This window comes from Syngnathus floridae, chromosome 15, assembly GCF_059516105.1.
Source record: "Syngnathus floridae isolate MCC-2025c chromosome 15, RoL_Sflo_1.0, whole genome shotgun sequence".
In the NCBI taxonomy this organism is placed as follows: Eukaryota; Metazoa; Chordata; class Actinopteri; order Syngnathiformes; family Syngnathidae; genus Syngnathus; species Syngnathus floridae.
This window is the reverse complement of record NC_142427.1, coordinates 12072593-12192798: the sequence shown is the minus strand read 5'-3', so window position 1 is coordinate 12192798 and position 120206 is coordinate 12072593. Positions and strand designations below refer to the sequence as shown.

The window sequence follows — 120206 nt, the reverse complement described above, 5'->3', positions numbered from 1 at the left end:
GTCCAGGTATTTACCGTACAAGGGACACGAGCAAAAAAAGATTTCAAAATACACTTTAGTCGATCGACTCTTAGGCCAGCTTTTCGAAGCGCTGGAAATAAATCTGAGAATTCAATACATCTCAAGTCACTTCTATTATTCAAAAGACACAAGGAACACAATGGAGGAAAAAAAACAGTGTGTGTGTGTGTGTATGTGTGCGTGTGTGTGTGTTCCAAAGTTCTATTTCTTCCCATCAAGCTCACGAAGCAAAAAGCTTGATGCATTTGGTGCATAATTTAGCTATGTTGTATCTGTCTATGCTCTGGGGGACGTCAACATCATTGTTCCATGAAAATAAGTGAACTGCATAAAGTACATGTGCAGATAGATGTCTCATAGTGTACCTGTTCACTCAAAATGGAGCTGGCCCACTCTACTGTAACTCATCTAAAAATATGGCTAGTACATCATCCAAAGGCTTGGAAATTCGCTGAAAACTCCAAAGTGACAGTCTGTCATTTAAAAGTCACATTGTTTAGGAAAATATTTCTTTAAAGTCCCCAAAAGATGTACATAACAAATGTACATTGTCTCTTGTTTTTGTTTATTTTTTTTGCAAGCATAATTCACACAATTAGTCCTATTACAGTACACAATGCACACAATCAACCCTAAAGATGCATTCAATGTGACAGTCAAGCCACGTCTTTGTATGGACTTCATAAATTGCTCCTAATCTCAAGAGTTTATCCCAAACCACCATATGACCAAATCATCCAATCAGTAATGTGTCTTCTTTTAATAATTCTATGCATGCACCTATTGTTTACACACCAACGATTGGGCCATGATTAGGAATGGGCGGGATTCTGTTATATCCCTTATCATCCATTTTCTAAATCAAAGTTCTACTAGTTGTAGTTTGGTCCTGGTGAAGGATTATTTTGGCATTAAAGCAATAACAGCCTAGTCAAGGTCCATTGGGATGCCACGGCCTATTGCCATCTGTCCGCTTGATCCACAAAGGCTTTCTATATCAATTCAAGCTCCAATAGCAAGAACAAATGTCATTTCATGCCCTCAGATGAGAAAACTCAAAGTATCTCTCCCTTTCATTGTCCGTACTGATGGAATAATGCCATCTTGATAGTTTGACAATTAAAAAAAAGCATGACAGAAGTTCAGCTGAGAAAAAGTAGCATAATATTTGGACTTACATACAGTACATTGACACGTTTCGTCAAAATTGAGCAACAACAGCAAACAGATGAACAGATTAAAGCTTACCAAAGAGTAATCACAATTTTATTGACTTTGCCCTGAAATCCTTCATCATAATTTTACACACACAAGCATTTTCAAATTGTACAACTAACTCTCAGCCCTTGGGAGATAAGTACACGAAAGCCCCGAGGTCTAATCTAACATTGAACTGTCTTCGCCTGAGGTCAGCTGGAATACACTGGTGACCCCGCCGACCAGGATAAGCGACCTTCACTTTGTGTAACTCGACTGTATTGTTTTACTTGCAATTACATTCCACTTTATTTTCGTCTCTGGATAGATAGCAGACACCTTCTACGTCAGGAGTTGGAAGTCTCAGTCAAGATGAGTTCCAGTCGCTTTTTTTTTTTTTTTTTCTTTCCACTGGGGTCTGCTCGCTCCCTGGCGCAACTGCAACGTAGCACAAGGCCACAGTAGTCAAAGAAAACAAAAGCCTCACACTTCGTATCAACTAGAAATTCTTGGCAACTTGACTGATGCTTTCCGGTAGCTATGGAAACCTACTGGAAATCCTCCCCCCTCCCCTCGCGTAACCCCCCCCTCCCTCCCTCTCTCTCTCTCTCTCTCTCTCTCTCTCTCTCTCTCTCTCTCTCTCTCTCTCTCTCTCTCTGTCTCTCTCTCTCTCTGTCTCTCTCTCTCTCTCTCTCTCTCTCAATCCGATGCCGATCTGTTTAGGCTACTTTGCGCATGTACCGCGGGTCAAAGCGAACATAGCGTCGACTCCAAGATGGCGAAAGCGCGTCTGGCTTGCCTCCTGACTCTCCTCTCAACTCACTGTAAGTAAAAAAAAATTCAGCAGACTCACGGTTATTGTATTTTGTCAGCAAGGAGCGCGTCAGTTGAAGTGCAGCTACTTGTGCCGCTGTTTGTTCGCGATTTGAGTTGAGCGCTGGATGTAAAAGAGATCCCATCAGACAAGGTTCGTCAAACACTAAAACTCACAGCAGACGTACGAGAACCTCTTACCTTGGAAAACTCGTGTTTTTACAAATATATAGTCGCCATTTTGGTACAATTTACTAACAGAATACGAAGTAAGCAGGTCGAGTGTTTTTAAGCCGCTTTTGATCAGTTCGCCCAAGCCATCGTATGACTCTCAGTTTGCTCGTATTCATCGTTCGCCCGCTTGCATCGCTCGAACGAACATAAACGCCATCGTCACTTCTAGCGTGTGCACCCCATCGCGTTTTGCTTACTTTTCGGAAAAGTTTGTCTTTGGAGTTCAAAGGACGCCCCGGTGCTTGTGAATTAAACATGGTTGTGGACGTGCCGTTAACTATTTAGCGTGGCTGTGGGGCCGCGGTGGCGATGTTCGAAGTAGTGATGCGAGATAACGGTTTTTCCTGCCGGCTGAATAAAGCAAGCAGGCAGGCAGGCAGGCTGTCCGCGGGAGGAGTCGGGCGAGTCAGTGTCCTCTACTCTGCTCTGCCTGCCTGCCCGCTCTCTCTCCCGTGAACTCTTTTCAAAGCGTTGTAAAACAAGCGAACAGAATCGATTCGATGTGTTTTCGCCGCCGTTTTATCAGCATACAGCTGGAAGTGACGAACACGCACCTGTGGAGGCGAACTCTGGGTTTTTCCGTTTTTCGTCCCGTAACAATGAGGGAGGCGTACGGGTTTGGAAAGAAATATTACAGGAACAAATCATCTTGGTAGCCGCGTGGTTTTAAATGACTCATCGTTAAATAAGCCACTTGTTGCTGAGCTACGTGAGCAGCCATTCTGGGAAGCAGGGCTGTTTACGTGACCTTTTTGAGTCTGATTTAGTTCTGAGCAAGCAAGAAAATCAGTACCAAGGGAAGGGAAGAGCCATATAATAGTCCAATCAAGTAGTTTGGCCTCAGCAGTTATAATGTACCTTTCATAGATTTTTGAAACACCGCTCCTAACCTATTTTGACTCTCTTGTGGAAACATAGCGTTGCAAAGCTTAACATGAGTCGGCATGAATTGTATTTCTCCGTCTTACCCTTGGACACAGGTTCATTCTCAGGCATGAGTGGGACCAAAATAGCGATCAAAGTACAGACATGAGACCCTCCTGGGATCATTCACGTGTATAAACGGTTTAATCCAAATTACACTGCAGCCTTTTTCCACTTTAGATGCAATTTGTCATACTCAAAAGATGTTTGTGGGTTCAAAGGGATGACAGACATAAAACTTAAGGGGTCAACTTTGAAACATGACTTGCAAAATAAAAAACGTGACACATAATTGACCGTATGCTTATAACCTGAGGCTTTGGAGGCAGTACTTTTGCTAGTGTTTCCCCAAAGCAAATCTGTGACAGGGCATGGCAGGAGAACAATTGACATTTTCAGAGGGAGCAGTGAGCTGGTGAAGATTTAAGAATTTCTTTTGTCTTGCTCGGGCAGGGGCTTAGCCATGTGGTCGACTGGCTCTGAGCCAGCATTGCCCGTGTCTTTAGAAACAGCATTAATCTGGCGAGATTGAAGCTGGCTAAAGGCTGTGTTGTGAAATCCTAATAGCCACTGATAGGCCACCACTAATTGAAATACATTTATTTTTGGAGTCACGCTGTGTCACAAGTTGTTTTCATGTAGATGTCTCGGGGCCACACAAGCTTGCGTTCTATTGATTTATCGTCAGATGTGCCTTTTTAGTTGCAATTTCATTCCCTTGTCTGCTCTCTTCTTCAATGGGCCTCAGCTATTCCAAGTGAAGGCTAAAGCCAACATAGCTGTAAATATCATCCCAGTCATCTGTCAACGGAGCAAAAGACACAGGCCATTGTTATTTTAAGTGCACATGCTTACAGCAGACTTTCCAATCGGACCTAATGGAATGCATTGACGTTTTAGGCTTCATCTGAGTACTTTGCCTTGGAATATTCCAAAGAAGAGCGAGCCTCTGCTCTGTCTTTGCCAAGAGTGGATGGAGCAAAACTAGGTGAGACTCTGGAAGATGCTCAAAGTGGATTCGTTTGAATCAAATTCAAACTTTGAGCGGACTACTTTGACTCTGTGGACTCTTGAGTGTGGTAGAGCATCATTTAAAGTTCAAGTTTTGACACTATTTTCCTGGATGATTGGCTCTACTTTATCTTTGTTTTCATTCATGGATGACAACGAAATCCAATTGGAGCCATCTCTTTATCTGCATGATTAGATAAGTCAAAGAGCTGGTTGTTGTTATGTACTCTGCCGATGAGCCATTTCATCACGCAACGGCACTTCTCAAAGTGCTCCTCATGGACTGACGCTACCAAACACGCTCTTAAAACATTTGTCCAAGAGAAAGGCGAGGGTTGACACTTCTCTCATTGTTTGGCGTGTGCAGCCGAGCGCTGGCTCGGCGAGACAGGACTCAATATCCCCTTAGATGACTGCAGATAGTCGCTCCCTTAGGAGCCCGTATGTTGTCAGATGTTTCCTGACCCACCCAAAGCTTGCGAGCAAATGTTTGGAGGACACAGAGAATGGCACGCAATGCGGCGGCGGCGCTCGCTATCGGGCAGCAGACAAACACAAAGTAGCCCCTTAATGCTCTGCATTTGTTTGTTACAAGTCAGGAGTTATTCATATCAGAAAGCCCTGAGTGAGAGTCAGCTCTGGCATATTGACATTTTGCTCTGGGCTCAGATGTCACAGCGAGAAAGAAATGATTTTTCGGCAGAGGCGGAGACTGAGTACTGCTCACTCCAATTTTGACAAAGTTGATCATCAAAAAAATTCCTTACTGGCTGTCATGAATATTTCTCTATTGTGGACCCCAAAGTGTATAAAGCGAATGCGGCGGCACACGGCTGCTTACTCTGGAATTGGCCGAAACAGCTGAGCAGGAGTGGGTGGAGGTGTTTGGAGCTGTGGCGCAAGCAGGCGTCACCAGAAATATCTACAGCGTCCCTCCCAAAGCTGAGTGTCCATGCAAGCAAATGTAACATTCCAAATGGAAAACACATGGAGCTTGAAAAACCTCCTCCACGAGGTGCAACAATATTGGCCGGCCGGCCACCTGTTTGCCTGAAAGATAAAAAGAAAGGCCGTCTGTCCTGCTGATAACAGCAGAGAGGAGGAGGGCAAGCTGTGAAGAAAGAATCTAGACAAGTGGACAGATTTGGTCAAATATCTCAAAAGCCGCTTTCAATTTGAAAAGCAGCGTGTCAATAAAAATGAAAGAGTAGGAGGCCATTGAGCATGAACGTTTTCTCTTGCTGCACTGAACCGTTAAATACGTATCTTTGCACAGCACACACAAATGACTTCCTGTTTGATGATATTTATCGGAGGATGGGACGGGGTGGGGTGGTGTCACATGCTCCCTTGAGGGGGGAAAACACTAAGTCCTGCTTGTGTCTTTACTGGATGGCAACAGTACATCCATCAATAGGTCAAAGCAGGCCACCATTGATCAAACATCGGGAAGCGAGCAAACTAATTAGCCTTTTCATTTTTGCCGAGGCAATGCACGAGATGGATGAGAGACTTCACACTAACATTCAAAACCACAAAATGGCTCAGGAACCTTTTTTTTTTTTTTTTGGTTTACCAGGCTGTAAAGAAAGAAAGAGGCAATTGCGCTTTAAAGCTCAGGTGTTCACCATGAGTTATTTCCAAACCATTGGCTCCACCTGAAAATGGGGTCTTTGATAATCCTTCTGAAAAATGACTTCTCTCATTCATTTTCTATGATGAGAATATTTATGGTTCTTTAAGGATAACAGTCAGACAATGTCGTTTTCGGCAAATCATTTGGAATAGATGCCTTTTTGGCAAGCTACATCGTATCTTTCATAATGGCATTGCTAGGGAGATCCCGAGGGGCACAAATTATACATCTCTGACTTCATTGCACAAATGAATGAGTCAGTACATCCACACTTGGCAATGACGGCTCCATGCAGAAATCTCAGTGCCCGGTTAAATGACTTATTAGCGGTGTGTGTGTGTGTGTGTGTTCAAGAAGACTAACTCAAGTTCAGTTTGCGAGCACAATAGGTCAAGTGTTAAACTACAGCTGAGTAAAGTAACAACCTAGACCAATAATTGGAATTTGATTCTATGAAACGTGTCGGACAGTATTTCCAACGTGATAGAAACCAAACGCCAGCTTCTATTTTTGCTCAAAGATGTACTGTCGAGCACATGATCCCATATGAGCCAATCAACCATGGGTTGCTACCGACCAGCCATTTTCACACTGGACAATGGTTGGGGAGGTGTATGACCTGTTTTTTGTCGTTGTTGTTTTTTTTATGTTGCAGAACAAGCACATGTTTTGATGTCGGATGGCCTTGACTCATTTTCGTGAGTGAGTCACGGCAACAAATCACTCACACGAGGCGATGTATGCTCGGGCACACTTGAAACCTCAAGTCTGGGTCATTTTTTGGAGAATGTGCCCCTTGGCCATGGTCTGTGTTGGCCCTGCTCACTCTTGGGTTGTTTCAGTCCATCCACGAATGGCAGAAGTGCACCATTAGCTTTTTGCTCAAATGTTCAAATATTCAATAGCTGTTGCTATCTTCAAATATCTTTCTAACCTAACCAATGTACAACAAAAGTTGTTGTATCAAAACTTGACTTGTTGAATAGAACTAGAAGAAATAATTCAAGATGCTAGCTAGCCGCAGCGTTAATGCACTTTCTTGATTCTGTCACAAAACATCACCTGTATCCTGAATGGTCTGTATCGGGGCTAATGCATGACTTGAAGCTCGGATCCAGCTCTCACACACACACACACACACACCACTTACCACGTGTGTGTGTGTGTGTGTGTGTGAGCACATATTTTGGGGTATGCAAGTGCCTGAAATAGTTGTCCGGATGCCAGACATAGGCGATGCGTTTGTAGCATGGTGGCTGGCCTCTGTCTGAGCTCCGATAGAATGAAGGGCTTTACATACGGGCTCTGCTTGCTTTTCCGTGTCATAGGAACCAAAAGTGAAAAGGGAAGCTATTTGGGTGGGTTTCACCAGCCTATGTCTATCACTTGATCCTGTGTCATCACGGTCATTAATAACTCTTAAGTTGACTGGGTTTCAGCCCGAGATAAAACGTAACCGCAAAAACAAGAGGAAGGAACTGACCGTGAAACGGTGAACATTCTACACACATCTGTGTGAGGAGATTTCCTGATTCTATTCCTTTTTTTTTTTTGCTTGCTGCAAAGGTTATAATTGTTGTTGTTAGAAAACAATTCCAAACATTAAACTTCATATCCTGTCATCCCGAGTAATAGCCCAAATGAGCACGTTATCGCAAATGCCATTTCCTCGCTGAGACTTTAATTGAGACATCAGCATAAATTCCACGGTCATTAGCAACACGTCAACATATGAGCTTAAAAAAAATGCTCTACAGCAGGGAGATGCTTCCTTTGAGAGCCACAATTACCGTGGACCTCCCATGACTTAAAATCATCATGACATGGGATGCAAGTCCAGTTTTGTTCTTCTGTTTATCTCATCTGTATTTTGTGGAGAAATTTGAGATGTTCATTCTTTCATTGCCTTGGTGATGTGTGCCAAATGGCGTCTCCCTGTGAACTGGAGTCACGGGAATGTGCTAAACTGTTGCAAAACTGTTACTTTTGGGTCACTGCGATAAAAAAAAAAAAATCTCGGTTCTTCATTTTTTGCCAGGTTTTGTACCACAAAAAACAGCGCAATGTTTACATTAATGACCAAATCATTAAGGATTCACCAGCGAAAAGCCGAGCAATCATTTGAGAAAATAGAAACAGCCATCTCGCATGAAATGGTAACTTGAATACATGTGCTTTTTATGCTTCTGCCTGCCTCCACACGCTGCTTCTTTCTTCCCCACATCAAAGTTTCCTCACCGTTCTTCCTTTGCGCATACTGCTTTGAGCTGGAGCAATTATCCTATGCTTTTATTCACTTTCAAGCTCGCTTTCACCGCAAATGTGCATCTCTGTATATTGCTGATGGATATCTAGAAAAATGAGAATAGCAGTCTCCATCACGAGGGATCCAAACTCAATGTCCAACGCTCATAACTGAGTCAGTGATGCCTCTAAGAAGATTGCGATGGTCTTTTAGCATTTTGGACTATTAGTCACGGCTTATTAGGAGCGGGTGTGTCAAGCGCACTCAAAGAATTCCATGCAGTCCGAATATTCCTTGCAGGCCCGTCCCACACATTGCTAACTGATGGAGTATGCTACACGCTGTAAAACTGTTTCTCTATTAGAGAAATCTTTTTGACACTATCACGTAAGGAATTGAAGGGTGTAAAATGGAGGTTCAGGTGTGTATCAGTGGCTTTTCCAGCGCCAAAGTCCGTCTGGTATTTCCGAGGGAAACCCACGAAGGATTCCACTCGGAGCAGGTGATGGAAGCACGCCTGCGGTGGGGGGGTCGCTTGTGGTGCGCAGCATCAGAAGCCTCAGATTGTTTCCTTTCCCAGCTGTTGTCCAAGTTACATTCCCTATTCCACAACTCAGCAAGCCTTCACAAACTATTTACTATTTAAATCTTTGTATGAACATTTGTTGTCTTAAGGGGGTTGTCGGTGTTTTGAAGAGAGGAACAGCCCTGATTTGGTCCCAGGGTTCTTTCATCATTGAACTCGGCATCCTGTTTTTTTCATGAAGGTACTACGACAGACTTGTACATAATTGATTTTCATCATTTGACAAAGTTGAAGTTAGAAATGATCCTCAGGGCAGAGCAGGGCAGGGCAGAGCAGAGCAGGGCACTCTGTGAGATTGGGTGCCCGCCCTTGCATGCATTTACTTGATGGCATGAGAAAAGTGTCCATGCAGGCAAATTAAATCAATGAACTACTGAATCCGACGGAGCCTGAATGCACAACGAATGAAAAGAGAATTAAAAGTCAGCAGAGTTGTGCGAGCAGTTGTTGTGTCCGCCGCCCTTTCGGTTTAGCCCTCGACGGGCGTCCTTAGCCCACGCAGGAAGTCAGGCAGATAAAGCAGATTGGACCTGCTAAGTCAACACGTTTGTGTTGTCTGCCTTTGTGTGTGTGTATTGTTCCGTTGTGAGTTGGGCATGAGCTCATGGTGCTTCTCTACACTCCATGCTGATGTCTGCAAAGTGGTTCTGCTCCCTGTAACATCAACTTGATTAGCCTGTGAAGTGTACTTTTTTGGGCAGAGTTTTATGATGCTGGAGTGAAATTATCGGTTGATTCACAGTGACGGCACGATTGTCAACATTTCAATGACGTCTGTGTTTGAAATTTTGAAGCAGTCGAACGTTCTCCACAACATTCCAACTTTCATGCCATCCAAATGGCTTTCATGTGATGTAATGTTTGCCATCATCCAAGGCTGCAGTCATACACATTTATTTTCATCATGCTGGAAAGAGGCCTGCGTGGAAATTGCATTCCTAATTAGGATTAAGAAAGGGGTCGGGCAGCCCCCAACGAGAATGTGAAGCATTTGTAATGAGCGCGAGTGATGCCATCTGTGTGCAGTGTGGCGAGGAGCTAATTCTGGCACCGCCACTGGTGTGATTGAGCGCACATTTTCATGATAGCAAAGCAAAGCAAAGCATCAAGCCTGGCATTTCACTTCAACTCCAGCGGAAAAAGTGTGAGAGTTGAATTATCCAAGCCCCACTCTTGGGTATCATCATATGGTCCTTAAAGTGATGCCACGGAGCTCACCAATTCATGTGGACATCCAACATGTGTGGCATGTCACATTGTTCGCATAACTGAATTGCTGCGCCAGGGGAGGCCTGCTCACACACACGCTTGGCTTTGCGCCCGAAACTGTTTTGACAAGGCTTTTACTGTCTCCTTCAAGTGTCAAAACCAGCAGCCAATTATTTGGTCTTTAGATTTGTCAGAAAGGCTGCGGAAGGTTGAAACTTTGCGCTTCCTACCCATCCCAATTAGTGGGCTCACTCTAGTGCTGCTGCTGCTGCTGCTGAAAGACTATTTATAGAGTTGACCTGCACTCGGAGTTCTTTGGTTGTCATTATCAGCAATAATAAGTGGCCTTGCATAGACTGGACTGGCAGAAGAAATGGTGTCATCAAAGATGGATTGATTTCACCGTTCATTTTTAAAATTATTATTTTTTTTTTTTTAAAAAAAGCCGGCCCGCGATTGGTTGTGACCTGAGAGCTGTCGACTGTGATGTCATTTTCTGTTGACAGCAAGAGGCAAGATGGCCGCCTCCCGAGATGCTTAACTCATTTTCTACAAACACAACATTAATCCGAACGCTGTGCTTGGACGAGTTGGGACACATACAACATATTACTGTGTACAGCAGAAAGAAGGAAGGAAGGAAGGACAGTGTTACATGAGGGCAATCAAGTAAATGAGTTAAATATAACATAACACATATCTGAGCTGGGGTCACGCTAAGTGTCTTACTCCACAAGTATTTGAAATGGACATAGCTCAGTCGGTCACAAGCGTTTTTCTGTTAAATTAAGCATCGATTCCCTCCTCTAATCTAAAAATGTGTCGCTCTCCATTGGCCCTCTTGGCTCTTTAGACCACGTGAAGCGACAACACAACTATTCTTACACAGCATCAAGGATCTGATAAGCTGTGCACCAGGATCTTTCACATGACTGGTCCAATGAGTCATGTTGGCATTCATGATCGTTCTGCGAAAATGGTTTCTACTTTGATTCACTTGTGTCAGTGGAAGCTTTGTTTTTACAGGGTGCACAATCTTCAAACTTGATGCGGACCATCGGGACTACTGCTACGGTTGATATCCATGTGCGCTGCTTGTCAAAGACGATAATGCTGTGATGGGAAGAATTCTCTGACAGACCAAATTAAGGGCAGAAAAGTATTTAAATGTATGCTCGGGAGGCTTGCTGATGGCGACTCAACCTTCTGGACTTTGCAAGTCACTTTGAATAAAACCATTCAGGGAGTACAAATATGTCATTCTATTCTTACTTGTTTTTTTGTTAGGCTTGTTAACTTGATGTTTTCCACTCAGCAAAAAGATGATCTTTGCTAGCGGGCATCGTTTTGCGGTTCTGCGAAATGCCACAAAGCCAGTGATTTAGTTTCTGTATTTGGCCACTTTTTCGACCCCTCCAGCAAGTATTTTTCCAAACGTTGATGATCTGAAGGGAAAGGTGGAATAGTAGTAGAAGTTGCCTCCCCTTAATCCAACCCTGTGAACTTGCTGTAATTGTTGGAAGTCAAAGCGGCCACATGCAAACATTAACACTGACATAAAGTGACAGGTTCCTAGGCATTCGGTGACACCATCACCTCCCCCCAGCTCCCCTCATTGGCTCTGGCGGAGTATTTGACCCTGCCGCCCTCAGAGGGCTCACCAGCAGTAAGACAAACGCCCCGGCCCCAATGGGCTCCCGGATCGTTGCCTCCGGTAACATATGTAAATGCGGCATAAATGCATACACAAAGAGGCCCGGTGGCAGTAAACTGCACCTTGTTAGTCGACACCTGGATAACATGAAAGAAATTGGAATTACCTGCTGGTACTCTGATTCATCTGTTACCAAGGCTTATCTGAATCAGTTGTGAGTCACTCGTGACTCGCTGAATATTTGTGTATATTTAGACAAATGGAAAGAAATGAATGTGGCGGTCTAACCTCATTTAATAATAGAATAGAATAGAATAGAATAGAATATGATATAATAGAACAATATAATATAAAACCTTTTCTTTATGTTATAGACTACGTGGTCCTTGGCCTGTTTGCCTTGTGTTTAAATTGGGAGTGTTGCAGCGAATAAATGGGCTATGCAGGACATGTGGCATTTGTGCAAATACACGCTCCACATGCACCTGGCGTCCAACGTGTTGCCAAAAGCACATGCTCCCTTTACCGCTCACGTGAAAAGGCGGTAAAACCTCTGATACCTTCAAAGAAGGTCAGACATTTTTAGGCACGTCATGTCATTCTTATCAAATCTATCCGTCGCAGGAGCCGGCATTGCAGCAGCGGTGTTCGTTTGGAACCGACGCTCGTTTTTGTCAAACTAGTTGAGAAAATTAATCTTCTGTGTACATTTATTGAACTGACTGTACTCAGCTGGATGAATAATATAATGGATTAAAACATAAAATCCCCAACTGCTCCATATTTGGTCATAACAAGAGCTCATTTCATCGTAGACGACGAGCAGCGCTCGCGTCGAAAACAGCAACTGGTTGCTATCAGTGTGGATACTTTGATGTTCATGCTTTGAAAGGGCGTGGGAATAGTCTTTGCACGCACAAGGCAGGGAATATCTCGAGGTTGCTTAATTGAACCTTTCTATTTATGATACCGACCTCACCATCACAGCCAACGGTGTGTTTTTCCTCAAGGGGAACAACAGAACAAGGAGGGAGGAAGGGATTTATTACACAGTGCAGGAATCAAGAAAACATCCGTCTGTGATGTCAAACCTGAAGGAGAGAGCGAGAGAGAGAGACTTTAGAAAGGAATTAAACCAGAAGATTACAGATGGTGGGTCAGCAAGTAAGGATTTAAAAAAAAAAAAAACACTTTGATATCCATTTGTTGACTGGCAGATTTCACTCAGCAGAGAAAAGTCCTCCCAAATATACCAAGCTGATCACGTACGTCGGTCATCTGCAAAACAAATGATACCCCATGACATAACGTTTGGGTGTCGTCATTTCAAAAAAGATGTCGTTGCCATTGTTGTGGGGAATTTTGTCCATTCATCCAGAAGAGTCATTTGGAGGTCAAACATTGATGCACTTTTGTGCTTCATCCAAATGGTGCTAGATGGCTGAAGAAGGTCATCCATCATTTTCAGAAGTGAAATTGTTTGATTTCCCATGGCACGCCAAGGTGCTTGGGAATCATTGTGTCAAAAAGGACATTGTCTACTCTATTCCATGAAATGATTGTGGGGGTCGGGGGTCACGTGCCAAGCCGGACGGAGCACATTACATTTGTGTGGCAATCAGAGTCTGTATTTGGTCATCATTGCATTCAGGCTGGAATGAAGTTAATGTGACATGACAGACTGTTTTCATCAAAGTAGACGAACAAATGGTTACACGGTTACCGATGATGGACTTCTAGTTTAAAGTGCCATCACGTCTGTCCGTCTTAGATCATATTTTAAAGTCCTGGTCCTTATATTTGTCCTTTTTATTGGCTCGATGAATACGTTTAGTGATCTTATCCTTTTGTGCAAGACTTTTCATGTCTTTTCCATGGCAAAGCTCTCAAGCTTTTTATCCCCGACCATTTAGGCACCTAATCTGTACTAGTACTCGCCGAATTAGTGATGAGGACACACCTTTGTAGTCCTTAGAGGGAGCTGAATTCCACTGAACAGAAAGTTATTGTCCGAAATGAATCACGTGGAAGGAATCATCTTTGGTTTCTATTTCGTTCTGATATTTTGGACTCCTCAGCATGCCTGGCCTAGTTTGATGTCATATAAAGTTACACAGTACATGTTATGCAGTCCTGCGTCACATGCACAGGTTCTTCTCAAACGATCTTTTCAAGCGTGATGTAATGTCGCTACGTCTGCACTAAACAAGCTGTCGTCTTGTCATGATCTCCAAAAAAGGCAGTGGGATAATCAACTTAGATTGTCTGCTTTAGCAGGTGACCCCCCCTCCCCCCCCAGACACTTGCCACGTCTCCAAAGGGCAAGCTCCAGTTATCCTATCCGATCCTTTTTTGATTAAGATACATACTGTACATAATGTCACCGCCAGTGGTGGACTTAGAGAGGGGGCCGATATCCTTGGGCACCCCGTGACCCCACCACCCATTAGAAATATCCTAGCTCTGCCAGTGGTCACTGCTGATTGTTGGCCCTCCCTATTTGGGCCAGTGTTTTTTGAAGCATCAGGCAATAGCATCAGGCCCACAGAGAAGGGAGAGAGAGCGAGAGAGCGAGAGAGCGAGAGAGAAAAGGGCTCGGCAGCTAGTTGAACTACTGGCATGGTGAGCTTGCCCTGAAAGAGCACATGCCTCCGTGCACAATTACCCAGTGTATGGAAACAACTCCCCCCCACACACACTGACAATATAGTTTGACAAACACAACTAGAAATGGAAGATGAACAAAAACAAAAGAGCGCCTGCAATGGAAGAAAGATCATGATATATACATCTCCTTCAAGGGAGTTGATGGTATTTCACATGAGCATATGTGTCCCCAAGGCGAGCGAGTCTTAAAATGAACACGGCGCATCGGTTGGAGCATGTCAGCTGGTATTGTGCAAATTAGCGTGAGATCATCACTATCACGAAGATTAATGCAGCGTAAAGTCTTATTTCGCATGGACTTGTCTCTTTGTTTTGAAGGCTACTTCAGCGTGCTGGCGGTCGTACTGAAGACGGACAACGATTCGCCGTGGACGGATGAGTTTGACAGTGAGTAAAAAAAATAAAATAAAATGATTTACCGCTTGCGCTGACATGGCGTCTTTTCGTCTACTCTGCAGGAATTGAATTATCGTGTTTGATCGACTCCATTTCTACAAACAATCCGAGAATTGAGTGGAAAAAGATTAAAGCGGAGGGACCGAGCTATGTGTACTTCAACAACAAAGTTTCAGGTAAAGCAGTCGTGCACAAATTCAGCCGTTTATTCATCCACTGGTTGACGTTATTCTTTGCGCAGGTGACTTGGAGAACCGAGCGGTGATCAGAGAACCTGCCACATTGGTGATAACCAACGCGACTCGGTTGGACACGGCAAAGTATCGCTGTGAGGTCACAGCTGCCGAAGACCTCAAGTCCTTTGACGAGATTGTGATCGATCTTGTCGTTCGAGGTACGCTACGCTAAATCGGTGGTTCCCAATTTTTTGGGGTCAGACCACCGGTCAACAATGTTTGACCTTTTGTTTTTTAATCCGAGACAAATAAACTTACGAACCACTCTTTTTGCGCTGATCCGAAATCTGCCCTCGTTTTTTTCTCTCAAGGTTTTTCCAATAACAATATGTCACATGGTGATATAGTTAATGATATTCATGTCACGCTATGGTGATATGAATACGAGAGCAAAAGAAGAGGATTCCAAATTTGAGGCTAATAATAACGTGATTTAATTTTGCCCTTAAAAGAGAGAGACCTTGCCCGGTGAGTTCACACTTTGGATGCGGTAAGATGACACCGTGTTGTAGGTCGCACCAAGCCTTTGGCATACATGTGAGGATGTGTTGTGACCGGACTGGACCTACCCAGCTGCAAAGGCATGTTCTGGGCTATAAGGGGAAACCTCTGAAACTGCATCTGCTCTGAATCGCAGTGCTAAAGAAAGCAAGGGCCGCATGTTTTGCTTGCATTTTTTGGCATCGCTCAAAAATCATAAAGCATCCTCGTTGCCAGGAAGGCGGCGGCGGCTCTGCATCGACTTTTTCCTCTCATTGGATGCTGCGCTATTATATCATTTCCTTTTATTTTGTTCTTCTTTCTTTCTTTTGCCACTACAGTCAAGCCGGTGGTTCCGAAATGCAGCGTCCCCAAATCGGTACCTTTCGGGAAGTCGGCCGAGCTGAGTTGCTTGGAGGAAGAGGGTTTCCCGAAGTCTCAGTACCAGTGGTTCAAGAACAGGGAGGAAATTCCTGAGGACCCAAAGAGCAGCATCAAGTTCTTCAACTCATCATACACGCTCAACTCGGAAACAGGAATTCTGGTGAGTATGTGTGCGCGTGTGTTTTGGACAAGGACACGCATGAGCGAGGAGGGTGGGGCAGGCAGGCAGGCAGGAACGGTGGCTGGACGCCCGCCCGCCCACCCGCCTGCCCGCCCAGGGGTAGGCGGGATATTTTGGGTAGACAGTTGATGGTGCAGGAGGGCCTGAGCCGCAAGGGGAATGAATCTGCTGTCCTCGCTGGCACATTCCTCAACGAGCTTTGGAGGTCGGACGCTGCTCGCCCCGCTCACTCACCCGAGCGAGTCCACGCTGGCCTCTAAGATGCCAAATATCACACCGTACCGCAGTCTTCTCAACTCCAGAGGCAGTGTTAGCATTTGAAAGTGGCAGCTGTAAACAAATGAGGTTTGGACCATACTAGTTCTTTTTGCACCTGTGCCCGCCGTCACCACTGTGAATTCTATACTGGTGGGAAAACAATGCAACAGATGGATAAGATGAAACTATTGACATCTGAGTGCTACGAAAGATTGTCAGCATTCACAAATGGCTCTTTTGTTCTTTGCCCTTACGTAGAAGTTCATCTCAGTCAGAAAAGAAGACGCCGGCGAGTACTACTGCCGAGCGAAAAACGATGCAGGATATGCTGAGTGTGCGCCGCAGAAGATGGAAGTCTGTAAGTGCTGCATCAACACATAGTTGAAATTCAGATTCCAAGAGTTCATTGGGGTTCATGGACTACTTTATTTATACAGTACTCCTGCGGACAGAAATGTTTGCCCCCCCGCCGCTCTGTGGCAATGAAAGCAAAACCCACAGTAGTCATTGAAACAAATTGAAATCCCATTGAAGCCTTCAAATCTGAGATAGGTGGAGCACTTTGCTGATGAAGAATGGACCGTAATGCCTGCTTAGTGGCAGAGAACTCGAAAGTGAGAAATCATTTGAGTGCAGTAATTGCCTCTAAAGGATGTCAAGCGATGATGGGTAACATCGCTTTTGTTGCTTTCTAATTCTAGTTGACTCAAAAGAAATGTCCCATTTGTGCGTCTTTCTGAATGAAATGCAACACTGTCCACAGATGATATCGATGTGGTGGGGATCGTCCTGGGAGTGGTGGTGGTGGTGGTCGTACTCATATGTATATCGGCCGGGATCTGCTGCGCGTATAAGCGGGGTTACTTTGCAAGTCAAAAGCAGGCAGGGAACAGGTAAGACGTGGGCCTGGCCGTCAAAGACCACATGTTGGACATGCATTCACCTCCACGTGATCTGTGTTGTAGCTACAAAGTTCCAGCCAAAGGAGACGGGGTGGACTATGTGCGGACGGAGGACGAGGTATGCATATTATTCATTTTTGATATTATATTATATTATATTTTGGGGTGATTCTGAACTTTGATTTAGGTGTGAATGTTTCATTTGTTTATTCAGGGCCATCCTAGTGTTCAATGACTGATCAGAATGGAAGTGTGCTGGATTTAAAATGGCGTCTTTGGTTGTTTTTGTAGGGTGACTTTCGACATAAGTCGTCATTTGTGATATGAAAATGCCGCAAGGATGACGACAGTGGGGAAGTGCCAAGTGAAACAAGTGACATGTGCGGCTGCAGTCTCGGCAGTCTCGTCACGGAGTTCATGCTCTTGAGCTCCGGACGTGACTTTTTCAATCCAACTGTTTCAAGTTTGCCAAAGGTGACGAGATTTTGCAGGCTTTGCAAAACCATTTTCATATTCAATACGTATTGCTGTACTCAAGCATGGATTTGAAAGTTATTTCTCAAATCCACTTGGATGACATATTTGACAACACATAGTCCCACCAAAATCAGTCAAACATGACACATTTCTACATGACGCTTCAAACCGTTGGTCATTTGTATAACGTTTATTTTCTACTGTTGAAATTTGTCAGACTATTTTTGATGGGATATATTTTGAATGCCTATAGATAAAGGTTTACTTTTTTAAATATTTGTAAAATACTAACTGTGTTTGTTTTTTTATTGTAATTATTATTTGGTTGTGGGTTTAAATATGTTACTTTAACCACTTTGCATCAACCTGTAAGCATTTCTACCTTTGCCACCGGAAAAGAACGAACGAACGAACGTTCCGCATATCACCATGCGCTTCATGAGCAGTCTTGCATATTGAACTTTGTCCGTTGGGATCGCCGTGCCCAGGTTCTTTTGTCAAAACACAAACAACAAAAAAAAGAATGACCTCTGTTTTGTTTGTTGTCTTAGAAAGAGGTTTTGAAGAGTGCCAGTCAAATGCTGTGAAACACAATCAGTGCTGCGTTTTCTTGATTTTTTTAAGTGTCCTTCTCAGCTTGCTGTTCATCTTGTATATAGAGAATTTACTGTCCTGTTTCTTGTGCGTCGTTCACGATTACATTATCACAATACAAGTTTGACAGGGTGTATGAGTTAGCCTTCCAGACCCCTCACCCCTTCAAAAAAAAAAAAAAAAAGACAGAAACGCAATGAACAACCAAGCCGGTCATCAACAAAGCCTCCCAAAAAATTCTGTATTCATTTCAATTGGGATTTTTATTCCCCAAATTTTTGCTCATGCCCTTTTCATCTCGTCAGGTTTCTTTGTGGGTGGGGCGGAGAATATCATTTTAAAAGTTAGATTCATTCCTTTTCGAGCTCTGGAAGGTTAACACTTTTACTGATTGTATATAGGTACTTTGTGTTGTTTCATCCTTTTTAAGATAACGAAAAATAGACCCAATTAGAAAAGGAGTATGAAAGTTTGTATTCATATGACTGATAAAAAGGTAACATCATAGCAGCATGTGGCCAGCAAAAGGTTACTCCACACCTTGTTGTTAACGTTGTTATCGTTCTTTAACAGCTGAGCAATCCACTTTCACCGTTTTGACATTTTTCTTGGGAAATGTTCACTCACCAAATGTAATTCATGGTCGAGATGATCAGCCCAAACATTTGCACATAGGAATTTGTTCATACCGCCTTGTTAAAATATTAACACAGTCAACTGAGTTTCAATACCACAAACTCATTTGAGATCACTAATGGATCCAAAGTGAGGTGAAGGAGTCACGCAGGCTCCACCTTCATTTATACAAATTTCATTCCTCCCAAGTGCCTTCTGCCGTTAAAATAGATCTTTCTCTTGCCCATTTGCTATTCTGCCTGAGGTTTCGTGTTGCTCATTCAGTTATCCACAAACATGGCGTTTGAGAGGGATGATGTAACCCAGAATTGATGCTTTCCGTCTTTACATATCCGCAAATGTGTATATATTTTTTCCCCCCATAGATTACACTAGACATGCTGAAATAGACATAGAAATATATATTACTGTTGTGCCTATATATAGTGGAAAATATTTTTGGTAAGGACACACTATTAGGCAAAAGGATACTACTGGCTTGTGTTGACTGCAGTTTGTATAAAAAAAAAAAACACACTTCTTGCCGCATTGTTGCAAATGAAGCTCTTTCATTAAATTCTGCTTTTCACAAATCACAAGACATGTCAGTGTGAAATGGTAAATTATGTAGGATTTGCATGTTGTTTCACACAGAAAGCAACAGTGTTAAAGGTTCTATTATCACGCTGTAACTTTGTTTTTTTTAGTCAAGGGCAATCAAAGCTGAGCTGTCATTTAGCTCCAACTTTGTATTATTCACTCAATGGCAAGAAATAAATGCTGTCATCTAAACTCTGACATGCTTTTCCAGGGCTTGTTGGGTGGGGTGGGGGGGGTATTTGTCCATTCACTATTAGTGATCAATAAAATTCACTTGTAATATGAATAGCGATTCCTATGGCTTTTGATCCATGCATGCTAGCTCACATTTTTTTGTTTCGTAGCACATGCAAGTGAACACTGAACAAGACAGAATAGCGTGAGTGGTAAAGCAGCAAGTGAAGGAAGGGGGCTGATGGGAGGAAATCACAATTGACACAAGGATGAGAGCCATTTACAAAATAGTTCAGTATGACATGATGAACTGACACATTGACAAGATGTCTCCACTGCTTGCATTCCATCATAAATAATGACATTCTCGACAACATATCTGAACAACTCGGCTCGGCTCGGGGGGACTTCTTGTATCATGTTACTTGATCGTTGCGCATCGTTCCTATTTGGATTCATTTCAATGACATCGATTGTTCAAGTTGGACCTCTACAGGCGCTACTCTGCAATTACATCTTCAGTTCCAAGTTGAATCCATTGAACGTCCCACTCGGAGACAGCTTACATATTTTGCGTACGATTAAAAAAAAATGCTATTGTATATATTGAACAGCATCAAACATATCCTGGACCTTGCATATTTGAATTGAATATTCTGTTTGATGAGGAAAACTGAAAAGATGGGGGAAACTACTTGCGGAAATGGTAAGAGTCCACGTGACTATTGACGCATGCGTAGTAACTGTTAAAACTCGTACGGCTAGTCAAACAACTGAGAAGCTACTTGTACTATACAAACAAACGATCGCTATATCAAGGAGCACATTTGGTTACAAATTCTATTGAGGGAGAAAAAAAAACCAAGCGTGACCAGCAACGATGAACTTTTTTGGTTTTGGCCAAAGTGCGGACGTCGATATAGTTCTCAATGATGCCGAAACAAGGAAGAAAGCTGAGCATAAAAGCGAGGACGGCAAGAAGGATAAATATTTCCTCTTCTACGACGGCGAGACGGTGTCGGGGAAGGTCAACGTCAACCTCAAATACCCTGGCAAGAGGCTGGAGCACAACGGAATCAAGATTGAGTTTGTTGGCCAGATAGGTAAGCCAATGGCGGTGGCCTGCACCGACTGCGCGTTCGCCGCCCCTTGCAGTCCCTCCCGCCGAGCGAGAAGTTAACGTCGTCTTGACAGGCGACGGCGGACACTCACTAGTTCACAAAGTAACTTTGCAGGAGAACGTATTGAGCGCTTGGTCACAATACCGCTGCGCCCCCCCACCCGATGTCTTCCGCAGGCGGCTGTCAAAAGTGTGCCTAAAGTGTCAGGTCTCGTGACAGATGTGCTCACAGGTCACCTGACCGTCAACGCCATGCCCAAGCCAAATAACGCCCGGAAACTTCATGTCAATTTTGCCATCATTAACTGTCATTTATTTTCTTTGCTCGACCAAATATTTCAGATACCAAAGCTGGGTAATAACAGCCACGTTTAGTTCATATCATTACAGTATATTATTAGAAGTGCAGTCATATGTCAGGCAAGAAAAAAAAACATTACTGAAAATGTCAACCCCATCTCTTTCAGAGCTCTACTACGACAGGGGAAACCACCACGAGTTTGTGTCCCTGGTGAAAGACTTGGCACGGCCAGGGGAGCTCACCCAGTCGCAGACATTTGACTTTGAGTTCACGCATGTGGAAAAGCCCTATGAGGCTTACACTGGGCAGAATGTCAAATTACGGTGAGTTGCACTCATTTGCATTCCTGAGCCATCCAAAATATACAACATGAGCCGTACCACCATTTAGCTGCAATTATTAAAAGTGGATGGACACTCGGCTCGATTTGAATAATGTACGGTGTTAACAATGCGGTTTGCCTACAGCTATTTATATTTCAAGACTAATCTTTCGCCTCCAGCTATTTTCTGAGAGCCACGGTCGGCCGCAGACTGAGCGACATCATCAAAGAGGTGGACATTGTGGTTCACACGCTCAGCACTTACCCCGACATCAACTCCTCCATCAAGATGGAAGTCGGCATCGAGGACTGTCTCCACATAGAATTTGAGTACAACAAATCCAAGTATGTTTACGTTTCGGCGACGGCGCCCGTGGCTGCTTGAAAGTGTTCTTTAGGGTGTCGGCGTCCTTTGCAGGTATCACCTCAAAGATGTCATTGTCGGCAAGATTTACTTTTTGCTCGTGCGAATTAAAATCAAGCATATGGAGATCGACATCATCAAGCGGGAAACAACTGGCACCGGGCCCAATGTCTACCACGAGAACGATACCATCGCCAAGTATGAAATCATGGACGGCGCGCCGGTCCGAGGTAATTTGAAAAGGTTCTTCCACGGTGATGGATCCATCTGCTGGTCTAACAAAGTGTGACTCGTGCAGGAGAGTCCATCCCCATCAGGCTGTTCCTAGCAGGCTATGAGATAACGCCCACCATGAGGGACATCAACAAGAAGTTTTCAGTGCGCTACTACCTCAACTTGGTCCTCATCGATGAGGAGGAGAGGCGCTATTTCAAACAGCAGGTACACTGGTGCAACTATGGCTAAAATCCCAACGCAAGTCATTCTTTTTGGCTCATGAAAACTAATATTATGAGCACCTTTGGCACAATAGCAAGTGAACTGGACAAGTCTGTCATGGTTCCAACTGTGTATATGTGTAAAAAAAAATATAGATATATTTATATATATTCTGGTGTTGCAGGAAATAACCCTGTGGAGGAAGAGCGATGTTGCAAGGAAGAGCATGTCTCACCAAGCCATCCTTGCCTCCCGACGATTCGAAAGCTCCTCCAACGCAGAGAAAAGCCAGGCTGATGAAAAGGACGACTAAAAAGCCCACCCCTCACTGCCGCAGCAAGTTGTGAATTTCAAATTTGGTTTTTGTGCGTAGGGAATGAATGTGCTCGACACAAATTGTACTTGCAAGTTATTGTATTTGTTTTGAAAACCAGCCACCAAATGGTGCTTTATTTTCATTTTCCTGACAAAACAAATGACAGTGTTCCCTCGTTACTTTGGCTAGTGCGGCTTAAATCGATGGTGGGTTGTCATCAACCTGTTGGTGCACTTGAAGATACAGTCATTTGCAAATACAATGTCCCTAACATGACCTTGAATTCTTGCCGGCTGCAGCAGTGATCAACTACTATAAATCTCACATTTATCAAAGAATCATTTAATTGCTGCCTTGGAAGCCAAGCCAACTTTTATCTGCTTGAAGTTCAAGAGAAAATGAACTGAATACGAGAGAAGTGAACATTTTCATACATTCCACCAGAAAAGACTATTTATTTTTTTAATAGCATCAGATATGCTGAATGCCTTACCTAGTGTAGATGTCACTTTTGCTGTGACGCTTTTAAGTTGAAGGAAAATACACAATTGACAGTGAAGTCATCCAAAATTATTTTTTGACAGAAACATTTTATTCGAATGAAATAGTGATGATGCAGTGGGGTGCAAAAGTAGGTCAACAAAAAAAAAAGAGGGGAAAAAAACTTGTCTACTTTTGCACCTCCTTGTATAAAGAATAAAATTTACTGTATATAATATGTTCAAGGGTACACTATTAAAAGCCTTGTGGATCAGAAATATTCTATATTTACTTTACTTTTTTTCTGCTTTATCAGACCAAATGACGAATCATGTAATTAAAGAAATTGTCTGCTATCAAAAATGAAAAAAAAAAACCATTTTATTTTTATTTCAGATTTCTCAAAGTGTGGGACAGTTAGAAAAACAACTGCGGGGGTTCTATGCCAAAACTAAAAGGCATTCCAAGTGTAAGATATTTCTCTCAAGCTACAAAACGTCCCAGGGGACGGAGGGAGGGAGGCATGTTTGACACTTTGAAAATCAATTTGCTAAATTGCTTCATCTTTTTTGGCTTTGTTCCCATGACTTTTCATGTAAAGTACCTCTTTGGATCACGCCCACTGCCTCCAATCGATGGTGTCGGCGGTCGCTCCATGATTGTTAAGTCTTCTTTGTGCCTGAGGGTTGATTGCCAACAAAATGTTTCGAATAAAAAGCCTGGGTAAACCTGAAAATGCATTGCTAACTTTGAAATACATATATCAAAAAGTTTTATATTCCCATTCTGAAAAAGAAAAGCACCGATGTGAGAAGAACTGTGCTTCGTTCATTATGGATTATATTGAAGTTTCCTATATATTTTTATATTCCACATGAGTCCTTAGAGTAAAATGGCACATTATTGTGTTTAATTTGTGTGTGCTTATTTGCTGATTGATTTTCACTGAAAATACATTTGAGAAAATCTGGGTCAGCTTGTATGTTTAGTTGTTGTGTTCTTTAGTTGTGTATTTTATTTTATCCAGCCCTGATACAGACAGAAGCCTGTCTAATGCTGTTTGTAAAATAGTAATATTAAATTGAGATAGAATAAACGAACTATGAATGAACAAATGTGTTTTTTTTTTTGTTTTTTTTTACATGGTTTTCTCTGCAGACAAGTTCACCTGGCGCGCTCCAAAACGTCAGTTGATAGAGCACCGGTGGAGTTTCCTGGATGAGCCACTAGAAGGCAGATTTGTGCAAGCGTTCCATCCGTTTCAGCAGTACACTGATGGGTTGAGCAATCCAAACTACTGTATTTACACAAGCACAGCATTGTCTTAAAAAAAGCGAGACTTTTACTTTAATGTATATCATGCGTTTCAACAAAACTTATATTTTCCTTTATTTAAAGCGACTTATGAAGATGCATCCTTAACAAACAAACAAAAAATGCTGAAATAAAATGTACCGTTCAGTTCAATATAAAAAAAAAGGATAAATACCAACGTTTTGTGACACTTGTGTGAAATGTGCCCCTTTATGTCGTGATTATGTTGAAGCTAGTATTTTCGACTCCCGCGAATGCATCACTGCCAGAGCGCCGCTGCTGTGCTGTGCTCCCGCTAGGAATCACTTTCCTTTCCTTTCCATTCCTTTCCTACTTGTGCTCCATTGACTTGCACATGGATGGACGCATTTTATTCTTAAGAAGCTGTGAATCCAAAGGAAAGCCCCTGTTAAACCAAGAAGCTTTACGTCAAGATATATGATTTGAAAGAAATGATCCTACACGGAGATTTGGCTGAAAAGTGCTGCTGAGCCCCGGGGGAGTCTTTTTGTTGAGTGTTTGCCTTGGCGCCGTCCGTTTCATTCACCTTACTCAGTGGGAAACATGAAAATACTCGTTCCGTCATTGCACTTTTCGGACTAAAGCTGCGATGTGGGCGCTAAGGCAAAAGAACCTGACGCAGACAGTGAAATCTAAACTCGTCTCGCCATCCGACGGGTGGTCGTCGAACGGACGCCACAGCAGGAGCAAGCTGAAGTGAGGTACGTACTTGCGCTTCTTCTTGTGGACGCTCATGTTACCTAGCAGCTTGTCACGTGGATTGGCTTTGGTCTCCATTGCAGCATATTACTTTCAACCACTGTTTAGGGAGCAGACATTGAGTCAGTCGAGCCTGCACATGTGAAATGGCGTGCATGTGTGAAAGTAACCCCACTCATCTCATCTCATCTCATGGTGTGCACTGTGCACTGGCTCGGCTAATCGGATCCACCAGCAATGGGGAGAGGACCCCTTTATTTGGGCTTCTGTTCTGCTCGATCTTCTTCTCTATTGTCATTATTGTTATTGTTGTGCTTATTATGAAAGTCATTTTTGTGTTCTGCTGTTCTGTCTGTCATCTCTGGTAGGTCAAGCAAGTACGAGGAGTAATATTAGTTTCATTTGATATGTTGCTCAGATGTTATTATTATTTTGCAGATTGCAATTTTACATGATTTTGTTTTCCAGGTTCTCTAACAGCAGCAAATGATTCATTTGTATGACAAAAACAAGATTCATTCGACAGGAATGTTTTTGGTCTTGTAAGTTCGGCTCAACTATTTGTGGAGCCCTTTAGAACAACTATTGCCGCATGCAAAGTTCTGTTCATGAAGCAACAACTGAGACAGTTCAAAATAATAAAGGAATAACAGAAACAACACGAAAATACCAACATGAGACATGGCATTTCGGAGTCTGGAGATAAGTAAAAAAGCAAAACAATTAAGCCATAAATACTGTGTCTCATGAATGAGGTGAAGAAATCATATATTTCTTTCGGACAGTCTCTTTTCAAATCATCGGACTTTTGAATACAGCCCTGGATCTCTGAGCGAGTGTCTTATTTGATCCAACAATTTTCAGGCTTCTTTTTCATACCATATTAAATGAGGGCTTCATCAAATATACACCCAGGCCTTTCATTCTTATTTAACTAGTCAGATACAAATACAGTAATGATCTGCTTCAGCATTAGGAAATGCCTTGTTTAAAGGCATGCCGTTGCAAGCAAAAAAAAAAAACAAATTTTGATAGGACAGAGTGTTTGCCAAATATTTCCCTGGTGCAACTCTTCATAGCTGGTGAGACAGATTAATGACTTATTTGATCCAACCTGCAGTGCATAGCACTTCTGCCATGATTGCAGCAATACTTGAGGAGCCACGCACGCTTCATCAGGTTTTTTTTTGCTGTCTGGGTCACGGTTCAGTATGTTCTCGGTGTAACTGCGGTGCTTTTTTTTTCTTTCTTCTCTCCCCTGAGAGCCATGTTAGCATTCCAAGCATGTTGAAGCTTGATGTGATTCAATTCCACCCTTTAGTTGAATGTGTCACTTTGATCTGGAGTTATTAATCCTTCAGCCTGTACTTTGCGGCAACATTTACTCGTATCGTTATTAAAGTTACGTTGCCGTGTTTGCATACTTCCAAAGATGCCGTTTGCTGCTCACGTCCCCATTGGCTGAAAAGCAGACGGAACATTCCCCCAAATTCATGTGGACAACTACAGTTTGCTTTTTTGATGTGATGAATTTGATTCCAAATGGTCTTTCTTTTCGACACAAAAGTGGCCAATCTCTGAAAGCTTTCCTTGTCTGTCTCTGTGTTGGAGGCCGTACACAAATCCAGCCTTGACCTCTGACCCCAGGCTTTGGATACTGCTGCATTGTGAGGGTCTTGGCATGCACTGCAGTTCCTTTGCTCATGTTCTTTAATTGTGCCAAGCGGCCGGGCTGTCTTCAGACCTTCTCCTCTACGTGCAAAGAGTCTTTGCAAAGGCAGTGTGAAAAAGCATCTCCCGCCTGCCCGTGGCCTCAGAGGGGGTGCCGTGACATTCCCAGAAGAGTTGCCAGTTTCCCATAAACAATCCTGGCATTGACACAGACGCTGATTAGGAAATTGTCAAGGTATCCCCCCCCCCAGTGGTGGCTGAATGAGATCAGGATTCAGCAAAATGGTGTCCATTCATGACTTGGCCTGGCAACGACTTTTGAAATCACCAGCATTCAGGCGCTCATTGATTTTTTGGAACGAAACAACATCATGTTTGACCATGTAAAAAGTATTGAGAACATTTGAAACACTCTTATCATGCAAGTTCCTTTTGGACCAAACAAAATGAGTTCTTTTAAGACAAAAAAGTGCAACTATCGCCATTCAAGTACACTTTCCTTGTATAAACAAATAGTGTATTGAATATGAATGCATCATAATGTTTTTTTTACAATTATGCCAACTTTGTAATCACGAAGAATAGAATGACAATAGGATATCAGAAATGCTTTTTAATGTTTCCCTTTTGTTGCCTTGTATTGGCTGTCACCAGATTGACGCATTTTGCTGTGCCTTATTCCAACTCGCTGGCCCTTACATGACTTTTTAAATCTTATAAGCTCTGGTTGTCATAAAATCCACATTTAAAGGGCAGTTAAGGAGATTTTATGAACAGGGTTTTTTTTATTTTTTATTTCAACTCTCCTAGTGTATGAATGTTTCCTTGTTAATTCTTCGTGTAACCTGAAATGCTTTTCTAGGGGCACTTGAAAGAAAGACGGCGGCGGGCTGGCCTTGCTAAGTAGAGTTGTCTCGTTGCTCGCTAGTTGGACTTTCCAGTGGCCTGATTACTATTGTGTGAATTAGGTTGATGGGTGTCATGATGCATTCGGGTCAATATTTCACGCCAATTGTGTTGTAGCACTCGGCAAGTATTGGATTGCTACCTGAAATCTTTTGCTGTGTTTTTTAGACACAACTCTTACTTGCACATGCTGAGAAAAAGCAATTGTACAGAGAAGTTTCCAGCTATCAGCAAATAGCAGGAGTTCCATTAAAGTGGATGTTGTGAGCAAATCCTAGTCCTGTGAGACATCTTAACTAAACAAGGCAGCAAATGGAGCATGTTAATGACATGCAAAGAGAATAGATGCGCAAGTGAAGACTTGTTGGGCAAGTCTCGTACGTTTACACAATACGTGTGATTATGTCATGGGTGAGTTTATGGATTCAAGTGACAGTTGCCTATTTTTTCATCATCACACAGCTCAATAAGAAGCATCTGCTTTACTGTGTTGTGTGTGGATCCTCTCCTCCCACGCTTCTCGCCCCCTCCCTCCCTCCCCTCCCTCCCCTCCTTGGCGTGTGCAATGCATCGTCATTGATGAGCAGGAAAACCGGCGTAGGCTTTTCCCTCTTTATACGTGCACAGAAATCCCCAATGGTTTTTCGAGATCATTCCATTTGTACGCAGCAGGCTGCTAGAAATCATTTGGTGAAAGATAGAGGCACGTCAGGCACGACCAAGCTGTTCGGCTAATATGTCTGTTTAATGGTTGATTTATACGCTGGCTTCTGCATGTGATGAAAGCAAGAGGAATGATTTGATGCATATGCTTTTGTATCATTTCAACACCAATGACACTTTGCCATGTTGTGTGTCTGTCACAATGGTGGACACCCCCCGGCCTTCCTTCTTGCGTCGATATCGATGATTTATTTGATCTCATCTGTCTTTTTTCCCTCCCTCTTTTCTCTCTATTGCTCCCCCTGCCATTTTTCTGGCAGGCAGGCAGGCAAACAGGCTGCACATCTCTTTCTCTCCCTCGCTCTCTCTCTGTGTCTCTCTATCTTCCTTTCTCTCCCTCTCTGGACTTCTCTGGCAGGCAGGCAGGCAGGCAGGCAGGCTCCACATTGCGGTGAGTCAGTATCATGGAGGCAGGCAGCGGGGCTGCCGCAGCGGTGGGGAGTGCAGCACTCGGACTGCTGGGAGCCACATCCACGTCCAGCCTTGACATCTTGGACAGGTAGGGCCACACGCAGCACAAAGTCCAGTGAAGCTACCACCATTGCGCAACTTAGGAGAGGACCACACCTAAAGGTTAGGCTTAGTTTGCTTAGTAGTAGTAGTGATTCCATAAGCTTGAGAAGCAGATGTCAGCTTTCTGGTTGTGTGCATGTGCGGGTGGGCGAGCGGGCGGAAGTGTTGATGACAGGAGTTATTTGGAATTTGTATGCCTCAAGGAGAAATGATAGCAATATCTGCATGCAGGGGAGGAGGAGAAGGTGGAGGTTGCTTCACATGTAGCTGAATGAATCGAATGAATTTGCACAGTCACCATCGGAGCCACATCCCTTCAAGCAACTATTTGTCATCTTCTTTTGAATGCAACTAGCAGCTCAATTACCAGCGTCTCTATTGACAGCCCAAGTGTATTAGCTTTCAGCTAGTTACGTCATTGCTACACTAACACCTCGATATGCTCCGTGCACTGTCATCATGCGCGCAACCTCAAGCCTTGCCCAAATGCCTTATTGCTCTCATGCAAATTCAAGGACATTTTGGCCTAAGTACTGTTGGCCAAAGGGGCCAGGCCATTCTTCTGGTTTGTTTGTGGGCACATGCTTTAGAGGCATTTTCATTCACTACTGTGTGCACGTGGGATATGGTCACATCCAGATTACATTTCATGCCAGTGAGTTCCCAACTAAGCTAAGCTCTCTTTTGAAATCGATTTCCTTTTGACTTCCCTCACTTATGACTGCATATTGGAGCAGGTCTATAAAACAGAGCTACAATTCATCTTCTTCTGTAAATGCGAATCTGAATATCAGTCTGTAGTTTGATGTAGCTCAGTCCCCCCCCCCTGCTCTCAGCACATTGTTACAACAGTCCTGAACTAAGTCGAAATCCTGCCCCGGGGTTACCATGGCAGCAGTAGCTTAGCATACATTAAATAGTAGTTCGGTATGATTACAAAAAATGAAGGTTTAAGGGGGGGATGATTCGGACGGGGTCAAGGGGCAGGATGTCATGTTTAAATACCTTCATCAGCATTCTAACATGCAATCCAATTAAAGCGGTCGTTTCTAATGTGCACACAGGACAAAATCGCATTGAATTGGTTGGTGCATTTCCATACGATGTCACAAGTTTTTGGGAGTTAAAGCCAATCTTTTTTTTTGCTGGCCTTCTGTAGCTGCTGCGGCAGCAGATGGGCTCCATTGAAAATGAATGAGGGGGCTGCGCTGCGTTAGCATGGCCGAAGGCAGTTTTGCTGCATCAACAAAAAACAAAAAACGCTCCATATAAACCTCTTATCCCTCTTTTGACTTAAAAACTAGTTCATATCACAGAGGAGCTTCTATTTGCATTCAGTGCTCAGTAATCTGGTTTAAATAACCTAGTAAACTGTAGCCTACACAAAACCCACACTTGACTTGCGCTGCATGAATTCAGGTGTAGACAGACACAAGCAAGCAACACGAGAGAATTTCATTCATATATATATTTCGACGTAATCTTGCAAAAGGAGCCACACTTTTTGGTTTGTTTGTTTATAGCTGGGGGGGTGCATCTGCAACATTGCTTTACTATGTCACATTTTTGATGGTAATGATTGTTGTGTTTGATGCACGCATGCACGCAGGGGCCTCGGACTTGGACGACATCTGGAGGACGACGATACACTGCCTGAACTGGCTCACATTCATCCCAGAGAGAGACCTGACTGGGAAGAGACAATTAGTGCCATGGTTAGACACACAAATAAACACACACACACACACACACCCGCACTCTATTCGTCATGATGGTGTTTTGAGCTGTGGGTCGTATCCTTGGTCCTATTTTATTGAGAAAGAAAAGATGATCGGCTCTTTGTCGTCTAAAGAGACAATGTGTGCTCTGCTGCTTGAAACACTAGCACGCGTGGAAGATGATAGCGAGCTAACTGATGCGTTGCGGCTCTTTGCACAAATATTTATCTACATTATTTCAACAAGGTTCATCCTGGAGAGAAAACACGTAAGATACGTTTTTTGTCAAATACACCGCTAATCATCTTTTTCCAGTCTCAGGTTTGGGTTTGACTTCTTGCAAAAGTATGGTGAAAATGAGGCCGTCTCCATGGTAACCTGCAGACGTGCGTTGTTGGAATCTATTGCCTTCTTTGACTGGGCAAGAGGGAGAGAATCAAGTAGCACACCGTGCTAATGAATATTGAATTGAGAGGCCTTTTCCGTCTACTACTTGTCTTGATTCAACATTTTATAGTGCACTTAGTCTCTACCAGAGTAACTTCCATTATTCATGTCTCTGGTGGTTAAAGGAAGTGACAAGAAACGCTCAGCAACTGTTAACTGTCACGTCCGACCCCTGACACGGTGTTGCTCATGATTAGGCCTTTGCTGTTTTTCTACTTTCTTAAATTGTCATTCTTTTTTTAACCATAGATCAGCAATTGCTGTTATTTTCAATGAAAATACTGGGATATGTTTCGGCACTTAAAATGGTCCTGGATAAAATACCTTTTGTTTGTTTTCTCTCAACATGACCAATTCATTTAAAAAATGCCTCCACGTTTCCGACTTAGCGGGCCTTTGTCGGAGTAAGATGGAGTGCACCGCCAGTGAACAAGTAGGTCATTTGCTCCATGTGGGCTGCTGGACACATCTAGTCAGCCACTACCAAAAAGAAAAGATGAGCGTGCTAGCAATAGCTCTATTTTTTAAAAGTGAAGACAATTTGCACTTTTAGTACTGACATCAATTGGATGCGTCTCAAAAAGATGTGGCGGGCCGTATCTGCCTTGACACCCGTGAATTAAACGTCATGTCATCTACAGTATATATCTTACGTGGATTTAAATGGACATGTAAAGTGCCAACACAGTGGACATTTTGCCGCTCAGATGTTTGGTTTTCAGGTCAACACCTAATTCACTAATCCAACGCTCGGACGAAAATGTGCTGGCGTTGCCAGATAATGCAAGCGTGGGCTCTCTGGTGCGCACACGCTATCTATCAGCTATGCTGGAAGGTAAAGAAAACACATGGCTTAGCTTTAGAAGAATCGGAGGCGTTGCGCGTGGGTGCCTACATTTCTATACACGCTTCTCCGAGCGGGGAATTCATTCTCACGCCTTGCTGTGGAGGTTCCGAATGTTGGGCGAAGTTTCAAAGTAGATGTGTCAGGACCGTATGCAAATGTCATCAGCCGTTTCGAAGCGTACGATAGGAAAGCGCGCTGCTGACGTTATGAGCATTATTTGAAGGTCGTCCCGACTGAATTTGTTTTGTGAAATTTCAGGCAAGAAGCGCCGAGTTCCCCGAGATGCGGAGCGAGCCGCTCATGCGCTCGTCGTGCGGCAGCAGCACAGCCAGCATGAAGGTCAAGAATGTGAAGAAGTGAGTCGACGCAACAGCCTCCTATCTACGTATCTGCCTCCGTTGTTTGTTTTAATCATGCGTCTGCATGGCTTCTCGCATTCTATTTCGATCTGCAACCTCTTATTACTTCCACTGTACGCACTAAACTAAACTCTGTGTTTTCCTCTCGAGTGTTCTGACTGACCATCTGTGTTTTTTCGTGTAGACTTTGCTTTACCAAGGGCCACTTTCCCAAACTGGCAGAATGTGCTCATTTCCATTATGAAAATGTGGACTTTGGCACAATACAGGTAAGGTCATTTTGCTTATTACAATATGGTATACTCTCACAATCATATTCATTGTTAAAGAAAAAAAATAGGATTAAGATTGAAGCTGTCAGAATGAATCCACTTTTGGTATTTTGTCAGACTTTCAGTGGCTTCACTGCTTCTGGGCGGAAGCCAGGAGGGGGCAGCATTCAGCTAATTTGCTGTTACTTGAGAGTCCGCTTCACCTGCAGCATAATTGTTGCTGTAATTTGGAGGGCAGAATTTCATTTAATTGTTGTGTGTTTTAAGTACCAGTTAATGGTTGACATAGTGGTTCTTGTAAACTACATTCCTGGGCAATTTTGCTGATGTGATTCTTGGTGATTTTGGAAAGGTTGCAACTGCCCCCCACTGTGTTACTAACTCGTGTTTTAAAGAGTATTTATTGTCAAATTTCTGCCAACTACGTGGCAAATTTAATGACGTTAGCCTCCGTTGTCCGTACATTCTGTTCTCCGACTAACTGTTGCCGTACACGTCGTTATATTTGACTGACAAGCCAGGACAGAGGCACAAGACGATGGTATTTCTCCTCTTTGCAATCAGCCAAAAATGAATTCAGAGCTCAGTCTGTCTTTTTGTTGAATTTTGAAGCCACTGAAATGAACTGTTTATGTAACGACTGAATGAGTCAAGCCTCAGCACGTGATTCAGCCAAAGACAGAACACATGTCTATTATGTTTACCCTGAATTTGAATAACAGATGTGGAAGGAAGTGCCATTTTTTTCACCACACCATTATGACAGCTCGAGTTTTTTTTTTTTTCTTTCTTTCTTTCTTTTTGTGCTGCCATGCAGCAGCTAATTAAGAGCGACACCTTGGTCAGCCTACCTTGCGGAGCAGCTCCATCCCCCCCATGGTGTGGTGCTGCATGGCCGATGCATGACTTGCATCTGACGTGACAGGTTTACCCCGATTGTCTGTGCACTTCATTTTGTCTGCGCTCGTACCGTCCATCCATCTTTCTATCGATCTTCTCCTTCTTCATCCCATTGGCTGAGCAACACGACCACATGGTTCACCCCCCCGCACACACAAAAGACCAAGGGGTGACGCAAAGGAATGAATTCCCTTCCCCGGTGAGATCCAATCCATCAAGTGTGCTGCCGTGTTGCAGTGAGGCTCGCGCACAGCCAGCCTTGCAAATCACAAACACCAATTGAAGCTAAAGGTCAAACACGATCTGATTGCTTTTAAGTCTCGATTGTTGAGTCTATTGGCGTAGACAAAGCAATGTAGGGCTATTGCCTAGCAATAAGATGATGTTGAGCCCCTGTCACATGTTCTCACAAAAGAGATCTGTGGATTTTTTTTTGTTTGCTACGGATGATGTAACTGTTTAGAGCCAGCCAGCCAGCACGGCCCCGCTTGGAGAAAACAAAAGAGCAGTTGGCGTGCACTCATTCTCACCCCCATTCTCATTCTCTCATGCAATCGGAGGATTGAGGAAGGCTCAAGTGAAAATTAAGGGGTGTAATTGATTATCAAATTAATTGATTTATATTATTTTTAGTATATATTATTGGTATATTTGATTTATTTTTGTTATATTTGTATGATTTTTTTGTATTTGGATAAACGTTCAATTGTTTTGATCATTTTTTAATCAATAATTGTCTATATCTGAATTTCAGCTTCTCTACAGTAATTATTGTCCGTTTTTTTTGTAGCCCTCCATGAAACGGAGCCAATTACCTTTGTGTCGAATCGAAATCAAATATTTGCTTTTCATTTTGAAAACAATGACCAACAATTTTGCCAGTCATCATTAATTCACGTTTGTGCATTTTCTGCTCGGTCAGTCTGATTCACAGATTTATCAATGAAACAATTGATAGATTAACGAATGATTCAAATAAAAAAAATGGTTAGTTGAGGCCTCTTTGATGGAAGCACAGGCATAAATGTGATATTTTGGCTGTTTAATAGGCCAAAATATTTTCCAAGCAATACCAGGAGAGAAGTATAAATAATGTGTTCTGTCTATGATCCAAAGATCTTTCTCTCTCAAGGCCACGCGCATCCGCTCTTGCAGGATTTGGCCACTTAACTGACACCCAGCTGGTCAATAAGAAACCACTGGTGCAAAAAAAAACCAATAATAATCCCCGTTGTTTATTTTGACATTTTCCAAAGTTTTGTTTTGATCTTCAATTAAACGTAAACTTCCTTAAATGCAGGCAGGCAGGCAGGTCGGCTGGCAGGGAGGTGCCTGTCCCAAAAATGTTGCTTGTGCTTGCGTATGTAATCTAGTGGTGAGTCTTTTAGTCTGTGACAGATGTTTTGCTGAAATAGAGGAGACTGTGTTTGAAAAGCTTAGCGGATATCATGTAAGATATCCATGTCTGAAGTATTACATTTTCTGAATGTCACATTACACGCTTGGCTTCTGAGACAGAATCACTTGAATATTTGATAAAAGACCTGCAAGTATTGCTTTCTTTTTTTTTCTTTCTTTTTTTTTCATGTTTTGAGTTATGCCTGCTTGCGATTTCCTTCATTCTTGAAATACTGTGTCTGAGAGGTCAGGTCACTTTTTTTTTGGAATATATCAACTGTATCTCTTCAAGCCATCGCTGAGCATTGGCGAGTAAATCTAACTGGGTCAACATTGGATTAGCATTTTGATATTCTCAAACAGATTGGTGCTCAAGAATGATTTGATTTACCTGCGGCCACTCAAATCAAAGTCACTAGCTGGAGCAATCTTTTATTGTGAAAGGGGCAAACGCAGTTTTTCTTTCTTTTTCTTTTCACCCCCATTTACCTCCTGCCCCCTTCATGTCCTTGTTCTTTCTGGCTCTCTCTCTCTCTCTCCCTCCATCCTCTCTCTTTGTCTCGGCCGGCCGGGAATGTACCAACCAGGGAGAGGAAGATGAGGACACAAGGAGGGGGAGGGGTGGAGTAAGTCCTATGTCAGACAGGGTTGAAGAAGAGGAGGAGGAAGAACGAAGAGAGAGTGAGAGAGAGAGCGAGAGAGAGAGCGAGAGAGAGAGAATAGCATGTGGGATTGTGAACACGCGTGGCAGAATCTGCAGAGAAAACAGCCGCAAAGTTTTTGACTCTCTCTTTCTTTGAATGTAGTGGCCACTCGTTATGATTTTTTTTTTTACAAGCGTGCCCAAAAGCAAAGGAAAGAATCAGGATTGATGGTCACAATGGCAGGATGGCTGCCGGCGCCAAATCAAGGAGATGAAAGCTGTCCTGTTGAGGAATCTCCCATTTAAACATCACAAGCTGCAAGTATTACTTTTGCCAGTGTTGTGGAACAACCCGGGAGAGCTAGTCTTGAACGTCCTCCTGCCCATTGGAATTGTGCGCCTGAAACTGGACTCTGTGGGACGGTATGAGAAAAAGAGACTGGAGACAGGTGTTGGGCAGTAAAGGAGGGGGAACGTGGCGGTGTGAATCTCCACTGCACCCACGGCAAGGAAGGAAGGAAGGAAGGAAGGAAAGTGTGCCAGCTAACATGGCCAACACATGAAAAGCACATTTGACATTGCTGTGAGTACTCAAGTGTGTGTGTGTTCTTTTTCCTATTTTTTATGATGAGCAACATGGTCTTGCTACTTTATAGATGGTGTTTTCCATTCTGGTTTGGCTTATACATATGGATGGATAAGCATGACTTTATTGTAGCTAAGATGGAGTCACTTAAGATGAAAAATCAAAGGTGGATATGGTTTCCAGAATGCCAGTGCTATGTATTTGTGCTGGGCAAAAGCAGGAGCACTCAGTGAGTGGCAAGCCTATAATGTTATTTCCATTGGAGATCAAATTGCTGTTTTGAGCGCTCTTGTGTTTACGGTTTCCTGCACCGCTGGAAATTTCCGTGTATCTTTAGAATAACTTTTAATAGCATGTGCTTTTAGGGCGCAGCTGTGAGTCAACCTGCTGCCTTCTTTCGAGGTAGGCACAAAGATTTCAATGCTAACACGAGACAGGGCTAACAACTGTCATTTTGGACATTTTAGCCTTCAAGCGCTCATCTCGTTGACATACCAGGAGCAACATTTGGACTTTTGGAAGGAAAGTGAAATTGCTGCCAGAGCGTATCACGCTCACTTGCAGTGGTATTTTCCTTCCAGCCAGCGCCTTGATTCTGTTTGTGAGTGAAAGCAGGCCAAGAAGGATGAGACAGAGCCAAAATCATTTGAAACAAGAAAAGTGGAACTGATTTGAACTTGTCGTCTTTGTTGAGAAGAACCGCTTTACAAGTTTTGACTCTTTGTAGCCACGAAATATTTGACATGTCTTTTACTCTCATCTTTTGAAAAGCATTTCTCAAAGCATCACACCAGAAGAAAGTAGAAATGAAAATCCTTTTGAACAAAAAAGTCAAGCTGATGAGGGACCACTGGGGAATTTAGCCGCTGCCTTCTGATTAAGACGTAATATTCAAAGTGAAGGACCCCCGTTAGCGTGACACCACATCTTATTAACGTCAAACAATAACAATCCAAACTTGAAATGCTCATGACTGTGTTGTCTTTCAGTTGTCTCTTGGCGATGAACAGAGTGAAGTTACGCGCAACAGCCAAGAGTCCAAGGAGCTTGTGTACTTGGTTCATATTTCCTGCCAGGTGAGCTTGTCCTCATAAACAATGACACAACATAGAAAAAATCATCCAAAAATATCAAAATAGGTAAAGGCCAAGCACTCTATGTGGCCGCACTGTGACGATCACTCGGGCTGAAATGTTTACGAGTTCCAAGTCAGTTTCTTGAGTTTCCAACAGAGCATATTTTGTGGTGTACTCTCTTCATTATTTAGAATGATCCAAAAACTGAATGATTATGGATGGAAGATTGGTTTTCATGCGCTAGCCTTCATCTTCCCATGTCCCAGTTGAACGTGGTTCCATTTCTGTTTACACGGCATGTGCATAAATGAACCCAAACAAACAGACGTACTCCAGCTGCAGAGTAGCTTTGCCCTTATTTCCTCTGCTGAGATTTTTTTTTTTTTTTTATTCCATCCGCAGAAGCTATTCCTTTTCCTCGTCCTTGAAAATGACACACAAGTATGCAGTTGGAAATTCCATCTAGTACTTCAAGCCACTGGAAATATTTTCAATCATCCTTTATATAAAAAGAGATTGCAAATAGTTCTGTTTGGATTTTGAATAGAAATATGGATTGGTGCAGCATAGTTTAGTTGCGTGGATGGGAACTGGATTCCCAGTATGAAAGTGGGCCAGTAAAGCTTAATGTGTGTTCACTCAGCCTACGGAGACTTTTCAGCCCCGCCAAAAGAATCAGTGGCTTGAGTGCTGTGCTGAAATCTCAGTGCTCAGATTTTGGCCCCAGTACACACAAACTTTTTCAGGCCGCAAGATTCTCTCACTTGGTTAGGCAATTTGGAGCTTCGCCTTAGTTGGCGTTGAAAGAGACAAGCAAAATGGAATGGCAGCTAACGTTAGCAGGCTCTGCTAACGTGCATGTTTTTGGAATGTGGGAGGAAGTGCCGCAGGAAAAGCGGCGCTGTGATTCAAATGAAACCTCAAAACTCAGGCAGATGTGCTGACCACAGAGGCCCACTGTGCAGCCAAGCTTTTATAGAAATTGGTCAGGTAGCTTTTGTCACACCCAAATGAATCATGACTCGACTCTCACACGATGTTTTCTTTTTTTCAGGGTCGAAGCTGGATCGTGAAGCGTAGCTATGAGGATTTCCGTGTGTTGGACAAGCACCTGCACCTTTGCATCTATGACCGTCGTTTCTCCCAGCTGCCCGAGCTGCCAAGATTTGACAGTTTGACTGATCAAGCAGAGGTGAGCTCTTCAAATGCGTGCATGTGGACTGTAAAGAAGTCCTTCCAAGGATGTCGCATGACACTCTTAAACCTTTTCCAGAAACTCAATTTTACAGTTGTGGCGCTCCAACAAACTGAGTCAGAGTCATAAACAGAAAAAATGTCAGGGGAAAAAAAAGATCCCTCTATTTAGTAAGCTTTCAGCTGATGGCAAAAAGTTTTTTTTTTTTTTTTTTGAATTTCAAACTTCCTCTTTAATTGTTCCTTCCGTGTTAGTCTGTTTCCCAGATGTTGTTGGGTTACCTCTCCCGGCTTTCAGCCATTGCTGACAACAAGATCAACTGTGGGCCCGCCCTCACGTGGATGGAGGTACATAGTGCACACTTTCCTCATTTGCAGAAGAAGCAGTGTGTGTGTGTGTGTGTGTGTGTGTGTGTGTGTGTGTGTGTGTGTGTGTGTGTGTGTGGGCAGGGCAGCAGAGATGATGTGGAAGGAGGTTGACTCAGCAGTTATTGCCTTTCCATCCATAACTCAATAGACGCTGTCACGTCTTTGTTTTGCAGGTTGACAATAAGGGTAATCATCTTTTGGTACACGAAGAGTCATCCATCAACGTGCCGGCAATTGCAGCTGCCCATGTGATCAAGCGCTACATTGCGCAGGCTTCAGACGAGCTGTCCTTTGAGGTGACACCCATCCATACACAACGCTCAATGGCTCTGACAGCGCACAAAGAATGCATTCCATTCAACTTCATAGTCCTCAAGAGACCCAAAAAAGATTAAAAAAACCCACTGGAAACGAGTTGCCTCTTCCAGGAGCCGTGCTCAATTTGACAAACCTAACAAGTGAAATGAAACAGAAAAAATGAATCCAGTGGTTCTTCTCCTGGGTTCTGAGCATTTTCTCTTGCCTTCAGGTTGGTGACATTGTTTCAGTCATTGACATGCCTCCGAAAGAAGACACCACATGGTGGAGGGGGAAGCACGGCTTTCAGGTGTGTTAGCATTTGCCTCGTCTGCTGCTTTTCTTGATGACTAATGAGGAAGCAAAGTTTGGAATGAAGGCTAAATGGACCCAAGCCCACTAAAATCAAGTTCACATTTTTTGCGATGGTTTGACTTTTTTTTCTATTTACAACTCAGCTGTTTCCAACAGTCATTAGTGCTCTGATTTTGTTTTTGTGCCTTCTTTCCCTCCAGGTTGGCTACTTTCCCAGTGAGTGCGTGGAGCTCATAAACGATAAAGTGCCACAGTCCATGACCAACTCGGTGCCAAAGCCAGGTAGTGTTTGCCCTTTCCTTTCAAAGCATTTCGTGAAATGTTGTCGGAAGGAAGCAACGGTTCACGCCGGTTGAGCGATAAGGCTGGCTTTTCGGGGAGTACTTTGTTTCAACTTTTGAGTTTTGACTCAGCACTTTGTATAGAAGCCAATAAACGTGTCAAAAACATGACTGGAATACTCAAATACATATGTAACAAATCTTGAGCACAATATCCTGGCTCGGACGGACTGCACATTTTTTTGTACTTGTAAATTTCAACAGCAAAGGCTGATTGATGATGACTTTAATTCACAAGAATCTGGCTGGCCTTGGAATGAGACTATTGCAGCTGGCTGCTAATCACCAGAAAGAAGCATAAAGCGCCTGATGAATCAGAAATGCTTCTCATGAGCGTGTAGTCAGATGTGGCACATGGACAACACACAAGTGAATATTTCAATTGATGTCTGCACACTCTCCAGCTTTGGTTGGAGCAACACTGTGTGTTTGGATTCTCTTGCATGCACTTGGTACATTTATTTTTTTCTAAACTCCGCTGCTACCGAAAGCATTATTAACCTGAACGGGCGGAGCGAGGCTTAAATTGATTGTCAGAAATACAACGCGCATTGCTTGTTCTCACCGCTTTGATGCATCTTTAATCGTGACGTCTCCTCACACACACACACACACACACACACACGCTGGAAGTGTACGGATGCAGTACTTGCACGTGTCTTGATGTGTTTGACTTTGACTCCTCTGCCTCAGCGTCCCCGTGCTCTGGCCTGCCGCCCGCCTCATGGAGTCTCTTCCCTCCCTGTGCGTGTTGGTATACAAGTATACGTACTTCCACCCGCTCCATGCATCCCTCGCTCACTTACACATAAAAACTGTGATTGTGTTGCAGTTTGTTTGTCGGATTACACACGATTTGAGATACGATGACCTTGTTGTAATCGAAGACTGCTTCTAAGTGCTTCTCTCCCTCTGCTGCTTTTCTCATGTGTCCATCCGTCCATCCATCCGTCCATCTTTCTGTTGGTCCATCTGCTCGTCGGGATGCATGCAGATTTGGAGATGGAGAGTGTAATACAGGACAATGCATGGGTGGCCGACCCGCTTAACCACTACAGCCTAAGTTCAGGTAGAAAAAGCTCCTTGTTGTGCTGTGCCCTAAACGACAATGGCTTCAAACCCACAGTCATGTTTGTTTCACTTTCATTTGTTACGGTACCTCAAAGCAAATATGTCACATCAATGATGGCTCTATTTCTAACTTTTGGTGAGAGTCGTAAAAAAAAATGTTCAAATAGAAATTGATGTTCAATATAATGTTCAAATATAAATGATCATAATCTGGTTGTTGCATAAATTTGTAGGCCCATGTGAAAAGAGATATGTGTTGGATTCCCCAAATTGCAAACAATAGTCCTATTTGCATTTAAGGTTAGCCCTGCCCATCAAGCTCTTCTTCTTTGCATAATTACGTTTCAGGTTTGTCAGAATAATCGTTCCGGGCATCATCACATGCAATTTGTGTATAAGCGAAGAAAGCTGCACGGTTGCTGAAGATAGTAGTTGCATCCCAACTTTGAAAAGGGTATTCAGAGAAGAGAACAATCTTGTCTCCAGTTCTCTTTCTGTCTTGGCCCCTAAAGGTGTTATATGCAAATGAGTTGAAGGGTGAGCCAGGTTACTGCAGCATTTCTCCAAAGTGCTCAATGTATCCTGAGTCTGGATGAGGTCCAGCTGTGTTTGTGCAAGTCCAAAACTGAAAGAGCGTGGTAGGGGTGTCACAGTTCTGGGTCCTGACTAGCCATGATTTATTTAATCCTTTCACAGCAAGGGGGGCCTGTAAACCCATCCATTGAGTGCTAAGCTTTGTTCTGCAACAGTATGAATCGCTGTCTCCCTCTCCATGGCGACTAAAAGAGCACATTCCTGTTGGGAGCTACAAGCACTGAAAAAAAATAAAAAAAATGTACTTGCTCTTCCTTGATCCAATCTGTGCTTTCCAAAGCATTGCTAAGCCCCAGTGTAATGATGGAAACTGATATGACACCAGACCGGTCGTTCACCGAGATAAAAAACAAATTGATGTGACTCCAAATGCAAACGATTGCAGCCGACGCTTGGGTATCTACTGTAGTCGCCATTCATTTGATGATGAAAATGCATATTCAGCCTTTTTTTCCTTTGACACGTACTAGTTGCTGGGCCAAATGTTTAGCAAGCCCTTGATTTCCACGCCTATTGTCATCATGTCTGGGGACATGTGATTTGGGCAGCTGCTTGAGCATAAACTCAATGAGCTCAAACAGCTGCTTATGTGAAGGAGGGAGGAAGTCATTGAACACAAAATGTGTGAGACGGAGAGTCTGATTTGTTCCCAAGGATCCCGGCTCATTTCCTGGTGCTCCGGCTCTGGGCTGTGAAATTCTCCAGGTCCCTTGTGTAACGCTCCACATGAGTAATCTTTACGACTGCATCTCACTGTTGGTGGTGCCGGTGATGATCTATATCATAATTAACACCACATTGCTCTGTAATGTGTTGTTGGGCAAAATTGGAACGTGAGTGTTACGTTGAAGTCACATGAAGTGGAAGAGTCGCATGATCGTGGGCCATCAACAAATCAGTTTAGCTTGACTTTGAGTCCACATGCCTCCTTAACAACTAATTTCAGGAATTACAAACATTTCTGGGAAGCAGCGGGGCCCCCATAGGGGAGAAAGTTGAAAGGTAGTCGAAATGTATACAGTTGAACTACAGTACGGCGTGACTGCTCGTGTAGCATAATTAATCAGTGTTTAATTTGTTATTGTTACATGTGTTTGCTGTCTGCATCATTCATTGCCCCCCCCCAAAAGATTTAAGCTGTTGATGTTAATTTTAAATTCCATGACATCTCTTCCTGTTTACACACAAAATAGGCAGTTGTTTTGCATTTTCTTCCCTTTTTGTAACCTGAAGTGTAAAACAACAGTATGTAGTGCTGAATCAGCATTTTTGGCATACACCCATAGCAATTATTTACAGCGCTGTGTGTGGTTTCACTGTAATAAGTCTCGAGGTCAACCTTTACGGTATTCTTACTATGGTATTATTACGGTTAAAAAAAAAACGATGACACTCGGTCACCGGCTCATATTACCCTTTGGGGTAGTTGTTCTTTATTATTATCAACTTTGGAATGTTCCCGTTTTTAATGTGAGACGTAGAAGTTGAACCGAGTGTAGGTGTGGAATGTTCCACACATGTTGGAGCACTTGAAGGCAGCACGAGTCGATATGGAAACCAATGCCTGAGCGCAGGCGCGCTCACGCAGACGCACACGCACACGCACGTCTTGTATAGTAAGCACGCGCGTGGAGTTATTAGCTGACAGAGCAAAGAGGACAAAGTGGTCTGCGGCTCTCGTTAGTCCGTTTTTTCCCTTTTTCAACATTTGTGAGTAGGTGCGAATACAGTCTTGGCCCACTTTTGTCCAGTTGCGGAAGAAAAAGACGAGCGTACGGTTGGACCTTTATTTGGTTAGAGCCCGGGGGCGAGCCTCGTACTGTACTGTACTGTACTGTGGAAACAAGGTAAGAAGATAGACCTATTTGTGTTCTACATTCGTTGTAAAAAAAAAATTACGCATTAGAATGTCCATTTCAGAGTCGTACTTCCCGGTAATGAAGTCTTTGTTTGGCGACAGAAGTGAGGGATTTGCGTGTTGGAATGAATGGCATTCGCTGTAGAAATTAAATCTGGACAAAGATATGATCTTTCATATTTACTATTTATCCCTAAATGTAATTACTGTTCATTTACGCGTGGTTTTCGACTTGCACAATACAAAACAAAGCAGTATTTGATCTTTTCTTCATTTTGTACCACAACCAATCCAGTAAATGGGTCACAGTGATTGTCTTGGTCTGTAAATATTCAATTACTTATTATGACATACGATGTAAACGTGATGATCACTGTAGCATAAATGTTTCTATACCCTGAAATCTGTTGATAGAAGAGAATACTTCTTTTTTTTTTTTATTGCAGCAGTTCAACGAAATGACGTCACAACCCCGTGAATCCATTAATATCAACAGTAAATCATGGCTATTCTGTTCACCTACTGGCCAAAATTCCTGTTGAGTCACCATTAATAGCTGTAAGGCCTGTTATTGGACACTTGGACACGTTTATTCAAACCAAGTCTGTGTTCCTCATGACTGTGGGTCAATAGGGAGGGAGAGAGACCCTACGCCGTTGTTTACACAGTCAGTCTTTGCAATGCAGACAGCAGATGTTAAAGCTGTGTTAAATGTGTGGAAGCACCATCTTGTGCTTTCTCTAAATAATATACGTACACCTTTGCTTTCTAACACAAAACTAGTGTGGACTTTCTTGGCAGAATAATACAGTACTGCAATGTAATATGTTTCTTTTTTTGTTTATTGCTACAGTAGAAATAAAGTCAGACATTTGTTGGGGGGGGGGGGAACTTTTCCTGGAGAGCTGTAAAGTTTCCCGCTTGAGCACCAACAGTAACTGGGTGTGTACAATTGTTGAATCCAGAGGGGGTTTCGGCCAAACTGAATAGACTCGGCCCTTTTAAGACGATTATGTTGATTTTTGTATTCAGGGCAAGGTGGCACACAGTAGTTGTATCAGATAACTCCGGCTCAAGGCTTTTCTTTGTCTCTATGGAGTCGCTCTGTAACATCACTGGTGCGTTTCTATGGTGCTGGAATTTTCCTGCCCAACTGCTTCCTCTGAAAAGTCTCTCTCTGATTACATTGACAGGGCTGTGGCTTTGGGGTTGAAGCAGGGAAAAGAATGAACATTTGCCATTACGTGGATAATTGTTTTCTGCTGTGATGCTTGGCCTCATGTCCTCCCCCCCCACCCCCCTCGCAATAGCCAAGCCTCAATGGGGAAAATTTTTGTCACACACAAGCTCCAACTTAAAGCTGCCAGTGGACCTTTTTAGGCTCCAACGCCTTTTGACTTGTATCTGTTTAGTATTCAAATGCCAAGGAAGGGCTGCAGGCTCAAATTTCCTCAGCTATCATCATCTGGATCCCCACCCTACACCAGACGGCCACATGTCAAAGATTTATGACTGTTTGAAAAATACCATCGGATTAGAAGCAACTTAACTGTGTTTAAAAGTTGACTTTGTGGCCAGGCGGGCGGAGTGTACTCCTTTATGTGTTGGTATTATTTTCTGTGGTTCTACTTCAAATGTTTCCAGCTTGAGTACTAGCTGTGATTTTGTCACATGCCTTGTTTTGAGGAGGACCTCCATCAGCCAGGGAAAATCCAACCAATGATGCAATATAGTAATGACCTCACGGAAAATACATTTTGGGGACAATTGCTTAAATACATTAGAATGAAGCCAAAATGATGTTGTGCTCCTGTATTCGATGTGGCGGCTCTCATATGCGTCCTTCCTACTTTCTGTCCTCAGTGTCGAAGAAGCATGGCAAGCTGATCACCTTCTTGCGTTCCTTCATGAAGTCCAGGCCCACCAAGCAGAAGCTGAAGCAGCGGGGCATCCTCCGGGAGAGGGTGTTTGGCTGCGACCTGGGCGAGCACCTCCTCAACTCTGGACATGACGGTGAGAGAGTCACACTCCAAGACGTCACGGATTGATTTGTTCTCCCTCTGCTCTTCAGAATATTAAAATAAATCGATAGATTTTTGGTTCGTTTGTTTACATTCCTTTTTTTGTCCGTCTGCAGTTCCCCAGGTTCTCAAGAGCTGCACCGAGTTCATCGAGAAGCACGGTGTGGTGGATGGTATCTACCGCCTCTCGGGAATCGCCTCCAATATCCAGAAATTGCGGTATGAGCCTGCAGGAGAGCATTGTTATTTATAGTTGTTATTCATCTCTGCTTACATGTAAATATATACATTACCTGACTGGAATGTGCTTATGTATGTGTGGAACGGATCACTTAGCGGGGTCCAATTTCACTTTTCAGCCACTAGCACTGTCACGTTGCACATCTTCCTAAGGGAACATTAGTGTTCTTTCCTATTTATCGCATTCCACCGGGAGGATACTAAGAATTAGTAGTCATCTGCCATACTTCAGATCTCAGCAACATTCTTCTGTGGTGTTTGCCATTTAAAAGAAATGTGTGTGATCTTAGTTTTTTTTTTAGTACAGTAGTTTCAGCTTTTTTTTTTTTATACCCTCTGTCTTTGCTATCTTTGTTTCTCATCAGGCACGAGTTTGACTCTGAGCAAATCCCCGACCTGACCAAAGATGTTTACGTACAGGACATCCACTGTGTTGGCTCGCTGTGCAAGCTCTACTTCAGAGAACTGCCCAACCCCTTGCTCACCTATCAGCTGTATGAAAAATTCTCTGTAAGTTCCTTAGGAAGTGCTTCCTGTTCACTTCAAATATTAACCAAAGGCCAGATTGTACTTCTGTTACTGATCTGCAAGGAGATTTGTCCAAGTAACAGCGCCTTGTTCATCCGCACGTGTGTGTTTAGGAGGCTGTATCAGCAGCAACAGACGAAGAGCGACTTATTAAAATCCATGACGTCATCCAACAACTTCCTCCTCCACATTACAGGTCAGAGTAGAAGCACACTGCCCCCTTGTGGCTCATCTAAGGAGTGCGGCTCATCTATTCCATGATATGAGGAAAATAAAGTTAATATACTGTATTTGCTCTTGTAGAACACTTGAGTTTCTCATGAGACACCTTTCCCGCCTGGCGGCATTCAGCTACATCACCAACATGCACAGTAAGAACCTGGCCATTGTCTGGGCCCCCAACCTGCTGAGGTAAGTGGAGCATATATGCATTTCTGTGGAGCATTTCATCAACAAACGAGCTGAATGTGTCTTTGTTTGCTTTCCCAGATCAAAACAGATCGAATCGGCATGCTTCAGTGGCACGGCGGCCTTCATGGAAGTCCGAATCCAGTCGGTTGTGGTTGAGTTCATTCTCAATCATGTGGATGTTCTCTTCAGCACCAAACTTAGCTCACTCATTCGCGAGGGAGCAGGTATAACCATCAAAATGTCCCATGACTCACTGTTGCCTCTACTCACACGCTACGTGTCCACAGGTCATAACTCATTGTCACGACCCAAGTCCCTGCTGGTTTCCTCACCCTCAACCAAACTTCTAAGTTTGGAGGAGGCTCAGGCCAGAACTCAGGCTCAGATTAACTCTCCAGTCACTGAAGATAGCAAATACATTGAGGTTGGAGAAGGTCCTGCTGCCCTCCAGGGCAAGTTCCACACGGTCATTGAGTTTCCCACAGAGAGGTTTGTCTTTTGGTGCAACTTGGGATTTATTTATTTTTTTTCAATTCTGTCATAGCCAACTTAACAGTTTTCTTTTTTTTTTTTAATGACAGGAAAAGGCCTCCTGTTAAATCCAAGAAGTCTCCTGTGGGTAGTTGGCGTTCTTTCTTCAACTTGGGCAAGTCTTCCTCTATGTCCAAACGCAAGCTGCAACGCAACCCCAGTGAGCCCAATGAACTAAAGGCCATGGCTCTAGCTGGTGTGTCTCAACTTTTTCACATTGTACAAAAGTCAATATTTCCTGGGCTGGATGCTGATCTCAAATTGATTGTTTTAGGAGGTCGAGGGGATACAGCGACATTAAGATCTGCTAAAAGTGAAGAGTCACTGAGTTCTCTGCATAATGTTGAAGGTAATTGTAGCATACATTTCTATGTATCTGTTCAATCCCACTTGGTTTAAAAACAATTCTCATGGCTCAACAAATGATGTTTTCATGAAGGTCTGTATTTGTTGTCATTTTTCTCAGGAGAGTCCAAGGTGTACCGTCCCCGGAGACCCCGATCGAGCAGCGATGCCCTGTCGGCCTCATTCAACGGCGACTTGTTGGACGGTCGACCGCACTGCAACTCGTACGACAACCTCGGCGCCGCAGAGGACAGCGACGGAGATGACGGCCCCATCTGCGTACCTGCTCTGATCTCGCCTCCGCGCTCAGCCGGCGAAGACGTGGACCTCAGCCCACCAGACATCGGCATGGCCTCCTTGGACTTTGACCCCATGTCTTTCCAGTGCAGCAGCAGCAGCAGCCTCCCCGACGCCGCTTACGCATTTCCCCCGGTGGATCGGCACACGGGAGCGGAAGGCTCCGCTTTAAAGAGGGGCCCTGGCAGCCTCTGGGGAAAGACCAATGGATCTGACCTTATGCCTTCCTCCTTCCTTGACAACTTGACATCATCCTTGTTGCACTCAGATTTGAACCCGGCTGCAGTAGAGAAAGCGGAAAGCCAAAAACTCACCACGTCTTGTTCGTACGCTGACAAACCCACACAAGCCGTGTCCCCCATTAGAAGCGTCAAGACCGCCACTTTGGAGATATTTCCCATGGAGATGCCTGAAAGGACTCCCAGTGAAGCGGGGGGCCCTCCAGAACCTTTTCCTCCAAAAGATTCTCCTCTTTGTGTAAAAGATGAGCCGTCTCGAAATGAAGCTTTCCAAATGGAGCTCCAGTCCAAGTTGGCCAGCGTGGATCGTGAAGCGCTAAAGTCCGAGGACAGCGTTCAACTGGTGTCACGTGAAAGCCACGAGCAGCAAGGTAAGAAGCTCGCTTGGGTGTAGACTGACTTGGCTTCCTGCAATCCAATTGATTTTTCACTTGTTTCCAGATTCAAAGGATTTCACCAGCACACATTCCCTGGGCACTCCGGCAAATATTTGCGCCGCCCCCCCTCCTCCTAAGGATGCCACCCTCACGCTGGCGCTGGTTCTTGCTGAGTCAGCACATCACACACAGTCCCAGCCTCGGTCTGGCGAGACCCCGACGCCACGTGTTTCTGACGGCCGTGCATCATCGGGTCCGCATTTCCAGACTTCCAATGAAGAGGGAAGTGAGAAAATGAGCAATGTGTCAGTCACCGCCATCCGATGCATTCCCTCTTCTTCAAGTCCGTCGAAAGAACAGCAGGTGCTTGAGTTAACCAGCGTGACAACCAGGCCGCCTGAAAGTGCCACGGGCTCGACGACTCTTCTAGAAAACCCCCCTGAAATGGACTCTATTCCTTCAGACACGCGTCATAAAAAGGTCATCCCTCAAAGCACAGCCAACCTGAATTCTCCAACTAGGATGGCGGAAAGTCAGTCCTTGGTGCCACATGACGCGGTGTGTACCACCAGCATTAGCAATAGTAAAGTTAGCACCAGTGGGAGCAGCGCAGCCATTAGCAACAGCAAAGACACCAGAGGCTCACGACAACATCTTGCTGAAGTGAGTAATCATTCTGAAAAGTCAACAATTCATTTTTACTGTCCATATTTATAATCATTGTTTGTTCTCTCCGACAGCGTTGTGTGATTTTTACTCGACGCAGCTTAACATTCATGTCACTTTCTCAGGTGAAGCCAAAGGAAGACGCCAAGCTCACAAGTGTTGCGAAATCCTCCTCCTCCTCCTCATCAGAGCCTCCAGCAGCTCCGAAAGCCAAAAAGTCCGTGTTGTCACCAACACAAAATCAGCGCCAGCCGCAGCAGCAGTCCCACATGCAAATTCAAAGTCAGCCACTATCAAAGGCCAATTCGACAGCGACACCAATCTCTTCTGAGCACGTGGATCGGCCTTATGAAATCCTAAACCCAACACAACCCTGCTGCCTGGAGTCGGCTAAAAAGGAGCCCGCTGGATCCGCACCTCCAGCCCCTCCGGTCCGCACCATGGAGAGCAAACTAGCCACAGCTGCACTCAGTCAAGGTGAAGCCTCTTACCATCCTTCCGAGGCCCTTCATCACCATCCCGTTTCTCCTCGTAAATCTTCCGCACATCCCTACCACGCCAAAAGTGAAGCATTTCTAATGGAGCCTCAAGGAGTGGTGTACTACCACCAGAGACCCGTTTCAATGGGTCCGCATCCCGTGCCGCACCACTACAGACCCAACAGCGTCCCCTCGCACCTCCCCTACGCGTCAAAGTCCGAACCTCAGATACCTTACAGTGCCCGAGTAGACAATAAATACAGCACTTTAGGCCCAAGGTCCTACCACCATTCTATGAAGGCCAGAGGAAACCCCCGCAGTGTTTACGGCGCCGCCAGCCATTCGGGTTACAGCCTTGACCGAAACCACGGCTATCCCACGATTCGCAGAGTGCACTCGCTCCACGTTCCCGCCACCATCCGCACCGTACCCATCCAAAGGACGGAGGTTCCCCCCGATGACATGTTCTATTACCATCGACCGGTGTATCAGTGCAAACCCTACCAACAAGCCCCGCAGCAGTCCTCGCAGCAGGCCGACTATCACGTGACTCAACTGCAGCCTTATTTTGAGAACGGCCGAGTCCAGTACCGCTACAGTCCGTCTTCCGGGGAGGGGCCCTATTACGATCCGGACCCTTACGGCACCAACCGCGGCCGCCACGTCCACTCGGCCTGTCCAGATTCCGGGAGCGTCGTTTGCAGAGCCGGCGGAAAGGCTACAGGGTACCACTACCTCGCTCGCAACCTTCTCCCACCTGGAAAGGAGCACAGCTTTGTGAGCAGGGATATGCCACCTGGGCACGGCGGCATCAAGGAGGTTCCTTCTTACCTTTCTTGGGACCCCGAGGAGTGGGAATGTTTGCGCATGCAGTCTATCCGCAGAGAAAGTCGGGCCAGGCAGAAGGTTAAAGGTCCGGTGCTCTCGCAGTACGACAACGTAGGCTCGCTGGCGTTATTTGACGTCGCCGGCCACGACACCCTGCACTCGCGCAGCAAGTCCGATCCGGGTAAGGCTTTGTCGGGTACGACCGAGAGCAAAGACGGTCGCTATCTGCCCAGACACATGGTCTCGGACCCCAACGTCCTGAAATGTTCGGAGAGCGACAAGCGAGACAGGTCCGACGGGCCGGCCAAGCAAAGCGGCTCCAAGAAATGCCAATCGTCTCATTCCATTCCCGCCGCGCATCAGCAGGAGAGCGGCCAGCATGAAGCCAAAGTCAAGGCTTCGGCCGAAAAGCTCAGCGAAAGCGGCGGGCGCTCCAAACACTGGCAGCCGGAACACGCAAACAAGAGGAGCTTCGGGACACGCTACGAGTGCCACGACGCCGAGCGCCACCGCGGCAAAGGGAAAACGACAAGCGGCTATCGCGCTCCGGAAGATCAGCTGGCCCACTGCAAAGCCGATCGATCGCAGCACGTCAACAAAGCCGAAGCGGACGGAGACTACTCGTATCGCAAACCCGTGCAATCCCACTACGACAATTTGGACGATTACCACCCAGTACCTCAGGGCCCCGTGGAGAAGCGCAGCGGCTGTAACTCCTATCCGGCGGCGCACAACAACAACAACCGAGCGGCGTCGTATTCCACGGCGTTAGGCCAGGGAGCCTTCCTCCAAAGTGAGCTGGCTATCCAGAGGCCAGAAACACAAATATGTACGGAATAACTGAAAAGAAAAGAAAAGAAAGACTTGCGTTGATCAGCCTCTGCAGGACAGTGGACTGTTGTACCGCCTATATTTTTTGCTCTTCTGTATTTTTAACAAATTGTAAAGGAAAATGGAAGACTTTTTACAGAAAGTCCCGAATGTACCAAGAGCCCATTTTTGCTGTGTTCGTCATAATGTATAACATGAAAGATGTGAGCTACTTCAAACAGGAACCACAAATGTCTATTAAGATACATAAAAGAAGATATTTTATAGACACACACACACACACACTAATCTATAGTTGAAGGGGATGTATTTTTTGTAGATGTGGCCACTGGGTTTGAGCATAAATGGGAACAAGTTTTGCATTTTAGAAATGCATGCACTCTCTTACAGAACAGTTCTGTGTACTTCACTGTTCATGACTTTCTTTATTGCAGCACAAGGTCTGAGTGGAGCATTGTGTTATCAGCGTCGTCACACCCAACCAATATGCACACAGGTAGGCAGTACACTGTGTCCATGTTTGTCTTTGGAAAATACGTACGTCTTTGTGAACTTGACAAGAATCTGGCAGTTCATATCGCGTGTCTTTTTGTCTTTTATGTTCTTTGTGACTGTGCCATTTTATGTACATTGATTCAAATTTCTGATGGAATGTTTTGGTACTGAGGGGGGGGGGGACCAAGCATGGCGGCGCAGTAAAAAGCAAAAGAGGTACAGATGTGAAAGAGTTTTTTTTTTTTAGTTACATTTCATTTCCCCATTGCGTTGATCTATTTGTGAGACCTGTTCTATCATTAATAAAAGTTGAGCATTTGTTTTCCTCTAAAACAACAAACATCCCACTTTGTAGAATTGTTTTTGGGGGAGTTCAAAGGTATTTTACTGCTCTTGCCCATATTATGCAAACCATTTATGTAGGTAATTATCGAAATGTGTATTTCAGGCTGAAAAGCTTCGTGTACACTCATTTGGTACTACCCAGTGGAGTTAAAAACAAACGAGTTGTATTCTGTAATGGTTTTATGCAGTATATCGCTTGCAAATGTTGCTCCTCCTGCCTTACCTTAACTTAAGCCTCTTTCTTTCAAGTTGGGCCAGAAGTAAGGCACTGTGTACTTCAATGTGAAATACTTGTCTCTAACCATTGGGTACTTTAAGTTTAGATCTAAAATAAAGAAAACTGTTGGGGAATAGCACTTAACAATGTGTCCATGATGTTGCATTTTTTTCTTCTTTCTTGGTTTAACATCTTAATTGCTGTTGGGCGATAGACATTCAGGTAATAATGACCCCATATCGCGTACTGACAATTTCATTTTCAATTTTGTCTTTACAGGTATATCTCTGAGTGCTAATGCCATTTTAGCGGCTGCTCAACAGCAATTCTTAATTTAAAATATTTAGGAATCACCTTTACTCCAGCTACATTTGATCTCTAGAAGACATTTAGAGCAAGGATTATTTTAAATGTAATGGTCGAGGGAGCAGCAATTGCCTTCCAATCCTATTTATGACGTGATTAAATCTAGATTAACAGTTAAGTCAAATAAAAGATATACAGCGTGTTGAAAGTAGTCTGTGATTAATCCATTACGCAGGTTTGCAGGATTCGATTTTTTAAGGTGATTGTGTTGACAGTGTAATCCTACCTGGTTTATAGCAACAATCCCACTCATTTATTTAGCTAAAACATCTTTACACGTGCATTTAATATACACCCATCAACTAATAAAATGAGCCAAAATGTCCCCAAGCATCAGAAATAATGTTGACTCTCTTAACTCTCACATTGCTTGCCTCCAATACAAATATATGCTGACATTTATGTAACGTTGAGTTAACATAAATCGTTTGTCTAAGCAGATGAAACAGCCTGTTATTTGGAGGTTTATCAGGTTACACGTCGTCAAAAGTAAATCTTACATTTGACTTGCCTTCAACTTGGTTACTTTTCCTGAACATATATTTGATCAGTTTTGTTTCGTGAATGCAGCGATCAGCAAATAACTTCCGAAATACTATTACAATATTTTAGAATTACAACGGAATTATAATGCCGTTGTCCGTATTTGGCAGTGTGAGGTAAATCAAGTGCAATTGCACCGTTTGTTTACATTTGTCGGTAGTTGCATTGTGGGAGACATGATTGACACGGGCGCCATTTTGCTCCCCGCGCTTCCTTCCATTGTGTACGAGATAGTAAATATCTGACACTGCAACAACACGCTCGAGTCACTGCGAGGAAACTAGGCTTCAAATACCCTCGGTGAGTCCATTTCGGTCATATTTTCAGACCGCGACTCAACGGTCATATTCGGTGCGAAATGAGTCTGTATCATTTTGTCGTTTGTGTTCAAAATGTCGACGTTTACGATAAAGCGGAAAAGCTGGCCCCTCGACTACAAGTAAGGAAACGGCTCGGTGCTTCGAAACGCCGACGGGTGTTCTTTTCATCGACGATTTTCACCCTGCTGCTTTGCTTCAGCAGTCGCTTCACATAGTTTCATTGGCACTCGCAGTTGTTTTTTACGTTTTAATGATTAGTGTTTTTACAGTGAAGCTCAGCAAAAGTCGTGTGTCCGACTCAATGTGAATAGTCTTTAACGTTTCATATGCGGCCATAAATCCTGCGGTCCAGAGGCGAGCGATTATTCGGTGTCCCCGCCCTCAACGACAGCAACATGACAGCTCATTGGTTGTTAGGCGAGTGAAAGACAACGCTGATTGGCGGCTTTCAAAGCGTCACAATGTATTGACCACTTGGAGAAATAAACACTTTACGGACTGAATCTCGTTAAAAGAACAACCAATTGTCAAATATAACCACAAACTGAAAGCAGCCAGTTTATGAAAAGTAACTGTACGTTTTTCTAGCTGTCATTATGACAAAGAAACCGTATGAGCACACACAGAACACACGAATGGGTGTCGTCACCGATATGAAAGAAATTTGTAATCAATGTTATTTCCAGGCGCATCAACGTTGTCACCTTGGCAACAGTCACGTGAGCTATTCTTTGGAATCTCCTACTGCAGGATGATTGGAAACCGGGGTTGCTATGTGACGTCATACAAACGCGTGCGAAGTCAATGCACCGCCTTGTTGTTTGGACTAGCAAGTAAACTTCAGAGTTGAGATCGAGTTTACTTGAGTCATTTCAAGGTTCATCCATTTCAGTGACAGTTGTTGGAAAAAAGAAACTTCATAAGTGTCAATATAGAGCTTTGCTCAAATCATTGATATTTGACCAGTGACAGTGAGTAGTCCAGCTGTATTGCATTGAGTTGCATTATCTGAAGTCATGTTCCAGTTGTGCATATGAGTCTTAATCTGTGATACCTCTTCTAGGTTGATACTCTGTGGTTATGGCTCGTACCAAGCAAACCGCCCGTAAGTCCACAGGAGGAAAGGCTCCTCGTAAGCAGCTGGCCACTAAGGCTGCTCGTAAAAGTGCCCCCTCAACCGGTGGTGTTAAAAAGCCCCACCGTTACAGGTAACCTTGGCAACTAATGGAGACAATGATTTCAATACAGCAACCAAATAGTAGAAGGTCAGACAAATTGGGCACAATTATAATGGAGAGTTCCATGCAGTGAGGAGGTACGTTTGAAAGTGTGTATTTACCAAGAGCTTGCTATTGTTTTTTTGTCATTGTTTCTCAGGCCCGGTACCGTGGCTCTGAGGGAGATTCGTCGGTACCAGAAGTCCACAGAGCTGCTGATCCGCAAACTGCCCTTCCAGCGCTTGGTCAGAGAGATTGCGCAGGACTTCAAAACTGACTTGCGTTTTCAGAGCGCTGCCATTGGTGCTCTGCAGGTGCGTGTGTTTATATTCGAGATTGTTTGTGTTTATGGTTTATTTTCAAATGTGATCTTTTACCTGTGTGTGTCTGCAGGAAGCCAGTGAGGCATACTTGGTGGGACTGTTTGAGGACACCAACCTGTGTGCCATCCACGCCAAGAGGGTCACCATCATGCCCAAGGACATCCAGCTGGCCCGCCGAATCCGTGGAGAGCGTGCTTAGAAAGCACCTTTTTTTTTGACATTTGTTCCCTTTTTCTTTCTTGACCTATCCTCACTCCCATCTCAGCTTGTCAGTAGATTCTTAAAAGGTAGATTTACTTTATGTCGATGTCTGCTCTCTGATGTTTCATCGTCTTCACCAAATCTTTTAGGGTACCTTTTTCGTGCACTTCCACCGTGTTGAAGATCAGACGAACATGGGCGTGCATATTTGACCATGCTGGCTTTTAGGGGGCGGGGCGTATCCAGACACCACCAGTCACACTTTTGGGTCCACGTGGATTCCTGGGCTGCAGAGGGGCTAGTCTGCTTAAGGGGAGCTGCAACTTCCACAGCAGGGTGCTATTAAAACTAGCCCCAACACTTCTGCCCTGTCTTACACCCGCATAGTCCGTTGTCAGACCCCCCCCCCCTCCATTGCAGCACACTAACTTCTCAAAGCACAACTCTCTCTGAAATGTGTGCAGCCAGTCACTTTGTGTGCATGTGTGAACTCTGATCTTTTCAACCAGCTGTAATCAATAAGCAAAATATCTTAGGGTTATTGTGCTTATGGTGTCTGTTTTTTGTTTTACTCATCAATATCACAAATGATCCCTTCCACTTACAGAATCAAAGCATGAAAACTCCAACATGGTGAAGGTGTTTTTTGGGGGGGTGGGGTTTCCTTCTCAGTTTTCAAATTTTTCAACTTTTGGTCATTTGAAAATCAGAACAGGGCTTCTGTCCATCATTAATAGTTGTATTTGCAAAATGTAGCCACTAAGGGGCGACGTTTTACCAGCAGTCGTTGCCTCGTGGTCAAACCATAGTTTTGGATTGTCACATCTCTCACTTCTCTCTCTATCCCTTTCTCCAAGTTTGTAATACACACTATAATCTCATTGCTTTCTTTTATATTTTTAGTAAATACTCAAGGGTTTCAAATGTATGAATAAGCTGATCTTTGTATTTTCCAAATTTCTCATATTGTAGCATTAAATATATGTCAAAAAGAAACCAAAGTTGATGTGTTTATTTTGCTCAAGTGGCATTAAACATGGTCTGCTAACAGCCGTGCTATGCTTGCCGTATAGAGAAATGCCCCTAGGTGGCAGTGTAACACCAGGCCAAGTGGTTTGACAGGCCCCTTCCTGCAGTCCAGTCTGCGCGACGCACACTATGCTACAGTCCATGCCTGCTGCATTGTCGGTGAGCGTTTCTTTCATACACCCTAAATCATCCGAATTCCATCGTGGAAACTGCTTGTCACCCTTTAACACCTACCAATGCTTTAGATCGCAACTTTCAAGACACCTGTGATACTGATTAAAGGACACACCTTGGTTGGGCGTGTCACTATGGTCAAATTATTTTCCAGGGGTACTATCATGTTTTAAATATTCCTTAGCTTTATCTCTGATAACTTGCAATGATCTGACAAAGACATAATTCATTTGTGTGATGTTTACCCCATATTTGTGGACGGAAAAGTCCATTATTTCAAAAAAAAAAGTTTGCTAAATATTGGAAAATATTCTAAGAGGCAACATGTTGGTTTTAGTGTAGAATTTCTTGCTGTAGTTGTTTTGCAATATTTTTGGCGTGCACACGTACACTAAATGTATCGTTTTGCTCTGCACTGTGTCCCTCCCCCATCACATCTGCTCCTCCCCAGGATTACAGTACAAATGTCTGTCTGTCTGTCTGTCTCTCCCAGTGTGTGTGTGTGGGGGGGGCACAAATGTAATGTGCCCTCTCTGAGAGGTTAACCAATCAGGATGCACAGATGCAGGGATTAACCAATCACACCACACAAGGAGGGTGGAAGAGATTATTTTGTGCACAGAGTGGGATTAAATCAGTGCAGAGTGCAAAAAAGTGATTTGAAGTGCTGGTCGTCCATTTCTGTTCCATGGAACTATTCAAAAATAGTCACTCCACATACAAAGTAAAATCAGGTTTTATTTATATGAAGATTACATCCAACATCTCTTTGGAGTGACCCATTCACGTCAATTTAATGTACATTTTTTTCCGCACCAACAATCAATTGATCATTCCTCTATGCAACGACACAATAAAGCGTAATAGAACTCAAAATTCACAAACATGGCAAATGTGATGCTTTAAACGTCATGATATGTCTGGAGTTGGAAGGATTGGATGAATGCGACATACAAACATGTTGTCGCATGTATCGGATGTTTGCGTGGCTGTAATCAGGTCATGTTGGGATTACCAAATTGTCCGAGGAGAGGAGTGCGGCGATGGGCGAAAGAAGGGGGAGCGCTGAGATTCATAGCGATAGGCCTTAATGGAAATGTTTCAGCCACTGTAAAAAGTACTTGAGTTTTGTGATCATAAAATAATAAACTGTCATCGAAGGCGTGCGATTAAAACAAAGGACGCATGAATAGCGAATGGAAAAAAAAAAAAGACCAGATGGAGGGAAGGGGGAAAAGCAAGAGAGTTTGGAAAAAGAAGGAGAGGAGCATAGGATAGGCAATAATCCTGACTAATTCACTTAGGGCATTGCTGAAGGGAAGCTAAGAGGATTGGGACACTTCCAGAATCAGATCAACCAAAATAACCAAGACGGACGGACGGACGGAGCAAGGAAATGACGAACATGACGCTTTGGACCTGACCAGAACACGGTGTGTTCAGACTGACCTCGAGCTAACTGGAACAAAGCGTCTCAAAGCGTCTCAAAGCGTCTCAAAGCGTGCAGACACCTGAAGAAGGATTTTCCGTGCACAATAGCGTATACAGAATAGACCACTTTAATATGACATAGAACTAAAAACAGAAGATCCTAATCGCCGTTCATCAAACTGATTCGGACGATGACACTAAACGCAAACATTGTAGAACAGTACACAAATGCTCGAGAATATATAGTTGCGAACAAATGACATTGAGAAAAAAAAAAAAGAGAAAGAAAGAAATTCACTCTCAATGTGTTTTCATGACCAGGTCTCCTAGAAATTGATAAAGGCTTTTTGATCTGGTGGTTAAAAATATGTTTTTTAGCTTGGTAGCCTCTGCTGTCTTGTCTTCAGATAAAAAGCTTCTCTACCAGGCACGTGCACAGATTGACCCCGACAGAAGATGATGTTCCGGCACCGACCCTTTAAGCCCTCTAAGAAGTGCCCCTTCTGCTGACACCCCCCCCCCCTTCATTCGTTAATATTTTCAAAAGCAAATATTTCACATTATGTCATCATAATTGCCTTCTTGTTGTTTTGACATTTTTTGGAGTTCTTGTGAAAATTGTGCACCTGTTGGACATGTCGCCCACATAAGATTTTTTTTAGTTGTCATAATATGTTAAATTGGTGGAAATAGTTATGCAAAGATTTATCAATCTGGCATTTGAAGGGGTTTGTAGACTTTTCTATCCATTTCCTCTACATTCTCTAGTAACACTTTTAAAATTGACAGTATTAATTGTGTTAACACAATAGATAGATAAATAAATATATACACCATTTATTTATATTGTATAAATAATTTTGCTTTTGCGCACCTTCCCCCCCAAAATGTCTATGCACGTGCCTGTTCCCTACACAGCTAGCCTGGTAGTCAAATCAAACTTATACAAAAGAAAAATCAGCAGCATGCCTCACACTAACAAAGTGGACGCCGTGCTACGTATGGCGCTTTCTAGAGCACCTGGAACTTCCAGGAGTTTTGGTCCTTATGGTCCAGGCAGTCCATTGTAGTGAATCCCAGTTTCCAGGCCTGCTGGTCCTTGTAGTCCAGACAGTCCACCGAGGTGAAGCCCAGGGAGGAAGCGGTGCTGTAACCCTGCGAAGAAAGCGAGGCAGGCGACTGGCTTAGGGAGCCCCCCATGGAGGGTACGGTGATGGGGCTGAGAGCGCCCCCGGTGCCAGATAGCTGCGAGTGCATAGGGGACAGGTAGGCGCTGCAGTCCAGGCCTGTGAAGTAGGAGGTGGTGCTCGCGTAGCCTTGGGCGTAGGCCGACGGCTGGCCGTAGCTCATCGGGTAAGGGGAGGGCCTCTGCATGCAGGGGGCCGTGGAGGAGGCCAGCGGGTCAGGGAGGGGGGAGATGGCCGGGCTCCAGATGGACACGGCCGTGTTCCCCGAGCTCTGGACCAGACCGGGGCCCGACTGGACCGACGAGGGGCTGAAGGAGCCCGGGTTGGGAACAGGATCGGGGGCGCTGGCCTCCTGTACCGGGGAGGCCTTCTTCTTAGGGGGGCGGGGTTTGGACTGCCCGCTGCTCTGCTGCTGCTGCTGACGACACTTGGCCCGTCGGTTCTTGAACCACACCTGGACACGGACCGGGAGAGGGTCATCACCGAGCACTTTGCGCCTGCTTAGTTGAAGCTTTTTTTTTTAAGCTAAAGAAACTCACATCATTTTTGTTGCTCAAATGTCAGTCTTAACAGTGTGTGTGTGTGTGTGTGTGTGTGTGGGTGTTCATGGAAAAGCACATCTTAAATCCATCTCTTTTTTCTATCATGCTTGTCCTGGTCAGGGTTGTGGGGAGACCTCACGTGACATTTGTTGCCAGCCAATCAATCACAAGGCACATTTATTTTGAGACATTTAGAGCTATTCATATTAGAAATGAATACATGTGTGTTTTTTGCTATGATCGCTCTTCCCAAAACCACAGCTTCTCTCCTTTTTTGTACCTCTATTTACAATGTTATGAAATATTTGTTGTCGCTCTGACAGACTATTTGGAATGATTTCATGCATTTGAAGGACACGCCTTGTCTCAGTGTTGATGTCTGACATCCCATCTTGACTGCATTCTAACCTAAAAAATGTTTTGTACGTCCTCTACCTGCACACGTGACTCAGGCAGGTTGATTTTCAGCGCCACTTCCTCCCTCATGAAGATGTCTGGGTAGCGGGTTTTGGAGAACAGGGCCTCCAGGATGTCCAATTGCGTTCTAGTGAAGGTGGTCCGCTCCCTCCGCTGCTTCCTGGGCGTGGCTGCAGATAAAAACATTTTTTTATTTTTTTTTTTAAAAAGGAGATGTCAGCATAGAGATACGCTTCCCGATGTTTTGCTCCCCCCTTGTTTTCCTGTAGGAGATCGGCGTGACAACAAGCAGACTGACAGACAGACAGACAGATAGACAGACAGACAGACAGTTGGGAATCTCCTCTCGTGATCTTGACTTTGCTGCGAGGAACGTTTCGCGAGTATTTGCTCATTATACTGAACTATTCAAGGCTCAGCAGTCAGTTTCCCCCTGAGAGGGAGAAAAACTTTACTCGCTGCACTTTAGTTTGCGCAGTCAAAGTCGCACGTATTTATCCTCCGGGGCGCCACGGCCAAACGCCTCAGAGTATTTGTTTCAGAACGAGTCAAGTGAGAAGAAGCGTTTGGCCTCCCTCGGCGACATTTAACTGAATATCTACTTCTGGAGAATTGACTGCAGGGTTAAATTAGGAAACAGAAACACGAAAAGCTCATCTGATTTATCATTGGAACGCGCACAATCGAATCTGCTTTTCATTTTTAAAAACAGGTTGGATGGGTTATTTTTTCTAAAGCTGGTCTATGGAACAAATTTTAATTTCACCTGTTATGTTTCAGGTCACATTGACTCACGTTAAATAACAAGCAAATATACCTATAAATATATTATATTTAACTTATTTTAACTAATTAATTGTTAAACACTCAGGTTCGTTGTGTCGCGTGCAGAAGCAACGGGAGGATAACTAGACATATATTCATATATATTTTTATTTATATATATATATATATAATAATAAAAATGAGAAGATGAAGAAAATTGTCTCCGGCCTAAACATCAAAAATAAGCATTTGCCTGTTCTCAATATTTTGTTAGTTCAACACAAATATCATTGCCGAAATGGATTAAATTTAAATCAAATATACCTCGTGAAGATAAACGGTATGGATGATGGAATCGAATGAAATGATTTTTCAAACAATGAAATGTTTTCAAATGTATATTTAGATACCGCTTGTGGTTATTTATGCAACACTTAAGTTCATCCACAGAGGGAAAGCAAACAAGCACAATTGAAATAATATAAAAGTTGTGTGTGTTTTTTACTTACACGGATAAGCGACAGTTGTGTGCAGCACGTCCATCCCCGGGCCGGGCAAATTTAACCCGTTCATGGTGTAATGAGGTTGTTTTATGTAGGACATCATCTTGACTGCAGCCTCTTAAATCCCGACGCTCCTGTTTGTGTGTGGGATGGACTGGACGCAACGCAACAGCTGAGAGGCGCACAATCCCCGTGATTCCAATCGTGCGCTTTTTAAAGGAAAAACTTCACTTGGTTAATTTGGAGGAAGATGGTGAGTGCCAAGCATCGTTCTTGTTTTCTTCCTCCGAGTTGTCGCACAGGTTGTCTCGGCCTCGAGTTTGACTTGATGGCTAGATAGAAGATGCTCGACTGACTCGGTTTGCCCGCATAGGCTGCTAATTAGAGGGCGCAAGTTGGCTCTGGCTAACCCCGCCCACCGCACGCACGCACGCACGCACGCACGCGCAGACGCAACAGGTGGAAGGCACACTTGTGCTCGTTTGGTGAAACTCAGTGGAAATATTTAGTCCCCCATGATATATGGTGCACGGATTGGAAAACGAAAAGACAAATTATAGGTGGAAACTGTTGAATTGCAGAGGCGCACGCAAAATATATTTACTTATTTAGCCCTTTGCAGCAGTCAAAGGTTCATATTCATTTGATATGTACAATTATGACCTTTAAATAATTTCCCTTTTGCTGTTGACTGATATCACGTGCTCAAAGCTCAGGTAACAACCAATCACGGTTCAGCTTGCAAACGTCACATGACCATCCCCAGAAAACAGGTGAGTCTTCTCTGCAGGCCCAAACGCTATCAGAACCACAGACCGACATTTGCAACCGAAAACTGGCCTTGACATTCAAGGTGTATTTTTTTTAAAGAAAAAAAGTGGAATGTATGAGGCTAGGTTAAGCATCACTGTTGCTTGCCGGCTGGCTGGCTGGTGTGTTTGAAACCGATTTTTCTGAGCATAGAGCTTTATGAGTCAAAGCGTTAGCTTCCACAGACCAGAAGGAGGCCCTTTAGTAGCATTCGTGGTAAGTAAACAGCCCACCTCTACGTACATAAGGTTAATTACAGCAAAGCATTATACAGACTTAGGTCTTAGATGCCCAATGGCTTTAGGACCTGACATTTTTATGACATCTCCATTTTCAGCAAAACCAGGAAATATATGATCTATTTTTCTATCAGATACAGTTTTACACCCAACAGCTACGTTCATGTTCATTATCGCTCTCCGTCCGTCACTCACATTCACAAACACTTGGTTGGCAAAACTGACAAAGCTCATTTGATTTATCATAATATGCTTTATCTGAAAAGTCTCTTATCACCAGATAAAGGAAGGAAAGACAGAACAATCCTTTCAGTGGTGAAGCCGGGACAGAAGCTGAAAGGAACTATTGCCATCCAAAGTGCACCAAGGAGTGAATTTTCACTTGAAGATGGTAAAACATGGTGGAAGAAGGAAACGAGAGCAACATGCAAATGGATCATTTCATCTCAACAAAGGAAGGAGGAAGACAAACTTTGGATTGTTGCAGTTGTGTAAGCTTTGCTAAGAATATGAGAAAATGGAATTTAATGGAGGTATTGTTGTTGCTGTTTTTTTACATCTTTTTCAACTTTGAAATGCTGAATTATGAAATTGAATGGAAAACATTTATCGGTCAAGTGAGTTTCACAAGGTCATCGAAATACGATGACGGAAACATTTATATTTTTTAAATTGGAAGGTTGCCATCTTCATGGTGTCATATTCATTTTGTTAATGTTTTCCACATGAATGCTCATCATGTCTACCATGTCCAAGTGGAACAGCCAATTCTGCAGCTACAACAGACCAATGTGGAAGAAGACTGAGCTGCTCTAATCCTTGTTGGACTATATCCTCCCCCTAACCATGGACTAAAAGCAGCGGCGCAGGCCATGATGCAAGCTTTCATTTATTATCTATTTATCTCTCTTGAACTGGTACCAGCCTGCGGTACAAGCGTGGATGAAGAAAGGAGGGGAGACACAGGTAGAGATGAAGGGAGGGCTGAAGATGGAAAGAGCGAGAAGAAGCAGGTGAAGGGGCAGAAAGAAGATGGGGGAGGATCCCACTTCCCGTCCACCACTGACACACTGCTGTAGTTAATCCAGATTAGAGCGTCTAAAGCAGGTCGGCTAAATCTGCAGGCCAGCCAGCAATACAGAGGCCGCTCGCTGTCAGTCCCAATCACTCACTCACTCAGTCGGCACGCACGCATGCACGCACGCACACGCCGTTAATCTCCTCTGTGCAAACCAGGTGCCACCAGCAGCTCAGCAAAGACTCATACCATGCAGTCAGCCACGCAACCCCCCCCCCCCCATTTCTAGTCTAGTTTGATATGAGCAAAGATGCAGTCGTTCTTTTTATTATCAGTCATTTTTGATATTTACACACGATAGATGGAAAAAGGGAGAGAATGTTACCTCAAAGTGGGAGTGAGTGCTTAGTTGGGCAGATCCATTTTGAAATGTAATTGTGATTTTTATTGCTCTTAATATTACAATTGTGATTTGAGATGAGTTTTTTTTCCAGGGTTCTCTTCCCATGTATCAATTATTAACAGCAAATGAATCTATTTACAACAGACGACAACATATTCTATGGACTTCAATGCTTTTATGTTCATTAACATGAAAAACAGTTTTTAAAATCTACTTGAATAATAATGATTGCAGTTTTGTTCAAAACACTTTAGACATGCAGTCTTTTAGGAGCTCCGTATGATTACAAAATTCAAGTGTGGCACGAACATAAAACAGTCACATTTGATTAAAAAAATGACTGCAAACAAATCTGTTGCATTATGCTAGCTCGTTATATATTGTTCACCTATACTTGTATACGTGAGCCTAATGAGTCCCGAGTGCGGTGTGAGTTGAGGTGTGTCAGTGGGGAGGATGAGTGATTACAATGGACAGTAATCCTGCAGATGGATTAGCAAGTGCTATTAGGAGAAGAGGGGGTGTAGCACACTGTCACCTCTGAACTATCACAATATGGAGCAACAGCTTTACTGTATGCTTGACACTTTGGGATGGACAGACACACCGACCAAGTGTGCCTCTCCATTGCCGCAATATAACACACTATCCATCTCTGAATATTAGGTGCGCTCTCTAAATTGTAGGCTGGTCTCTTGAGGGAAATTAAAAGTGATTTTTAGTGATTTTGTCTTACTGGTGTGGGTCCATGTAACCCAGTCCTGCATGGTTCATGAAGTGACAATTATTGTTTAATCATAATCTAGTTGTGGTTGGCTCATTTCTCATTCAATGACTCCTTCTTCTGGACTCTGGACAGATGAAGCAAACGACCTTTAAAAGAATGAAGCCTTTTATAAAAGTGGAGACAAGTTGATGAGTGAATTGTTACTGACATCTAGCGGACAGACAATGGAACTTTTGACAAGCGCGAGTGAGTAAAAGCAAATACGTATAGCAAAACAAGGATAGAAATTAAATTTGCGTTTTAGTTTTTACGGTATGGTTGTCTTCTGTCAACTGAGATCAGTTCGCATTTTAAAAAAAATCAGTCATTTGTTTAACATTAATGAGCAAGTTACGGCGTTAATGCATTGCCTTTAACAGCGATGTTGCCCCTTCCAAAATGGCCGCTACGTAGGCACGTTGGTTGGCTTGAAGAAGAAGAAAAAAAGAAGAAGAAGCAGAAGAAGAAGAAGAAGAAGCTGAAGAAGAAGAAGAAGAAGTAGAAGAAGAAAAAGAAAAAGACGAAGAAGAAAAAGACCATGTTATCCGAGATACAAATAAAATATGTTTATTTACTCAACGTTTGTTGTTGCCATTGAGAGCATTGTGGGTGCAGCCAGTAAACGGGAGTAGCTATTAAATTAAAGCGATGCAAAGTGAGAAGACTTGACTTTCCTGGCGGTGTTGGGCAGCTTGTTAACCTTCTACATCATGTTCGGAGAGATGTATCCCTTCGTGGAGGACAGTTTTAGCCGCTTCCCCTCCCAGAGTAACATTTATGGACTGTGTCAGGCCGGGGAACAAGAGCTGCTCGCGGCTACACTCAAAGGGAAGGTTGTCAGCTTCACCTACCAAGAGTTACAGCAAAAAATTAGACCGGTGGCCAAAGAAGTTCAGTTCACCTACATACCAGGTAGATTTATTTGGCAGCTAAATTAAATCAAGCCATAAATCAATCTGTTGTTTACTTTCTTGATCTAAGCCAATACGTGATTCAACTTCTAAGGTTTCTAAAAGAAAGTTATACCTTTGAAATCATTATTGTGATTTGATTGGTAATTGCCCCACCCCAAGCCAAATTCTAATAATATTGATTTTATGATTGACAATGATTTTTAAAACAATATTGCTAAATTTGAATCTCTTCTACCTCATCTATCTAGTTGATGCAGAGATTGTGTCAATAGATGCGTTCAACAAGTCTTCACCCAAAAGTGGCCTTGTGGTGGGCATCACATTCATCAAGGTAAATATCGCAACGTCAGCATATGATTTGAATATTTGAATCATTGTTATTTTCTAACAGGACTCTGGGGACAAAGCCACCCCATTCCTGAATATCTACTGCGACTATGAGCCTGGCTCAGAGTTCAACCTGGAGTCAATTGCACGTGAGTACACTTGTGGCCACTTCAACTCAATCTCCTTCCCAAATGATGCATCTTAAACTGATGTTAACAGAAAGTTGCCTAAATCTGGAGTTGCAGTTCACACCCTTTCAGCTATACCACACAGAGTAAGTTCCATTATGCATAAACTCACTACGATCACCAACAGCTTGATTCGATCTTTTTGTTCTATGTATCTATTTCTCTTGTATTAGAGTGCAGAGTGACGATGGAGACAGAGAGACCGTGTTTCTGCTTAGTGGGCACGACCAGAGGATCCACCTGTACAAGGAGGTTTGTGTGCTTGCGTGTGAGCTGTGGGATATCCCAGACTCCAATATTTGGCTTGGTGTAGCGGCTTAGATACTAAGTCTGTTTTAGCTTGACCCATCGGTGATGACAGAACTTTTGTTTTCAACAGAATGCTTCACTCCACCAGTTTGAAGAGCAGCCAGTTGAGAGACTCTTCCCAGAGCTACAGCAATTGCCCAGCAAGTTAGTCGATATATATCTATATTTTCTGTATATATATTTTCTTGATTGTTGTGTTTCTTCCCCCCTCACAGTGTTTTATGGATGGACATGTTGTGCATACCTGATGGCCGGAGACTGTCTGCATTTGGCTGCCAGAACGGCTGTGTTGGACTGGCTTTAGTCAAACAGTGGGAGCCAGGTGAGGCAACACTAAGAAATTCCCCCCTTAGACTTGCAGTGGTTCAAGTCACAATCTTTGAGCTAAGAAGTACATGTGTCTTTAGTAAATTGATGTACGTATTGTGTTTTTAACAGAGGTTCTGCAGAGCTGGCGCGTTCAGTTTGACAGCCCAATCTCCATTGTGCTGCTTTTTCCTCTCGTCTGCCAAACAGAGCCTGATATGCTGGGCGGAGAAAAAAGTGATGTATAGTTTTGCTTTCTATTTTTCATGGGAAATCATCAAAAACAAAACTGTCAATTTGTTTGTTTGTTCAGAGAACACAAATAAACAAAAATAGCTTGCGCTAGTTAGCTAACATACTTGGCCAAAAAAATAAAGTCCAATGAATGATATCCAATGTATGATATCAACGATATGGCCAGTACCACTAAAACTTAAATGAGCATTGAAGTGATACGATATTGAAGTCTCTGTTATTTTCTTTCAGGTTTTGGAGTTGAAGGTTACAACCTTCTAGTAACTAGCACAATCGAGATGGCAGTTGTCTACAGGTGATCCCGTTTATCATGTTTTGGTCATGAATGAACAAGTCATTTGAATTTTTGCAGCAAAAAATATATACGATTACACCAGAGTTCCACCGGCCTATTGTTTTCTAGAAATGTCCACGAGAGAGGCTTGTCCCACTCGTTATGCCTCGCCGACAGTGACCAGTGGGATGCTGTGCTTTGTGCTCTGGTTATTGACCTGGATTTTGATGGGCAGAAGGAAGTGCTGCTGGGAACATACGGACAGGTCATAAAGTCAGGAGGCCAACACAAGTCTCCACATTTCTTCTTGAGGACAAGCAGTATATAAAATGAATGGATGGATGGATGATGAGAGAGGCCAAATGAATAACTGTGCAAACTGTTTTTCCATCCACCTGTGTAGGAACTCCTCTGTTATAAATTCCAGTATGGGACAGGAGGAGAAGAAGGACGCTTTGAGTTGTTGTGGCGACGGAGCTTCAAGAGTCCTTTGCTGTCAATCATCTACTTGGACTTGACTGGGGATGGTTTGAGAGAGTTGGCTGTCCTCACACTGAAGGGACTGCACATTTTACAGGTATGTGGTGGCGCACAAGAGATTTATGGTGGTAATCAAATCCATAGCCGCTGTTCCGCACCGCTGTGTTGTAGACTTTCTCGCCAACGCAGCACAAAAGTGGAAAAAGTGTATTGCTGACCTCAAATGAGCACCTGGGGAATAATATCAAGTTGACAAATCTTTTATTTGACCATGTGCTCTCTGTGTCATTGTAGCATAGTCTCACCAGCACTGCTGATCTGGTCTTGGAGCGTCTTGCCAGGAGGGTGGCAGCTCTGAGTGTTGACTCCAAGCCAAACTCAACTGAGGGTCGACATACCCATGAAAAGGATATTGCTAAGGAGGACATCACTCTTCATACAGCTGCAAATTAACAAAAAGTGTTTTGGTGGTACATTTTTAAAAAATGGTATCAATATTATTTTGCCTTCATATTTATACTCATAACTTTGTAAAGGTATTCAGCATCATTGACAAAAACATTTTATCCAATTAAAGCAGACATATGGAAAATCCACTTTTTAGCTTTTGAATACATTATAATGTGCATTTGGAGCCTCCAGGATTGTAGAAAGGTTTAATCTACCTCCACCAGGTGCTGCAGAGATCCCTTTAAAATCTGTTTGGAGGATATTTTTTAACCCTCTTCAATTTGATCCATTTTCTATGACATATTTTTTACGTTTTACGTCCCAGTATTTGGGGCGGTACGACCTAACAAGGTAAAGGGTGCAGCCAAACGGTTTCACAAATCCGCCATCTTTATCGCAGTCCAATCAACTCAAGGATGCTGAAGTGGAGAGAAGGATTTGCGTTTCATTCAGGGTTCACTTTCTTCAATCTATTGAAACGACGGACACAGTAAAGTGGTAAGCTTGAGATGACACCAAAATAATATTTCACTTTCATATCAATCATGTGTTAAATGCATTCGTTAGCTTCTCGCTAACGCTAGCATTAGCATACTGCTTAACGACTGCTTGTTTACAAGACGTGTTCGTAAATGTGAAATTTTGTACAGACCACAACTGAAGGAGTAAAATGTAAAAAGGAAGGCTTTATAATCATGATATGTGAGCTTTAAGACTTTTAATGTGTATGTACTTGGGTCAGGTTACATTTCTGTTGTTGTCCAAAAAGCCAAATTTCATATGTAAACTTGTGACTTAACATATGGTCCGTTTTATTTTTTGACAAATTGTCAGAGAGTGTCATACACGAACAGTATCTCACAAAAGTGAATAAAACCCTGACATTTTTGAAAATGTTTTGAAGGTCCCAAACTACGTTTCTACGTATAAGAAGAACAGCTGCGCTTGAGGACATAGAAGAGAAAGATGGGGTTAAATAAAGGTAAAAATATCTTTTTTTCCCCTCCCAGCGTCGAAGCTTAGTTTTAAAGGCCGGTTATCTTCGTAAAGTGCCACCACCATTATTATAGTTTTTTTTTTTTTTTTTTTTGGTGGGAGGAGGGCGCAGGTCTGTTTTGTTTTGCGCGTCAACAATAAAGAGCGCGCTCTTGGAGAGCACGTTGAAGACCGCCTGTCCCTCAATGGAATTTATATTTAGCTCAGTAAGGGACGGCGGAGAGTGGAGTCCCACGCGAACCATTCAAGCCCCCAAAACTTGTTCATTTGGCGGTGCGCGTCATCCGGCTGCGCTGCTGCTGCTGGTGAGGGCGCTGTGTGAGTGTGTGTGCGTGCGCGCGTGCGAGTGTGTGAGTAAGGGACTAGCACAAATTTATCTCCAGCTCCGGGGGAGGGAAAGATGATGGCCGGTGGTGGCGAAGCAGCAATGGACCACAACGGGATATACTCAACAGCGAACCTGCAGCAAAGCCACATGGAGGCGGACAACTCGGACTCCCGTAAGCGACCGCTGGAAACTCCGGCGGAGGAGGCCGGCTGTACCAAGCGCACCAATACTGGAGGTAAGAAGAACCCAATAACAAGCAGCTCTTTCCGTCGCAATTCTTCCATCCTCCCCATCGACAACGCTTTTGCAATCACTTGTGGAACGCCAATTTGCGCTCTTGCATGTGAACCCGCTGCTTGCAAAACAAGCCAGCGTAGCTTCGATGCACATTCACGCAGTGTCTTCAACCCCCCCTACGTGCTGCACCTGTGCATTTGGCGCTTTTTTTGGGGAAGGGGAAGGGGGGGAGGATTTGGGTGCGTGTGTGTGTCTGTGTGTGTGTGTGTGTGTGTCATGCGGTTGTTACTTCAACACGCCTTGACACAGTGGCCTCTTTATGGCAGGTCGCTTTTGCATATCAATCCAGCCCCCCTCTTTGCCTCGCACGTCCATTCAGAGCAGAAGTGATGGCTTCTATTATGCAAAGTCTTTAAAAAGCAAAGGAGAAGAAAATTTGAAGTAATCTTTTCACCGTTAACCATCTGTTTCTCTGTTCAGTTGTCGTTTGCCGCGCGAGACATAAAAAGGTTTGGCAGCGAGAAAAAAAAGATAAATACAGTTTTAAATCTCCCTTGACAAATTTGAATTATGCTCAGTGTGAAATTAGAACAGAATAGGTTCGGCAGTGCAGTGTCTTGTGAGTCCTTGGGGTCAGACATCTGGCTGGAAGTTCACGGAGAGGTGACAGCCCACTTGAACCTAAACACAAATGCTCTCAGGTGCAGACAGAGCATGTAAGAATAAGAATAAACTGAATCGGAATCATTGCTCACAAAGTTTATTGTCAATGCCAAATTTGATCTTTGACATAGAAAGCAGATTTCACTAGAAGAACTTGTTACTTGTCACTTGACCAGTTTTTTTATGACCTGGCAGATTCCCCCTTTAAATGTTGTGAACTTTTGTTTCCGTGCCAGTTGCTGCAACGAGGACGTCTGCGTGAGTGTAGCTCATTTCCCCCCAGGTAATATCATTACAGCCACGTAGTGCGCTTCATTCTGCCTCAGTCCACATTTATCAACAATCACTTGACAGAATTATTAACCTCTATCTCCCAGGCACTCTGTCCATTTTGTCTCATATTTTCTCCAAAAGGACTACTTTATTTTTCACCTCTCCTCTAAAATGTCATCTCTTACTTTATGCCATCAGTCATATTTTAATGGCTCCAGTTTCCATCTGTCCTGTATTAGCACCCCTGAAATCAAAGGTGCCAAGAAATCACACGGCGTTCTCACTTTGCAAGTTAAGAGCTCACGCTTATTTCGAGCTAAATTAATTGATAGCAATTTGCAAGTCATATCATTGAATTTTCAATGAAATCTGCTGAGAGTCACATGGGCGGTGCATGCATGCATGTCGGCCACGCACCACAATGCTACAAATGCGCCACGATTTAATACAATGCCAAATGCTACGTAGCGTTCAGCATCACCTCCCATGACATAGGATTGTACGCCAGACGCTACTGAGCCAGCACTATCATCACCCAGCGCTTGTCCGCATTTGATATTGATCACGTTCCTTGTAGCAAACTGATCATTAACATGACTGTCAGTTGTAACAAAGAAAAGAGCGCCTGTGCTCTTAGAGCCGAGCCCCCCCTCGTCGAGCGTTAGAAGCCAAAGACACGGCAAATGAGGCTGATCCCTCTTCTTTTATCACCACTGCCCTCCTCTTCTCAAAATGAACATATTTCATTCATTTCGCTCGAGCTGTGTTTCTTGGCAAGCGCGCGGTAATATACAAAACGCTCGTGTGACTTGATTTTCGGATTACAATTTTTGTCGCTAATGGGGGTTTGGCACGGGAATGTGAGGCCTACTTGTTATTTTTTTTCTTTGAATTTTTGGGTGGGAAGGACACAGGTGCCCTTGCAGAGCGATGTGACGTGAGCGGACTGTGAATTTGCCAGGTGGTGGGGAAAGAGAGAACAAGAGAGAGAGAGAGAGAGAGAGAGGGGGATAGGAAAGAAGATAGAGCAAAGTGAAAGCTCCATGGAGTCTATGGGGAAGCTGTGTCTATATACAGTCCGTATGACACTGGTCAAATATTCTAGAAGGCTGCAAGACCAATATTAGGCCTGGATTCACGGTAGATGATGATGATGATGATGCAAAAGCACCTCCCTTTTTTGCCGGCAGAATGTTGTGTTAAATGACGCCGGACCCGCTGTGTCTACACGCAGCCAGTTGAAAAGACACGCACATTGCGGCTCTTTATGTGCACTCTCTTAAGATCCCACTCGGTGTGGGGATTTATAGGCGTAGTGATTGGCTTCATCACCCCCCTCCGCCATTCTGCGGCACTGCCATTTGCAATGGTTGATGAGCCCCTCCGCCCTCTCAAACATGGCCGTCTGAGGGACCGGGGTGGGTGTGTGGGGGGGGGGAAAGGCGAGTGGGTGGCGTACGGCAGGCACGCCGTCTCCGATCACGCCTCCTCCACATTTTTTATCATCTAGCCTAGGTTATCAATACAATGCTTCGGTCAGCGGTGAAGGTCACGCTACACGCTTGCCCGTTGACGGCCGAAGTCGCCCCCCCTCTCAATGCTTCACCTTGTCGGGTTCCACCAAAAAAAAGTGAGGGAAGGGACTGCCATACTTTATAGTGCTGCGTCAAAAGAGGCGGAGTATGGGAAGAAAATTCAATTTTTGGGACTGGCTTTTTGGGGGTGGGGACATGACGCGGCGGCGAGAGAAGACCAGCCATTGGCCGAGTGAAGTGTCATTCCGGCGCGTTGCCGCAGATGGACAGGCCACTCGATGAATATGGATGAGAGCAGTGAAAAGGGTGATGCGGCAGGGAAGACCCCCCCCTCCTCCTTCACACCGATGCAGGCTCGAACAATGCGTGCCGTCTTTCACTGAAAACACTGAGAGTCTGCATTAGCATTTTTGCAGACAATTGAGGCTGTGGCCAGCTGCAGGCATGACTCGGACGCTGCGGTGAAATCTCTTTTTCTGCACCCGCCGATGAAACAGACCTCAGTGGGGAGAGAGAAAAAAAAAAAGGTCCAGCGGCCACATTCCTCAACACTACGGTCGCACCTATGCCGAGGGTAACGTTAAGACACCCTTTTGAGATTGTGTCCCGGCATTGATGGCGATCTGACACAGGACCGGAGAAGCAGCAGATCTCAGAATGGGTAAGCCCTCCAAACTCTTTTTTTTTTTTTCTTTTCCCTCTGACTTGTTGAATTGATCCATCTCCAAGACATTGACTTTTGCTCACTTCATTCATGTGTCCGTTAGCGGTCATTTTGCTTCCGCCTGCTTTTGGTGGCAGCCAGCTTAGTACGTAGATTGAGATGCAGAATGAGGTACCTACCGGTTGTGGGAAGGAGGGAGCGTGGACGGACGGACGGACGGACGGCATCGCCTCCTGACCCACCCCCCTTGGATGACTTAACCGAATCTATTTGGCTCAGCATCTCCTCCCAGTATTGTAAGAAGGGCTTTGAACTAGCACCCCCACCGGCTCAGCGTCCCAATGTGCCCCAGCAACAGATTGCCGTGTTTACTCTACCACATGATGCCGTGAAAACCTGTTACTGTGATCTCAGACACTAGGTTGGAATTAATTATTGACTAATGACTGCAAACATGACTGCAAGGGTGGCGGAGAGAACCGTAGTGGTTTCCCGGCCCCCCCTCGGGTTTAGTTGATGCCAAGCCGAAAGTTACGCAGTGGGTTTGGGCTCGTCTGTCAACAACAGGTCTTTCGACGTTTGGATTCTGCGACCGGCTTCGTCGTTCCCTTCAAATTCTCGGCCGTGCTGACATTTGATAGAATTTCGCCAATAGTAGTCGCGCCTTCCAATACTTGGCAGCGACCATGTCGATGGTGCGTGATCTTTCTTTTTTGCACCAAGGTCATTTTATTCTTTTTCAATGTGAGGATTGCGTAGGAACAGATTGCCAGTGCACGCCGTGAAAATCGAAAGATTAGACGATGCGGAAAAAAAATACACAGAGTGGTATTGCTTACATTTTCATTTGGACAATAGAAAGAGCAAATGGAGAGAATCTGGTTGATTGGCAAGGTGAATTCATAATGTCGAGAAAATGTGGCCATAATTCTCGCAACTGTCACGTACATGTCTGTGTTTTGTGGAACCTTTCATTTTGGGTGGTGCACGCCAAACAAATGTGTGTCTGAATGGAACATGAGGGGCATATTAATGTCAAGTGGAGAGAGCCTTACGTTCAGGCTATGCACTTTCTTTATGTTCCATGATCTCTCAAATATGTTCAGTAATGGTGGCAACAGGTTGCTTTGCATTCATTGGGATCCACTCATATCCATTTGTCTTTCTCCTGCCACCGTTGATTGTGCTAATGGGGGGGGGGGGGGCAAAAATAGCAAAAAAATGCAAATTCCCAAAAACTGTAAGCATGTTTCTTTACATCTCTGCCGATTGAAGCGGCGTCACCCTTGAGGCAGCCGAACAAGAGTGAACATGACGTCACCGCATCGGAATCGGGATGCAGGGGCATCGTTTGTAACGGGGCTCCAGAATACCACCGAACCGGTCGCTGTACAATGTTTAGTATGACATCATCATGATAGAGATTTCTTCCGTCTTTCTGGACTCGCACAAAATCGTTGCCACACGCTGGATTTATTTACGTTCAAGGTCAATACAAATTCAGCATCCTTCTTATAGTCCGGATTTTATTGGCAGCAATGCGTTGTTGTCAATTTCTTACTATTATGGGAAAACCTGAGAAAGGCTCTTGGCAGCCCCTTCCAAAATGGTAGCAATCTAAATTAATTTGTGCTTTTGGCTGCTCTGCATTCCTCTCATGCCATCTTGCTTTGATAGATGGCTATGTTGCTTCATTCATTGCATTGAAAACGTCGTCCGCATCCTTCCTTTTCTAATAAGCAAGTAATGCCGAGTGACATTGTTATGGCTTTGCATTTGAACACAGCCTGGTTAAAAGCCACTGGAAACAGCTTAAATGAGGCCCTTGCAAGCCGGAAAGAAGGTCATCATTTCCTCTGAAAAATATCTAGGACAGGACACAGAACACACCACTAGACTGATTTCAACCTTGATACGTATGTGTGCTACTGAAACTGTTTGGCTGTGAAGGTAATGAGACCCAAGTATGGTGGCAAACGTAAGGCCGGTGAACCAAAAATGGCCTGCGAGAGGCTTCAGTGTGGCCAGCCGGATGTTCGCCCGTTCTGTGAAAAGGAATCTTTGGTGTGGTTAGGGTTTAAAAATGCGCAATTCCATATTTGGTTCAGTGTGATGGAATACTATTGTCCATGAAATACGTCTATGTATGTTTAAAATCTAAAGTTAGTTTGTACGATTCAGGACTCAATGTAGGCTTCCATATTTATTATGAACATGGAGGGAAATTGAATTTCATAAATGTATTTCATTTCTGATTCTGTATTTCTTAACTTCCAAATACCTATGAACTGTTGTATCACAAAACAAATTCAAATTCATTTCTAAAGAAAGCGGAGCTCTTTTGCATAATTCATTGGGTGGTTATTGGGAAATGATGATAGGATTTTCCTGGTCTGGCCCACTTGACATCAAATTAGGCTGCCCGTGGCTCCTGAACTACTGACACCCCTGCCTGGTGTAAATGATCATCTTGCAGGACAACTTTATGAAACATGACCCCTTTTTTACATTCCGCGTCTGTCTGTCTGTCTCTCACAGAGGAGGGTGAATACTTCCTGAAGGTGCTGATTCCCAGCTATGCAGCCGGCTCTATCATCGGCAAGGGCGGCCAGACCATTGTACAACTGCAGAAAGAGACGGGTGCCACCATTAAGCTGTCGAAATCCAAAGATTTCTACCCAGGTAAGAGGCCTTTCATAATTCTTGTGAGAAAAAAAAAAAAAAAAAGGGGGAAGCTAAAAAAAATCTTGTGGCACACAAGCCATGGTCCACAGAGAGCTTTTGCACGGTTCAAAACTATCTGACAGGAAAAAGATGCAAAAGTATTTATGAAGTCATTCATTGTAGAATGGAAAGCAGTGGAGAAAATACAGCAGTAGCAATAGTGACATTACCAAGAAGTGAATGTCCCTCCAAAATTGATGAAAAGATAGCAAAGATGGGTCAGGTCGGCTGCCAACAGGCCCACGGCAACATTCAAGGAGCTGCAGGGATTTCTGTCATCCTCCTCATCATAGTGTGTATCTTAACGTTATAGAGACCAAAGCCTCATCTCACAAAGAAAATCATTTTTCAGGGAAATGTGTTATGGTCTGATGGGAATATGGTTAAATATCTTGGCAGTAATATCAAAATTTTTATCTTGGTCTTACTCTTTTTATACCTGAAAAACCTGCCATTTGAACAGGGGCGTGTAGACTTTTTATAGCCACTGTGCGTGTGTACTATATTTATATATATTACGTTATAACCACCAATCTGAATTATACGTAATAATCATGCCTTTGGATTCAGTTGTATTTTTTTTCTTCTTCAGTATTCTGGGTTCCTTAACATTTAATTGAAAAAATATTCAAGAGGGAAGTGGTCTATTCAGTGAAACACAGACATTGCAACAAGTGGAGTCTGTTCTATCCCCCGCCCCGCCCCGCCCCACGCCCCCATACACAAATGCCTGAGCCGTAGAGGAGTCTGTGTTTGTCCTTCATGCCTCAGGGGATGCTTCAAAACGCTAGAAGATGAAGAAAAAAAAAAAGTAACAGGTGCTGTGCACCTCACTGCTTATTAGGTCCAGATGTTTATAGAATGATGCAATCAAAAGCATATCATCCCTGTACTCCTCATATTTCCAACACAATTGACTGCTTTTAAATTGGAGAATATGTGGTGATCTCGGTCACAAAGACATCTCTTAGTCATAGGCCGCCACCTGCTCGGCCCATTTGCTTTGCCCGTCTCATAATTGTGACGAGTGACAAGATGAGTTCATGAGGAGCGCTGGCTGGCAACCATTTGATTGGCCCACACAAGTAACAACTGCTCCGAAATAAAGTGCTTTTATTTGAAATAGCTCGACGTTTGAACAAAGAGATATTTCTGCGACGTGCTTTACCTTTGGTGATAAATCACTGGCCATTTTGGCTGATGTAGCATGCTAATACCATTACACACAGATCACGCCCTCATCTGTCTTCCTGCGGCAGTCTGAGCACACACCAGCAGCAGTACCATCACTCACGGCAAAAACCAGGGAGACAACAACCGCTGCAGCCATTTTCTCCTGCAGGCAGGCAGGCAGGCAGTAGGCAGGCAAGCAGGCACTAGGCAGGCCTCACCTCACACCGACCGCCGTCAGAAGCATGAAAGTCCTGATGGGGACTGTAAAATGAGGCCTCGGTGTGGATGGCAGACATGAGTGAGTGGAGATAGTGAAGAGTGGGGATGATGCATGATTGTATGTGAGAGGGGACAGGTGGGCCGGGCCGGGACTGGCCTGGCCGGCCCGGCCCAGAAATAGCCTGTTTCAATCTCTCTCAGTAGACGTGACCCCTCTCCCAGCTGTACTCCAGCTCCTCCAACGCAGGCCAAGTTTCCTCTTCCCCTTCTCCCTTCCCTGCTGGCTTTCTTTAAGATTTGCTTCTTATGATGACCTCATAGTAAAATATGACTTGCAAGTCTGCCATGGAATGCATTTTTTTTTCTTTTTGTACACATTTGCCTTGAAAACAAATCTTTGTTTTACAAGCCTCCCCGAGACTGTTAACACCTGGTAGCTAGCTCACGAAAGCCAGGCACAGGCAGCTTTTATGGCTTTCAGGGACCATTAACACTACACTCTCCAAATGTTGTCCTTTCACCTCTCAAATTTTGTCACTTGTCACAATGTATATTAGTTTGAAAGAGCTAAGCCTGCTGCAATTAACGGCTTGTTCATTGCATTCCGCCATATCCTCATACTGGATGTTCCGTTTTCCCGAGACACAGCATAGTCTTGCATATACCCAATTTATATTTTTTACACGCTGATAGGAAACTCTTCTTCTTCTACTGTTAGTCGTGGTTCTGATTTAACTGCCTCCCCCACGTACATCACATGAAATATTCACTCATAAAGTGAATGTGTCAATTTCACATGATTGTCAAATAAGGATAGAACTCTTTGTTAATTGTTTGATTATCGCATCATTTAATTGACCATGTGAATTGAGTTTTTTGCAGCATACAGCATCATCTTACAGTCGATTTAAAACTGCGGCGGGATTACATTGCTCTCAATTATATCTTAGGCGACTAAGAAGAAGAATTACAATTTTGTTCATCCAAACTCTAGATGAGAGAAAATCACCGCTATCTTTGACAAAGCTGCGGGACTGAAACTCTCAGGAACATTGCTGTACCCCCTGCGACTCAAGACCTGAAATATTCATAGCGTAGCTTAGAGAAGATATCGCCAAATCGATCACCGACAGTATAGGGCAAGGCTTTCGGTGGTCAAATGGATAATTGTCCCATTAGATTGGCAGATGCTTGCAGGTCATCACTGCTAACATTTAAAGCTGCATTTCTCGGCAGCACGCTTGCACGTATCCTCACTATAAGTTACTCTAGCCATTTTTTATTCATTTACGATTTATTTTTGCTTCTGCCAGCAGGCAAAAATGTGATTATGGCTATAGTACACAAACGGTGTTTTAATATTCATACACAGTGTGGTGAAAGCGCTTTTGTTGGACAATTAGTGTTCCACGGATGTGTGTGGTGTATCTTTTTCCAACTAATGAAAAGCACTGTCGAGGATTAATAGAACATTACACACGCAGTTTATTTTAAAACATACCCTGGATTTTGCATTCCTTTGAACATGGCTATAAAGCAACAATAGTTGAACTAAAACAGTGTCGGGTTTAGGAATTTATGCGTTGACATAAAAGCACACATTAGGTTAAAAACCTGTGCTGGCTGGCACGCTTGCTTCCCTCTGTCACTTTGTCACTTCAAAAATGACCAGCAGGTGCAACAGCACCAACTGTTTGGTCCCATTTCATTTGCTGCCTGCTTATTTGCTTCTCTGCATGCCCTGTGTTTGGATAAATGCATAAATTGGCTCCTTTGTAAAGGAGGATTTATTCAGGCCTCCGTGGATATAAAATCCACTCGTGTAAACATATGCAATTAATCTCTCTTCACAAAAGCGATGAGTCAGATTGAGTCAAGAAAAAGAAAATTGATATAATTGCCAACCTTTTTTTTCTTTGGTGTTCCGAGAAATCACAAAGAAAATTAAAAAACCAATCAGTCACCGCTATTCTCGCATGCTGACAATACGGGCGAATGCAAGGTTTAAGATATTTTTGCTCTAGATTCCCGTGACAGTCATGCCGCCCCAGAGATATTCTAAAACTAGCACTTTTCCCGCATGTAAAGGGCCTGACATATACGTACCTGAGACCCACTGGAGTTTGCTCTTGAGCAACACGGAACATTATCCACACGGGTTTCACACACCCACATTCCGAATGTGAGTTTTACACACTCACTTTTACGTCCAAAGATGGCCGTGGGTGGGTGGCTGACTGAGTGAGCGCTGGGGCTTTGCTCATCTTTTGTAACTCACATTATGATGACGAAGGGCAATTAGGGGCTTAGAATAACGCTGGGGGTTGCGCCACTAATTCTCCTATACAGACATTAGAGCCATGACCGAAGAAAAACTTTGAACGATTTGAAAGTAGGTCACGTTCACACTCCTGTGTTTTGTCTGTGTTGCTTTCTAATGAACTAACAACCATAATATGACTGTAAAATCAGCCGAAGCAATTTCCATTTTCTCATTGTCGAGGGGTGGCAAGGTGGGTCGCGTGGGCCAGAGCCCATCAGCTGCGCGCTTAATGTGTCTGGAAATTCACATCATGCCCAATCCAGCAGAAATGTTCAGCCTCGGAGGTCCGCAATCTCCCGAGTAGCGTTGTCGTTTTCTGAGCAACGATAGAATTGAACAGAGAGAGCAAGACAGGAAAGTTGATACAAAAGGGCGAATGTTTTTTAAAATTGAGCGTAACAATGTGGGTGTAGAAAGAACCCAAGAGGTTGTTGAGCCTCTTAGAACTGAAAAGCAAGTAAGACTCAGTGAAAGAGTTACATCACTGAAGAGGAATCCTTCTCTTCCCCCCCCCCCCCTGTGGCTCACTAACCAAGCGTGCTTCTTTCTTTCAGCTGTTTCTCCGTTGATTGTATAAATGGGGGAAGGAAGCAATAGCTGGGTAATTGGGTCGCTTTGTAGAATGTCAAGGAACATTTTCTTCCACTGCCAGGAAGACTTTATATGAATGTAGATTTAGGCAAATCCCATAAATCCATTCCAAGCGTATTCAAGTAACTGATGGCTCGTGTTTGCAATCTGTCGTTGTAGGAACAACAGAGCGCGTCTGTCTGATACAGGGTACCGTTGAAGCCCTCAACGGTGTCCACAACTTCATTGCCGAAAAAGTCCGAGAAATGCCCCAGAGTGCTCAGAAGCCGGAACCGGTCAGCATACTGCAGCCGCAGACCACCGTCAACCCCGACCGTATCAAACAGGTGCGTTTGGGTGAAGCCGACCGAGACTTTGCGTACAACAACCATCATCGAAATAAAAGATCTGCCACCTTGGCAAAATCCCGAAAAAGTATTGATCGGCGGACGGGGCCGTTCGGACCCCATTCTACTAAATTGATCTCAACATGACTCATTCACTCCCATTGACAAGCATAGATGTCAAAGATATGAACTGGGCTGGCAGTCAATGGGTTCATCCAAGAGTCTCGCTTATGGACTACATTTCAGCCTTCTCCAAGAGGCCGATTGAGATATTTTTGTTTGGCCTTGGTGGGAGTTGTCACCTCATCCATCACTCTAGTTGCGGTGCGTGCGGTCTCTGCTGTATACGGTAGGCACACTTCACGACTTTATACTACGTTAGCACTGTTAGTCAGTCTCTGAGGCATGACCCGCAGGCTGGTAAGGTCAGGAAAAAGTGAGGGTATGGGGTTATTTTTACCTCCAGGTTTTCATAGCAAGACAGAGCCGCCATGCGACAGCTGTAGCTTAAACCCCCTAGGATTAACAAACCGCTGAGCGCTAGCAGGTGCTAGCAAAGCGCCGAGCGACTCGGTCCGAAGCGTCCCTCGTTTTGTTTGTGCTCTTAAATGGTTCCATTTTGCCGCTACTATATATATATGGTTTATATTTTTCTGCAGGCCAAACTGATTGTGCCCAACAGCACAGCTGGGCTGATTATTGGCAAGGGAGGAGCTACAGTGAAAGCGGTGATGGAGCAGTCAGGGGCTTGGGTGCAGCTCTCCCAGAAGCCGGAGGGCATCAACCTGCAGGAGCGAGTGGTAACAATCAGTGGGGAGCCTGAGCAGAACCGTAAGGCAGTGGAGATCATAGTCCAAAAGATCCAAGAGGACCCTCAGAGCAGCAGCTGCCTCAACATCAGTTATTCCAACGTCTCCGGGCCGGTGGCTAACTCCAACCCCACCGGATCCCCGTACGCCAACACGGCCGAGGTGCTGCCTAACGCAGCAGCGGCAGCCGCCACCGCCTCCAGTCTTCTGGGCCAGGCCGGCTTGACAGGAATGGGTGCCTTCCCTGCCGCCATGTCTAGCTTCTCTGGCAATGACCTCCTGGCCATCACATCAGCCCTCAACACGCTGGCCAGCTATGGCTACAATACCAACACCTTGGGCTTGGGCCTTAACCCCGCAGCAGCCTCCGGTGTCCTCGCCGCGGTCGCGGCCAGCGCTAACCCGGCGGCCGCCGCCGCAGCTAACCTCTTAGCCTCCTATGCTAGCGACGCCTCCAGCAGCGCCGGCCACCCGGCGACGGGGCTGGGCGGCTTCTCCCTGGGTTCTCTCGCGGCCGCTACAGGTGCTTCCAACGGTTACCTAAACGCTTCGTCCCCGCTGATGGCCTCCTCCCTATTAGCCACAGAGAAGCTCGCAGACGGAGCCAAGGACGTGGTTGAAATCGCTGTACCCGAAAATCTGGTGGGTGCCATTTTGGGCAAAGGAGGAAAAACGCTGGTCGAGTACCAGGAGCTAACAGGAGCCCGCATCCAGATCTCCAAAAAGGGAGAGTTCATCCCTGGTACTCGGAACCGTAAAGTCACCATAACAGGGTCGCCAGCAGCTACGCAAGCAGCGCAGTATCTGATCAGCCAGCGGATCACGTATGAGCAGGGCGTGCGTGCTACCAACCCGCAAAAAGTGGGTTAAAAGAGAGAAGAAGGGAAGGAAGGATGGAAGGAAGGAAGGAAGGATGAAGGAAAGGAAAGGAAAGGATGAGGACAGAGCTAGAGGGGGAATTCCTAGAGGGTCACAATGAGGAAGAAAGGGAAACGTCCAAATATTTGTTTAATATTTCAGAATCAAATGAGAGGATCAAAAAAGGGGAAGGAGGAGGAGGAGGGGGAGACACCGAAGACAAGTGTGTGTGTGTGTGATATCTGAATGTGTTTTAGGACTGATGCGTCCTGATGTTTTTTAAAAGTTTGTGTCGAGTCCTTTCTGATGATGGCGATCAAAGTGAGCTGAAGTGCTCCACTGCCAAGCTGCAGATTCAAGGGTGAGATCTAAAGTTTCACCTTCCTCTAAAACCTCATTGCTGATTTACGTTTCCTCTTAGTTTGGTTTTTTCTTTTTTAATCTCGGTTCAACGGTTTCGATGTCAGTTGCAGACCTCAGCTCCCGGTGAGTTGAGTGCGTCCAGTGAGGTTACAGCCAAAATAATGGGGCTGTTCCACAAATCTTTGTATACAATGCAGAAGGCACTATTATGAGGGAGCCGTTTTACAAAAAAAAAAAAAAAAAACAAGCAAATTATTTACCTATGTTGACATTTGTTGAAATCTTATATTGTAATTGAAATTTCTAAATTTGGGTATTTTATATTTTTAGCCATTATTTATTAATATGATCAAATTCAATTAAAACATTTTATTTAAACCTGCCAATGCAGGTTGATCTGAATGTAAAAAAAAAAAAATATTTGCCTATTTTTTATTTACAGGGATCAAATGTTTTGCAGTGAAAGAAATGTAAAGTCAAGCCCAGTGTGAACTAAACAAGTGCAGTTTGCGAGTATAGTTCAGGGGCTCAATAATCCATGTGAGAGGATAGAGGAGACACACAGGAATGTATCAATATATATATATATATATATTTAACATAAAAACACACATAGCTCCCACAAATGCACAAACATTCAAATAGATCAAGTCATGGCAACAAAAACCCCCAAATAAGTTGTTTTACCCTTTATTGGTGCTACAGGATTTCCGATATCCCTTCCCCATTATGGCCTCCAAATCTCCCACTTGGTTCAGCCCACAAAATGTGACCCATGACGAAAGCATTTTTGATCTCGTGAAATTGGCCCAGAAATACCTGACAGTGGTTCTGCCTTATTGCGGTGTACGTGATCCCTATAATTAACGTACGTCGTAAATATCGCGCGCTCGAGTTGTAAGGAGTGTGTCCACTGTTGCACTTCCATCCGAATGCTGCGTGAATCTGTGAACAAACAAAAACGATTGCCTTTACATTTAAGGGTACCAAATATTCTTCAGAGGCATCCTCTAATGAAAGGCAAATCGAGTGACACTTGAAAGGAAGGCTCGCATCCTTCTCGATTTGCATGGAGACAAAAACGACGAGTCTTTGGCGTCATCCGGGCAAGCCTTTAATCGATCCCAAAAAACACATGGGCCAGAGTATCTCGTCAATATTTTTCAATCACTGTCTGTCATGGGATGATAGTTAATCTAAAGTAGGGAGGCCAACTCTTTTGAGCATTTCTAAGCACTGAAAAGAATACCTTGGCTTCCCTCTGTGCTGCTATCCATTGTGTTCATCTTGAGTACTCTTAGTCTACGAAGACTGCACTGTGAGACATTACGAACACAATGTGAAGCTTGTCTGTCACTTCTGGGACACGTGCGTGTGTGTGTGTGTGTGTATTTTCACGTGCACATCTACTGTATGTTACACAGAGCTGGAGATCTGACAAGAGGGACATCATAAATATCTTCCAATGCCGTCAGCACAGGCACAGCGCTCTTAAATGAGAGGATGTGTTCTGACAGGCAAACTGCTTTTTACGCTCTCACATTGTGACAGCTAAGCCCCGCCCCCAGTTAAAACATCTTCCAATCAAAAGTTCAGCTGTTTGAACAAACAAACCACCGTGAGGTTTGTGTTTACAGCTGAGTCATTTCCAAGAAAATGTATTTTTGTGGACATTTTTCTTTTCCTTTCTGTCCCTCCCTTCACTTTTTTTGGACCGACCGAAGGATGGTCCGAGTTACCATTTTGTTCAGGCGATTGCCGTAACGGGGCGGGCCTCTCTTCCTGGACTTCTTCATCACCAATCTGGCTAGGTGTGAAATAGTACTGCCCAGTGGTTTAGCATAGTCGAATCAAATACAAGCACAAAAACAAGGGAGGGGTGGGGGGGTTGGTTTATCAATGCAAGTGGACTGCTTGATTGCAGGGAGCTTATTCTTCAAACCTCTGTCAAAACAGTGCCAAATACAATATCTCTCTGCACCTCATTAACTTTCCTCTTTCTCTCAACATCTTATTCTCCCCCTCTTGCACGTTTGTCGTCATTCTCGGGTTCCACCTGTGACCTGCTAGCTCTCTGTGCTTTTCTTTCTTTCTTTCTTGGTTTCTTTCTTTCTTTCTTTCTTCCTTCCCCCTCACCCTACTGTACAGTACACTGTGCTCTCCTCTCCCCCTCTTTCTCCTTTCTCCTGTCTCGTCGTCTTCTCATGAGCGGTGTCGGTCGGGTGTGCTGCTGGTGGGAGTTATGCACTAGGTCGAAAGGGTACGATACTATTTTGCCAGGAGTTCACCGGGCTTAAAATGCACAGAAAAACACCTGCCTCCAAAAAAACTGTGACACCCACTACTAGACCAACCAGCAATTTTAACTCAAAAAAAAAAAAAAAAGTGTCCAATTCAGTCAATCCGAGAACAGGTAAGATTTTGCAAAATAATGGAAGCAGACTTTTTTTTGTTTTTTTCTTCTTCTTCTTCTTCTTCTTCCCAGATGAGAGCAGATATGGGTTGAGCATTCATGACTATTCATATGTCGGCTGAAAAAAACGGAGCTCATGTCACAAAAGCGATCAGAAAGCATACGTTGGACGAAAAGTACGTGGGGAACTTGTTAGTGACCTCAAGCTGAAACAATGACATCCTTTATGCATATCCTCTTCTCTGAAAAATGACTAGACTTCATTTCTGTGGAATACAATATGTCACGTCATATGATCTATATGTACTTTATTGTAGCTATTCTAGTTTGTAGTCTAAATGCAGTCCAGCGTTGTCAATACAATGTGAAAACTATGTTATACTTGTGTGGATGATGAGAGTGCCAACTACGCCTGATTAAGATTAGCTTTGCGATTTGTTTGTGCATTATGATGAATCATCAAGCGGTCGCTGGTGGTGCTGGTGGTGCTGGTGGTGGTGTCCATATTCCTGTCACTGATGATTTCGTTTGACAGTAAGAAAATGTAAAGAATTATGGAAGCAATATAGTAGCATGTTGTCCTGTTTTTGTGTTTTATGTCTGTTGTACGAACCTTTGAAGTTACTACAATTTTTGAATGAATAGGTTTACATGTACTTTTTTTTTTCTAAGTTATGAAGATGCTGCTATTTGATAAGTCAACTATACAAAATATTTCAGTTGAAAAGATGTCGGGCGGGTCGGTCCATTCGAAATACGTACGCTCCTCCGGACGGGAAGCAGGCGACAAGGTGTACAGAGGACGATACAGTCAAGTCTTGATAAGAGAATAAGTAATAATAGACTCCATAGTACAACCTGTGCCAAACTAGACCTCTGCAGCTTCTGAAATGCTAGGTGTGCGATCAATTGTTAAATATCAATAACTTGTTTAGAAGTGCTGATCAAGTGCCAACCAAACACTGTCTTTTAAGTTGACAAAAGATAATCATGGTGTAAGAAAACAAAAAGGACAAGAAACTGTCTGTGCATTGTTTTGATCCCATAGGTACATACTAGAATACGAGTAAAAAGATTGTGATTTTTTATGGATCCATGTTGTTTTACACTCCATGCATCCCTTGCGTGTTTGTTTGACCTGTGGCTTAAGTACTGCTGTTTTTTCACAATGTCTCTCTATTGGCCAGCATGGACTAAGCATAACATGTTATAAGCATCCATAACATAGCCATTAACAATCAAAGAAATGTGTTTGTGGAGTTAGGTGTTATCTTTTTGCACGTCTTCTAATGCATGGTATCAAAGAAAAACATTTTGGAGGAAAAAAAAAGTCGACAAAAATTGGCGAGGCGACTCGTACGTAACATTCACGACGACACTGCATGCGGTCCAATGTAGAGTACCTAAGTTTTTCTCGCCTCATGTTTTTATGAACTTGTGTTTTTAATGTCGTGAGTTGGAAAGGAGTTTATTATTGTCATGTTGGCCCAGAAAAACAGCACTGACACAACAGCACCCACATCTCAGATTCGAGTCGATAACTCCGGACATCGTCGGTTCAGGAAGACGTTTAAACGAAACAAACAAAAAAAAAGGGAAACGAGCAAATGTGAAAATGTAATTGGCTCCTTGTTTTGTCTTTTTTTTTTCTCCTTCTTTTTTAACCTAATCAGACACACATGGCTGTTAAACATCCAACAGGTTGAGCCTCGTATAACCTGTCACATTTTCTTTTGAAAGCTTCTACTTCTAATCTATGAATGTATCCATGACTTTTGATTTCATCAGGAATGTCACAAACATGTAGAGTTAATATCTATGTCAGATTTCACCTATAGTCAGGTAGGCCTCTCACGGCCATTGTCATGAACCAGATATGTTGAACCCAATTTCCACTTCACTGGCATTATGTCATTTGTTTGGTGTTGCATAATTGCACTTTACTGATTATTCGGTCATAGTAGGTGTGAATTGAAGCAAACCATTTTTTTTTTCTGATGTAATTTGTATTTATTAATCCTGTTGGGTGAATGATGGAAAGGGCTGGAGTCTCTGACAAAAATCGAGAAGTAGCACACGTTTCTTCTCTCTCTCTCTCTCTCTCTCTCTCTCTCTCTCTCTCTCTCTCTCTCTCTCTCTCTCTCTCTCTCTCTCTCTCTCTCTCTCTCTCTCTCGCTCTCTCTCTCTGTCTCCAACGCATTGTCCTTCACATTCCCTTCAGCAGACGTTTGTGTCAATCACCGAGTGCTTTGTTTTGAACAAATGTGTGAGAGGGATCTATAGTTTGTCTTTTTTATATCTATCTTTGTTGACTGATGTTGAAAATTAGAAAATATACATCATTTATCCAGCCAATTTTCTTTGGGGGGGTGGGGGGGCTGAAGGCAACTAAGGGATGCGTTTTTGTTTTTTTGTTTTTGATATTACGGTCAAGTCTGAGAGGCGTAATCAGCACCAGCAAAAATGATGATTCTCTCTGCCACCTCGACATGACGAAAAGAACGGAGGAAAACAATTTGAGCGCTGAAGGCCGAGTTACAGGAGTGATATTTGTGTGTGGTTCTCTTAGGCTTCCAGCCCCCCTTTGCATTCACTGCTCCATATCTGAATGCCAAATGGATTACTGTATCATTCCAAAAAAATAATCTATTCACTCCACATGTGTTCCGGACATTGGTCGCCCTTTCACAAGAAGGCTAGGACTGCTAAACACTACAGACTGGCTACGGCTGCTTGCCCCCCCATCCATCCATCCATCCAGCCACCCTTAAAAACCTCATCTACCTTGCGCCTGCCTCAGTGTCAAACAGCCGCGTTAGCGATAGCGCTGTTTGCGTTTCAGTTCGATGAGCACATGATAGTGTGTTCACCCTTTAAATGGTATTTCTGACAACTTTCATCTGAGAAAAGAAGATCCTTGCCCATCGGCAATCGTGGCCATTTTCTTTGATTTTTTATCCTCCCATGAACTTGGTTGACTTTTTCATCCCCAGGAACTCATGTCTACTTTGGATATACTTCACCATGTTTACTGTCAAACTGCTATGATTATTTTGGTTTTGTTTCTGGTTCTTTGGCTAATGTGCAGGGTTGAACACTGAAGGGGAGCATGCCAGTGCATTGCAACATGATTATACTATGAGACATTTTGATTTGCTTTTTGTTCAAACTTGGGTTTACCTCTGTTTGTTACAACTCAGAGAAAAAAAAAATGGACTGACAGCATACACGCTAATTATTCAAGTCACGCCAAGTGATGTATTTTGATTGGGAACATTTCTTTCTTTTTGCGCCAAGGAGAATGTGAGAAGGTGACGGATTTTCATGGCCCAAATTTTTCAAAATGAAATTCACAAACATAAGGGCGATGCCTTTTCGTGCCATTGTGGGGGAATGTGTGAAAGGTTTTTATGGCAATTTTCTTTGTCAGAATGAGTGCCAAATAATTCTGCACTGAGCCAAAAGGCAGCAAGCCTACATACGTAACTTAATGTTAGTCGATTGGAACGCTTATGGGATCCATTCCGCGTGACAAACATCACCGTAATTTTCAAACATTCGAGCTCAGGCACCATTGTTATGCTGCCAGTCTGTTTTCGGCTTTTGTCAAAGAAACATCTCAGAAGCAGAGTGTTTTCTAGATGATTACTGTTGAAGACAAAGACAGCTACAAGGCGGGAGGGAGAGTGGTGGGAAGATTTTCAAAAGAAAAACAAGTGTCATTGTTTTATGTGTTGATTTGAACATTATTCATAAATAGATTTAACGGTAATGACTATTTAATGTAACTGTAGTACTGTGTTTGTAAAAGAAATTCAGTGAGTTGTGTTTTATGACTCGTGGACTACCAGTGAAGTCAGCATTTCAGTGTTAATAATGAATTGTTTTTTAAAGATTATTTTTGCGACGGCAACAGAGTCATTATAAATGTTCATTTTAACATCACTTGTCTTGTTTCTTGGTTTTCTCCACCTTGTCCTCTCCAAGTCTGTCTTGACGTAGAACAGCAAACAGTACATCCCATGAAATTGAAATGTTCTTGATTTCTGGAGTGTTGCTTCTGAATCATGAGCTGTAAACGAGCCAAACCAAGAAATAAATAAACCAGTGCAGACGATACAAACTGGTCAGAACAAATTTAAATTTAACCTTCATTTTATGTAAAGACTCTCATTTGAAATGCTAGCAGAGATTTGATCAATATCAATTATTATCTTCACAAATAGATCATATACATGAATTAGCATGTCCTTTCAGTGCAGAGGTTCCATTCTGGACTCTTCTGTGTTGAGTTTGCATGTTCTCCCCGTGCCTGCTTTCCTCCCGCATTCCAAAAACACGCAAGGTAGGTGAATTGACTGTCGCATCATTTTGAAGCCGTCCTACTACATAATGTTGCCTCCGGATTGTTTCACTGCCGCAAATACGACATCAAATGCTTCGCTCAAATACTCCCTGTATATTTGAATGCATTTATCAAAGATAAATTTCAGTCTCCTTAATTCAGTGCTGCTTTCATTTCATGCCTAATGACTATTTGTATATTCACTCATCGAATATGCAATGCAAGTAGTAATTAATTTCCCAGGCCGCTTTCTGCACATCTTCATTCCAGTCTGAGCTGTGTTGTGAATCCCTGCAGCGAGAGAAATCCAAGCCACATTTGATTCCTGCTTTGAGACAAGGTAGCAATGGGCTTGAATGATAAAACTGCGTTGTCAAGGAAACAGGTTGTTCTGAAGACTGCAAATATGTCGCACTGGGATGCTACCATATGCAACATTTCACCCCGCAGCCTCAATGCCCCTGAAATAACCACGCTCATCATTTCAATCCTTCAAAGTCACACAGGTAATTGCCCAAGTAATATTTACATTCATAATTCAGAGATGTTTAATAAGCAGTCTATCATCAAAATTATTGAAGGCACAAACTGCAAATGTCATTTAGAAAATCTTGAGGTGAAAAGGCGATGTATTCAAATGATGGATTTGGGGAAGGGGGTAGGGGTAATGACTGCTTGAGAATAGACACGCACTCAGGCTCTCTTAACATGGCTCCTGATGTAACCATGGATACCTCTGTTTCATGGATGGAGTAATTTTAGCTGGAGTGGGATCTGAAGGATACATATCCCTCTCTGCACTGCACGTCACATACATACTATCAAACACAGCTACTAGGTTGTAATTCATAGATTCTAATATTTGTATTCATATTGTAATATAGTATGAACTGCATTGATTACCAGTGTTGCTGCTAATTTAACTGGAGCAAAAAGATTCATTCTTACACGTTTGTACCCCCCAAATATTTCTATTTTTATATATTTGTGTCAAACATACATAACAATGATGGCTTTTAACAAAATGAAATATAATATAATAAAATAGAAATAGCCAGGGTTTTTCACACAGCTTGTATTTGTCAATGATGCAAATAGGATGAAAAGTCTTTGAAAAAGAAACAAACTCGACATTCGGTTTCACCTTCCCAACTTTCCATTTGTCTTGTTTACGCTTCGGTCTCATTCCAGTAGATGGCAGTCATGTAAGAGTGAGCATGCAAATAAGAGATTAGAGGCGCGGCTCTGGCAGAAGGATGGATACAGTTCCGGACGAACCAGGGGATCTTCAGTGCCAGACCCGCTGCTTCGAAACTTGCCCAACACCGGCCTACTTTCGAGCTAACTCCTTGCGCACTGCGGTAAGTCTTTGCGCATGTTATGTAACTGTCAACCCATGCAGGGATGGAGAACTATTAGCGAAAAGAGGAAGGAAAGGAAAGGAAAGGTCGGTCCGGTTCGACGGGCAAGGTTGGTTGTGCCCTTGCCAGTAAGATGGTTAGCTCCGTGTTAGCCAGTAGCCCGCTGTATTAGCTGGCTCGGATTAATGTCGCTCTTGTAGTCTTGAGGTTTCAATCCAAATTGCTGATAATGTATGTTTAAAAAAATTGCAAATACATGACGTGTTTTTTTTTCGCAATTTATTTCAGCCAACAAACAGTGAAAAACATCACGTTACAATATAGTTATTAAGCGTCAAGGAATAACTTGTACAGATGACAGTTTGCTGTTGTTAAGGCTTGAAGGCTTATTGGATTTTGCAAACAAAACAAATCAACATTGTTGATCGTCTTTTAGCGCTTGGGGTGCGGCAGCGCTTTGCCACCCAGGAAGCATTTGATAGTTGTGGGCGTGTCGATCAAAACTTAACCGGGCACGCCAAGTTACATATTGTGTTATAGAAGCGGCAGTCCGATTTATTGTTATTTTTACTGACTTTTCTAGATATTTCCCCCCCGTAATATTTGCAATACTGAGTATAGCTTAAGACAGTTTGTAGTTTATTCAAACGACATATTGGAAGTTTTTTTTTTTTTTTTTTTAAACATGAGCTGTCTTTCCTGATAGTCATTCTGGAAATGACGTCATTCCTGTCAATAGCGTTGAACTGTGAATGAATTACTTGCTTTGGAAGGAGAACGATCAAAGGGCAAGGAACAAGAGTCTGCACCTTCATCAGTGATTGTTTCTGGAAATAGTGCTCGTGCTGGATTTTTGAATAATCTGCCATTTTTTTGAAATTCACAGCTGACTAAAGATGTCATTTGCCAGTAAATTCATTGGTGGCCTAATTAATGTCATCGGGTAAGATACTACACAATCATCTAATAGCAAAGCACAGTGTGTCTTTTTTGAACATATCATTTGAATTGTGCTTTTTGCAGCAACATCGACCCGGCGGCGTTCATGCCCTCGGAACCTGTGAGTGACAGGCGTTTCCTATTTCGCTCAATGTGTGCACGATTAACTCGAGACTAATGATAATGTTTGCGATGTTCTCAAAGCCTCTACCTCGCAGACCTGTCGCATACGCCGAGCAGCATGAGAGCGATGAGGAGAAACAGTTCCGCAGAGTCTTCCAGCAACTGGCCGGAGATGTGAGTGGATTGCCCAACTTTGTGTCATTGTTGAAACTGTCTCGTTGTCTAGTGCATACTTGGTTCCCCCCCACCTTGATTGTTCTAACTTCATTTTTACATTTGATAGCATGGCTGCACTTTAAGTGGTTCTCCTTTTTGAATTCTCACAGGACATGGAAGTGAGTCCCTCTGAACTCATGAACATCCTCAACAAAATTATTGGAAAACGTAAGTTCATCAAATCTTAATGTAGCACGCGATATTATATTGCAGAAGGAAAAAAAACCTTGTGTGTGTTTCAGATGGAGATCTGAAGACGGATGGTTTCAGTATTGAGTCTTGCAGAAGCATGGTGGCAGTCATGGATGTATCCTTCCTTTCTTTCTTTCTTTTTTAGGGCTTTACCTGATGTTTCACAGGTGACGCAAAAGCTTTTGAAAGATAAGTCACACTAAGTGCCATGTGAACTGGGTGTGTATGCTGAGTAAGTTGGACTGAAATACACCTTGGGCAAATAGGACATATTTGATGACCTTAATGATGTTCCAGAGTGACAGCACTGGAAAACTCGGCTTCCATGAATTCAAATACTTGTGGAACAACATCAAGAAATGGCAGGCAAGTATCGCGAACAGTGCATTTATTCTACATGGGTGTTTCCTTTCTTTGCCGTTGCATTCCTGTGGTCGCTGTTAATCCTTACCAGTGAGTCATAGAAAAAAAAAAAGTATTGTGGAACAATGGCAACACAGTCAAAGTATTTTTGGTATTACACTGCAATCAAGTGACAAATCTTGATGCTGTTTCAGTTTTAAATTTGGCAAGTTGATTTGCAAGATTGCATTTTTGAATGCATGTTTGAAAAAATGTACATACGCTCTTGTTGTTTAGGGAGTGTACAAGTCCTACGATACAGATGGCTCCGGGGTTATTGGGGCGGATGAATTGCCCAATGCTTTCAAAGCTGCTGGTGAGTTTTGGGGGTTTTTTTGCCTGTGGGGAGCCATTATGGATTGAAGTTGTGTTGATTTTTTTTTAATATTATTATTATTTATTTTTTATTTGAATCTAATTAATTGCATTTTGGGACGTGAATAAAATAAAAAATAAAAGTAGAATTTGATGGACTTAATATGGACTGTTGAAATGGTCTTGTGCAGGCTTTCCTCTGAGTGATCAGCTGTTCCAGATGATCATTCGCAGGTATAGCGACGAGAGCGGCAACTTGGATTTTGACAACTACATTGGCTGTCTTGTAAGGCTGGACGCCATGTGCCGTAAGTTTCAAAGAAATCGGGTTTTACATTGTGATGTTTCGGCGCTCGCGCTCAAATGTACCTTTTTGTTTAGGCGCCTTTAAAACGCTGGATAAGGACAACAACGGGACAATCAAAGTCAATGTTCAGGAGGTAATTCCATCTCACTGAGAACTCAGTCATTGGGTGAAATCTCACATGTTCTCTATGCTTGTGTCTTTTCCAGTGGCTTCAGTTGACCATGTATTCTTGAGCCGAGGAGAGTCCTACTTTGTTTACATGGTCTGTCGCTATATATATCACCATCTTTCAGCAACTTCCCATTTTATTCAGCCCGCTCACTGTCTGCAAATGTTCATTTTAAAGCAATCACCTGACTGTTACCGTATTGTTGAATGTGCCATATTACTTGTAAAGCAGATATGAATGCTGTGTCAATCAAAGAAGCACAAACCTTCACTGACAATGGTCACACCGCTGAAGAGAAAGCTGGTAGCCAGCATGATAAATTGCATGTTGAGCGTAAGTCCTTAGGTTTGCTACTTGACATTTGCTTTTTGACTGTACTCGAGTCCAAATGAAATGTGAAGCGTTAAATCCAAATTATAGACCACATAAAATGTGAAATAGTTTGGCTGAATCAAAAACATTTCAGTTGACAAAAACATTGAAATTGTCAGGATCAATTTTAAAGGGCAAACCTCTCTCCTCCAAAACAGCCATAAAGATGTTTAGTTGTTTGCCTTTTAATTCAAATTTTATTTTGCATTACATCAAGTACATTGTTTTAAGTCTAGCCTGCAAATGTTGGCTAAGTCTTGTCATCGATTAATTTTATATATATATATATATATAAAAAAAATGGAAATCTGAAACGTTATCTGTTGTCCTCTCCTGATAGCATGTTTTAACATAGAGACATTATTTTGGTTTACAGGCTGATAGCTGTTTTGTCATTTTATGTCATTTTATGTTCCATATTCGTGCCTCCTGCCCACGTTATTGCTGTCTTTTGACATTTACCATTTGTTACAACTTCACATTCTGGGAATATGCCTGAACCAGCATAATGTGTGAATGAATACACAATACAGATGCGTATGCTACTAATGCATGCAGCCAATAATTGAGGTGCCTTTTCAAAGTTTTTGTCATTCTAGTTATAACCACTTAACTTCTCGTTGAAATAGACTCGTGTGCTGTATTGGAAATAAAGGTGTGATCAATGTGTCTTGATTTGAATTGAATTGATCAACTTCTTAAATTACCAACACTTAATTGAGACATGCCTTTTCATCATAAACAATATTACATTTAATAAATAATCTTATTTACACAGTTCTCTCTCTCTCGCTCTCTCGGAAGTGATTCTCCTTCAAAATAAGAGCTCTTTTACAATGAGAAAAATGTCACCAAAAGGGAAGCAAACAAAAAATTTAAGTGTCTACTATATTGGACACATCTATGGGAATATGTGTCGTGTAATACAAATGAAAAGTTTCTTTAATTTGTCTTCTGACTTGTGGGGCATTGAAGCATGATTGCGCTTTTCAGCAAGGCTACCTGACCTGAACTGGTCACCGGACATAGTTTGAATGGGAGTCTTCCCGTTAGCTTTATTTTAGCTAGCTTGTTGATAAGGACTTTAAATGCTTCAAGAGCGAATGTAAATTTTCGGACTCGGGTAAGATGATCTTTTTCGAGTTGCGCTTTGGAGGTTGACCTGCCCTCCAATAGCCAGCATGTGCGAATAATGCGCTTTTTTTTTGTTAGCTTAGGACTAGCATTAGCCTTGGCTGCAAAGAAAGCATAGCTGAGCTTGAATAGCGTCAGTGCTGCCATAAAACAACTTGTACTGAATTAAGTGCAGGTATTCTATGTTGGTGCCGTATATGCAATAAAGACGTACACTAGCAGTTCATCTACTGCACGAGGTGAGAATAAAAACAGTGCATTATTAGCTGCGAACCTGAGTCAACGTTAGCTTTAGCAATCAATGCTTTGGAGAACTAGCCGAGCTGAAATAATGCAAACGTGACCAACTCTTACGTATATACGCCAGTTTTTGACAAAAGCATTTTGTCTGATATATGCATATCAGTGTCTAAAGTTTATTCATGCGTGAGGTCATGCGAATGAGTACTGTATTCATTTATTTATGCTAGGCTGCCGCAAGTGTAGTCAAACGCAAGTTGTTCTTTGCATCTCCGAGAGCAAGGTTACAATGCACTTCATACTTTATGTAACTTAAACATGATGTTAAATGTGGGTAAAATAGACCAAAGTAGTCAATGCTGCTCATCTGGAACGCGTGTAGGTTTATTCTCACCTTGTGCTAAAATGCCACAGAATGTTAGCCTTGTGGTTCACTTCTTGAATTTTGAGTCATAATGTAAAAAATCCAACGTCATTCTCAACCCTTTGGCAGACTCGTCTGGAAGTTGGAGCTGAGAGTCAATTACAAAGCAGCTGAAGAACCACTGACGCTGTTTTGTGGAGGATGTCTTCAACGTTACTCTTCAACCAAGACAGTGTCATACGCTTCAAGAAAAGGAAAGCACGTTTCACATTCAGTGAGGTCCACATACTTTTAGATGAAGTGAGGAAACATCGCTCTGTGATTGTGGGTATGTCTCGGAATACTCATGCTAAGCTGGTCCATTTCATAGCTGGACCAATGTTCTTGTGACAACAGTATTGACATTTTTCAGGAAAATTCAACCGTGGCGTGCCAACAGACGTGAAGAAGCGCACATGGGCTGAAATTGCAGCTCGTGTCAATGAGATCGGCGAGTGTCAGCGAGAGGTCATTGAGGTCATTAAGAAATGGTCCGACCTGAAGTGTGACACCAAGCGGAAAGTTGCTGCCATGCGCTCAGGCAAGGTGCCAAACCGGGGCATCAACTCGCGTCTCTCTAAAGATCTTAACCAAACCGAGAAAGTCGTGCTCCAGATTCTGGAGATGGATCAGGAAGATCAGATCAACAGTGACTTAGGCCCTCTTTGCGATGACGACGACGTTGAAGAAATGGACGAGGACGACATGGTTGGAATGCAGAGTTCGCCGAACGGTGCTGACGAATCACCTCGCCCTCCGGCAATGTCCCAATCTTCAGGTGGATTTGCACAGTCAGGTAGCAAAGAGGATCCAACTACTGCTTTGGGAATTTGATTGATGACTGTTAATCTTCTTGTCATATATTTTTGCTTCATTTCATTTTTCAGGGGACTCGCACACTGCCTTTGACATGCAGTTTGAAATACCTGTATCAGAAGGTGAGTTGTCATCAATGGGATCCATTTTAAAAGACACACCTTCACCTATATCTGCTTGCCCCCCCCAGACTGGGATGATGACTCCAAAAACGACACGCTTCCTTCAAATTTACCAAATAAACTAAGAGGGGATCACCAAGGAAAGAATGGCCTCCATGAACAAGCTCATACTTCCTCTCGCGTTTCAACCTTGACAGCCTCAATTCCATTCAGCGGTCTGCCCAGCGCAAACGTGAGGGAAAGCATGCTACAAAATGCTTCGGCCAGCCTCCAGGAGCAGCATGCCACCAACGTCCTGCTGGAAACGGTTTCCCGCTCGCTGGAGCTTCTGTCCGAGTCGGTGCAGCAGCTTGCGGAAACTCAGCAGGAATTTGTGCGCGAGTCCCTGCAGCTCCAACGAGAAACTGTCCAGGTGCTTCGAGACTTTACGGGCAGCACCATCACGCTCATGCACGATAAGCTCAACGGACGGCCAGCGTTATAGCATTAAGTTGCACGTCAGATTTGACCCAAGACTTGGCCACGTAACGCTTCAATTTCCTTTGGATTTTACACTGGTTACTGTATTTATGACGGTACTTGACGGATATGGACTGTTTTTGTGGGTTTGTTTTCTTGCTACTGAAAGTGATACTTCTGTCATTGCATTGAAAAGAATGTACCACTTTTGAAAGCATTGCTTTGGTTTTATTGCTGACATTCGAGAGTGGGACATTGAATTTGAAACGTGTCAAATTCAGTGCGTTGTGTCCATAAGTGTTCCCTTGCGTCTGTGTATAGAGTATCACGAGTACTGTAACCTTGAGTAGTTTTCAGCACCTGACCATTATATGGTCCATATATCTTAAAGCTATACTTTACTTTTTATTTTTACATTCTTTCCTGCATTATATATTAGAACTTCCGTAAAAGAAGATTTTTCATTCAGATGTTCAATAAACTATCTGTAAATATTTTGGGCTCCCCCGTCACTTAAAATTTTGGCACCACACATACCATAGAAAATCCACTTTTTTTTTTTTTTTTTATTCATTTGATTGTGCACTTGGAGTCTCCAAGCTTGTAGAAAAGTGTTATCTATCCATCTATATAGAGACACTTTTATAATCTGTTTGAGGGGTATTTTTACTCCGTTCAGTTTGATCTAATATTTACTATGAATTTTTATCGTTTATTTCCCAGTCTTTTGGGCGGCGCGACCAATCAAGGTGATAATGGGTGCAGCCAAACGGTTTCGCCAAACCGCCATCTTTATTACCCGGAAAGACTTTTGTAGTCCAATTATCTCAACGATGCCGAACTGGTGGATTTGCCGTTCGATTCATTGTGCGTTCACTTCCTTCGACCGCTGGAAACGACGGTAATGAGGTAGGCTTGAGATGACACAAAAGAATAAAGTGTATTTCACTTTGATATTATTGCGTGTCTATGATGCCCTCGTTTTCATAGCATTAGCTTAGCATCAGTCTTTCTGCAGATTTTAGAGCTGTGCACTCTATGTTTTCACTTCTTTTTGAGGAGTTGTATCAGATGAATTGCATCGAAGGTGTTGGTTTATTCTTGGGGAACAACAATGTGTTAAATGCATTAGTAAAATAAACTTGCCTGCGTCCAGTAGTACGTCGCACTAGCTATGTCCACTAGAGGGCGCTGTGGTAGTTAGTAAAAGCTGCCAACGGATGAAGAGAGCACAGTCACTCAAATGAACATGTAGTTAGTTCTCAGCATACCACGTCATTGTTTCAACATTTCGATATGATCATGAATGCCAGCTCTTGTTAAAATAGGGCGATCAAGCCTTCAAGACACTTTCCGGTTGCACCACGTGTCAGGAGTCCAAAGGAAAACAAAAGGACCAGCTGTAGTCTGCCCAGGAGGATTGTTATTATCTTTAGTAGGTCAGCACAATCATTTTAAAGCAATTATGCTACTGAATGTAAACTGTGTTTTTGAATGATTCATGGTGAAGGTTGAAGTATAATTTTGCTTGTGCTGATTGGATCAGGTGGATGCATTTTTGAAATGTTTGTTTTTACATTAAGACAGTAGGGACTTGTGTAACTAGCAGTCTCAATGTTTTGAAATGCACAGTCAGCAATATATTTCATGCTTTCAGTTGTGGCAAAACTAAAGTGGTGGTGGATATGACATAGTTCCATTTGAAAGTTGCCTCCTCTGGTTAAACAGCTGCTCGAACTGTGTGCTGCACTTGAATAGAAGTTCAACATTGTAGTGGCGCTTCGTGCATAGCTGGAAGGCATCGGGTAGCCAGCTCGTGTCTCGCTGGGTGGGGTCCTGAACAGGCAGCTGTATTCTTTTTCCATCTTCTTTTGCATGAGCTCGTTAGGGTATCCTTGAACACTGGACTTAAGCCTGACTGAAAAGCTATTATTCTCTCTGAGTGTCTGTAAAACTGCATTGTACTGAATTGTAAGTTCTTTCCTCTCGACAAAAAAGTACTACAAAATAACCCTTTAAAAAAAGACACATTAACATCAACTTTGATTTTTTTTTTTTAATTGAAAACATATCTTGCAAACAGTCCAAATATGAAAAAAATGAAAAAAATACATCTTACCCCCCAAAAAGAGTGCCACAGCAAGTTATTTTGTAAAGTTTAAAGAACTTGACATCTGGCAGAAAGAGTGATGATTTAGAGGGGCCCAGTATAAATGGCCAAAATGTATATATCGATCTATCCTTCTGCAAGTCCCCCCCCCCCCTCCTTTCCATTGCCACAGTTGACCAGTGTGACCTTTCCTTGTCTTCAGTTATTATGCCTGTTGTTTGCATGCCTTCCATCCTCCCAGCTCCTCCTTTCATCCCCCATCTGGTGCAGAAGCTGAGTCTGGCTTGGGGACCAGCAAAGGTGCATGCGTGCATGTGTGCATGCGTGGGGGGAGGTGGCCTTGTCTCAAATGGTACATCTGCTGCTTATAGTCAAACAGTTCACTTCCACTAGCCACGGTTGGATTAGGAAGGGGCAGTAGGTCCGATATACAGCCGGCCGGTCGGCTTAGCTTTTCTAGGGTTGCCATGATCTATTTTTTCCTTTAGCAACTGTTAATTTAAAAAAAAAAAATTACGATCTAACTATTTAATCAAAGCTTTCTTACCCATGACATCATGCTTAGCAGGAGTGGTACTTAGTTTGATGTCAGTTACCGTGTTTTTCTTCTGAGGTCAGTGACCGTATCTCCTCCGTGAGCAGGCCTATCTGAGTTTGGAGGACAGCTTTCTTGTTTGTGAGGGTGTCTGTCTCAGTAATGAGGGTGTTTCGCTCCTCCTCAAGATTGTTTTTCTCTACAGTCAGAAAAGAGATGTTGGCCTGAAACTGAACATTGCTTTCTAATGACATGTTGTATATGTCCTGCAGCTGGGAATATTGTGAAGTGAGATTGCGGCAGATGGGGCACATTCCGAAGTCTGCAACAAAACAAAACACATTTGTAATGAGTGTCGTTGACGCTTGCGCTAACACCGTTTTGAACTGCTAGTCACGTCACTGACATTGGCCCATCATGGCTATGATGACACCCAGTTGGAGAAGAGAGAGGATCCCCAGACCTACTGCAACAGCTTCAATCCGCCATACTGAGTCACAAATGAAACCATTTCCAAATAACGTCAGCGCTGTTTATTGGTGAGTTCTGAAAATCTACTTTACCTGGTTTTAAGATTCTGCTTCCGTGTTTTGATTTAAATTCCAATTCATCTCCGAGAACCACTCCTGAATCTTGGGTAAATGTCGCAGTCATGGATTTGAATTCCAATTCATCTTCGAGATCCCCTCCCGAATTTCGGGTCAATGTCGCAGACATGGATGTGACTTTTATTGACACCTTCTCGGATGTCACGCTATCAATAAAAGTGCTGCTGCAAAAAGTAGTCGGTGCAAACAAAGGCTCCGGCCTTTTTCGGTGGTGGCGGGATCGAGGTGACTCACGCCTGTGGATGGACGGGTTTCAGGATGCAACAATTAGCCATTGACATTAATGTTAACAATTTGACGTGGATAACTTGAGTGAGTTTCTCGCCCTCGCTCCGTGAGTCTGCTGTCTGTCTTTTGGCTGCCGTCACGCAAGAGCAGTCAGTCCGCTTTGACGGACGGCGCACTCACAAATGCACCCAGCTGCCTGAATTCAAAGCAATAAAGCCGCAAAAAAAATCAAAGTCACACACTTTTTTTTTCTTTCAAAGTCACACATTTATATCCCAGCTGGCTTGTGTCACTTTGACCGGCACGTTGTGTCGGTCGCTTGCTGATGTCGGCAATTTCATCAATCACCTAATGCCTTTTTGCTGCAATGTGGTATTGGCGGAGTACCAAAAATTGGAATATCGAGAAAAAAAGATTTGGTTAGGCAATAGTTAGTGTCTTTCTACTCTATTGCATGTGTGTTTGTTCCCTAAAATCCTTCCTTCATTCTTTCCTGCTTTGTATGACAGTTTTGAGACGTTCATCTAAAGATGCAAGCCATGAGCGCACCGCCGAGCGACTATTGCCGACGCATCAGACACAAAGCCAGGACGGTGGATGCGGCCACAGCAGGCTGACTTTTCCCTGGAGAGCCTGCTTGCGCGGCTCAGGTTTGCTGCAACTCCCCCTTTTCCTTCACGGGACCTTAGGGAGAAGGTTTTCAAGCTGCTCCATGAGGCAGATGCTGGCCTCTCTAATGAGAGGTCCGTCGGGGAGGGTGACATGACTCTTCTCCGGTTCCCATGCCCCATGGCACGCTCATGTCACACTCCTCGCGAGTAATACATATACACACAGAGCGGCTGCATTGTCCATCTGCTCAGCTGACACAAAGACACCCCCAAAAGATATGCATCAGGCACTGTTGATCCATCAAGCACCTCATATAAAACCTTCTCTCCCACATGTTGTAAATGTAGAATGAGTTCATTCCCTGCCATAGTTACAATTTTGCCAGAGAAGAAGTCAATCCTAAGACTGTGGTACAATCAACAGGCAGGAACTAGGCGCGCTTTCCTTAGTGGCGGCCATGTTAGTAGGGGCATTGGATTATTTGACATGACTGCAGCACATCAATGCTGATAGTACACAAAAAAACATCCACAGACGGTATACTGCAACCTATGGAAGTGAGACGATAAAAACATCCTATTGGGAATAAATACAGACATCTTCTGATTTATTGTTCATGTTGTAAGGAAGTCGGTCAGTATACTTAGGCACGCGCCAACCCCCCCTCATTAGAATATGAATAGGGCTGCCTTCACATTTGGCTTATCAAACGAGAGCGTACCCCTGCTGACTTCAGGCATGGGGCCAGGCTACAACCTGGACGCTCTGCAGGCCTTTGCTTGGCCTTTTTTGTGACATGTCATTTCATTAAAAATAAGTCAGATAGCAGTAGGTTGATTGAGTAATCCCCCCCCCCCTCCACTCCACACACACTGTCTCTCATGAGTTTCTAGCAATTAAGCCAGTATGAAGCAGCTTTCTGGTATGTAAACAACACTTGAGGTGTTTTTAACCTCCAACGACAGGTGCAGCAACGGATGGCCAGCCCACCCTGAAAAATTGGATTTGATGAGTGTGTGTATGCGTTGGGGAGGGGCGTTGCGCGTGTGTGTGTGTTTTGGGGGGGGTCACGCTCTGGGAAGACAATAGCAGGGATGGCGCTGCACACGACCGACCATGTGCCGTTTATTATCATACAGCTGTTCACTTGAGAGCCAGACAAAGGCAATGTGATACAGGCGCGCACGCGCGTGCACACACACAAACGCTTAAGGGCGTCTGAATAGCCTTTAGTCCTATCCAGGGACCCCCCTTCCCTCCCCTCCCCTCTACGCCCGCCTCCAACACACTTTTTGTCTCCCCCACACGCGTCAGAGCAATTATAAGATTCAGTGCTAAAGAAAAAGAGAGGACCATATGTGCTATAGTTTCTGCTATATGTATATATAAGTAAATATAATAATAATAAATAAATAAATGGAATAAACTTTGCGTTTAACAGATGTTATGTTCGAGGCGAATTTTAGGTGCGTAATAGCCGGAGAAAAAAATGCAGAAAACCAGTATTTTCGCATCCTGTTGTCCTGCAGGTATTTCTGCGGTATTTCTTAACCCACCAAATCCATATCCCTCTAAAACGCACACACATTAGCTTCTTATCCATCCAAATGAGTTGAGTCCAGATGTATCTAAATCCCTGCAGGCAGACTTGCTCCCTCCCCTGAGGTCTCCTCCGACTCCACCCACCTCTTTGGCCGGGTATAAAAGCAATCATCAGGCAGCAGCACCCAAAACAAAGTAGAGTGCAACGTGTAAAATAGGGTTAGCCACAAACGAGGAGAAAACGCGAAAGGGAGACTATCGTCTAGCGTCATTTATGTTTTGACGGACTGTTATCTTTTTTCGGAGGTTTTTTTTTTTTGTTTGGAATTACTGCCTGCATCCATATCAATTTGGAAAGCCCTAAAAAAGTCAGAGGAAATGGCACATGCACACCTGAGATACCTTTTGGGTTTGGCCTTGGTGCACGTTGTAAGTGGATTTTCGCAACTTGAATGATCTAAACCTCTTGTAGAATATTTTTTTTTAATATGATGCTGTTTTGTCATTTCAGGTGTTATGCTCCGGAGTGTTTGAGTTAAAAATCAACTCATTCCACACGGCGCAGCGAATTTGCAGACGGCATAGGGACTGCCACATATTTTTTCGAATTTGCCTCAAGCATCCGGAAGATGTGATCTCCGCAGAGCCTCCGTGCACGTTTGGGACCGGGCAAACCAATGTCATCAGGGCCGATCACACGTCCATCTCCAGTAGTGCGCCGATCAGGGTGCCGTTCCACTTCAAATGGCCGGTAAGCTCAACATCATGATGAAATGATTTCAATGGCGGCCATTGGATGGATATTTATTCATCCTGTATTTTTTAGGGGACATTTTCGTTGATTATTGAAGCATGGAACGCAGAATCCCCAACTGAATACACAGGTAGGTGACATTGTTCTCCCATGTGACCTTCCCGTGATGGCAATATGTTTGAAATCAATTCAAACTTCATTTTGTCTGCAGATAACCAAAACAATCTAGTGAATCGCCTGGCCACCAGGAGGAGACTGGCCATCGGGGAGGACTGGTCCCAGGATGTGCACTTTGGAGAGCAGAGCGAGCTGCGATATTCCTACCACGTCTTCTGTGACGAATTCTACTTTGGAGACGGCTGCGCCGAGTATTGCAGGCCACGGGACGACACGCTGGGTCACTACACCTGTGATGAGGAGGGCAACCGCATCTGCTTGGAGGGATGGAAAGGAAACTACTGCTCTGAACGTAAGTCATAAAGTGTAACCCTAACTAACATGAATCATGTGACAAAAATGACTTTGGCACCACTAAGGAAAAAAAAAAAGCACTTGAGTTGTACGACTCAAGGTGAAATTCAACTTTTCACTTGTTCAAAGTCGATTATTTGAACTGAGGCAAAAGTTTGTCCCTTCTGGCAAACAAATACATAACATTTGAGACCTGCCAAAGAGAAACTTGAGACTCCTCTTTTTAATGTAAAAGAGAATGGTGATATCCAGTTAAGGTGTGTTTTGTCAATTTTTGTCCCATTGACCTCATGTTTTCTGGTACACAAAAAAGCCATTGCGGTTGTGATGACACAAAACATATTGAAGGTGACCTGTTTGTATGTAGTAAGGAGATAAAAAACAAAACAAAGAAGAAGGCATCCCCAGGCAGCGTGCCTTGCCTGCCAGCTGCCCGGCTTAATACTTAACCAACATTGAAGTCTGAAAGGGGGGCTGGGGTCAGACAGGGGGCGGACCCCTATATGTGTGCAGAAGATGTATGCAAAGGCGTGCCTATTGTAATCACCCCCCCATCTCATCTCTTTCTTTTTTCCTCCCCCTAGCCATCTGCTCTGCGGACTGCAACGAGAGGCACGGCTACTGTGAGGCCCCAGGGGGCTGTAAATGTCGCATGGGTTGGCAGGGTCCCTCCTGCAGCGATTGCGTGCGCTACCCGGGCTGCCTCCACGGCACCTGCAGCCAGCCTTGGCAGTGTAACTGTCAGGAGGGTTGGGGGGGCCTCTTTTGTGACCAGGATCTTAACTACTGCACCAACCACAAGCCGTGCGCCCACGGCGCAACCTGCACCAACACTGGTCAGGGCAGCTACACTTGTACCTGCAGGCCTGGTTACGGGGGAACCAATTGTGAGCTGGAAACGAATGAGTGTGACAGCAACCCCTGCAAAAATGGAGGCAGCTGCAATGTAAGTTTCCCGCAAAATGAGTGTATTTATTTGAACGAGAAGTCACAATGCTTCATTTTAAATCAGTGTCTATGTTAGAAATAACAAAGTTGGAGCTTCTGCATTTACCAGAGTATTTGAATACAAAGCAAGGACTTATTTGGCCGCTTTTGAATGCTTTGGTTATTGTTCGGCAGGACCTGGAAAATGACTACTCGTGCACCTGCCCGCAAGGATTCTACGGCAAAAACTGTGAAATCATTGCAATGACGTGTGCGGATGGTCCCTGCTTCAATGGCGGGACGTGTGTGGAGACCATGACGGGGGGTTACACCTGCCGCTGCCCACCCAGTTACACTGGCTCCAACTGTGAAAAGAAGCTGGATCGCTGCAGCAATAGGCCCTGTTTAAACGGTAAGTTTGCGCCCCCTTGTGGGCATATGAAAATACTGGCGCTCAAATGATGCTTTCCTTGCTTAATTTGAATTGACTACTTGGACAGTTTGCTTGCTTGCTTGCTTATTTATTTGTTTGTTTGTTTATTTTTTTATTTATTTATTCATTCATTCATTCATTTGAGCACACGCAGTGTCCACCTAGCATTTTTAAACGCTTCACATTCGCATTGCAAGCATTTGAGTCTGCGGCCTGCCTGATGCTGACCAAGTGCTTTTCCCCTCTCAGGTGGCGAGTGTCTCGACCTGGGCCAGAGTGTTCTATGCCGCTGTCAGGCGGGCTTCACCGGTGCCAACTGCCAAGTCAACATGGACGACTGTGCGTCAAACCCTTGCCAGAATGCTGGGACCTGTCAAGATGGCGTGAATGACTACATCTGCTCCTGCACCTTGGGCTACACTGGCAAGAACTGCAGCGTGCGCTCAGACGCATGCGGCGAACGTCCTTGTCAGAACGGCGGCACTTGCTTCACTCACTTCACAGGGCCCGTATGCCAGTGCCCGAAAGGATTTATGGGTCCGAGTTGCGAGTTCACCCTCCAGCCCAGTTTCAAGCCGGCTTTGCGTCAAAGCTCGCAGCCTTCTTCGGCCACGCTGACCATCTCCTGCATTCTTGCCGTCCTGGTGGTGGCTCTGGTGGCCGGTATTATCTTGCTGAGGAGGCGCAGGAGGCTGCAAGGAAGGAAGCAGCTCAGCGACACAGCAGTTTACAATGACCTGGAGACGGTGAACAACCTGGGAGGAAGCGAGAGAGACTCTTTCCTCAGCCCGAATGGTCTGTTCAAGATCAGCAACAGCGCCGCCCGCCTCAGCTTTGCGCCCTGTTCGGAAGGAAGGTCAGGGTACAGACACAACCCTGTGGAGAGCGGCCTGGCCAGGGCGGAATTCATATGGAGGGATGAGGCAGGCCTTGGTTCACTTGCTGGGCTAAGGTGAACGCAAGAAAATGAATATTAGCACTTGTCGCTCCTCCGTCTTTGCTTTGTGTACACGAGGAGCAAAATTGACGAGTTGAAGAAAGCCGCTGTTCAACAACAGACCAAACGATGGACTAGTCGAATGAAGATCATTTACAAAGATTATTCAAAAAAGTATATGGGGCATACCTCTTTGACATTTAAGACCCAAAGAAAAAACTTATTATGATGATCCATCTTTCGTAGGACCTACAACTCAAACCAAATACATGAAGTTACAGTACCCAACTGCTGGAAAATTTGCCTCCAATGTATGACTTGGTTTGTGATTGTCTTTGACATTGTCTTTTTCTTTTGTTTTTTCTTTTGCTTTTCAATCTTCCTTTGCTCATTTTTTCCTTATTGTGCGCACCATCATTTTTATACTTTATTATTTATTTATTTGGAAAAACAATGTTTATGGCTTCACTTTGATTGTCACAGAAATATATTTATATGATCCTGAATGAAGACAAACATTATTATTTTTTATCAGTTTCATGGGCGATGGAAGATAAAATGTCCCAAAGTTATTAATGGCAGGGATCGAGGGAGAAAGCGATCATCAGTTGACTGTTAACTGATCACATTGCCCTGTCATGTGCCATTGTTTGTGTTCATGCCAAAGTGTGTGTGGTGTTGTGTTTTCATTATTATTTAAGTTGCTCATCATGTGGATTTGTTGTGAAATAAAAACATTGTTTGATGTAATGAAGTGGAGACACCTATAGTTTACAAGTAGATACTCCTTTACTTTAGAAAAACAGATGATTCATGCCCTAATGATGCATTTCAAAAATAAACTTTCATAGAGCCACCGATACATCATAAAAAATGTATCAAATTGAACGGGGTAAAAAATATCCCCCAAACAGAATTTAAAAGTCGCTCTGCAGTACCTGGGGGGATTAGATGATTTTTTTCGACAATCCTGGAGACTTCAAGTGAGCAATAAAATATATTTTAAAGGAAAAACATTTTATTTTCCATGATAGGTCGTAAGAGCGAAAACTCAGTTTTCTCTCTGTTTATTTAAACGGGAATCGAACAGTTAAAAAAAAGTTGCTTTTGTAGTACAACGACATAGTTTACGTAAAGGGACTCATGTTAAACAGTGTTAACCAAATAGCATGAGCGTTAATGGCCTTCCATATAAACATGTGATGGAAGCACAATTTTGAAAACAAAACACAGTCCGGCGGAACTATGCCCTGCCTGAGCTGTCGTCGCCTCCCAACGCTTCGATCCACTTCAGCTTGTTAAAAAAAAAAAAAAAAGAGAGAGAAAGCAGAAGAAGTCGCGAAACCAGTCAGACCAGTACACAACAGAGACGACATGGCATCCGACCGGATCGGTACACAACCTGGAGAAAGCGGGGACGTTCATATAATAGATGAAGATCCGTTTGAGGAATACAGCGGGCATACCCCAAAAAGACATGCCCGGGTTACAGTCAAATACAACCGCAAAGAGCTGCAGAGACGCCTCGATGTGGAGAAGTGGATTGATGACCGTCTTGACGTGCTCTACTCTGGTCAGGTGGGTCCCACGAGAGGGAGGCACAACCGCAGGTAAATTACCTGTGCTGATCTCCTTTAATCTTCTTAAATTCTCTTTAAATTTCTTTTTTTGCCAAATAATGAATACGACCGGTTAGGTTTATGATTGTTTTCTTCCACCTGAGCCACCAAATAGTTTTGAATTGTCATTGCAATGAGGCGACAGGGATCATTGAAGTCCTGACTATCTCGCGGTCCATCTCGTGTTCTAAGAGTTAACAGAGGTGGCCGGCCACTGGGCAGGTCTGTTTCTCCTTAGAAGGACACCTCCCTCCCTCCCCCTGTCTATCTGTAGTCCAATTGTCCTATATCTGTGATCTGTCTCAGGAGTTATTTCCTTACATGGCCTGTCTGGAACTGTGAGGCGAATAAGGAAGGGGAGGGAAGACAGGATGGAGATAAACAAGTGTGCATCTCTGCTGATACTGTAGCTGCCATTTCTTTTATTTTACTCATAAAAGTCTTCTAATTGGTCTTGAGGCATGCATCCAAACTACAGTGGAAAGAAAGAGGGACACAGTGTACAGTGGTGAAGATGAATGAATGAATGAATGTGTCTTTCTCAGGCAGACACACAGCCGATAGATACAATAGCTACAATGGCCATTTGTTCGAAGCTTCTGTGGTGCAATTATGCCCAAACAACAGTGTTAGTATTCAAAGCCACAAATGACTGACATGCAATCTTCACTTTTCACATACCGTTAAACAAGATAAAACATCTTCAAGCTCTATGAGTCTTTGCAAGTGAGGAACTTTTCTGATTTGATTGACCCAATACAAAAAAGGAAAACAAGAACTTTTGGGTCTTACAATTATTGATGAATCAATTCAGTTGGACTTACTTGAGTACCACTAACTATAAGAACAAACATTAGTCAGGAGTTTGACTTTTGGTATCTACCGCCGCACAAGATTTTGGTATGGATGTGGCCTTTCCATGATAACCTTTCAAATGTTTTGCATCTTTATCTTATGTCGTGGTATCAGGAAGAAGATATGCCTGAAGAGGTGAATATTGACGACTTAATTGACCTTCCTGATGATATGGAACGCGTTAATAAACTGCAGGTAAAGAAACTCTCTTAAAGGCTCTAACATTTGATGCCATTATCCGTGTGTGGCATATATACAATGAATATGTCCCACTTTTTAATATTAAGGATTTAGATCACATTGAAAAGACAAAAGACAAGTCAAAATGTTGAACGATACAAAGTCAAACAAATTGAAATATATTCCACTGCATGTAACGTTTTGTATTCCGTTTTTTACAGGAGCTCCTTCAAAAGTGTAACAAAGATACTGAGGTAATATTTTGTTTTAATTCCATGCATCATTTTTTATTTTGTCCTGATCAGGTTGTGGCCAAGGTTGGCCGTTGAGGACTGTTAGTTTTTTCGTATTAAAAAAACACAGACAATACACTGGCCCACAATTTAGAAGGAGCAGTACATGACTGCATTTAAAATATGAACAGCAAAAAGCAAATATACACAGTAGAAAAGACTGGAAAGTGTACACTAGCACCACCTGTAGGAAAATCCTTGCATTTGATGTGACACAATTAATTGTGCTGTATTCTTCTCAAGACCTTCGTCAGAGAGCTGGTGGAGAAGCTACAGGGAGTTCATAAGGAGGAAGAGCTGCAGAGTGAAGGCGTGGAGCATCCTGTCATCGCTCACAGCCACCATCGCCATGAACCTTATCACTTCAACAAACCTCACCATTTCCACCAAGGCCAGAACCAGACCCTTTGACAAGCTGCCCTAACCTCAATTATGTACACACACAAATAACACACAGTCATTAAAAACCCATAACACTCATGTATTTACTGATCCATATGATTTGTTTGTCAAATCCTTGCAAATGGATATACAAAACATTTTGTGTCTGTCTGCCAATGACGTGCTTGTGGCACCGTGCGAGAGAACAAACAAGTGGCTCTTCCGTCACTTCAAACTTATGACCATTATTTCTAAACTATGATTCATTTAAAAGTGTAGTCAAATAGAATGCATGTATGTTTTTACACATCCATCATCATAGTCATGATTAAATTGTGTTTTTTCAAGTATATTAAAATGAAACCACTAAGCTATCCTTGCAGTATTTGTTGACTACAGTATATCACATTATGGGACGATGGTCAATTACCAAAGTCTCCATTAGGTGGCAGAAACAATTGTATCTTGAAAGCTTTTGCCATAGGGGAGTCCAGCGGGTAGGGTGCTCCCTCCCTCCCTCCCTCCCTCCCTCCATCCGGTTCAGGGTCACAGGGGTCGCTGGAGCCTATCCCAGCTGACATGGGGCAAAAGGCAGACCACACCCTGAATTGGTCGCCAGCCAGTCAGAGGGTCCATATGGAGATGAACAAGCAGCCACACCCACATCATCATCAAGCACTCGAGTCAGGTGAGTGTACCCTGGCACCATCAATCAGCAAGTGATAATGATTCATTTCATTTCACTTCATTTTTTTGTTTTAATTTAACTGTTATATCTTGCCCAAGCATCTACTCCCGGTAGGTTGTAACAAAGAACCACCATGTCTTCTAGATCAACTCGTATTTTTGGGTGCCATTTATGATAAACACATGTGGGTGGACCTCAAACAAAAGATTTTTTATAACCAGACTTCATGCACAGGCACAAACAAATGTCCGGCAGTTTCCTTTATGTGACATTAGAGCCTGACTATTACGGCCCTGCCAATGAAGTTATATTACAAACGATATGGCATCAACCCAAGTGTCTATCATCATTGCTGCTCACTTCCGCTACGTTGCCGCTGATGCATGAATGGAATTTGCACTCAAGGGCATCCATTCATCCTTCAAATTCTGCCACGCCAAGACAGAAGTTAGAGGGATTCATGGGACTGGCAGAGGGGGGGAGTGGGGGGCTGAAGCTTTGCTGGTGTAGGAGGGGTAGAAGCGACAGGACAGGCCTTTCCTCAGGAAAACATATCACCTTCCACCACAATAGAGCTGGCCAGGAAACCACGGGCAGCCACATTGCTCTCTTGAGTCCACGAGTACTTTCAGACACACTCTGGCACTCATCAGTCACACACACACACACACAAAGCCTGCACACTCCAGGATGACACGCTACTGAAATACTACAAGGATCATTTTCTTCTCAGGTAAGACTGCATTTTTGGTGGCTTTCACATTGCTCCATCACTCGATTGTGTTTTCTAAAAATGTTTCTTTATCCATACAGGTGTGATACAGGTAACGTTGCTAATAGATGATGACGGTTGCTTTGTCTATTATTACAGCATCAAATACAGTTGAAATATTTGTCATGAATCATTTTTGTATAAAGGAAAGAAACGGCACAGTTGCAGTGATAGACTCATGATTTTTTGTCCCCTGTTCTTGTTCAACAGTTCAAATCTCAAGCGCAAACATGCCCATTCTAAAGAAGCTCCCAGGTAGGTCAAAGAGCTGCCATGAGTTCCCCAGAGTGAATAGTGAACTTATTCTCCCGAGGCTTGACCTGGACCTCAAGGACTTGAATGATCTGAATGAATTGCACGAACTGAAGGATCTGAAAAAGAACCTGAACCCTTTTGAGGACGTTGACTTGGATGAGGATGAGAGGAATGACGGTGACATGGGGCTCATCATGGGAGAGGTCAGGGGTAACCTCCAGCTCAGGTCCTCTCGAGATGGAGAAGAGGAGGAAAACGAGCTGAATGCCGAGAGGCACGGAGCGGGAACTCTTAAAGGAAAGCCGCTAAGGGGCACCCTGGAGCGGATTTGTGGTGTGTCGCCACTGAAAACCCTTGGAAAATTGGGCAAGGGGCTCCGCAAATCTGGACGGAGTGTGTGGGGACACAGTTTACCCCACTACAGCCCTGGAGACTCAAACACACTCCCAACACAACGGGAAAAAAGGAAAGGACTACGCAGAAGCTCAGAAGGAATTATGACTTTATTCCGGTGAGGATGGCCACACACAATTGTTGCCTATATATACACGTGTGTGTAAATGTGTGTATGCAGCAAAAATGCGTTCCGTTCAGGTCACTTTCATCCAAATTGTGAATGAGTTCATGAACTTTTGTTGATTGAACACGTTCAGGTACAACCCGAGCCTTTATACTGTAAGACATTGGGCCTATATAACATAATAAAGGCTGACACGACAACGGGACAAAGCATACAAAGGAAATGGCAACTGCATAAGTGATACGTTAAGCCATACATCGCAAAACGACAAAGTGTCAAGTAACAATCTATCCATTTGGTCATGCGTGAGGCATCTGCACCCCCTCCCTATTTCTGTTTTTAATTTTGCGGCTCCTGTGCAGCGTTAGCGGCGGCCGTCGCAAGGAGGAGCGCAGAGAAAGCCTGCCCTGTGGGGACCTGAGTGCAGACGGTGAGGCGGAGGCATCTCGGCGGCCCTCTTTCCTCAGGATGGTCACCCTTGGCAAGATGAAGAGGGAATCCATGTCTGACCAGGCTTCACAGGAGACTGATGAGGAAATCGAGGAAAAGGAACCAGTGGTCAGAACCAGAGAGCCCCTCTCAGGTAGACAACCAGGATATCTCTGATCACAAGTGATGCAATGACTTATTGTGTTGAATCCAAAGCTCGTTGGTCAGGCCATAAATTTGAGCTTCCACTGTAATTCTTGGGGACAACTGCCTTGACTATATGGCTCCTTGCCTAATAAATTGCGACTGACGTGAACTCCACGTAATCCTGAGTCATTGAATTCAATCAACAGTCTGTTAAACCAGGAAACGAGTGCACTTCCTATACCCTCGTTCAACGTATTTTTGCTCGACTGACTCCGCAGGGAACAATGTTTGTCATGGAAAAGAGACAAAAATAGATCAGACTCAGGAGCCATCAAAGTCACATGGACCTTCATGCCATGTCCAGGGTTTAGTCTGTCGTTCAGTCATTCATGTATCTGAGATCTTTTCCGGACCACTGAAACTAATTTGCTTTACTCTCAACAGTACTGGAGATTTTACAGTTAGTCAACCATCGAGATCTGCTCCTTGCTGACACGCACATCCAGGAGCTGGAACGAGAGTGCGAGCTGCTCTCTCTTTTGCCGTCGAGTCCCGTCGTCAGTCCTGCTCCCTTCGGCGCTTCTGGCGTGATTCCTTTATCGTCTTCATCCTTGAATGAGTCACTCGGCTCCAACGCGACTCAGGATTCGAGCCGCCGTAAAGAGAAAGACGTGGAGCTTCTCTACGAGGCTTTAATGAGAGAGATGTGGGATGTGGTCCGCGAGTCTCTCCGTCAGCCCAGTGCCGGACACAACCTCGGGTACGTGGTACTGGTTATTCAGCAGGAGGAGAATGCCGACGTGGCCTGGGCTGTCAGAGAGAAGAACAAGCTAGAGCGAGATCTGGACGCAGCTCCCCAGAGCCAACAAAGCCACCGTCCTCGACGATTGAAAATGAAGTGGAGAGAAGCTGTGGCGGAGGCTGCTGACTGGAGCCTGCCCAACCAGGTGGACACTCAGGCGGGCCAGCTGGCCTCGTACCTGGAGCGTCTGAGGAGTCGGATGGTGGATGACCTGGACGCGGCCAAGAGGAATGCCGTGTCCATTTACCCCGAGGAGTTTTCTGCATTCCAGGTGTATGTGGAAAGTTATCATCAAGCCGTGGCTAAACGTCTACAAACACTTACCCGTGGCCCGCTGCAGATTACCGATGTCTATTCACTGTTGGATTGGTTCTACAACATCTACAACCGGTAGAGTATATCAGTCATAGCGTGAAAACCACTCAAATACCTTTTTTTGAATCACATCTTTCTCTTCCAAGTGATGTCCTGGGAACCATTGGCACCGCAACGCCAATCAACTATGGTTCCCTGGAACCTCTTCTGTCTCAAGACACGGTGGACCAATTGGAAACGGAATGTCTTAGCATTGTCAAGGTAAGAAAAGTGTTCTATTTGACTGCCCTGCCCGATGTAACAAAGCTCACGTGTCTATTGGATTGGCAGGAGAAGGTGTCCAAAGAGCTCATTCAGGTTCTGGATGACGAAGAGAGGCGATGGGCCCAAACGCTACACATTGAGGAGTATCAGTCCCACCTAGCACCGTCGGTCATTCAGGTCATATTTTTTTTTGTCTGGGGACATTTACAGACTTAACTGCTATGATACATAACTGAAGAATTTTACAATTCCAGAGGCTGAAGGTCGATCTGGACAAATCGACTTCCGTGAACCAATTCCTAGGGGCAAGGGTGGCTCGCTTTAGTCTCATCGGTTTGGCTGACTTTCTTCATAGGTGAGTTGAAAAATTGGGATCTGGGTTTCATGGAAAATTGCTTCTGCTGGACGTAGCTTTGTTTTTTTTTTGTGGATCCGGATTTTCAAAGCAAATGCTGTGTGCAGTTTCCAAAGGAAAGCGCAGATGTTTCACGAGACCCAGGCAGAGTTTGGCGATCGAGGAGATGGATATGTTTCCAGGACCATAGCGCTAGTCAACTGCTGCCCTCCTCTCAGGTAAAATCTTGGGATTTAGTTTTTAAGATGGCTTTCAGAATGTGAATCTTCATGTTCTTGTTGGACACGGTAGAGCCTTTGTGGAGCGCTGCAGGCAGTGTGATCCGCAGGCCAGTGAGCCTTCAGCAAAAAGAGCCAACTCCTCCCTGGACAAGATCATCAACCATTCTGTGAAGGTGCTGGCCGATAGACTGTTTGAGCACATTAGGGTGAGCAAATGTCCAACCGTTAACGTCGTCGCAATTAGTCAGTCGGACAGCTCCCATTTGAACCATCCGTTGTCATTTCCAGCCGTTTTTTGACAAAATGATCAAGAGAAAATGGCTGACCAACACAGATACCTTCGGGGCCATCGAAACGAGCATTAAACAACACTTCAAAAAGTTCCGACGGATGGATCCTCCACCGTATCAGGTATGGATTGTTTGACCAGGTTTATAAGAGAATATTTTCATTGGATTTTATTTTTCCAACGACGTAGACGCTGGTGGGTGAGGTGCACCGTCGGGTCCTGGTCGAGTACGTACGAGCCATCATGCGGGCTCGGCTCATTTGCACCTCGTCCAAGATGAGAAAGAGAATGGCTTTCCGCTTACAAGACGAAGCCAAACAGATTAAAGGACTCTTTCAGGATTTGGTGAGTCTGTTCTTAATACTAAAGAATTTGTGCAGAGATAAAAGTCTGGACTAGGACAGAATAGAATGGCAAGGATGGTTGCCGAGAATGGAGCCTGCCCCTCCAACTTCCGAAGTCAGGACGAAGCCAGACAATGTTGATACAGCAGTGAGTTGTGAAAAATGGTTGCAGCCGGCGAGTTGGAGATGGATGATCTCAGCTTACGTTAGCACTAACCCGAAAGGGGAAGAGGCTGTAAAACAACTTGGCCTGACAGCGTGCCATTTGCCCTCTTTCTGTGCCCGAGTTCAAACAAGTGTCCGTCACCTCGCTTGACAACAGGAAGCTGCTGTGTTCAGAGGGAACTTCCTGTTCCTGTCAGCTGGCTGACTTTGAAGTGAGTGCGGGATGGCCTTGATGGCCTTTTTCGCTGAAGAGGAGAATGAACTGACTGTGAAAAATGGAAACTGGCGAGGGAGGCTGGGAGGGGGCAGAGTTTTAGTGACGGGGTGAAAACGATTATTTTTAGCAAATGTCAAACCAAAGAATTCCGCTGTCTTTGGAGGCAAACAATAGCCAGGAAAAACGGAATTTTATTATTCACTTGGTAAACATTTTTGCTTTGCCTTTGAGAAACTTTGACTCCCCCTTAGATGACCTTTTCAGCAAATTCTAGTAGCTTAGTACAGACAACATATAAGAATCTCTTAATAATGGTAACAATATCAAACAAATGAATAAACCCAATAGTTAAAATAATAATGAATCCAATTTGCATGTCTGTTTCAGGAATCAAGTTCATCTTGGTTGGACAGTCTCATCTGCCACCTAGCTGACGTTGTTCTCCTCGAAGACACGCCCTCCATCCAGATGGAGGTTGCTGTACTGGTCAAAGAGTTTCCAGATATTCGGTAAGAGTTGAACACCGTTTATTTCTGTGAATATATCTTGTCAGGATGTGTCTATAAGAAGAATTTCTGGACTTACTATATTCTGCATGCTTTGGCTGTTGTTTTTGGCGTCCAGCCAAGGGAAATGTATGCCTATGTATGTTTTTTTTGTCACAATGGATGAAAACAAGGAAAGGCGCATGAAAACATATCATCCATTAACTTTGCTATTTTTGGGTTTGCTATTCTGTTTTGAGAGTGAATAAGGCGACGAGGCCTCAGGCTAGGAGGGAGTGAGGCTCAACTGCCAAAGATGTTTGTTCACAGATTAAGACTGAGATGACACTTGGCAACCTTAGCGCCTGTGACGCAGAAGTCTCCAAAGAGCAGACAGGAAGCTGCTGCCGAGTACTTCCTGTTCCTGTCACCCAGCAGGAGACAGACTGGTGCCACGTAGGGCGAGAGAGAGAGAGATAGAGATAGCTCCATAGACCCGAGACCCTTTTTATTTACTCTGGTATTCCGTCTTGGTATTTTAGGACATTGCTGCTCCATGATGCTTAATCATTTCTGTCGTCCTGACTGGATTATCTCTTGTGTTTCATCAAAAACGTTTGGAGAACAATGCCCATCAATCCTACTTGGATGGATTAACAGTGACCTAAATGATACCAAAAATATTTTTTAAGCTAAAGAAAAAAATCTGACAGAATGAATCCAATTATTCAATGAATTGATGGAATAATCGATAGGATAATCAATTCTAAAAATAGCCCATAGTGACTGCAGCCCTTCTGGTAAGTGGAATAATATTTGCTTACGGCACATACAAAAACCAGTCGTTGCTTCCCAGAAACAGATGACTCAAAGTCATTCCTGTCCGTCCTAATGACTGCCGCCCATGTCATCACCTTCCACTCACCACCTCCGTCTGTCCGTGTCACACCAGGCAGAAGCACGTCTCCACCCTGCTGAATATCCGAGGCATGATGCGCCAGACGGAGCGTCTCGAGATCCTCAACGTAGTCAAAGACTTTCAATGCGGCTCGACCTTAATCAGCCGGGATCACGCCATCTTTACTGATATTCCCATCACTTCGGAGATGCACTGCATTAGCCTGGGATTCCTGCGTCTCGCCATGGCTGTCACCAATTGGTTCTCGGAGCACCGACCGAGGCGGAATCGTAGAAAAAGTGGCGCAAACGCAAGTGGCGCAAACGCAAGTGGCACCAACGCAAGTGGCAGAAGGGCAAGTGGCAGAAAGGCAAGAGCTCAATTTGCTGACAATCAGGACGTTGATGACATGAATCAATTTAACAGAGAAGAGTAGAGAAAATGGTGAGAAAGTGCAGAAGAGCAGTTGCAGTCATACTGTGATGAGGCGAGACATATACGCACCTTGCCAAAAAATGGAGCGTGCCGACCCTACGTAAAGAAACTTGACTTGAGGTACTGCTCCTTCTGATCACACTCGCATAACACAACATGCATGACCTTTTGTTTTATTTCTGATCTCAACAAGTCATTAACTCATTCACTGCCAACCCAGTGAATATCTTTGACACCTATAACCGTCAATGGCACTGAATGAATTAAGAAACAATTCATCTTCAGCTTTTTAAAATGATCATGCCATCATAGCAGAGGCAATTCAATATGATGCTTTGTTCTTTATCATTTATTTACCTGGCAATATATATATATATATGGAGATATATATATATACACTGTACCCACGTTTGGTTTATACACAAAAGTGATGTGCTGAACTCTTCACTGTGAATGATATGGATCTATTGCTGGAAACTTTAAATAAAGACCCATTGATTGGGTAGATTGACCCGCTTTTATAAATAATATTTCAAAGAATTTATATGTATCTAATAATTTATATTATATCTTTAAAATGTATATCATTTTATAATAATGAATAATGATGCCTAGGTGTAAAGTTTAGGGAAATGAGCTTCAATATTTATTATTATTCTGGAAATATTGTCGTGTTCCCATCTTCCTGCTTCTAACTTTAGCTGTTGTGCTCCCTGAACATGGGCGTGTCAAGCAGCAGCTATTTTCAACAATACGAACGTATATCAAACAGACCAGGTTGTGACGCAGAAGCAACACCGCCTCAATATAAACACAAATGCACTCGTGTTTATCTTAAGGATATGGCCGATCTTGAAATATAGGGCTCCACCGACCTTACTCGATGACGCTCAGCTTGTGTGTATCAAAAAAGGTCACGCAACCCTGAGGCCAACAACGGGATGTTTTGCGGTAAACAAAGATTTCCTGTTGTCCTGTGAGGTGCCAACGGATGCTTTAATTGGAGCCAAGTTTACGTTTAGCCCTGGGGGGAATTTCCTCTCGGACACTCAGTGAATGTGCGGTGAATGTGAGTTTTTGTATTTATTGTTTTTATGTCAAAGTTGCCCGTGGACTCCATATAGGAATTCATCTGGATGATCAAATCATTCTCGAGACTTTTAAACTTGTCTATCAAACGTGTATTCATAAAAATGAAATAATTCAATATCTTAGTTGTTGAAGTTTAGACAATTAAATTATAGATGACCTATTTTGCCAAGTTGTTAACCTCTAATCAGTGCCTCATTATTTTTGGCCCCAGTTTATACAGTTTATAATGTGCGTGCGTGTTTGTGTGTGTGTTTTAATGCGTTCCATGCAGCCAGAGTACGGACAAGGGAAAAACATTAAATGGGAATCACTTGAATGTTGGCTTTGGCAATGTCAATTGTCTGTTGGATGTTTCTGCAAAATCATTATCAGACATCCTTTCATATATCAAGATAATGGCGGATGCCGGACGGTCTGTTTTTCAGGCATCCCATGTGGGGAATGGCATTTGCCAATGAGAAAGGCAGGTAGGACGAAATTCTTGATGGAGGTTTCTCGATCTGCGAGCTTTCAAAGAGGAAGAGTCGTCAGTATCACAATGCAATCCCTGGGAAGTACTCCTCTACTTCCTCTCATTAACACGGCCGCTCGGTCGGTCGGTCGGCCGGCCGGCCGGCTCTGCGATGGAAAATCCATCTGGCTGGATTTACTGTTTGTTTTGGGAAGCAAGCATTGCCCTGTCTTTGTTTTCACTGTCATGCAATTTCATGCGTGCAGACTTTTCCCTTTGTTTTCCTGCCTGTCATTCTTCGTATATCTATAAGGACGCGATCCAGTGCTATCAGGATTCTTTGCTTCTAATGACTTTTTCTTCCTTTGTTGGCTGGTCAAAGTCCATGCACCATACATGCATTGTTTTGCAATCATAGGGATTGATGTTTGGCAGTCTGCCTTAGAAGAGAAAGGAATCTCAGCTCGGGCTGATGATATAAATGTGTATAAAATTACATATATTTACCTGAGGTGTGGTCAAGTTCAGCAGACACATTGCGTAACCCACGTAAACGTCTGGTTCCGGTAAGATGCCAGAGTGAGAACCTAGCGTCCTCACCCACGTCCAGAACATACTGTCACTCAGGATGGCTGCCCACTTGAAGCAAAACAATGGTATACTTTGTCACTGCGGGTGGGATATCCTGATTTATGTTATCTGGGGTCTCCATCAAGTGCAACTTTATTTAGCAACGTGGAGGTGCATGCTCCAGACGCCCCCGTAAGATTAGACATTGCAAAATATTCATTTCACTGTGAGCAGACATTAAATCATCGCTCTCAAAGCCAGTGCAGGAAGTTCACCTTTGTTCAAAACTGGACCTACAGTCCAAAATAAACTCTTGGAAAGTATTCCTATGAAATTAGTCACTCTTAGAATTTATGACCAAAACATCTGCATGAGAATTTCGGTGAATCCCCAAAAGAATGTCCTGGGTGGACATGTGGATATGAATGTTGTGCTGGCCTGTTGCCATTGAGACTGTAAACATCCCAACCTGTGGGCTTATTTGTTTTCCTTTGTTTAAACTATTTTGACGTCTCTATAATAGAGAGAGAAAAACAGGGTGAGGCGTTTGTTGCTGGAGCGGTATTTATGTGAGCACATCCCATTTGCCTCACAAACTTGGCTGGACTGGACTGCTTCCAAATACAAATCAGTCAGCGATACATCCATCAATTCAAAGATAAAAACGCTTGTTTTTGGCCAATAGTACCAATTGACTGGCCGAGAATGAAGCCTTTTGTGGGACAAAGGCAGCAGTTGTTGTTTGTGAAGAAGTGCCCCCAGACACCCACCCACCCTTTGCTTTGCTAAACATTTTTCTCCTGCTATTTTGCAAAGAGGAAAACTACTTTGCATTTTGTAGTTAAACAATGGTTCCTCTTGTGAAATATGGCAACAGGCGGCTCACCTTTGGCTCCTTGTGCTTTCTCCCTAGGCTTATTTACGCAAGCAGGTTGTGTTCTTCACCCCACCAGGAAGAGGTGTTGCAGGAAAGCCAAAAAGCGCTGGTCACATTTAGAGTAAACCGACTGCCACAGACTTGCAAATAGGCCTTGTCTTGTCTGAAGAAGGTGAATAGAAGGGTAAACACAGACATGACCTCTGCGCTACTATCAGGAGGAGGGTCCATTCGGTACCCCTCCCTGCATATTTCCACATTGTTTTGAGGTTGGGCCGACCTCAAGCATAACCCGTGTGCTAAACTCCATGTTTACACATCTGGATAGGAGTTGAATTTTTATTTATTTACCCTGTGGGTAAAAGCAGTACAGATAACGGAGCTTTATTTATGTATTTATTTGGCTGTGTGTCTGATTTGCTCTGCCCCTGTAATATGGATGTGCTCAATGCATGCCTATTGTCTGACATGACATTAATTTGAGTCACTCAGGCCTAAATTAGGCCAAGCACTCTTCTTTTACATGCATGCTTACTGTCTTTGGATCATTTGAACACTTGCAGCGCCAAGGAGAGTTATTAATGCAACGCAAACTCTCTCACCCCTCCCTGAACCACAATCAATCTTTCATCAGGAAAGCATTTAAGCAGGAGCCTAATGACTCCACATCCTTCTGCCCTCCTGCTGACAGTGCTTGGCAAAGCTGGCCCGATTTAACAATCGCTCCCTTCTACCCTTTGACACATGAACTTGCTTCTCTTTACTCAGACTTGTCAGGGTAATCTGTATGACCTAAACCTCTTTTGTTGATTATTTCAAAATGTGTGCAAAATGTGTGGAAAGAGGACAACTGCACAACCAAACAGAAGAGCCGACGGTGTGCACTTTCTAGCTCACTCGTGACATCTAGTGGGCACATGGGGAAAATGATACGTTTCAAGATTTCATCTGCTATACTTGTCTTTGTACAGCAGGTGTCAGTAGAGAGCTAATGTGAACGAAGCCTCGATGAACTGATGGCTGATTCAGGAGGCTTTACTTTGCCCATCACTAGGTGGCAACCTGCAGGTGTTGTAGGTGAGAATCAAACTCTGAAAATCAAAGCCTAAATGTCCATCTTTAAAGTCAAACAGATGCACTGCAATA

The 120206-nt window shown here is 43.7% G+C and overlaps 12 protein-coding genes and 2 long non-coding RNA genes across 28 annotated transcripts; 12 read left to right on the top strand and 2 right to left on the bottom strand.

The window, feature by feature from the left end:
- The first annotated feature begins 1880 nt into the window (after nt 1–1880).
- On the top strand, nt 1881–19518 carry LOC148386772 (junctional adhesion molecule 3B-like). The gene is made up of 9 exons (XM_088398588.1): nt 1881–2042; nt 14516–14584; nt 14656–14769; nt 14835–14987; nt 15651–15853; nt 16391–16490; nt 16896–17025; nt 17098–17152; nt 17326–19518. Exons 1-9 carry the CDS (start codon nt 1994–1996, stop codon nt 17359–17361), a joined length of 909 nt encoding a protein of 302 aa, XP_088254714.1. The 5' UTR covers nt 1881–1993; the 3' UTR covers nt 17362–19518.
- A 706-nt stretch (nt 19519–20224) lies between these two features.
- Nucleotides 20225–23950, top strand: vps26bl (vacuolar protein sorting 26 homolog B, like). Its single transcript, XM_088398587.1, has 6 exons — nt 20225–20597; nt 21082–21238; nt 21418–21582; nt 21656–21831; nt 21900–22042; nt 22224–23950. The coding sequence occupies exons 1-6, from the start codon at nt 20375–20377 to the stop codon at nt 22350–22352; spliced, it is 993 nt and encodes a 330-aa protein (XP_088254713.1). The 5' UTR covers nt 20225–20374; the 3' UTR covers nt 22353–23950.
- A 451-nt stretch (nt 23951–24401) lies between these two features.
- Nucleotides 24402–51956, top strand: arhgap32b (Rho GTPase activating protein 32b). 5 transcript variants are annotated; one of them, XM_088398126.1, is made up of 25 exons: nt 24402–24871; nt 28430–28668; nt 30292–30397; nt 31953–32050; nt 32238–32322; nt 36842–36928; nt 37983–38120; nt 38378–38470; nt 38665–38787; nt 39021–39098; nt 39304–39385; nt 40138–40188; nt 40439–40513; nt 44831–44980; nt 45105–45207; nt 45594–45738; nt 45870–45952; nt 46060–46167; nt 46246–46391; nt 46455–46656; nt 46749–46894; nt 46973–47047; nt 47165–47950; nt 48021–48619; nt 48748–51956. In XM_088398126.1, the coding sequence occupies exons 2-25, from the start codon at nt 28574–28576 to the stop codon at nt 50767–50769; spliced, it is 5676 nt and encodes a 1891-aa protein (XP_088254252.1). In that variant the 5' UTR covers nt 24402–24871; nt 28430–28573; the 3' UTR covers nt 50770–51956. The 5 variants fall into 5 exon arrangements, with proteins under 5 accessions (XP_088254252.1, XP_088254256.1, XP_088254253.1 ...); XM_088398130.1 differs by lacking the exon at nt 28430–28668; XM_088398127.1 differs by lacking the exon at nt 40138–40188.
- Nucleotides 51957–52862: 906 nt separating this feature from the next.
- Nucleotides 52863–55788, top strand: h3f3c (H3 histone, family 3C). 2 transcript variants are annotated; one of them, XM_088398132.1, is made up of 4 exons: nt 52863–53026; nt 54110–54254; nt 54424–54577; nt 54657–55788. In XM_088398132.1, the coding sequence occupies exons 2-4, from the start codon at nt 54127–54129 to the stop codon at nt 54783–54785; spliced, it is 411 nt and encodes a 136-aa protein (XP_088254258.1). In that variant the 5' UTR covers nt 52863–53026; nt 54110–54126; the 3' UTR covers nt 54786–55788. The 2 variants fall into 2 exon arrangements, with proteins under 2 accessions (XP_088254258.1, XP_088254259.1); XM_088398133.1 differs by lacking the exon at nt 52863–53026 and adding an exon at nt 53854–54017.
- A 920-nt stretch (nt 55789–56708) lies between these two features.
- crx (cone-rod homeobox) lies at nt 56709–61214 on the bottom strand. Its single transcript, XM_088398160.1, has 3 exons — nt 60842–61214; nt 59586–59737; nt 56709–59062 (listed from the first exon to the last, which is right to left on the bottom strand). Exons 1-3 carry the CDS (start codon nt 60936–60938, stop codon nt 58433–58435), a joined length of 879 nt encoding a protein of 292 aa, XP_088254286.1. The 5' UTR covers nt 60939–61214; the 3' UTR covers nt 56709–58432.
- Nucleotides 61215–64570: 3356 nt separating this feature from the next.
- On the top strand, nt 64571–67720 carry kptn (kaptin (actin binding protein)). Of its 2 annotated transcripts, XM_088398159.1 has the most exons (13): nt 64571–64983; nt 65234–65316; nt 65377–65461; nt 65532–65586; nt 65674–65752; nt 65880–65953; nt 66025–66131; nt 66248–66352; nt 66602–66665; nt 66774–66909; nt 67048–67221; nt 67419–67598; nt 67632–67720. In XM_088398159.1, the coding sequence occupies exons 1-12, from the start codon at nt 64782–64784 to the stop codon at nt 67575–67577; spliced, it is 1323 nt and encodes a 440-aa protein (XP_088254285.1). In that variant the 5' UTR covers nt 64571–64781; the 3' UTR covers nt 67578–67598; nt 67632–67720. The 2 variants fall into 2 exon arrangements, with proteins under 2 accessions (XP_088254285.1, XP_088254284.1); XM_088398158.1 differs by having other exon boundaries at nt 67419–67720.
- Nucleotides 67721–67867: 147 nt separating this feature from the next.
- nova1 (NOVA alternative splicing regulator 1) lies at nt 67868–88014 on the top strand. Of its 4 annotated transcripts, XM_088398155.1 has the most exons (7): nt 67868–68072; nt 68479–68556; nt 68773–68875; nt 68954–69133; nt 74809–74952; nt 79460–79626; nt 80286–88014. In XM_088398155.1, the coding sequence occupies exons 4-7, from the start codon at nt 68971–68973 to the stop codon at nt 81303–81305; spliced, it is 1494 nt and encodes a 497-aa protein (XP_088254281.1). In that variant the 5' UTR covers nt 67868–68072; nt 68479–68556; nt 68773–68875; nt 68954–68970; the 3' UTR covers nt 81306–88014. The 4 variants fall into 4 exon arrangements, with proteins under 4 accessions (XP_088254281.1, XP_088254279.1, XP_088254282.1 ...); XM_088398153.1 differs by lacking the exon at nt 68773–68875; XM_088398156.1 differs by lacking the exons at nt 67868–68072; nt 68479–68556 and having other exon boundaries at nt 68694–68875.
- Nucleotides 88015–89613: 1599 nt separating this feature from the next.
- Nucleotides 89614–93491, top strand: capns1a (calpain, small subunit 1 a). 2 transcript variants are annotated; one of them, XM_088397922.1, is made up of 11 exons: nt 89614–89775; nt 90662–90718; nt 90799–90835; nt 90919–91011; nt 91164–91221; nt 91296–91360; nt 91543–91611; nt 91885–91963; nt 92154–92270; nt 92344–92402; nt 92476–93491. In XM_088397922.1, exons 2-11 carry the CDS (start codon nt 90672–90674, stop codon nt 92500–92502), a joined length of 651 nt encoding a protein of 216 aa, XP_088254048.1. In that variant the 5' UTR covers nt 89614–89775; nt 90662–90671; the 3' UTR covers nt 92503–93491. The 2 variants fall into 2 exon arrangements, with proteins under 2 accessions (XP_088254048.1, XP_088254049.1); XM_088397923.1 differs by having other exon boundaries at nt 91543–91615; nt 91889–91963.
- A 166-nt stretch (nt 93492–93657) lies between these two features.
- Nucleotides 93658–96478, top strand: LOC148386764 (uncharacterized). 4 transcript variants are annotated; one of them, XM_088397921.1, is made up of 6 exons: nt 93658–93933; nt 94678–94876; nt 94961–95133; nt 95203–95383; nt 95475–95525; nt 95594–96478. In XM_088397921.1, exons 2-6 carry the CDS (start codon nt 94750–94752, stop codon nt 96007–96009), a joined length of 948 nt encoding a protein of 315 aa, XP_088254047.1. In that variant the 5' UTR covers nt 93658–93933; nt 94678–94749; the 3' UTR covers nt 96010–96478. The 4 variants fall into 4 exon arrangements, with proteins under 4 accessions (XP_088254047.1, XP_088254044.1, XP_088254046.1 ...); XM_088397918.1 differs by having other exon boundaries at nt 93660–93933; nt 94961–95383; XM_088397920.1 differs by lacking the exon at nt 93658–93933 and adding an exon at nt 93940–94119 and having other exon boundaries at nt 94961–95383.
- Nucleotides 96479–96958: 480 nt separating this feature from the next.
- On the top strand, nt 96959–100111 carry LOC148386762 (uncharacterized). The gene is made up of 3 exons (XR_015862951.1): nt 96959–97423; nt 99023–99168; nt 99975–100111. It is a non-coding gene; the product is annotated as an uncharacterized LOC148386762 (long non-coding RNA).
- Nucleotides 98026–99665, bottom strand: LOC148386763 (uncharacterized). The gene is made up of 3 exons (XR_015862950.1): nt 99193–99665; nt 99036–99119; nt 98026–98951 (listed from the first exon to the last, which is right to left on the bottom strand). It is a non-coding gene; the product is annotated as an uncharacterized LOC148386763 (long non-coding RNA).
- Nucleotides 100112–101607: 1496 nt separating the features above from the next.
- On the top strand, nt 101608–105895 carry dlb (deltaB). Its single transcript, XM_088397917.1, has 7 exons — nt 101608–102048; nt 102131–102370; nt 102446–102503; nt 102585–102842; nt 103429–103790; nt 103967–104183; nt 104454–105895. Exons 1-7 carry the CDS (start codon nt 101998–102000, stop codon nt 105158–105160), a joined length of 1893 nt encoding a protein of 630 aa, XP_088254043.1. The 5' UTR covers nt 101608–101997; the 3' UTR covers nt 105161–105895.
- Nucleotides 105896–106455: 560 nt separating this feature from the next.
- On the top strand, nt 106456–108843 carry ppp1r14aa (protein phosphatase 1, regulatory (inhibitor) subunit 14Aa). The gene is made up of 4 exons (XM_088397924.1): nt 106456–106719; nt 107730–107810; nt 108017–108049; nt 108332–108843. Exons 1-4 carry the CDS (start codon nt 106516–106518, stop codon nt 108497–108499), a joined length of 486 nt encoding a protein of 161 aa, XP_088254050.1. The 5' UTR covers nt 106456–106515; the 3' UTR covers nt 108500–108843.
- Nucleotides 108844–109088: 245 nt separating this feature from the next.
- Nucleotides 109089–116581, top strand: exoc3l2a (exocyst complex component 3-like 2a). Of its 2 annotated transcripts, none has more exons than XM_088397915.1 (13): nt 109089–109157; nt 110140–110695; nt 111067–111287; nt 111725–112472; nt 112544–112658; nt 112728–112838; nt 112916–113016; nt 113124–113234; nt 113308–113443; nt 113526–113648; nt 113716–113871; nt 114640–114761; nt 115690–116581. In XM_088397915.1, the coding sequence occupies exons 1-13, from the start codon at nt 109106–109108 to the stop codon at nt 116069–116071; spliced, it is 2934 nt and encodes a 977-aa protein (XP_088254041.1). In that variant the 5' UTR covers nt 109089–109105; the 3' UTR covers nt 116072–116581. The 2 variants fall into 2 exon arrangements, with proteins under 2 accessions (XP_088254041.1, XP_088254042.1); XM_088397916.1 differs by having other exon boundaries at nt 109124–109890.
- Nucleotides 116582–120206: the final 3625 nt, after the last annotated feature.

What these genes read in the sequence shown, in the direction of transcription:
- LOC148386772 (XM_088398588.1), top strand. Translation starts at nt 1,994, where the DNA reads ATGGCGAAAGCGCGTCTGGCTTGCCTCCTGACTCTCCTCTCAACTCAC. An exon ending in GCCGCAGAAGATGGAAGTCT is followed by an intron (nt 16,491 to 16,895) that starts GTAAGTGCTGCA and finishes CACTGTCCACAG; the next exon opens with ATGATATCGATGTGGTGGGG. An exon ending in CAAAAGCAGGCAGGGAACAG is followed by an intron (nt 17,026 to 17,097) that starts GTAAGACGTGGG and finishes TCTGTGTTGTAG; the next exon opens with CTACAAAGTTCCAGCCAAAG.
- vps26bl (XM_088398587.1), top strand. Translation starts at nt 20,375, where the DNA reads ATGAACTTTTTTGGTTTTGGCCAAAGTGCGGACGTCGATATAGTTCTC. An exon ending in GGGCAGAATGTCAAATTACG is followed by an intron (nt 21,239 to 21,417) that starts GTGAGTTGCACT and finishes TTTCGCCTCCAG; the next exon opens with CTATTTTCTGAGAGCCACGG. An exon ending in GGACGGCGCGCCGGTCCGAG is followed by an intron (nt 21,832 to 21,899) that starts GTAATTTGAAAA and finishes TGACTCGTGCAG; the next exon opens with GAGAGTCCATCCCCATCAGG.
- arhgap32b (XM_088398126.1), top strand. Translation starts at nt 28,574, where the DNA reads ATGGAGGCAGGCAGCGGGGCTGCCGCAGCGGTGGGGAGTGCAGCACTC. An exon ending in TGGACTTTGGCACAATACAG is followed by an intron (nt 32,323 to 36,841) that starts GTAAGGTCATTT and finishes GTTGTCTTTCAG; the next exon opens with TTGTCTCTTGGCGATGAACA. An exon ending in ATTGAGTTTCCCACAGAGAG is followed by an intron (nt 46,657 to 46,748) that starts GTTTGTCTTTTG and finishes TTTTAATGACAG; the next exon opens with GAAAAGGCCTCCTGTTAAAT.
- h3f3c (XM_088398132.1), top strand. Translation starts at nt 54,127, where the DNA reads ATGGCTCGTACCAAGCAAACCGCCCGTAAGTCCACAGGAGGAAAGGCT. An exon ending in AAAAAGCCCCACCGTTACAG is followed by an intron (nt 54,255 to 54,423) that starts GTAACCTTGGCA and finishes ATTGTTTCTCAG; the next exon opens with GCCCGGTACCGTGGCTCTGA. An exon ending in CTGCCATTGGTGCTCTGCAG is followed by an intron (nt 54,578 to 54,656) that starts GTGCGTGTGTTT and finishes GTGTGTCTGCAG; the next exon opens with GAAGCCAGTGAGGCATACTT.
- crx (XM_088398160.1), bottom strand. Translation starts at nt 60,938, where the DNA reads ATGATGTCCTACATAAAACAACCTCATTACACCATGAACGGGTTAAAT. An exon ending in CACAACTGTCGCTTATCCGT is followed by an intron (nt 59,738 to 60,841) that starts GTAAGTAAAAAA and finishes TTTTATCTGCAG; the next exon opens with CCACGCCCAGGAAGCAGCGG. An exon ending in TGCCTGAGTCACGTGTGCAG is followed by an intron (nt 59,063 to 59,585) that starts GTAGAGGACGTA and finishes GTCCGTGTCCAG; the next exon opens with GTGTGGTTCAAGAACCGACG.
- kptn (XM_088398159.1), top strand. Translation starts at nt 64,782, where the DNA reads ATGTTCGGAGAGATGTATCCCTTCGTGGAGGACAGTTTTAGCCGCTTC. An exon ending in TGGGCATCACATTCATCAAG is followed by an intron (nt 65,317 to 65,376) that starts GTAAATATCGCA and finishes ATTTTCTAACAG; the next exon opens with GACTCTGGGGACAAAGCCAC. An exon ending in CAACCTGGAGTCAATTGCAC is followed by an intron (nt 65,462 to 65,531) that starts GTGAGTACACTT and finishes TGATGTTAACAG; the next exon opens with AAAGTTGCCTAAATCTGGAG.
- nova1 (XM_088398153.1), top strand. An exon ending in CAAGCGCACCAATACTGGAG is followed by an intron (nt 69,134 to 74,808) that starts GTAAGAAGAACC and finishes TGTCTCTCACAG; the next exon opens with AGGAGGGTGAATACTTCCTG. An exon ending in ACCCCGACCGTATCAAACAG is followed by an intron (nt 79,627 to 80,285) that starts GTGCGTTTGGGT and finishes ATTTTTCTGCAG; the next exon opens with GCCAAACTGATTGTGCCCAA.
- capns1a (XM_088397922.1), top strand. Translation starts at nt 90,672, where the DNA reads ATGTCATTTGCCAGTAAATTCATTGGTGGCCTAATTAATGTCATCGG. An exon ending in TCCAGCAACTGGCCGGAGAT is followed by an intron (nt 91,012 to 91,163) that starts GTGAGTGGATTG and finishes GAATTCTCACAG; the next exon opens with GACATGGAAGTGAGTCCCTC. An exon ending in TCAAAGTCAATGTTCAGGAG is followed by an intron (nt 92,403 to 92,475) that starts GTAATTCCATCT and finishes TGTCTTTTCCAG; the next exon opens with TGGCTTCAGTTGACCATGTA.
- LOC148386764 (XM_088397918.1), top strand. Translation starts at nt 94,750, where the DNA reads ATGTCTTCAACGTTACTCTTCAACCAAGACAGTGTCATACGCTTCAAG. An exon ending in ACATCGCTCTGTGATTGTGG is followed by an intron (nt 94,877 to 94,960) that starts GTATGTCTCGGA and finishes GACATTTTTCAG; the next exon opens with GAAAATTCAACCGTGGCGTG. An exon ending in AGGTGGATTTGCACAGTCAG is followed by an intron (nt 95,384 to 95,474) that starts GTAGCAAAGAGG and finishes TTCATTTTTCAG; the next exon opens with GGGACTCGCACACTGCCTTT.
- dlb (XM_088397917.1), top strand. Translation starts at nt 101,998, where the DNA reads ATGGCACATGCACACCTGAGATACCTTTTGGGTTTGGCCTTGGTGCAC. An exon ending in AGGAAACTACTGCTCTGAAC is followed by an intron (nt 102,843 to 103,428) that starts GTAAGTCATAAA and finishes TCCTCCCCCTAG; the next exon opens with CCATCTGCTCTGCGGACTGC. An exon ending in AAAATGGAGGCAGCTGCAAT is followed by an intron (nt 103,791 to 103,966) that starts GTAAGTTTCCCG and finishes ATTGTTCGGCAG; the next exon opens with GACCTGGAAAATGACTACTC.
- ppp1r14aa (XM_088397924.1), top strand. Translation starts at nt 106,516, where the DNA reads ATGGCATCCGACCGGATCGGTACACAACCTGGAGAAAGCGGGGACGTT. An exon ending in AACGCGTTAATAAACTGCAG is followed by an intron (nt 107,811 to 108,016) that starts GTAAAGAAACTC and finishes CGTTTTTTACAG; the next exon opens with GAGCTCCTTCAAAAGTGTAA. An exon ending in AGTGTAACAAAGATACTGAG is followed by an intron (nt 108,050 to 108,331) that starts GTAATATTTTGT and finishes ATTCTTCTCAAG; the next exon opens with ACCTTCGTCAGAGAGCTGGT.
- exoc3l2a (XM_088397915.1), top strand. Translation starts at nt 109,106, where the DNA reads ATGGAGATGAACAAGCAGCCACACCCACATCATCATCAAGCACTCGAG. An exon ending in GGAATTATGACTTTATTCCG is followed by an intron (nt 110,696 to 111,066) that starts GTGAGGATGGCC and finishes GCTCCTGTGCAG; the next exon opens with CGTTAGCGGCGGCCGTCGCA. An exon ending in AAAGAGTTTCCAGATATTCG is followed by an intron (nt 114,762 to 115,689) that starts GTAAGAGTTGAA and finishes GTGTCACACCAG; the next exon opens with GCAGAAGCACGTCTCCACCC.